The sequence below is a fragment of the Rhinolophus ferrumequinum genome, chromosome 12, assembly GCF_004115265.2.
Source record: "Rhinolophus ferrumequinum isolate MPI-CBG mRhiFer1 chromosome 12, mRhiFer1_v1.p, whole genome shotgun sequence".
NCBI lineage: Eukaryota > Metazoa > Chordata > Mammalia > Chiroptera > Rhinolophidae > Rhinolophus > Rhinolophus ferrumequinum.
This window is the reverse complement of record NC_046295.1, coordinates 5,342,418-5,486,596: the sequence shown is the minus strand read 5'-3', so window position 1 is coordinate 5,486,596 and position 144,179 is coordinate 5,342,418. Positions and strand designations below refer to the sequence as shown.

The window sequence follows — 144,179 nt, the reverse complement described above, 5'->3', positions numbered from 1 at the left end:
TGTTTATAAGCCACCTGATCTGTGGTATTTTGTTGTAGTGGCTCAAACAGACTAAGATAAAATATGAAGTATGATCAAAAACTACGGTGAATGCTGCTGCCGAGTGCCATCCAACAGAAAGGCAGGGATCTTCAATATGGAAAGTGGTGCGTCAAACCTTAGTAACAGCGTGTGACAAGTTTCAACTTGTTTGGTGCAGTCATTTGGATGTGATTGGTGTGAGAGAAGGTGTGTTTTAAAGTGTGCCACCGTGGGCGGCGGTGTCGATATGTCTCACGGAAACAGCCATGGCGGGGGCGGCTGCCAGTGGGCGGCTGATCGGGAGGAGCCACCCAAGCAGCACGGTCTGGCCTAAGGCCTGTACCCGCGCATCCACCTGGAACATCTGCAGTGCCTCAACGAGAGCCGTGAGGGCAACGGCCACAGCGTCTTCAAGCCGTGGGAGGAGCAGACCGACCGCTCCAAGATTTACGGGCAACGTCAAGCTCAAAGGCATCATTATAATGGGGGAGGATGATGACTCACACTCCTCTGAGATGAGACTGTACAAGAACATTGCACAGATGTCCTTTGATGATACAGACAGGGAGCCAGATCAGACCTTTAGTCTGAACCGGGATCTTACAGGAGAATTAGAATATGCTACAAAAATTTCTCATTTTTCCGATGTCTATCAGCTCTCAATTCATATTTCAAAAAACTTTGGAGTAGATACCACAAAGGTGTTCTACATTGGCCAGAGAGGAGAATGGACTGAGCTTTGCCGACATGAAGTGACCATCTGCAATTATGAAGCATCAGCCAACCCAGCAGACCACAGGGTCCATCAGGTTACCCCATAGACACACTTCATTTCCTAAGGGCTGGCCAAGGCTCCCACAGAGGCCCTGTGTCACTGACGATATATGACAACCTGTTGGGAAAGACAAAGAGATGGGGCTCCAGAGGAGTTGGCTGCACAGCCTTTGCCAAGCTTTGTCTTTAGGGCTTGCTGCAGAAACCTGGCCTATGGAAGATACCACACCACCAGGAAGGGTTGTGTGGATGCCAGCAGACAACCGAGGTTCTCTAGGGTCCTGGAGAAATTGGGTCTTGGGCTGATCGGCATCTGGCAGTCATGGAGAATGCCTGCCTTTCCAGTCATTATGGCCATGGGATTTCAAGTGTTTTGTTTTGTGGCAGGATTTTTGTGTGACTTGTTTTTGTTTTTTTTTTTTTTTTAAAAAAAGGAAACTATTCCTGGGCTGCAGTAAACTTTCTGAAGCCTCAGTCTTGTGTTTGCATTAGCCATCAGGAGGGTCTCCAACTAGAAGTTCACATCCCTGCTTGCTCCTTCTCCTTGTCACCATTCAGCATTCTTGTCAATTGCCCAGCTTGGAGTTGTCTGTCATGCATTAGTGTCCCATGGTTATAGCTAGAAGAGCAGGACTCTCCTGCTGATGCTTAATCAATAGCTTGAGGAGAAAGTCTTTTTTCCTCCTATAGGTCAGCAGTCTGGGGAGAGCATAGGTATCGTTACTATGTGGGTATCCTGGTCGAGGTAAGATTGGGACTTAGGTAAGATTCCCCTTGGGACATTCTTCATGTTTATTAGCTTCTAACTAGTGTTGTAAGCCAAGTGCCAGAATTTGGAGCTCTCATTTCTTCTGTTCATGGCTTTTTATTCACTGTGACTAATAAGTTTCCTAATAAATCTTTGCCAGACTTAAAAGAAATTTTTTAAAAAATTAAAAAATAAAAATAAAGTATGCCGTAAATTGTGGGTCATGAACAACACATTAACATGAAATGGACAAATGGTTTCATCCTCCATCATGACAACGCTCTGTGTCACACATCACTTCTGATATGGCAATTTCTGTCAAATAGAAACATTACGGTGTGCCCTCATCCACCTTATTCACTCGATCTGGCAACATGCGACTTCTGGCTCTTTCCCAAAGTCAAAATGACCATGAAAGGTAAATATTTTCAATTGATTCAGGACATGGAGGCAGCCATGACAGGGCAACTAAAGACACTCATGAAAGAGGACTTCCAGAACTGCTTCAGAAAGTGCCAAGAACAATGGGATAAATGTGTTCAAAGCGAGGGAGAGTATTTTGAGGGGGATTAATGGCAATATTTTTTAAAAAAACAAATGGCAACATTTGTTTTTAAAATTTCAACATTCACCGTATTTTTTTTTATCACACCTCAAGCTTACTGATTAAAACATGAAATACTGAGGACGTAAAGAAAATAAATTAATGGATTTGGTTGTATTTAAATTTAAACTCCTATGCAGCAAAACACCATAAAAAAGTTAAGCAAATAATGCACAAAAACTTTTTACAACATAAAGAGAAAAGTGCAATAACCTAGTAGTGGAGAAAGTGTTCAAATGACATGATTAAGCCATGTAGATAGTGAGACATACACATGGTTAATGAAAATGTTTTCCCTTAACAATTATCAGAGAAATGTAATAAAATAGTGAGATATCATTTCAACTAACTAGGTGGGCACAAATATTACAGATTAATAATATCCAGTGTAGGGAAATGCTTGTGTACATATCTGGAATGGGGAGGAAGACCTATTCTCATTCATTTTTGTTAGGAATGTGGCATAGAACTTTAGAGGAAGTATTTGGAAGCACCTATTAAAATTTAAAGTGTACATATATTTTATGATAGAATTACATTTCTAAAAAGCCATCCTAGAGAAATTCTCATGTGTGTATAATGGATGTTTATAGAAATATTGTTGACATATTAAAAAATGGAAATCCCTAAATGTCCATCAGAAGGGGAATTTAAATAAACTGTGGCATCCTAATATTGTAGAAAACTATGTAGTAATTTTTTAAAAATGTAAGAAATTTCAATTCAGTACAGAAGACCAGTTGCAGATGCCACCTCCTCCCTGTCTGAGACCTCTTGCCTGGAGCAATGGCATCTTCTTCCTGGGCTCCCTGCTGACACACCTTAAAGTGGAGGCTGCTGGTCTTTTGGGGGGTCCCCTGAGCTCTTTCCTAGTCAAAGCTCACTGGAAAGACCCCTGGAAGGATGTGACCTCTGTTCAAAACTGCAGCACAAAATTCCATCAGCCACTGAGCCCCTCTGCAACAAATATCCACCGATCACCGTGCAGAAACAAAGAACCAACCGTTTGCCAGAGAAATACTTACATAAACAAATGGTTGGGCAGGGGTAGAAAAAAGTAATCTGGGAAACAATCTGTAAGTTAGAAAGTCTCTAACATACTTGGAGAGATTTAAGATATCACCATAAAACAAAACGCAGCTAAACGGAGAGTTAGTGTTTCATGGGGAAAGTTTCAATTTTGCAAGAGGAGCAGCGTTCTAAAGATTAAGGATGGTGATGATTGCACAGCAGAGTGAATGTACTGAATGCCACTGAACTGCACACTTAAAGATGGTTAAAATAGTAAGTTTTATGTTATGTGTATTCTACTGCAATTAAAAAAATAAAACCAGGATATTATGAGAGATGAATAACCAAAGACAAAGAACGGTTTCTAACTAGAAGCTACTTGACGTTGTGTTCCTGCAGCTGGTGGTAGCAAAGGAGATGTGACAGGAAGTTACTGGGTTTGACATCTGGGAAAGCTCTGGGAAGGGGGTGCATACCTGGGATGTGTCTACTGCAGACCAACAGCTGAGTTGGGACCAGAAGGAAGGCAAGCAGGAAGCAGAGCCCTCAGCCAGGACATGTAGCTGTGGTTCTCCACCAGTCACCACCAGTTCCCAACTCTGCTTTCTCATAAGCTCGTGTGATATGAGCCACTCTTATTTGAGGTTATATGCAGCCGAATGCAATCCCTGTTATATTCATTTTAAATTTTGTGTCCCTGGCAGCACCTGTCAGAGTTCAGTACAAATACTTGGATGATACAAATGGACTCCTATAGTGGATTATATCAAACTGAGCACAGCACACCAAAGGCATCTCTATCTACTCTGAAGATCTAACAAAGGAAACTAGGAACCTCCCCCAGGAGGAAGTGAGGACTAATAACCCTGCCCTCTGCCCCCAAGCACCTTCTACCAGCCCCCACTAAGAGGAAGGTGTGTGGATCACACACACACAACACACACACACACACACACACACACACCCCGCAGATGAGTCAGTAAGACAAAGCCCCCACTGCAGATTTATGTGCTTCCACCCCTTGGGAAGTCAGCTGCCTGAAGCCAATCAACTTGTGGGCATTAGTGCCAGGGAGCAGGTGACAAATCACCCCTGCTCATTACAGATGAAGCCAGAATGCCTCAGCTGTTGGGGAGAGAGGTGTTAACCCCTCACCATCTGTTCCCATGGTGGGGTCCTTCATGAAGAATGGAGGAGAAATGTTTGTCGTTATTCTTCGAAGTTAACAGGGATCACTTATTCCATGGGCACAGGGGACAAGAGAATTCTTAACCATCCTCATTAAAAAGACTGTTAAACCATAACTCGCACAGGTCATGGAGGCACAGAATAAATGTTTGAGCTGCTAGCCCTCATCTTTCGTCTTTGAGGTCAGATACTTGGGCCTGGAAAAGCTAATATTTATCACTAAGTTAGCAGCTAATTTGGGAACTTAAATCCACGCTTGGCAGTGTACAGGAGTGAAAGTAATTTTTTCTTTACCCTCTGATTTCTTGGCTGAGACCATCACTTTCCCCGCCCCCAAATACACACACAATAAGAGATTGGCAAGAGAAAAACAAACAGAAGTTTATCAACACGTACACTTCATATATACATGGGAAAGACCCAGGAAAACTAATTAACTCCCCATATGGCCCAAGCCACCACCTTAAATACCATCTTCAGCTAAAAGCAAAAGAGAGATGTTGGAGGAGGAGGAAGCCACTTTTGGGGGATGAGCAGGAATAGCAGGATAAACAAGAGGAAGGTTGTCAAGCAGATTCTCTCCTGATTTAGTCTTCCTCCTCTTCCCGGTTCAGAGAGGGAGACACCTACAGGTGGAATTTCCTTTATAAATGTAAATGTCCCTTACAAAAAAGAGACTTCGTCTGCTCTTTCTCAAAATCATGCTAGAGCCAAAGAGGCATATTTTGAGGTGGCATGTTCTGGTATCCTTTAGTAAGCTCTAATATACACCTATAAGAAAAATCGATAATCTTGATATTTTTCCCTAATAATTACAAATTCACTATCACTCAGGGGAAAAAAAAATTTAGATGCTTGAGCGTGTTACTGCAGGCAGAAAGAATAGGGCCCCCGGGGAAATAGGGGGCGGCAGGGAAGGAAGAAGTGCAGGAAAACAAAGGAGGGAGATGAGATAATTCTCAAGAAGAGGTGCAGCTACCAGACCAGCCAGAACTAGATTTTAGTGGCCAAGAACAGGCCCAGGACGCCATCTTGCCCCTCAAGGTGAACTTCAGCTAATTGTAATTGATTATAATATTATTAGCATTATAGGCAGGGAAACTCTCCACCCCCTGAGCCTCCATGGCAGTTCCAACTAGAGCCAAATAAGGACAAGAGAATTCCTCCTCCGAACAAGAGTGGTCATTGAGGACTCACCTGGGAACTATAACACCACCCTTAAATTTTGAATATTTCATGCCCTCATTTTGAAGGTAATAAATTCCTATGCCCCTTTGTTCTTTGGGGCAGTTGCTCTTCTGGCCTGCCCACTCCTGCTATTTGGGAGTGTACTATTTTCTTTTGATTTAATAAACCCACTGGTTGCTTAGCTTATTCGGTGCATCCTTGAATTCTTTTCTGTGGTGTATACCAAGAACCCATTTTTTGGCGACATCCGTAACAACCATGAAGGTGATGATTCTTCGTCGACATCTGGAATAAAGGGATTATTCTTCGCCTGCATCTAGACTGAACTTTCCACAGTAAGAACAAAGCCACAAGCCACTTTTGCTCCCTGCTTTCTTTCTGAGGCTGGAGGCTGCTTTTGCTGTCAGCTCTCTTTCAGTTTCTGAGACCACTCCTCTCACCCACTCCCTCCAACTTCCTCTGTTTGTACAATTGCTCCTGGAAGGCTTTAGCCACATTGTGGGCAGGGTCAGACACTTAAATGCCAGAAGGGCTCCTGCAGCTTGAAGTCTCCAGTGAGAGGATGAGTTTGTCATGGATTGTAGTAGATTGTCACCAGGCCTGTCCACCCACCTGAAGACAATATTCATGCAACAAGGTACGCAGTTCCACAATCATACAATCCTCTTTGCGGCAACAGCCTCCTGGGAGCCAGTTCTCTTAGCTTTATTTCCACTCTCACTTCCGTAAGAGCTTGTTGTCCAAATCGTTTTCACTTTCCTGCATCTATCTCACTCTTAGCAGACTAGTAAATCTCAGGAAGTCATGAATGACGGACTGAGAGCTTGCCTTTCCTCTGCAGCTGAAAATCACACGTACTTGGCTACTCTTTTCCTTACCGGTGGGGCTCTGGAGTCTGTCTCTCTTTTCTGGACCTGAACTTCACGCTGTCTCTGCCGGGCTTATATTAAGATAGGATACCAACCTTTCCACCACGGGGCCAGAAACCTGAAAGACATGGAACTTTGCCATGATAGAGGATGAAACTTTTGCCCATTTCATGTTAAGGCATTGTTCGTGATCCATGATTTACAGCACACTTTATTTTATTCATTTTTTTTTTAGTTTTTATTTTTTTAAATTTTATTGGGGGACAGTGTGTTTTTCCAGGACCCATCAGCTCCAAGTTGTTCTTCAATCTAGTTGTGGAGGGCACAACTAGAGGGCCATGTGGGAATCAAACTGGCAACCCTGTTGTTTAGAGCTCACGCTATAACCAACTGAGCCACCCGGCCGCCCCTACAGCACACTTTAAAACACACCTTCTATCAACCAGTTCACACCCACCTGATTGCACTGAACAAGTTGAAACTTGCCACACACTGTTACTAAGGTTTGATGCACCGCTTCCCATATTGAAGACCCTGCCTTTCCGTTGGATGGCATTTGGCGGCAGCATTCACCATATTTTGTGATCACAATGAAAAGCCTCTGTGTCACACAATGCTTCTGGTATAGCAATTTCTGTCAAATAAATCCATTACAGTGTATCTTCATCCACCTTATTCACCGGATCTGGCAACATGCGACTTCTGGCTCTTCCCCAAAGTCAAAATGACCATGAAAGGTAAACGTTTTCAATTGATTCAGGACATCGAGGCAGCCACAACAGCACAACTAAAGACACTTGTGAAAGAGGACTTCCAAAACTGCTTCAGAAAGTGGCAAGAATGATGGGATAAGTGTGTTCAAAGCAAGGGGGGTATTTTGAGGAGGATTAATGGCAATGTGTCTTTTACTGTAATAATCTTTTAAAAATTTAAACATTCACTGTATTTTTTAATCATACCTAGTACTTATTCACAGTCCTACTAAGAAACTTTCAGATACCAATACCATCCACGTTTTAACTTCCCTAGAGGCTATAAAGTCTCAAGAAAAAGGCCCAAATTTCTTCACAGCAGGTAGACTACCTTGGATAGATTTTAACTCCTGCACACTGAGCTCTAACTACTAAGAGAAAGGAGGCCATTTCCCAGCTTCATCCTTCTCAGACAAAAAAACAACTTAGAACATTCCTAGGTATGGCAGGATTCTGTGGGATATGGATCCCGGTTTCAGTGTCATGGCAAGCCTCTATATGAGGGCCTAGCTGGGTCAGATACTGAACCATTAGACTGGACTTAAAACAACAAAATGCCTTTGAAGGTATCAAGCGGTCCTTAATGTCTGCCCCAGCCCTAAGCATACCTGACCTCAACACACCTTTCATCCTCTTCACTGCGGAGAAGCAGGGAACGGCACTGGGAATAGTGATGTAACCACTGGGACAAGATTTCCAGCCAGTCGCTTACTTTTTCAAACAGCTGGATTTTATAGCCAAGGGATGGCTGGGAGGCTTGAGGGCAGTGGCTGCTGCCACAGCCCTCCTAGTGGAAGGAGCCACCGAGTTAATCCTGGGGATGTCAGTAGAGGTTAGGACTCCCCACCAGGTACCAGGAGTCCTAGAGACTAAAGGCCATCATTGGCTCAGGGGAGGACACCTTACCAAATATCAGGAACTCCTACTAGACTTTCCAGAAATCACTTTAAGACATGCCAAATTCTTAACCTGGTTCCCTGATATCTACAGGGCCTCTAGTGGCTGTAATACTACTGTTAATGTTTGAGCCCAATCTTTTCAATCTCCTTGTTAAATAGTGTCCTCTAGAATACACCAATTTCATCTCCAGACAGTTGTTCACTAAGGATTCCAACCTGTCCCTCCTGGGATTGGAGAAATCATGCTAGCAGCCGTTTGACCAAGCAGCCAGTCCAGTCTTTGTACTCTCTCAGGGCTGCCCCTTCCACCAACCTATAAAGCCTCCTTAGCCCCCTCCCCGCTGTAATAGAACAGCAAGAAATGCTGGTGCCCAGAGGGGGTACGATGCCCCTTTAGCAGAAAGCGTTTCAGAAGATGGACCTTTGTCCCAAAATTCCTTGTAAGACCATAAAGACCCAGATTTCTTGAGGAAGGAATGTTACCATAGGCAGAAAGAATAAGGCCACCGGCAGAGTGGGGGCGGAGGGGAAGGAAGATGTGCAGGGAAACAAAGGAGGGAGGAGATCAGATCATTCAGAAAAGGTGCTGCTACCAGAATGGCCAGAACTAGATTTCAGTGGCCGAGAACAGACCCAGGATACCATCTTGCCTCTCAAGGTGAATTTTAGCTAATTGTAACAGATTGTAATACTGTTAGCATGATGGGCAGGGAAAATCTCCACCCCCTGTGCCGCCAGAACAGTTCTGACAAGGGCCAAATAAGGAGAAAAGAATCTCTCCTCCTAACGGAAGGAGTGGTCAGTGAGGACTCACCTGGGAACACCGGTAACACCACCCCTAAATTTCAAGTATTTCGTGCCCTCATTTTGATGGTAATAAATTCCTAAGCTCCTTTGTTCTCCAGGCCATTGCTCTTCGCCTGGCCTGCCCGCTTCCACTATTTTGGGAGTGTATTATCTTCTTTTCTTTTAATAAATCCACTGCTTGCTTGGCTTATTGAGTATGTCCTTGAATTCTTTCCTGTGGCGTATACCAAGAACCTGTTTTGCGGGCAACAATTGTGTTTTGTTTGGTTGAGTTTTTAACTGATCTGGTATTTATAGCTCTGTTTCCCTAGTGAAATGGGTGGTTTTAAAGGCCACTGCCCGCCTTCCCCGCCTCCACTCCCCTTCCCCCCACACACATACACACCACTACTTCCTTTTTTCTTAATTTTCCTTGACAGTTGGGCCTTACCTAGTCTCTAGTCTCCAGGTCAAGAAGAAATTACACTCTAGGAAGATGATCTAAAATGTTACTTTAAAATTTTATACATTTTCTACCCTGGGTTTTATATAGAACTTTTAATAACCATAAGGTAAATTGTGTTGGTTTAGATTAACACTTGGATTCATTTTTTTCTATAAATCTTATTTGATGTCTAGAATATTTTTTCCCTAGAACTCCTTTTTTTTTAAAAGCTGTAGAGATATATTCTTTCCATATAAACTGTAAAAAAAGTAATATCAGTGAAGCAACTTTTAAATGGAGTCAGAGCAGTTATCCCAGAGGAAGTCCTTTGCATTTCTTGTTCCTCAAATGTTTTGGAATGTTAAAACAGGGCAAAATAACCTTTGGACTGGGCCTAAAGCAACATTGTATCCCAAACAACTGTTTGCAAAGATAAAGATAACAAGAAAGCAGACATTGTGACTGTTGCATGAAGATTAAAAACATTCTTTAGATTTGGCATCACTGTGTTAGCTTGTCTGCACCTATAGAAAAGCTTTTTTTCTATTGATGTAATTCCCTTTCTCGTAAATAACCCATGCCTTCCCCTCCTAATCAGAACACTCTTTGCTCCTCTGCTTGAATCAGTGCTTCCCCAATGGCTATTTATTTGGATCTCACCCCAAAGTCACACTGTCTGTAGTTCGGTCACTTGCAGGAACAGAACAAGAAGCATCAACTAGGCTATGTCTCTGTTTCTTTCTCAAACAAGCTAAAAAAATTATTCTGACACTTGTTCAAATGGTAAGGAACACTTTTTTCAAAACTGTTACAATAGGGACAAGAAATCGTGTCCTACTCCAAATGCAGCAAAGGTGGTCGGTGAGAGGAGACATCCATGTGGGGGATTCCGGTTTAACAGACTTACCTGGATTCTTGCTGAACCCAGTGAGGGTGATTCAACCTCAAAGTGAGGGGTGAGGAATTTGATCAGATGTCAAGAGTGGGGGAATCTGGCTAAACCGACTTAGCAGGGTTCTTTGCAAATATTGTCTTCTGCAGGCCAGGAGCCTTTCTAGTATCTACTCAAGGAGAGTCTATATGAACCAGCAGATTTAAATTTGGGCAGCTAGTGTGTGTGTGTGTGTGTGTGTGTGTGTGTGTGTACATACATGTGTGTTTAATTGTGGAAATGGAAGAAGCCGAAACAAGCTTATTTTCAGATGAGGCAGGTCGCTCTTCCAGGCAGCATGGGGATCTGTCCCCACTGTCTATCCAGAGATGTGACCCATCAAAGTTGTGCTCCATTTGCTTTTTTGGAAGTATAACTATAATCTGCCCCCAGGGACAACCAGCCAAGGGAAATTTAAAACAAGTGAGATGGGGGAGTGGCCCACATACACTGTTTTATTCATCTGTTTCCTCCTGCAGGTGCACCTTGAGTCATCCCCACAATGTTGGGATGATCTGCATACTAAGCCCTAAGGGTGAGACCTCTGTGGACCTCAAATGAGCCCTGAGAAAATGCTGAGGATCCAGCCCCTGTCCTGGGGAGCCTGTGGCTTGGGAGAGGAGGTGGGAAAGCAAACACTCCCAGGGCCCTGAGGAAACAGAGGATGGGGAAGCTGGGGCATAGTGTGGGGGAAGGAAAGAAGAAAAGGGGAGGAGTTTAAGTCAGAGTGAAATAGGGAAGGGGCTTGAGGACTATTCCAAAAGAAGGAACTAGGAGGTTGGATTCCAAGCGTGCTATTTATGTGTCACCAGACACGGAACTCAGGCAGACGTTAATCGATCACACAGAACAGACCATCCGAAGCCTATTGAGCAAAGATTCCATTGTAATGGCCATTCTCATAATTAAACCTGTGACAAACTAGCCAGAGGTTGTACTTTACAAAAGTTAAAGATAAACATTTTTCTATTCTTCTTGTACCTTGCAGAAGTTAAACTTACCATTATTCTTCTTTCCTCCTTTTCCCCATACCAGAAATTTTCCATGGAAACAAGAAGCACATATAAACCCTACCCCGGCGGGCAGAAAGGGTCTCTCTTCCACTAGAGATTAGAGACAGCCACTCCGTGTGTGGGACGGCCTTTCCTTACTCACTCTCTGCTAAATAAACTTGCTTTCACTGTAAACTCTCTATCAGCTCATATTTGAATTCCTTCCTATGGGAAGCCAAGGACCTTCTTGGCCCAGGCCGGCATAGAGAGAAGCTTTCCTCCCTCCCAACGCTCCTGATCATAGGAGAATTTGTTTTGCTGTTGTGTTTAATCCCAGTACTTTTCCAGTGCCTGGCTGACTGCTGGCACATAGATGCTTCAAAAGATTCAGCGAATGAAAAAACCTATTCTTCCTCTCAGAATGTGAAAGGAAGGCACTACTTTGTGGCTCCATGAGCTCCTGGCTGGTGTGGCAATGCTACCTCCTGTCTGCTTCTTCTCTTTTATATTCTGAGGCACCAACCAAGTCCCCAAGACATTGATGAGAATGTCCAACCCCTCTAGGAGGGAAGAGTATTAGCTCTGCAGGGAAGAAAACAAACCCTTTCCCTCTTCCTTCCTTTGTTCTCCAGCTGCAAATTAGAGTGACAAGACGTAGATTAGCAGACACTTTATCAATATGTGCAGAGCACAGAGACAGGGGAAACTAAGTGATGAGTGACTCAAAGGGGTGGTTAGAACTTGGGCTTGTGTGGCATCTTAATGTAGGGGTCAGAACGAGTGGCTCCGAGATGCGCGTCTGCGGTAGGCACCGCACTGAGGGCTCAAGGACCCTCCGATCTCAAGAGATACTGCTGCTTTTCCCTTAACTACCTTAGAAGTATCTACATTGGGAGACTTGCCCATAATGAGAGTAATTACCGAAATAACATGAAGGGATCCAAAACTTTGCCACCCTGAAGCTACTTTTTGGGACATTGACTTTAAACTGTTTATTAAGAAACAAACCTCAGAAAGAACTTTGACTCTCCCCCTTCTTTCCTGCCCAAGAGATTGAGACAGAAGCCACTTCAGGAAGGAAATTTTAGAAAGCTGTTTTAGCCTAATTTGAATTAAGTATGGTAAGTAAGAGGACATCAGGCAGGCACCTGTTAATGTTCCTGCCTTTTCCTCAAGTACCTGTAAATCGCCCATTCTCACTTCTGAAATCTAATACCCCTCCCCCCTTTTCTTTCTCCTTTGCCCTAAATATCTTATACGCCCAATTCTGCCTCACTGTCTGGAATGTTCATGCTTCTGTGGATCCCCATGTGCATGTATTAAACATTTGATTTTCTCCTCTTAATCTATCTGTATTAATTTGATTATTTGCCCAGCTAGAAGAATTCGGAAGGTGGGAGGAAAAATATGAAATTTTATTTTAGCCCCCACACATGTTTTATGACCTATCTATACGGCAGGGCAAACTACTGATTATTGAACATCTGCTCTTCTTATCATCCTGCAGTGACCATCCTCCCCTCTGAAGCCGCAGCCCCCCTTACCTCATCCTTAGCTCAGGATGTCTTAAATACCTCATTTACCTTTCTGGCTCTGAACACCTCATGTAGTGGGGTCTCCAATTCTCTCATGTTTGCGGGGTTCCCGTGCACAAGAAGTTAAATTTGATTTTCTCCTCTTAATTAGTCCTTTTAAATTATTTAACCAGCTGAAAGAACCAGAGGAGGAAAGGGAAAATTTTCCCCTCTCCACATTGACAATCAACAATAAATCTGTAGGGCAGCCGGATGGCTCAGTTGGTTAGAGCGGGAGTTCTGAACAACAGGGTTGCTGGTTCGATTCCCACATGGGCTAGTGAACTGTGCCCTCCACAACTAGACTGAAGACAACGACTTGACTTGGAGCCCTGGAAAAACACACTATTCCCCAATATTCCCCAATTTTAAACACACACACACACACAAAACAATAAATATGTCGACTCAGGAAAAGGTGTTCAGGTTTTCGACTCAGGAAAAAGTGTTCAGGTATTAGTGGTGGCAAACTTGGGGAGCTAAATATGTGGGGGATTTCACGGAAGACAAGGGTTATGTAGTAGGTTTGTTATCTAGATTCCTCTCCTACCTTTCCTGGTAGGAGTACAGAGTCACTTCACGTAATTAAATAAGAGTCGATTAAATAAGCGTCCAGATCATACTCTTCCTGGTACACTTTAAAATGGGGATTTATGTCATGCTTTTAGGCAGATAGGGGAGGACAGAGATTTTTGTTTGGCATTTGCTCCTTCCCAATTGTCTTCCTCTCAAAATATCCCTGATGCTAAGATGACATATTTTGGGGTGACATGTTCTGATCCTCTACAGCTCTTAATCATTCCAAATTTTGAATGGTGGCCAAATCTACATTGCCCCGGTTTCAGCACAATCGTGGTGAACCAGAATTTATATCCCAGTAGTCTAGCAGAGTTTAGATTCCTGGCACTATCACTTCCAGCTGGAGAGCTATGGACAAGTTCCTCAGTCTCTCTGGGTCTCGGTTTACTCATTATTCAGTGGAGATATAATTCTAAATGCCTCCTAAGGTTGTTGTAAAAACAAAATGAATTAGCATATGTGGAATACTTAGCATATTACCCAGCACGTAGTAAATACTTTATAAATGTCGCCTATTATAATTATATTATTTTTATTGGGGAATATTGCAGAATAGTGTGTTTCTCCAGGGCCCATCAGCTTCAAGTCATTGTCCTTCCGTCTAGTTGTGGAGGGTGCAGCTCAGCTCCAAGCCCAGATGCCATTTTCAATCTTAGTCGCAGGGGCCGACCATCCCATGCAGGAATTGAACTGGCAACCTTGTTAAATAAGAGCAACCTTGTTATTCAGAGCTGGCACTCTAACCAACTGAACCATCCGGCAGCTGAGCAGCAGCTCCTTGTCTAGTTGTGGAGGGCGCAGCTCACTGGCCTACCTAGGAATGGAACTGGCAACCCTGTTGTTTAGAGCTAGCACTCTAACCAACTGAGCCATCTGGCCGTCCCCCTCGCCTATTATTATTTAGACATGAAAAGAGTTTAGCAATAATTTGTAGTCATAGAAACACTTTGGGGTGAGTAACTTTGTGGTGAGTGTACTTCTTTACAGATTATATGTGGACAAGGAAATTTCAATCTTGCTGAAAGAAGCAACAACCTTTATTTAGTCCCAGACAGAAAACCTTGGCTGAAGAAAATTTCACATTGACATAATTAACAAGGAAGGATGCAGAGAAAAAAAAAACTTTAATAATATCATGGTAGAATTTATTCAATTTAAAACAAAAAAAAAACTACAAAGATAGGAAGTCAGTCACTGATTAGGTTAATAATATCAGGAGATTGCTTTTTAAAATATAATCTTTCATTGCCTGATAACATCTTTTTAAAAATCCATTAATTAATTTTTTAAAATTAGTACTATATAATGCTCTTTAAATTATTTTTATTTAAAAATTTTCTCAATTACACTTGACCTATAATCAGTTTCGGGTGTACAACATAGTGATTAAACATGTATATAATTTATGAAGTGATCACTCCAATAAGTCTGGTACCCATCTATACCATACATAGTTATCACAATATTATTGACTATATTCCCTATGATGTACATTACATCCCCACGACTGTTTTTATAAGGCGATCACTTAATAACATCTCTAAGGGGCACCTCATCAATTGTATCCCTATTACACTGGGGTTCTGAACACCTTGAGAAATAGGACAAAAAAGTAGTAAGTCATAGCGCCCCACCCCCCATAACATTTACCTTCTCTACTTCCTCATACATTTTGGTGTAAGGAGTAATGAAAGGAGTAGTTTCTAAACTAATTTTGTAAAAATAGCTCGTGTTCCAGATAATGGAACATTTCTCAGCACTAAAATGAAACGAACTACGAAGCCATGAAAACACATGGAGGAAACTTAACTGCATATTACTGAGTGAAAGAAGCCAATCTGAAAAGACTACATATTGTATGATTCCAACTCTATGACATTCTGGAGAAGGCAAAACTAACGAGGTAGTAAAAAGATTAGTGGTTGCCAGGGGTTAAGGAGAGGTAGGGATGAATAGGCAGAGCACAGAGGATTGTTAGGGCAGTGAAACTGTTCTGTATGACACTGTAATGGTGGATACATGTCATTATACATTTGTCCAACCCTTAGAATGTACACCAAGAGTGACCCTAATGTAAACTGGACTCTGGATGATGATGACATGTCAGTGTGGATTCATCAATTCTAATAAATGCACCACGGTTGTGGGGTGTTGATAGTGGGGGATATATGTGTGGGGGTGGATGGCATATGGGGAATCACTGTACATTCTCAATCTTGCTGTGAACCTAAAACTACTCTAAAAAATACAGTCTACTTTCTAAAACTGTACTAAAGATGTAGAAGGATAACTTTACAGCTAACAGATTTGCTCAAAGTTCTAATGAAACTTGTTTACAATAAGATATTCAATCAAATAGCATAAAAAATAGCTAGGGCTAGCAATAGTGTCAATAAAATGCTAACTCATTTTCTGACACAAATTTGTCAGAAAAATTTGAAACTTAGTGTAAAAGTGTAAGGGTGGGGCAGCCAGTTTGCTCAGTGGTTAGAGCACAGTGCCCATAACACCAAGGTCGCCGGTTTGATTCCCACATGGGCCAGTGAGCTGCGCACTCCACAACTAGATTGAATACAACGACTTGACATGGAGCTGATGGATCCTGGAAAAACCCAGTGTTCTGCAATATTCCCCAATAAAAATTAAAAAAAAAAAATAAAGAAAGCATTAAGGGTGAAATTCGGTAAATCAATAACGTAATTAGACTTACTAGTTTGCAGTTTACCTCACCGCATAGCTCGCTATCTAGCCACTTGTAGTTAGACTTGGTTTGCAGTTTAATCCACCCTGATATTCAGCTATTTTCTCTTTGTTTTTCCCCTCACTGATTAACTGAAAAACTGTTTTATTCCCTTTCTCAAGGCTACCCATATCTCGTTATCCATTTAACAAAATCTTAACCTGGAAAGGGCAATTTCTTAATCCTCAGGCGCCCGGACACCAGAATACACATAAAACCTCAGGCTTCGGTGGTTCAGTCCAAGTCCGGAGTCCAGAGATAATATTATCTTAAAACAGACCAGACCCCAGGAAGGATGTCAGCTCTCGGACCTGCCTGACCGATTCCCCCTTTCCTTTGTCCATCTTGTGCACTTGTAAGACCTTCTGACCCGTCTAGGAACAGGGAGATGGCCTTTGGGCAAGAGTCCGCCATCCTCCCAGAATGCTGGCATTCTGAATAAACCTGCTTTTCTTTCCACCAACCATGTCTCTTGATTTTTAACTTTTTCAAGCGGCGGGCAGCCAGACCTTAGCATGGTAGCAAAAGTAGACTAAATATGCATTTACAAAAAACACTCTTTATATGCAATTCCTTTGATAAAATAGGAAAACTATATGGAGAAACCATGTTTCCGAGGAAAAATTAAGAAAAGGGAAAGAAAATGATGTTGCTAATCACATGGAGAAGTGCCATGAGCATTGATTGTCTTTTCTTGACACTTTGCATGAGGCCCTTATCCGTGCATCGGAGCCCCCTCTGGGCATCCACCACCCACTAGATCAGTTTCTGTTTAGTTGTCATCTCACCTGATTCGGGCATCAGGCTGGCACAGATCAGGGGCCTGGGGCTTGGCTAAGCAGAGTGACCCTTTGGGCATTTACCTTAATTTAAGTACATGTGACTTCTGGTCTTTGATTATCCAGCCTTGGAGAAATGAGAAGAAAATTGCAAGCATACTGAAAATCTTCAAGGCTCCCACTACGGTGTGTGTTGTTCCAGATTTCCCTGCAGCTCTGAGAAGCAGACCTGGTGCTTATTGAATGGATTAATTAGAGAAGGAAAAAGGCGTCCAAAATGAAAGATGTGGTGCCTCTTTGCTGTGGCAAGAGATTTTTTTATTAAGGATAGTACCTCCTTTTACGGGTGGCACTTAGAGTTTCTTCCTTATCAACGCCTTCCATTAAATAAGAGAAAATGTTTGCTCTTGTAAAAAGGCCAAGTGCCTGCCACTCACATGACTTCTCCCCAAGAACAATGAAAGCTTTTTTCCTTAGAATGCTGCAAAGCAGCCCTTGAGACAGGAAGTCCCTTCAGAACACCGGAAACTGGCAAAAACATCCCCATCTATAACACCAACTATGGCTGTGTTGATGATGCTCTGGGCGCAGCTGAGAGTTTGCAGTCTGGCAGCCAGCGTCCTACCATTCTTTTCCGGAGCTCTCAGAGTCTAAGACCAGCTAATGGGCTGCAGGTTCCTTGTGAGCCCAAATCCTAGTCTGCAGTGAGAGCTCTCACACACAGGCCCTGCTGTGCCAAACTTCAGTCCTTCTAGGCCAGTGATGCCTCGCGCCAACAAGGTGATTCAGTTGTAAAGTTGGAGAATTCTGGTACGTAAGGCCCCTTGTCTTGGTGGAAGGTGGTGTGTGAGCCTATATCACAGCCAATGCAGGAATTACAGGGCAGCTGTTAAGTGTGTGAGTTAGCCAGCAAATGGAGAGGGCTCCCCAGTTGGGTGAGGCAAATGTGAATTGAAAAGAGTTTTCAGTTTCCCCTGTGAAATTAAGAGGAGAGACTTCTTCCTTTCCCTTTTCTTCCAGAATTTCTTTGTCCTTTTCAAATGCATGTTAAGTCTTTAATGACCAAGTACCCCTCTTACCAGTCTTAAAGGAATGTTTCCTGAGGCCCTGGGCTTGGGCCTCTTTGAAATGTCATCATCAAGGCAAAGAAGCCCCCGTCCCCCAGATCCCCAGGAGGAGGTGGGCTGCCTTGTCACCTGACTCCAGATGGCAAAGCCTACCTAAGGTGAGGGATTATGTGCCTACCTAAAGGGAGGGATTACGGAGCACAAAAGAATGAGATTCCTTTCAGTCTTTGCAGTCCTTTTAGTGGATTGCTTATGCTATGCATCATACTCTGGTTTAACGCTTATTTGGTAATAACAATTTCTTTCTCTTCTACCTTTGTGGAATGGTTTTCTGGGGTGGGAGAAGATTTTATTTGCAACTATATTTCCCTCACATTGACAGAGAACAACCCTCAGTGCACCTGCACCAGAGCACATGCAGCTGGGTGCAAACTCTTGGCCCTACCCCAGCAGGAGCTCCCTTCCCAGGGGTGCTTTGGAAAAGACCAAGGCCCAGAGGGAGCCCAGCCAATTACCATCAATAAGAATCTCTGGGGTAGGGCTGGGAAATCAACGTTAAAAAAAAAAAAAAATTTCCCAGTAGATTTCCAGCTTGTGGGCACAGCAAAGATTTGCAGCTCTTGGAGACCAAACAAACCCATTCTCACTGGAACTGGAGCCTCAGCAGAGCTAAAGGAGTCAAAAAGGGCCCAGTTCCCAATGAGGAGATCCCCATGTTTTCCTGGTCCAGGTCTCTCAGGCTTCTCTGTCTCCTTGTCCTTTCCGAGCCTTTGGGAACAATAGGTTGCTGTTAATTTCATTTCACTTAAGTTAGCTGATAAAACTGAACCGGCATCTTAAGATGCTTAACCGTAGAGCTGGGAGGACTATGGGTGGAGTTGGGTCCCTTGTTAACTTTCTAGTCTTTACCTCCTGTTGAAATTTGTGGTAATTTCTGGGGGAGGGATGCAAATAAAGGGGGAAGCCATGTTGGTCTCGGCCCCTCTTTTTTCCACGTGGGTGGCCGGTTGGGACACTGGCTGGCAAGTGTGCATATACACACCTTGGTGGCTTTGTTTTTTTTTTCTTTTCCCAAATAAACCGTTCTTTTGGTGTATTACCTGGAGAATTATTTGTCCAGTAGAAATAGCTCACAATGAAAAAACCTAATATAGGTATCCTAAGTGCAGGGGAGGAAAAAAGTTGTCCTCAACCCTCACAGGGTCCCTGGCTTAGTCTGAAAATTAAACTGATAAAGGCAGAATAACAGGAGAAAAGCATACAAATTTATTTAATATAAGCTTTTATGTGACATGGGAGCCTTCATAAAGAAATGAAAATCCAAAGAAACCTGGGTTTTTATGTTAGGGTTGGTGAAGAGTAGGTGGTTGTGGAGGAATATGACAGGACAAGAGTAAGAAGTCAAGGTAGTGAACTGGGGGAGACAGCAAGTCCTGTTCATTCAGAATCTTCTCAGCATCCCTCCTTCTTGGAGTTAAGTAGGCTCCTTTCCTCCAGGTATAGGGAGGGCACCTTTTACCCAAGAGTCTATGACCTGCTCCAGAGGAAAGGGGAGGTCAGAGAACCCTTCCTGTGCCTGTTATTTCTTGAATTCCCTCACCTTAAAATATTCAATATGCCAAGAGGCAGAGATGTCCTGAACTCCATGAAAAGGAATCATTACTTTAAGTGTATACTGGAAAAATCTATGAGTTAGGTTTTTCTAATGCTTCAAAGCTTAGAAAATTCAATTCGAACTTCTTAAGACCATAGCCCTGTTAAAGAAAAAATTATTCTAACACTTGTTAAGACAGTAAGGAAAACTTTATTCAGGACTATGGCAATAGGTGTCGAGACTATTATAACAGGAGTAAGAGATCAGACCCAACTGTGAATACAGGAAAGACGCCTTGGGGTTTACAGTGGACAAGCAGAGTAGATGTCAAGTCCATGGAGAATCACTAAGAGATATCTAGAGTGGGGGATTCATGCTAAAACTACTTAACAGAATTCTTGCTGAAGGCAGGCTGGGGTGGTCAGACATCAAGGGTACACAGGGCGAGCAGATAGTGAAAGAATTAGGACATGCCACCCCCAAATATGCCACTGTGGTATATTGCTTATTTTAAGCTGAAGACACTTGAAAAACAACAAATGTGGGGACTTTTTCTGAACTTCCCTGATTAACCTAAAGAAAGAGTCTCCAAAAGTAACTCTATTGTCCTAAATCTCCTCCCTGGGAGTTCCATCCACCAGGAGAGGATACTAGAGGTGACCACCACATCTAAACAAAATTTGTCCCAAACCTCCTACCTAATTCTTCTAAGGGCCCAGTCATCTTTCCTAAAAATCATTGACTCTCTCTTAAGAGACCCACATCCCTTATATTTCCCCCTTATTAAGATGGTATATAAACTCTCACTGCTGTTTTGGGGTATTCACTTTTTTCCTGTGATGCCTCCATGCATATAATATTAAAAATGAATAAATTTTTATGCCTTTTCTCCTGCTAATTTGCCTATTGTCAGTATATTTCATAGACCCAGCCATGGAACCTAAGAAGGCAGAGGGAAAGTCTTTCCTCTTCTACAATATCGAAGATGGGGAATTTTCTTTCGACTGACTCAGTAGGATTTTTCTGTTTGTTTCTTTCTTTGTTTAGAAATCTTTTTATCATTAGGGCATTTATTACACTTTTTTCAGAGCAAGTATAATTTACAGAAATTATTATTTTTATTAACTATAATATCTAGCAATATTTTATTTAGCCGAAATTTATTTCAATTGTAAAAACCATCTCTGGTTACAAAAAATAATAAAAAACATTGAATTTAACTTGCTTCTACAAATGCCCCAAGAAGTCTTAAGCTAAACAATATTTTAAGTAGAAAAACACTAATTTTTAAATAGTTTGGTATACTATTTCTGTGGTTTAAATACACATATTATCTGGTTTCTTTTATAGGAAATCTGACTGGAAGTTTATTACATTAAGCACTGTAAAATAAATGCAAGAGTTAATTACCTTTTAACAAAAATACTCTGTATGCAATAATTACAAGTATCAAAGATATTATTTACTGGTTGATAATTGACTGCTACAAAATATGAAACAAAATACATTTACTGGATTGTTTCTCAGAGTACAGGCACCCCAAGTGAGGATTTTCCACAAATAAAAGCTGCAAAGCAATTCACGTAGTGATTAGTTTAGGTCAATTCTTTTTTCCTCCCTGTTATTCTTTTCCTCTTCCTCACTGCCTCTATCCCCTGCAGTGGCACCATATTATTAAAAACATTAAGTATCTGGGATTTATTTATCATTTGAGTTATTTCAAATGATGTACAGCTCCTCATGTAAAAAAGATGTTTTGACTCAGCAGGATTTTGGCTACAATCTTCTAAGACCGAAACAAGATGAAAGAGAAAATCTAAATAGACTGATTATTACAAACAAAATTGAAGCAGCAATCAAAAAACTCTCCACAAACAAAAGTCCTGGACCTGATGGCTTCACAGGTGAATTTTACCAAACATTCATTGAAGAATTGACACCTATCATTCTCAAGCTATTCCAAAAGTTCAAAAGGATGGAAGGCTCCCAACCTCATTTTACAAGGCCATCATATCCTGATTCCAAAGCCAGACAAAGACATTACAAAAGAAGAAAATTATAGGCCAATATCCCTTCTGAATATCAATGCAAAAATCCTCAACAAAATATTAGCCAAGTGAATTCAACAATACATTAAAAAGATCATACAACATGATCAAGTAAAATTTATTCCTGGGATGCAAAACTGTTTCAATATCTGCAAATCATTAATGTAATGCATCACATAAACAAAAAAGGATAAAATCATATTATAACACCAATAGAGACAAAAGAAGCATTTGACAAAATCCAGCATCCACTTATGATAAAAATGCTTGGCAAAGTAGGGATAGAGGGAATACACCTAAACATAATAAAAACCATCTATGGCAAACCCACAGATAACATCATATTGAGGGTGAAAAGCTAAAAGCATTTTCCTTAAGATCAGGAACAAAGCAAGGATGCCCACTTTCACCATTTTTCTTCAATATAGTATTGGAAGTCCTAGCTACAGCAATAAGTCAGAAAAAGAAATAAAAGGCATCTACATTGGAAAAAAAGAAGTAAACCTGTCATTATTTGCAGATATCATGATAATATATAGAGAGAACCCTAAAGATTCCACACACACAAAAACCCAAAAAAACAAAACAAACAACTATTAGAACTGACATATGAATTCAGTAAAATAGCAGGAAACAAAATTAATATTCAGAAAGCAGTTGCATTTTTATACACCAATAACAAAGTACCAGAAAGATAAATTTAGAAAACAATCCCATTGATAATTGCATAAAAAAAAAAAAACCTAGGAATAAATCTGACCAAGGAGGTAAAAGACCTAGACTCAGAAAATTATAAGACACTGAAAACAGAAATTGAAGAAGATACATATAAGTGAAAGCATATACTGTGCTGATGGATAGGAAGAATTAACATTATTAAAATGTCCGTAACACCCAAAGCAATCTATAGATTCAATGCAATTACTATCAAAATACCAATAGCATTTTTCACAGCACCCAAACAAATAACTTTAAAATGGAACCATAAAAGACCCCCCAATAGCCACAGCAACCTTGAAAAAGAGGAGCCAAGTTAGAAGTATTGGGGTGGCCGGTTAGTTCAGTTGGTTAGAGCATAGTGCTAATAACACCAAGGTTTCCAGTTCGATCACCACATGGGCCACTGTGAGCTGCACCCTACTTACAAAAAAAAATAAAAAAAATAGCGGTATCACAATACCTGATATCAAACTATACTACAAGGCTATAGTAATCAAAACAGCATGGTACTGGCATAAAAACAGATGCATAGATCAATGGAACAGAATAGAGAGCCCAGGAATAAACCCACACCTGTATGGCCAATAAACCTATGACAAAGGAGGCAAGAATATACAATGAGGTAAAGAGTCTATTCAATAAGTGGTGTTAGGAAAACTGGACAGATACATGCAAAAAAATGAAACTAGATCACCTTCTTATACCATATATAAGAATAAGCTCAAAATGGATTAAAGACTTAAATGTAACACCTGAAACTATAAACCTCCTAGAAGAAAACACAGGCAGTGAACTCTCTGATATATCTCTTCATAATACTTTTTTCTGATATGTCACCTTGGGCAAGGGAAGCAAAAGAAAAAATAAAGAAATGGGACTACATCAAACTAAAAAGTTTTTCACAATAAAGAAAACCATCAACAATACAGAAAGACAACCTACTGAATGGGAGAAGATAGTCTTCAATGATACATCACATAAGGGATTAATATCCAAAATTTATAAAGAACTCGTGCAATTTAACATCAAAAAAAACTAACAATCCAATTAAAAAATGGATAGCGGACCTGAGTAGATGTAATGACGAGCAGGGAAAAGAAGGAGAAGGGACACACGCTAGAGTGGGGCTAATGAATTTATTTAGCAATATTTAATCAATTTTTTTAGCAATATGCAATAGCAAAAGACAAAGGCAATTCATAGAATGTGCTAATGACAGAAAGTAAAGGTGGTTAAGACTAAACTATATACACTGATAACAATGTCACATCAAAGGAGTACACAAACATACAAGTTTAAGAGATCCTAACATATGTTTACTATTGATTAAAAATCACTTGGCTAAATCCACAGATAACATCAGTAAGGAGTATCCAAAAGCAGTACTTAGCTCATAGGATAGTAACTATTACAGTAGATGTCAAAAGCTCATCAAACTGGGGGAGAACTGTGGCGTGCCAGCCGCCACGAGTCGATCAGTACCTGAATGGGGGAGTGGGAATGAAAAAAGACACTCACACAAATGATGATGCGATCGATCGGTCTCCAGTGATGCTGAAGCACCGGGTTTACTTTCCTTCACCAATTTATACCATCTGTGTACGTGCAGCTTAACAATCACGAGTGTGCATTACCTCATTGAAAGTAAATTTTTAACTTCTACATAGAAACTACAAAATCACTGAAACTTCCCCAAAGTCATTATCTCATGACAAAGCCCACCAATTATCCTGATAATCATCAGTCCTCTGTGTCCGGGAACCGGCCACTCCTATCCCATACCTCAGCAGCTTGTAAGCACCCTCCAGGCGCAGGCAAAGACAATGCCTTAGGAGCAAAAGCAGGTTAATCATAAACCGAGCCAGTCTGCAACAGCCAGAGTTACAAGAAACCTTGGCTCCCGACAGAGAACAGTACTGGAAAAGTCATAAATCAAAACCTTGCCAGATCTGTAGCTGAGAGAAACTCAGGCATCTCCCACACCATTGTTTGTTAGTTCCCAAGAATTCTGCTGCTGTTGGCGTTGTTGCTGTTATTGTTGTTGTTGTTAGAAGTCAAGGTGTCTTCTGATGCTATAAGCTGCAAGCTGCATATTAGTTTTCAAGGTGTTAACAATCTGAAGAAAGTTGTTGTTGTCGTCGCTGTTGTTGTTGTTAGAAGTTAGTATGTCTCCTGATGTTACAAGCTGCAAGCTGCACACAAGTTTTCTAGACGCTAACAAGTTCTCAAGAGGACCACACTGGAGAGGCCGGGAACCAGCCAGCCCTCACCAGGTTCACGGCTGGTAGTCAGGACATGCACTGGTGTTGTAAGCTGCATGTTGCTGGAGGTCTTCAAAATTTTGAATGATGAGAAATCACCAATGACAGATGACCAAATGATGAAATAATAATAATTACACTGCCAGCTGAGGTCTGTCTTATGTATTTTCTCAGATGTACCTTAGAGCCAAGTTTCTTGTTCCTGCCTCCCGCTCTGGGAATGGCCAGTTCTTGAAGGGTCCGGCAGTTACTGATATGAAATGTTGCCCATCCTGCCAAAAGACCAATTCATCCGGACAAGCAATATCTACTGTTCTTGCTTGGGACCATCAGCCCAATGCCTTCCAAAGCCTGGCAACATACCTGTCACGTCGTCCTGATATAACTTAGCTACTTTTTCACTTCATCTGTTGATGTGAGTGAAACAGACAGAAGGAAGAGGGAATTCTCTCAACCCCTGATCAAGAATTTCTTTAACCCTAAGCTAACTAATTTGAAAAGATATATGCATACCTATTTTTGTTACAGCATTATTTAAAATTGCCAAGATACAAAAGCAACTGTGTCCATCAATAGATGATTGGATAAAGAAGTGGTACATATATACAATGCAATATTACTCATCCATAAAAAAGAAAAAATCTTACCATTTATAACAGCATGAATGGACCTGGAAGGTATTATGCTAAGTGAAGTAAGAAAGAAAAATACAATGTGATCTCATTTATATATGGAATCTAAAGAACAAAATAAATGAACAAACAAAACAAACAGACTCATAGATACAGGAAACAAGCTAATGGCTGTTAGTAGATGGGAGGGGGCTTGGGTGCAGGTGAAAAAAGATGAAGGGATTAAGAAATACAAATTGGTAGTTACACAGTAGTTATGGGAATGTAAAGTAAAATATAAGGAATATAGTTAATAATATGATAATAACTATGTATAATTCCAGGTGGGTACTAGACTGACTAGTCAGGAAATCACTTTGTTAATTATATAAATGTCTAACCACTAAGCTGTACACCTGAAACTAATATAAATTAATATTGAATGTTAATTGTAACTGAAAAATTTAAAAAAGGAGGGGGGAGGTGAAAAGGAATAAGAGGTTCAAATTTCCAGGTATAAAACAAATAAGTCATGTGCATGTAATGTACAGCATAGGGCATATAGTCAATAATATTGTGATAGTGTACATTGTCGGATGGTTGGTTACTGAACTTATCATGGTGATCACTTCTTTAGGTACATTAATGTTGAAGAACTATGGTGTACACCTGAAACTAATGTAATATTGTACATTAGCTATATTTTAATAAAAAGTCTTTTGAAAAAATGAAGAAAAATATAAATGTAAGGGTTTGTTTCTGGACTCTCTATTCCATCTAGCTATATATCTACTCTTATGTTAGTATCATGTTGTTTTGCTTCCTGTAGCTTTGTAGTAAGTTTTAAAAATAAAGAAGTATCATTCCTCAAACTTAATTCTTCTTTTTCACTGTTGATTTGGTGATCCTGGATTCCTTAAATTTATATAGTAGTTTTAGGATTAGCATGTCATTTTCTGCAAAAATGTCTTCTGGGATACTAATAGGGGCTGCATTGAATCTGTAGATCAATTTGGGGAGTATTGCCATGTATAAATATTCTTTCAATCTGTGAATATTGGATACTTTCAACTGATTTAGTTCTTTAACTTTTTTCAACATTTTCTGGTAATTTTCAGAGTATAAATTTTGAGCTTCTTTTGTTAAAATTTATTTTTATTTTATACTTTTGAAATCTATCATAAAAGGAATTGTTTTCTTAATTTCACTTTTGGTTTGTTCATTGCTATGTATAGAAATACAATTGATTTTTGTACATTGACCTGTGTCCTACAACCTTGCTGAACTCATTTATTTCTTGTGATATTTTTAGTGGATTCCTTAGGATCAAATGACTTTTAAATATATGAAAAGAGACCAATCTCTATTACAGTGAGAGAAATGCAAATAAAAACTATCATGGGATATGATTTTACTCACCTATTAAATTGACAAAGATCTAAAATTTTGATATTGTTGTGTGGGTGTAGTGTCTATTAACACAAACACTCAAACGCTCTATTCAGGAATCCCACTTCCAGGAATATATCCTACAAGTATATATTCCAGATTGCATATAGGGATGCGTAAACAATATTGAAGGAATATGTAATTTGTAGGCATGTCACTGTTTGATTCCATTTGTAAAAGTTCAAAAACAAACAAATTTGTTGAGAGAAATCAGTATAATTGTATCATCATACTGTTTAATCAAAATCCTTCAAGATGTTTCTTTTAATAATGAGGACTTCCTCCTTCTCAACCTAACCATAATGTTACTATCATCCCCCTGCCACTAAAATAATAACTCTCCACTATCATCAAGTATCCAGTTTGCTTGCTGTTTGAAAGTTATTATCCTTTTCATAAGTATTCCATTCAGTTCAAATCCTGTACCCAAAAGTTATTATAGTAACTTTCTTCATGGTCTGCTATATTTCATGATTCCCATTGCAAATTCTCCTCTAGATAGCACCAGATTGATTGAACAAAGTCAACCACAAACCTGACCGAATATCTTTAGCTGTTTCTTACTGGATGATGAAACTTCTTACACGTGTGTAGGTCGGCATAAACTTCATTTTGATCCTGACATAACGTTGTAAGAGTCGGTAAGGAGAGTTTAAGTCCCCAGTATTCTGGTGTTTGAGGCCCTTCACAAGCTCTGTGTCCTAATGAATCCATAAGATCCAGTATTCCCAGAACAAGTCATGCATTACTTTATAACACATAGTTGTTGAACACTTACTGTCCCCTAAGAAGCATTTTGCTAAGGAAAATAGATCTTGTTTCTGCCCCCTGAACTTAATAATAGGGAGGGTAACAGACAATACCCAGTAAACAAATCAACAATGTATGTAATTACAAAAGAGAATCAGAACTGCAAAGAAAAATACACAAGGATCTAAGTAAAAGAGAATAGAGGACAATCTACTTGTGTGATCAGGTGAGGTTTCTCTGAAGAAGTGACATTTATAAGCGTTTATTTGCCTCCTTTATAGAAAATGACCTGGAGGGAGGAAAGAGTGAGCCAGAGGAGGAAGCTGTGTATGTAGTTGACCAGATGGCTAAATTCTGCTCCTGCTGTTTCTCTCTTGGAGTCATTGATTCAAAAAACATTTCCTTAGCACCATGTGATGTTCCCTCCATGACCTGTAAACATTCTTGTGTATGTACACATAGCATCCTCTCCAGAGGCTAATGCAGCTCCTCCTGCTGATAGGGTCCATTGGATACTTGTTGAGCCAGGGAGTAGAAAAGCTCTTCTGTTATAACTTTACATTCAGCAGTGCTGTGACAGTGACAGTGACAGTTTCAATTGTTTGAGAGAAGCCGGGAAGGGGCATGGCACTCTCATTTGTGATTTTGCTAAGGTTCCAGGAACAAAGTATCAAGCCAAAAATGAGTGTGGAGAGAGTACCTTCTGAGAGACAGGATTCCAGAGAGAAAAGTGGCCCTCTTTGACACTTCTAATCCCACTGCTGCCAGACATCCAAGCAGAGAGAGTTGCAGCAGGCCAGTTCCCTCCCGCTTCAACAGGAAGACACTTTAGTGTGGGGTCTACCTGACCTGCGGCTTCCATGGAATCTAGGTGGCCAGACCCCTTCCATTCTGAATGGGAAAGGAGGGGACTCATACCCTAGATGAGGTGGACCCTAGAGAGGGAATTGGGGGAGTGGGGAAGGGGTCAGAAGACAGAGGGCTGGGCTTAGAACTGGGTGTGGCTTCTCCAGGGCCAGCATTAGCATCTTAGGGTGGGAACCTGATTGTTTTACCTAAACGGTTACTTCCCCTAGAAGAATAACTTTAGCATTTATGTTGTGACGCAAACCTGGGGAAGCCATCTAGAGACCACAAAGATTCTTCTGTAGAGTCATTAATGAACCCCTTCTCTTCCCAGGCTCTATCCTAGGCAGTAGAGATACAGCAGGGAAAGGAATCAAAGGATCTGTCCTCTGCAAGGGTGATAAAAGATAAGATGACAAAGGGTGATGAGAGGCTTGGAAAATCTACTGTCACCAATTCCAGCCTCCTGTAGCCAGGAGTGGAGGGGTTCCAGGCACAGCTGACTCTGCCCTTCCTGAGGTCTCCTTACCCCTTCCCCTCTTTCTGGTCCTACTGCTGGCCATCCAGGAAGGCTCTGGATCTTGTACTTCGTCCTGTAGAGTGTGTACCAACATGGCTGTCAATCAGAGAGATCTGGCCCAGCGCCTGATCAGAGAAGAGCTGCCTCTGTCCTAGTGTGCCCACCATCTTATCGGGAGTCACATGTTCGGACTGCTTCATCAGTGTAGCCACAAACATATAGTCACAGGTGGGAGTGGGAGAGCCAGCATGAGCCCCATCCATGAGGGTCAATGTGTTCCCCGTGTAAAAACCCTGAACACTTCCATTTCAGTGACTTTGCCCCCACTGCCTGTGACCAGGCTGTGGGACCAACTCGGGGTGACCCAGGCAGCACTGGGGAGAGAGCATGCCCACCAAGCTCATCCACCTAGAGGTTAAGCCAATACAAAGAAATATCCCTATGTAAGGGGTATACACTGGATTCTGAATACTTTCTGCTGTGTTGCATTAATTGAATAATTATGTAACTAATTTGAAAAGGATTGGTTTCCAAGTATCACATCATGTCAGTAGGGTAGATATACCAGGGTTCACCGAGGGTCTGAGTTCGCTCCACTCCCACATCACAAATGTGTAAGAAAAATACTAAATGGAGCCACTTTAAAATGGAGTTGAGCTGCCATTCCAGAACTGCCTTGCAGTCTTTGCCTCAACCCTTTGGAATGTTAAAACAGGGCAAAATATCCTTTGGACTGGGCCTAAAGCAACGTTATATCCCAAACAACTGTTTGCAAAAACAACCAGAAAGCAGTTATTATGACTACTGGACTGAAAATTAGAAACATTCTTTAGATTTAGCATCACTAATTTAGCTTATCTGCCCCTATAGAAATGCCTTCCTTCTATTGATGTAATTGATCCCCTTCCCTTTCTTATAAATAGCCCTTTGCCTCTGCCTCCTAACCTGAACACTATTTGGGTTTCTGCCTGAATCAGTACTTCTCCAATGGCTATTCTTTTGGATCTCAAATACATGCTCGTTGCCTCACTTTGGCCATTTATTTTTAGGTTAACAAACATATTCATCTCTGGGGCAGAAATTCTCATATTCCCAAGTAGGAACCCAGGGACACAGCATTAAAAGAAGCATCGACCCTACTATAGCTATAAGCAAATATAAATTCCTTCCTGCAGGAAGAAAATAGACGTAGGCCACGCAGACCTAAAATCCAGAAGTCAAATGTGATTGAGAAATTGTAAAGAAATGAACTATATTGGGGGTGCCAAAAAAATGTATACAAGTGAACACTTTGGTCAACGTTGCTGAAGCAGTAGTTTGCCATAATCAGAAGTGTCTGGACGCTGATGGTAACCACTTTGGGCACCTCTTGTAATTGCAGAAGTCAAACGTGACTTGTATTCATCTTTTGTTATCAGTATACAGTATTAAAATTTTAATAGTTTTCCTTTCTTAAAGTGTGTATACACTTTTTGGCACCCTCTGTATATTTAAGTTTCTGGAAATGTTTGGTCAGCAAGTTGGAAGAGAGCAGGGGCAGCCTGTGAAGCTGAAGCAATGCGGCTTACTGAGCATTCTAGCAATTCATGAAATAACTTGAATTCCACTTTTCCAGCTTATTTTGAAAAAAATTAGCTTTTCAGAAAAGTTGAAAAAAATTGTACAATGAATACACATATACCATTGTCTAGATCCCCAGTTGTTACCATTTTGCTCTATATGCTTATCTCTATAGAAAACACACCTGTTTCTGAGCCATTTGAAAGGAAGTTGTAGCCACCACAGCTTGACTTTAAATAATTCAGCACATATCTGCTAATAACAAGGCATGCTCAGTAATAGCCATCACCACACTGAAACCTTTAATTATGATTTAATAAGACTCTAATATTACTCCAAAGTTCTCCAATTGTCCCTGGAATCTCTTTCATAACTTCTTTCCTTCAACCTGGTGTATGATGAAGGGTCACGTGATGATTTGTTGGTGGTCTCCTACTATGTTTGGAGTGATTCCCTAGCTTTTCTTGATACAGTGAGACCTCGGTTTTTGAATGTAATCCGTTCCAGAAGACCATTAGAGTTCTGAAACGTTCGAAAACAGCCGACAGCTAGGCCTCAGGATCTTGAACTCAGTGGAAGTCGTGTGACATGTTTCACTTCTGAGACGTGTTCGAAAACCGAAGCATTTACTTCTGGGTTTAGGGTGTTCGTAAACTGAAATGTTCGTCAATGGAGACATTCGAAAACCGATGTACTACTGTATTGGCTTTTCGAAGAGTTTGGTGGAGCTGTTTTGCAGAATGTACCTCAATCTGGATGTCTGATTTTTACCCAGTGATGACTAGATTCATTTTAAAGATTTTTGGCAGATACACATGGGTGACGTAAAAACCCATTTTTGACAGTCGGTATGCTAATGAGCAAGGCTGCAGAGGGCAGTTGAGATACTACTAGCAGAACTGGTAGTTGTCCTCTGGAGAGCGTGTCCTTTTCTGACATAGGGCTGGCTGAGCTCCCCCGCCTTGATAGCTTCAGGGACCATCACTAGAGGCAACATTTAAACCAGGGGTTCTCAGAGAGGGGGCAGGGGACAATGACACAACACATTCGGCTTTTTCTGGAGACATTTTTGGTTGTGGTACTGTTGGGGGAGTGGGTGTACTGCTGGCATCTAGAGGGAGGAGGGCAGCGATGCTGTCAAACATTCCCCTTGAAGAAGAATTATCTGGCCCCAAATGTCAATAGTGGTGAGGTGGAAAAACCCAGGGAGCCACTGAAGTGTTCCAACCAGCTCCTTGGCACCATTCCTCCTTGTTCCTGAAATGCTCCACTACCTTCTGGGGCATCAGCATTAAACGTACAAACAAAAGTAACAATTTCCCAATACTTCCTAACTGCTAAGTACGATGATTCACTTTTATACGTCTGTATCTAAACTGGCCCTCTAGTTGGCCTATGAACTTCCCGTGCCTGCCACTGCTTATCTGACATGATCAGTTTGAGCAGGCACGTACCAATCTTATTTGGAAAAGAGTGCTAGTGAAATTCCAGAGTATTGCAAACAGGCGTGCTGCAGGTTAGAGTGTACAAAGTGCTTTCTAATAATAAGTCTTGTCATTTACACTGACAACACTTGGGGAGGCGGTGTATTGTTATGGCTGTGCTTTCGCACTTGAGGAACCACGTGGAGAACACCGGCTAGTGGGAGCTGGAGGGAGGGTTGTTGGGAGGAAGGGGAGAGCCTAGGTTGGAAGTGGGGCAAGTTGGGGAAAGGGGAGAGCACCGGGCAGGGGTTGGGGTTCAGAACCGGGATTCAGCCTCCAGGTCCCCCACTCAATCCCGCAAGAGTCAAAACTGTTCCTTCCTCTCTATCCTGCAAACACCCACCCTAACGCTCAAAGGGCTTTTAGGATGAAGCAAAGTCAAATAAGTTGATGCGCGTACGCCTGGCTCCTGATCTCAGGTGAGCCCGGCCAGTACTCCCGTTTGCGGTAGGGGCCGGCCACTGGGAGGACGTCAGGTCTTGCAGAAGCATCCCAGACCACCCATCCGCCAGGTAGGGCAGTGAGAAGGTGCAGCTTGGGTCCGGGCCACCGCGGAGTCCGCGTGGGAAGCGGGCCCGCGGTGGATAGCACGGCTCAGCCCGAGGACGCCGTTGCCAAGGTGTCTGGCCTCATCCTGCGGGCAGCGTGAGCGCCGCAGAACAACTTGCTGCTTCAATGCAAGGACAAGGAGGGCTGGTTAAAGGCCTCCCAATGAGCGAAAACGAAACTTCCCTGGAGGCCTAACTTCCGGCGCCAGTCTAGTCCACCTAGGCTCCTGGGACTACGCGCCCTGAACACCGCCCTTTCCCGGAAAGCACCTGGAGCCTGGCGGCCATGCTCGCCTACCCCGCCACCAGGTGAAAGCAGCTCCAGGCCCCGCCCCACCAGACTCCGCGCCGTCACCCGCCAGGTCCCGGCCCTCTCAGTCCTTCTCCGCCCGCCCCACCTCCAGGTGAGCCGCGCCAGGCTCCGTTCCATTGCCCACCAGGCCTTGCCCCGTCGCCGGCCAGACCCTGCAGAACTCAGTCCTGCCCCGCCCACCCTGCGGCCAGGTGAGCAGCGCCAGGCCCCGCCCATTGCCTGCAGCGCCTGCGCAGTGCAGCCCTTCGGGCCGGGGTCGAACCGCGCAGCCGGCGCAGTCGGCCCGCGTAGTGCGCGTGCGCCGTGCGGCCGGGGGCGGGCGGCGGCGGCGGTGGCGGCGGCGGAGCGGGGGCGGGGCGGCGCCGTCTGGCTCGGTCGGGGCGGGAGCGCGGCGCGGGACGGCGGGCCCCGCAGGCTGCGGACAGCGGCCTCGGTGGCCGGCAGGTGAGGCACGTGCGTCGTGGGGGAGAGGGCGCCGTGAGGGGGGCGCGTTGGGCTCGATGAGGGGCGGTGGCGCCCGGGGAGCGACGGGCCGCGGCTCATTGTCCGGGCGGCGCCTGCACAGCGCCCCCTGCCGGCCGGGCCGTGGGTGGGGGCCTCGGGCCGCACGCCTTTGTTCGCCGCCCCCGCCAACATGGCCGCCGCCCCCGGCTCGGCCGCACCGCGCGCTTTGTTCCGGACGCCGCGGCTGCGCGATCCCGGGGCGAGGGGGGGGGATCGTTGCGGCGGGTGCCAGCGGGGGCGGGCGGGGTGAGTGTTGTGTAACCCAGGCTGGGCTGGGGAAGGGGAACGGGACCCTATGGGCGTGGGAGGGGCTGGAGAGAGGGGGAGGGTAGGCGTCCCCCGGGGCGCGGGAGGGGGGTTGGAGGGCTTGGAGGGAGGGAGGAGAGGAAGGAAGGAAGGAGAGAAGGAAAGACGTGGGGAGGGAGAGGAGAGGACGGGTCTCCCGGGGCGGGGGCGAGGCAGTGCGGGACACTGTGCTAGGGGAGGGACAGGGTTGTGACCCCAGGGAGAGAAGGGAAGGAGTTCTGTGGATGGGCCCCTACAGCCCAGCGCTGCCCTCCTGTCCTCGCGGTGGGCTTTGCTTTGGCGTTCCCCGTGACGCCCACAGCCCCATTTTTCTTGCGGCACCCTTCACCCTAGGCTCCTTCCGCGAGACGGGCGGGTGGCGGGGTCTGCGCACTCACACACACACTTTTTCTCTCACTATGACCTTGAGCGCATTCCGCAGCGTTTGTGGAGATGAATCGCACGACACGGAAACTGCGCAGTGCCTTTGGTTCTGTTCTGCCCGCCTCTCCACTGGGGGTGCGACCCCCACATTACCAGACTGGGTTTTAGTGACGGCTTCCGCAGTAAATGCCACGAAATAGGCATCCCAAGTCTGTTTGCGCAGTTGTTTCATATTTATTTGCTTTCTTTGACTTGTGGGATGGAATTCCGGGTTTTGGAGATGGTTTTTCCTGCATGTTGAAGTGGCAAAGGAGGATTGTTTAGCTACATATCAAAAAGCAACACAATACATCTCAGTGTTTTAAAGGCTTACACTACGTAACGTGATTTCTGCCAAAGACGACATACCTACCAAAATGCGAATACCTATATAACTTTATTCTGTTGGAATTTTCTGGAAGGAACTCTGCAGTTGGAAAGGATTGATAGAGAGTACAGTAATTACTTTCTACGTAGCTTTTGTTAGGAAGTGAAAATTAAACCTGTACTGGGTGTGTATACTAGAACACATTGAGCTTGTGAACAGTCTTAGAGACTGAACTTTTGTGAAATTTCAGTTGGGGTTCAAGTGAAATGAGGGAGGCTTCTCTCAACTCCCCTCCCCCAGCCCTAGTTAATGGGCAAACACCAAAACATTGTAGCTACTAATTTACAGAACGTTTATTATCAGTCTTGATTATATGTAAGATAGGACAGTATGTTTCAAAATTATTGGTAGTTTCTTGTAAGAAACAAAGTAGAATTTCTAATCTTTTGAGTAGTGAAATGGTTACTGTTAAAATGCTGTGAAATGGGTAAGGAAAAAGGGCCTTTAGTCATCTCTTTGTTTAATTTAGGATTTTTAAGACTTTCGATGATCCCAGGAATTCCGCTAAGACTGTTTCTGGCAGTACCTTTAATTACCGACTCAGAATACGGTAACAATATTTACTTAGTTTTAGAATCCAAAACTGTGTTGCTTAAGGTGGCATTATTTGTGACACAACAGACATCCCACTTACGATTTTTCGACTTTACGATGGTGTGAATACAATATGCATTCAGTAGAAACCGGACTACAGATGTTGAAGTTTGATCTCTTCCCCATCTAGTGATATACAGCACCATACTCGGGTGATGCTGGGCGGTGAGCCACAGCTCCCAGTCAGGCCTGTGATCACAACCAGTACTCCACTGTGGACTGTGTTGCCAGTGATTCTTGGATATTGTGTTTTGGGTTTTTGCATCCCATCATGTTTACGAAACACCTATCTTGTGCGTCCTGTTTCTGGTTAGAAGATGAGGAAGGCAGTTACTCATGAGTAATTGCCTAACCTAACGGCCTAGCTAAAGGCTAATGTAAGTGTTCTGAGCACGTTTAAGGTAGGCCAGGCAAAGCCATGATGTTTGGTACGATTGGTGTATTAAATGCGTTTTCAATTTACAATATTTTCAACCTAACGATGGGTTCTTTGGGATGTAACCCCATTGTAAATTGAGGAGCATCTGTAGCTCTAAGAGATGCTACAGGAAAAGGGGTCACATAAGTTTGGGAAACAAAGCTGTGTCCTTTTCTTCTCCCCCCAAGGTCACAATTCACATTAGCACATTAAGGCCTGAGAGAAACAGTGCAGTAATGTTTTCCATATTTGGCCCCAGATCCCTTTTTGTTTTGTTGTTAGTGTAATGTCTATTAACATCCATCCATGAAGTCTAGGTAATGTTGGTCATGGGTGTCCACAGTGCATCTTAGATAATGAGTGGTACTTCTCCTTTAATTGTGAACTGGGAGATTGTTGTGGTTTGTGTGTGACTGTACACTTATGGGAAGTAGTACCTCAAATTTGACTGTTATTGTATTGAGATATTATGAGAGTTATTAATTTGAAGTCTTAACTAGAAGAAATTTAATTACAGTGTTTTCATGTCCCCATGACTTACCTGATTACACAGTTACAACTTCCCTGGATACATTCCTTAATTGTTAGCATTTTTTTCCTGGGATGTTAGAAATACATGAAAAGGATACTGTTGTTTCCGGAATTACTCATGTGGATTATTTAGAGATTAAAAATAATGCTGTTGGATATTTCTTTTGGTTTGGCTGTTAGCAGGACCTTAATTTGCTTAGAAACAACAGTTAATATATATCCATGGAAATACTTATGTTTATTAAATGCTTAATTAAATATTTCTCTTTTCTTTGAATAAAAAGAAATTGGAAGAGGGGAATCAACTATTTTGTCCAAGTATTTTGTTCAGTTTAGTTTGGAAGACATTATCGTACTGTGAAAAGGAGATGAGTTCTGGAGTTGGTTGGGGAAACAGTATGGTTTTTCAACTCAGAAGAGTTGGGTTGCAATTCAGCCCTACTGGTCCAAAGCCACATAGCTGATTCATCACGTAGCAATTTAAAGTTTTGGATTCCTCAGCTGTAAACTGGGATGAAACCTATCATCTAAAGCTATTATGAGAATTAAATTAAATGGACACTAGAGTTTCCAATACAGTTCCTGAAAAAGAGCAGCTGGTGCCAAACATTGTTGATTTCCTCCCCCTTCCTGCTTTTGAACTTTGCTGTAGTTATTAGCATGACTTTTTCATGTTGAAGTAACCAGGTTGCTTAGTTGTGCCCAGTATTCAATTTAATTTTTAATTAAATCTTTATTGGGTGCTTGTTTTATGCTCCTAAAATTGGCATAAGTCCTTTCTAGAACAAGTCATGTATGGACATAATATATAAAGATGTGCCCTTAGAGACCTCAGTCTGGTAGGAAGATACACATGTATATAATGAGGAAATTCTATTGAGGGTATCTGGAAAGAAGGTTATGCCCCTGCAGAATATAGAGTAGGAGAGCATGGAAGTCTAGATGGAGCGACAGCAGGAGCAGAGGCACGAAGAGAATGTTTGAGACCATCCTGGGTTTGAATCCCAATAATCCTCGTTACGTTTTACTCTTGTGTATGTTGAGTTGTAAAATGCGATGAGGACATCTACTTCATCAGGTGTTACGTTTCAGTGCGGTGGCTCTTGGATACAGTAAGTGCTCTGTGGGGATTGATCATGATGATGATCACCCCTGCTGACACCACCTGTAGTTTGTCATCGCCAGTTTGTCTAGGGATCAATTTGGGGCCAGATTTTAAATAATTCTACATATCACATTAAGGCAATTGGTGTTTATCCTGTAGGTGATGGAAGCCATTGACAGGCATTGAACGTCATGAAAGGTGTATTGGAGGAGTCTGCCAGTGTAGGATCCCTAGTCTTTAGCGTCTAGCCTGCTGGAGAGGTTAGGTGAACTCATTTGAGGCAGGAGGAATCAGTCTGGAGTTACTAGAATGTTGCATGTGTTGACTTTCGGGGGATTGGGTTGGGTGTGGGGAGGAAGGAGTCATTCAACATTCAACATGGGTATTATCCAAATGTTGAGAGAGTAAATGAAAAGACTAGTAAATCATTTTATACCATTGTAGATATTTTTATTTTTTAATTAAAGTTTATTGGGGTGACAATTGTTAGTAAATTTACACAGATTTCAGGTGTACAATTCTGTATTACATCATCTATTTTATCACATTGTGTGTTCACCACCCAGAGTCAGTTCTCTTTCCATCGCCATATATTTAACATTTTAGATGTTTTTAGATTGCAGTAATGTCTTTAAAATACAAAAGCAAAACAACTTTTTAAAAATTTAGATTATTTATAGTAAGTTCATTTTGCTTATAGTTATATCTTTATAACCTAGGTTTAATTTTTGAATCTGCATATGACCTATATATTTATCTATATATGATCTATACGTTGTAGACATGTATATGATCTATGTATCTATCTGTAATATTAACTCATCATCTATCTGAATAGTCTTAGCTTGAGTTTTAGGTTCTGATACAAGTGATAAGAATGTCCTTTTTACTTTGTAAGGATTGGTTTGTTGTGAGCTTCCTTTTTGCTCTCTCTCGAGGATCACTGTGGCCCACGGATTTTTGTGTATTCAGTGTGTTTTAATCAGTTATCATTCTTTTTCCCCAGCTTGCCCTAACTTGAGTGTGGTGGTGTCCTTTGAAGCTAATTCTCTTCCCTTGGACAAAACCTCATTAATCTTTGAACTGTTTCTTGCTCCTGACACAAAACGTCTGAGATGCATTTTGTGTTTTTCTTGCCCAGTACCTGTCAGCTGGTTCTTTCAGCCCCTTTTATCTGGGAGTGGAATTTAGGTACCAAAACCTAGTGCTGTGCACCCTGATTGTTACCGGGATGCCCCAGCTTTCACTGGATATACTTGGGAAATACATAAATTTTGGTTTTATATTGATATTTCCAATTCATACTATTGAAAATTTCCATTCTTAGCATTAGTCACTTTCCTTTGCCCTACAATATAAATATAGTAGTTTGAAAACACTAATAATAAACTGATTATGGGTTTATATCATTATTTTTATTCTTAAAATGTATCCACATAAGGATATACAGATAACATTCTGAATTACAGAATCATTTGAAAAGAATTTCCCTCTGATTATGTACCAATTTGAGTATTAGTTTGGTTTAGTTGCATGAAATCCTTAGCTTTTTTTTTTTTCTCATTGGGAAAGGGGAACAGGACTTTATTGGGAACAGTGTGTACTTCCAGGACTTTTTTCCAAGTCATGTTGTCCTTTCAATCTTAGTTGTGGAGGGCACAGCTCAGCTCCAGGTCCAGTTGCCGTTTCTAGTTGCAGGGGGCGCAGCCCACCATCCCTTGTGGGAGTTGAACCGGCAACCTTGTGGTTCAGAGCCTGTGTTCCAACCAACTGAGCCATCCGGGAGCTCAGCGGCAGCTCATGTCAAGGTGCTGTGTTCAATCTTAGTTGCAGGGGGCACTGCCCACCATTCCTCGCGGGACTCGAGGAATCGAACTGGCAACCTTGTGGTTGAGAGCCCACTGGCCCATGTGGGAATCGAACCGGCAGCCTTCGGCGTTAGGAGCACAGAGCTCCAACAGCCTAAGCCACCGGGCTGGCCCTCCTTAACTTTTAAGGATTGCTTTAATTTAATGTATTTTTTCGGTATGTAAAACACTTAGGTGGTTCAGAAGTTACAGCTGTATTACAATGGTATGTTTACAGCCTCCCTTCCATTCGGCCCCCTCTATTCGTTCCCCTCCTGCCCCATTTTTATTAGTTTCTGGCTTACTCTTCTGTTGCTTCATTTTTGCAAATATAAGCTCAAACACGTATTTTCATTTCCCTTCTTCCTTAAAACATAGAACTCTATGTACGCTTTCTTTTTGCTTAATATATTCTGAAGGTCACTTCATATAAGTTCTTTTCCAGTTTTTTGTGCCTGCATTTTGTCTCTTAATGATGAACACTTATAAATATTGCTGCAATGAAAATCTTGTGGCTATTCTGTTTTGTATTTGTGCAGGAACAGCTTTAAGATAGAGAGATTTTGGGGTAAAATGGATAAATATGTTTGTAATTCTGTTAGTGTCAAAAAATTACATTTTAGGGCCGGCCCGGTGGCTCAGGTGGTTGGAGCTCCGTGCTCCTAACTCCGAAGGCTGCCGGTTCGATTCCCACATGGGCCAGTGGGCTCTCAACCACAAGGTTGCCGGTTTGACTCCTCGAGTCCCGCAAGGGATGGTGGGCTCTGCCCCCTGCAACTAAGATTGAACACAGCACCTTGAGCAGAGTTGCCGCTGAGCTCCTGGAAGGCTCAGTTGGTTGGAGCGCATCCTCTCAACCACAAGGTTGCCAGTTCGACTCCCGCAAGAGATGGTGGGCTGTGCCCCCTGCAACTAGCAGTGGCAACTGGACCTGGAGCTGAGCTGTGCCCTCCACAACTAAGACTGAAAGGACAACAACTTGACTTGGAAAAAGCCCTGGAAGTACACTGTCCCCCAATAAAGTCCTGTTCCCCTTCCCCAATAAAATCTTTAAAAAAAAATTTCATTTTAAAAAGGCAGATCTAATTATGTCACCCTTTTACTTAAAACTCTCAATGGCTTCAAATTGTTTTGAGGACAGAACTACATCACATAGCCTCAAGGGCATACATAATTGTCATCCTTTGGGGCTTTTGCCTCACTACACTAAATCTTCCCTTGGTTTCCTAGTCCCAGCCATGCTGGTCCTTCTACCATTTTCCGTGCCCACCATCTTGTCCGCCAAGGGAGCATAGCACTTGTTCTTTTCCTCTGCCCGGAATAGTTTCTGTCCTTGTTTCAGTAGTTTACATGATTTAAAGGATTTTTATTTTCCCATAAAGGCTCAGCTTCATGAAAGCAGGGACTATCCCTTATTTTGCCCATAATTACTTTTCTAGTACTTTGTTCAGTTCCTGGGTTGTGGGTGCTCAACCCCCTTAGGCAGTAGCTAGAATTGTCCAAGGGGAGGTGGAGGCTGTGTGGTTATGTCTGGTGCTGCATAGGGGTCTGTGAGACTGGTCATTAGGGATCCGAATTAATGTGTAGGAGCTGACGGAACAGCTTGTGTACAATAAGGCTATTGTCTACGTGCCTGATGCTGGAGATTGAAATCCACAGGGCAGGCATTTGGGAAAGGAAGATGGATGTGCCGTGAGGAAGAACACTAACAAGCTGAGGCCACAGCAGGCCATGTTGAAAGCTGTGTCAGTTCTGTTGCCTGCAATGTTGGTCGTGTGGATAACCTGCAAGAGCTGGGCCCTTGCTATGGAACTAACCACACACTCCTGGCCAGGAGTCGGAGCGCGAAGAGCCTGGGTGAGAAGATCCAGTAGTTGCTGCAGTCAGTGCAGGCCCCAGCACACCTTTCATCAGTGAGGTGGGTGGCGAGGTCAGCGGGTGCAGCTTACAGAGATGCCCCTTTGCTTGTGCCCTCCACCTGCTGTACAAGGAGCCCTTGTGGCCCGCCCAAACCAGAAACAAACACAAAAGGAAATTCTGGGGACTGTGGTTCAGTTTAAGTTAAAAGATTACAAAGTGAAATGATGAACTTAGGGTTTTAAATTTCCAACTCAGGTTCCACATAAGGGAGTTTCTGTGTCTGCCCTAAAAGTATAAATTGAATTCCCAGTTTGTAAGAGAGTGTTGTTTGGTAAGGAATGGGATCCTGAAAATTGGATTAAGGGCATATGGTCAGATTCTGATTGAGATGGAGACCTTGAATCCCTAAAATTTGCTGGGCTCTCTTTCCTAAGAGAAGCAGCCTTTCAATGTTATGCCTGAGCAACTTAGTCTACATTTGCTGGAAAAACCTGTAATTGGCCTCTCATGATAATCCTGTAAACCCCAAAGGGTGAGATGAAAAGTGTGACTCAGGAGGAGGTGTGCTGCCCTCCAGAAGATCGTCTGCTTTGGCATTATATAGATAGGAACTTGGGGAATACGTGTGGGAATGGATCTTAAGGGTGTGGTACAGTGGTGGAAGGAACATAAAGTAGGGTTAGGCTGAATTCGTTTATATGGGCCCATAAGCCAAGATTCTGAATTCAGTGTTGTAGCTTGAATGGTTAGAAAGGTCTGTTTGGTTGATTGCCTGAAACAACCCAAAAGGTGGCCTTTTCTAAGCGAAATGGAGATGCTAGAACTTGGTTGGTGTACAATACAGGAAGGGTCCAAAAACTTACTGAGATTGGAGTATTGGAGTGGATTTGTTGTGAAACACCTGCTTGCCCTCCTAAGGGGCATTCAGTACTGGTCTTATCCCACAGCCATAAGGCATTTGCAAGAGGAGCCCGGTGTTCTTGAGAGCGTTGGTCACTGTTCTTTGTAGGTCAGAAAAATCACAGCAGGAATTGTTGCACTGAACTGGTGTCCATAAATGCAGTGTGGATAGTTGGATCTGAGCGTGGCAGGTCTGTTGAATGGTCTTTTTAATTGAGAGTTAATCTCTGAATTACAACTATTGGTCATTTTTTTTTTTTTGGTTTACTCTGGTATTGTTTAATCTTAAAAAGTTTTTCCTTTAAATTACACAGTAAAAGATAAAAGCAATCCCATGTACTTTGCATTCATACTTTTCACTATTTTTGAAATATTAGTCCACAAAATAAGGCTTACCTAACTAAAATACATGGTCTTTCAACATTTCATATCATTGGTGGGACTATTCATTTGGTAGAGCCTTTTTGGAAAGTGACTTCACTATACTTAATTTAAAAGGTGCATAATCTGGCCTACCAATTCAACTGCTAGGAATTTATTGAATAGGTGTATTTGCACAAGTATACAAATCTGTATGTGTAGGAGTATTGGGGTTAATGGTAAATGGTCTTTACATCCATTTTGGTGTGTGTGCGTTTCAAGATGTTTGTGTATCTATATTATGTTTTAAGTATTTGCACAACAGTGTGCTAGTAGATTCTCAAAAGTCTTACCAGTGTTTCCCTCTGGAGGTGGGACTGATGGAAGAAGGGGGAAATGTCTTATGACTGCAATGCAGTTCTGAGAAAGTTTAAGCAAGGCCAGCGAGAGGTGCTCCAGCCAAAATTGGGTCAGAGGCATCCCTTGTCCTGTAGGTGTGGGCCTGCTTTATCATTCTGCTGCTAGAAACAGTCTGTGTATGGGGAACGTGCAGCTGGAAGGAGGGCGATGATGGCTTCAGCAGAGCTGCTGAGTCACTCACTTAAGCTTCCCCATGGTAGGTGAAGCTCCCCAGGGTAGGTGGTCCAGGGGGCCCACCTCATTTCCATATTCACACCTGGCAGCTGGCCTGGGGCTCATGTGAGGTGACTTGATGTGAACATTCAGACACATGTTTCTGGCACAGTTTTCTGTTGGGTAGAGTTAGGAGTAGAATTGCTGGGTCACATGTTATGCCTGTGTTTAATATTTGTAGGCAATGCCAGACTTTTCCAAAGTGGACAGACCAGTTTCTGTTCCTGCTATAGCGATGCATTCTTGTGGCTCCCCATCTTCACCAATATTTGGCATTGTTGGTCTTTTTAATTTTAGTCGTTCCAGTGGATGTGTAGTAGTATCTTATCCTGGTTCCTGCCTCCTAAGTTAGGTGTGGCCATGTGATTTGTCTTATTCAGTGACATGTGAGCAGAAGAGACTTGTCACAAACTTAAGAGCAATGGTGAGATTAAGCAACTAAGATTTCTGGAGTTTCTAACCATAGCATACTTACTAACCTATCTTTTTTAAATAGATTTTATTTTTAAGAGCAGTTTTAGGTTCGCAGCAAAATAGAGCAGAAAGTATGAGTTCTCCTGTACCCCACAGATGCACAGCCTCCCCCATTATCAGTGTCCGGTACCAGATTATACATTTATTACAATCGATGAACCTACACTGACACATCATTATCATCCAAAGGCCATCACAGTTTATATATTAGGGTTCACTTTTGGTGTTGTACTGTATTCAGTGGGTTTAAACAAATTTAAAATATGTAGCCACCATTATAGTATCATACAGAATAGCTTCACTGCTCTGAGAGTCCTTTGTTCTCTGCCTATTTGTTTTTTACTGATTTCTAAATTCCATTGTGGTCAGATGTAATTAAAAGCTTATGAAATTTTTTGAAGCTTTATAGCCCAACAGATCGATTTTTGTAAATGTTCTGTGTGTGCTTGGAAAGAATATGGTTTTTTATTTGTTGGATGCTTTGTTTTATGTTTGTCAGTTCAACTTGGTTAATCATGTTAAATTCTTCTACATCCTTATTCTTTTTTTCCTTTTCTTTTCAGTCTTCTGTTTGTATTGGTTACCAAAAGAAATGTACACGTGTACTTTGCTTTTGCTTTTGTCTGTTTCTCCTCAGTTCCGGTTATTTTTGCTTTATATATTTTGAGGTTATATTATTAGGTGCATACATGTTCCGAATTGTGTATCTTCCTCATGAATTCAGTCTTTTAAAATTGTGTCCCTCCTTAAGGGTAAAGTATAAATTAGAGGTAACGTTTTCTTAGCATAATGTTAATGTAGCTGTACTATCTTTGGTTAGTATATGTAGTGTATATATTTTGTACCCTTTTTTTCCTTTAGGAAATTTTCCACCTTTACTTTTTTTTCAACTTTAAGTGTGTTTTTCCAGGACCCATCGACATTTAACAAAGTAACAGACATTTGAGTTTAAATCTGTTACCTTAGTAATTGCTTTCTGTTTATTGTACCTCTTTTATGTGCCTTTTCCTCTTTTTTTGCGTTCCTCCGAGTGTTTAATTTTTATATTTTTCCCTCTTGAAAGTTACTAAAACATGCATCTTTGCATTATCAGAATCTAATATTTGGTTATTTCTTTTTCTGGGCACTTTGCGTTTATCTCATTTTCACTTGCATACCACTGTTGTAGTGTTAAAATTCTGTGTGTATTTTATCTTAAGACATTATTAATTTGTGCAGTCAATAGCCTTGTAGATTTACCCGCTTTGCTCTTCGTTCCTTGCTGTAATTCCAACCCTTCCATCTTTAAATATTTTCCTTCTGCCTGAAGAATGCATTAGGTTTCCCACCTGTTGTGTGACTGCTGATAGCGAATTCTCTGAGTATGTGTTAGTCTAAATATGTCTCAAATTGATCTTCCTTTTTAAAGGATATTTTTCATGTATGCAGAATCCTAACTTGTCAGTTTTCTTCTAAGGCATTGAAAGAAGTTATTGAATTACATCTTCAGCTTGTATTCTTTCTGGAAGAGAGGTAAACTGTCAGTTTAATATTCGCTCCCATGAATGGAACCTGTCTTTTTTATTTCAGACTTAGGATTTTTTGTTTTTGTTTTTGTTTGTCAACAGTTTTACTATGATGTCTATGTATATATTTTTTTATTTTGTGTTTATAGGTCCAATTGAATCTGTGGTAATGCCTTTTATTGTTTTGAAAAGTTTGCAGGCATTCTTTTTTAACGTGTTTCTGGTGCCCTGTCCCCTACCCTTTGTGAGAGCCCATTGGCATGTTAGCCTTCCCAGTCTTCTACCTCTCCGTGCTTCATTCTGGATGTTTTTTCTGATATCTCTTTGTTCACTATTTTTTTTAAAAAAAAACAAGATTAGCCTGCTGTTAACCTCATCTGTTGACTTTTTTGGGGTTTTTGTGTGTTTTTTTTTTCAACTTTTGGAAAATCTGATTCTTTGATCGTTTTCTACCAAAGTTTTCTATCTTATGTCTTAATCTTTTTGACCATAATACTTACACAACTTCCTAATTTTTTTTCGTTCAATAAATTTCTTTATTTCTGTACTCTCCTTCCCTCAGTTGTAAATTATGATTTTGCCACTGCGATAATTGGTGGCCCTGTGGGTCTGGTTTTTGTGGTTTCTTATTGTTTCTGCAAGTTTTTATTTTGTCTCCTTGTGGATTAGATTGTGCATGTGTGCATTTACAGTAGATTATGTTTTTAAAACTTTTTGAAATAATTGGGGTTTAGGATGATATTCCTAGAGAGGATTTATGCTTGCTTCTGCCAGGTATCTGAGGGAGTGGACAGTCTGAGAACACCTCAGTTCAGTTTTAGGGTAAAGATGAGTTGTAGCTGGACTGCAGTTCTTAGCCTGGTTTCTTACAATTCTTCCAGCCTCCTGCGAGCAATGTAGGATTCCAGCTCCTGTGACATGAGTTCACCAGTCCTCTCCTTCCTTTGGGTGGTCCTGGTGCTCGCCTCTGGCCCCACACCTTTCAAAGCTATCAGCTTTTCAGCTATCCCTTAACACTTGGCAGTTGCTCTTGGGGGTAAAAGTGGTTCCAAATGTGGCGTTTACTTCCCTAGATCGTGCCTTTGTGAGTACTACTATTTTTAAGTTCTTTGAGGCCTCCAAATTTAGTTTTAGTGTATGTGTCAGTGTAAAATTTTTGTCTTGGAAGTTTTCGATCATATGCACAAGTCAAGAAAATAGTGTAAAACAACCCCCTTTGTTTCTTTGACACCACTCCAGTGATGTCTGTCTTTCTGGCTTTGAATGCTTCCTGGCTTCTGCCAGGCATGACAGAGGTGTTCTAGGCTTCTCATTTCCCACCTCTGACTTGGAATTAGCCATTCCAGTAAGGAATTCTGGTTCCTGGTAGTTTCTGTTAGGGGTGTTCTTTTAGATTTCAGTTTGATTTTTTTTTTAGCTTTCAGGAGAGTAGCTAAATTATTAGTCCATCCCTACCAGGAGTTCATTTTTAGCATTGATGCCTGCAGGTGGCGTTTAAAGACCCAACACGGATTCATAGTTGCTTGTTACCAGTGGTTTTAGGTGGGGGTTGTTAGGCCATGGACCTTTTGGCAGTCTGAAACCTATGGGTACTTTCCGAGAATGTTTCTGAATACAATAAATAAAATACAAGGGATCACAAAAGAAATCAATTATTTGTAAATAGCTATAAAATTATAACACAAGTTTAATGTAACATGACTTTAGTAATGTTAAGTGACTATTGTTAACATACAGATAAAAATTTTATATATTGAGATATTAAAATGACAGGTTTTGATGCTTATCAAAAAGTATATTGAGATGGTTTCTGACTTATCCCCTTTCACATACTGACCAACAAATAATTGATGCTAGGCAATACTAGAGAGCGTTGTAGATCTGTGTGTCACTGCAGTGCAGTCCTGACACACTAGCGACTTAGGAGTGAGGTCATATACTTCACAGGCTGAGACACTGACCTCCAACAAAACTGCCCTCACTGCAGACACCAGCCACAAGCTTGGAGTTCCCCAGGCCACACACATTTCTGACCAGCTGGCTACAAATTTGGGGTTCTCATGACCCTCTTACGTTCAACAATTTGCTAGAACTCACAGAACTCAAGAAACTGCCATATTTATGAATTACAGTTTTATTATAGCAGAAAAAGATCCAAATCAGGACCAGCCAAAACAAGAAACACGTATGGTGAGGTCTGGGAGGGCCTCGGAAGCTTCTGGTTCTCTTCCAGGGAGTCAATACCATCACCCTCCGGAATGTAGGTGTGTAACTGTAAGTAGAGTCAGTGTATTGTTGACCAAGGATGCTAACTTCAGCTTCAGTCTAGTTGAGGAGGGCGCAGCTCACTGGCCCATGTGGGAATCTAACCGGGAATCTTGATGTTCAGAGCTCGCGCTCTAACCAACTGAGCCATCCGACCGCCCCGAGTCCTTTATTTTAATATTGAGGAGGTTTTAGGCAAAGGGACAGCCTATACTGGAGACTTCTAGAATGTAATTTTTAGGTGCCATCCATTGAAGCATTTGTGATTGCACTTGCTGGTAAATTCTTCTAGGTACCTAGGAAGGTTTTGAGTTGTATTCCATTGCTTTTTCTTTACAGATTTACCAAATCTAAAACCATTGACTCTGCCTCTGAGTTTTTCTTGTGAAAATTTTCAAGCATATAGAAAAGTTGAAGTAGGCTGTTGAACGTCTGTGTGCTCACCGTCCAGATTCAATAATTACAAATATTTTGTCATGTTAATCTGTTTTGAAAAATTATAACTTAGGAAATAGGTTACAGACTTCTGAGCAACCTAACGTAAGTCTGTTGCCACCAATCCCAAGTGTGGCTACTCTCTGCTGTTTTCCCCCAAACTTAAAATGAAATTTCCTATCCGTAGAAAAGTTGAAATTGTGAATTATGTAAATGTACCTTCTATTGACATTCATTTGCTAATATTGTGCTGTATGAACATTCTTTGTTAAGCTATTTGAAAGGTACAGTAAATTTCAGACATGAGACTTGTTATAATAGGTATTTTTCTTTGTAACGCCAATATCATAATTGAGAAAATTATTTTTTATTTAGTATTTAGGTCCTATTCAGATTTTATCCATATGTCCTTCTTCATTTAGATATTTGTGATAACACATTTCTGCTACCATGTTGACCCCTCTGTGACAACAACTGGAACACAACGTGTTGGCAGCCCAACTTCAGCTTACACTTGCCGTGTTTGAACGTTAGTGCTCCTGTGTACTTTTCCATTAGTGATCCAGGTGTCAGTACCTCTTTGGGACTTAGCATTTTTACTTCAACAGTTTTAGAAAGTTATTTTCTTTTTATAACCATCAGTGTTTGGTGATGGCAGCTGGCAGCAAATATTTTGATATGTAATTTCTATTTTGTTTATTACTGCTTTTATATCTGAAATGTTGAAACACCATTTCTTAACCTTTTTGGATGGAGACAGGATATGGTGGCATTGATTTTTGTGGTGCCTTCTTCCTTTGTGGGAGCTATCTATGTGTTTTTAAAATAGGAAATTTATCTCAGCAATGCTACTTGCAAGTTGTGTGACTGCGCGTGAGTTATTTTAACTTTTGTGAAGCGGTTTTTGAATTTCCAAAATAGAACAGTTATAGTTTGTGCCTTCTGGTGGTTGTGAGAAGCCTGTGAGTTGATCATGTACCACAGTGTGTGACACACAGTGTGTGTTTTGGGACACTTGTTTTTCTGCGAAATAGTTTGAGAGTCTCGTGACCTTCTTTGAGAATTTTGAGTTTCAAAATTAAATTCATGACTGCTGAGAAAATTTTGGGAGGCTGAGAGAACAAAAAAGAGGCTAACAACTCCCGCATTTCTTCAAGAGTTTATTAAGGGAACTTCCATAGGAGGTGTGTCTTGGGACGGAGGCAAGACAAGATGGATATCCTCCTTGCCGCATGGCAGGTCCTGAAGAGTTATATAGGACAGGGCAGCCTGTGTAGGGTACCGTGCGGGACCCGCCCCAGTAAGGCAGAATTCCTTACGTGCCTGCCCAGGGCAGGGCAGGGCAGCAGCCTGTTCCAGGAACCAGCACAGCGTGGGGCATAGGGGAGGCGTTGGTCAGGCAGTCTCTGTTCTGCCTGACCCCCGATCTAGCTTGAGGGTTCAGCAGCAGGCATGTCATGGAACAGTCGCCTCCACAATGACGCATTTTAAAGATGATTTAGCAAAATTGCAAGGCTGGATAGTTAGCTGTATTTAACAAAGATGGACTTAGCAAAGGGAAATCATGATCCCCCCCGCTTTTTATTATGAAAAATTTCAAATGGAAATAAAAGTTAAAAGAATAACAGTATGCTCTTCACCAGATTCAAAATTATTTGCCATTTTCTCTTTATTCTTTGTGTATGTATCATTTTTCTGTGAACCATTTGAAATACACTGCAGACATTCTGAATCTACCTCTAGAAATTTCAACGTGCATTTCCTAAGAATAAGTACACTCTCATGCATAACCACAATGTAATTATCGTGCATTTAAAGGTTAATAATTCTATAATTTCATACACTAGCCCCTGTTTAAAATTCCCCATTTGTCTTAAATATTTCCTGTAGCTTTTATTTCTCCATTCAGGGTATAATTATTGTTTCCCTTTAGTTGCTTTTAATCTAGAGCAGTTATGTCTACCTTTTTTCATATGATAATGACTCTTTGAAGAGTATGGCCCACTGGTCTTGTAGAAACTTCTCACTTGCTCCTGTATCACTTGTATTTCTTATAAACTGTAAACTAGGTCTAGAATCGAGTAGATGTAGATACAGCACTTGGGACAAGAACGCGCTCTAGGCATGCAGTGTACTCCGCGTCATATCACATCTGGAGCACGGGCCTCTGTCGAGTGCGCATGCTCACTGTTAGTGGTGCTGAATGGTTTGGTCCCTTTTTTGTCGTGAGGGAGCGTTTATCAGGTAATCGTGGGTCATCCTGTGGTGCTGTGCAGTATTGTTCTCCTCAGCCTGATGGAGAGTCTCTTGGAATATAGGACTGTCTTTTTTTATGGCTTTGAAGTTAAGCTCCATTTAAGAACAGTTTTTGTAATATTTGAAAAAACTTGTACGTATAATTCCTGCTATCCTAGAAGTGACATTTTGCTATCAGCATGTAAAGTTTAAATTTTTTCCCCTCAGTTTGTCTTATTTACTAAATTAAGCACTTTAGTATAATAACTTAAGGTTAAAAATAGTATGTTTTTTTTAAAAAATGAAAACTTAAATTTTGCCCCTTCCAGTCAAAAGAGAGTGAGATTTGTTTCCGGAAAGCTCCAATTCATCTCAATTTTCAAAGCACCATATGGCAACTATTGAAGCAAAATGAAGCCACGGTTTCATTAGTTAGCACTCTTTAGTGTTTTCCTTTTACTTAGTCTCTATACATTTCTTTCGGGTCTTACAGGAGTTGGGATAAGATTTGGCAGTTGGAATATTTATTGCAAGTCAAAAATGGAGAAGGACTTTCATCTGAAATGTTGCGTTCTTACATTGTTCAAAAAAGCTCCTTGTGTCCTTCCCCCATTGCAACTCTTCAATTTATATCTTATACTTTAAAAACGTATTAACCAGTTCAACCTGAAAATTTTAACGAAGTGGTAAACAATAGACAGTGTTACCAAGATAAGCTTAAGTCTAGAGAGGAGAATGCACACCCCTAAAAATGGTGGTGGGCTAAATTTGTCTTGTTACAGAACCAATGTAATTTATTAAGGTAGGCTCTACATTGATATTTGTGTAGGTTAAAATGTTCCTTAATCTTTGACGTAAATAGAAGTGGAGAAAAGGAGCGGTGTCATGGGACATTTTTTAAAGTTGGGAATTACATCATTTATTGTATGCTGATGGGGATATTCTAGTGGTAAGAGAGAAATTGATACAGAAGACAGATGGAATTGATAAGAGAAGTGAAAGGGTTGAACTTAAACAATCATGTTACTGTATCAGCAGGGGATAGCAATTAATGGTGAATTTGGCGGTGGGAAGGTGAGTAATTCTCTTTTGTTGGCTTCTGTTTTCCTAGCAGATAACAAGCTCATTTGCTGACATTGGGGTGGTATTCTTGACTGATCACTTGAGACATGAGATTATAAGTTTGCGGTTTTTCAGCCATAGTTACCAGCTTAAGTTGTAGGCATAGTAGGCAGGGAGTTGGGTTATGGTTTCGCCACCAAAGTGACAAGAAGAGGACGGAGAAAATGGAGAAAAGCAAGGAAGTCACTGTAGTGGTTGACTGTCCCATGGATCTCAGTCAGTCCCCAGGGAAGACAAGGGGACAAAGACAAAATGGTCATGATGGAGGTAACGGTTGCACCAAAGAATTGTTAAGCTAGGGGTGTTAGTGTTAAAAAGTGGAATGATCAGAGGTGGCTCTGAGTGTGAGATGCTTGCAGCCAAGATTCCAAAGGTATTGCAGTCATACAGGTGGTGAATTGTCGCTTGTGGCAGGAGATAGGTGGCTGGAGGGGGCGGTCGTCTGAAGTAAGGATGTTGAAGAACTGAGGGGACAGGATGTTGAAGGGGTAACATGTTGCCAAGACTTGATGATAGTGGTAGAAAAACAGGTGCAGCAGGTACCAGCGTCCTCGGTGTGGGCAGATAACTAGAGGCCTGATAGGTACCTGACTGCAGCCGAAAGGGGCTGCTGCCCTGCGAGTGCTGGCGCACAGGCTGCCCTGTGGGGGGTTCAGGCAGGAGATGGTGTGTAAGTGTAGACGGTGGGGAGTACACACAACAGCACTGAGACAGCTGCAGGGTGATGGGACACCTGACAGACTTCACTAAAGGCAGACGGCCTTCCAGAAGACGGCGGAGAGTTTGCACAGACAGGGATGGTCCCAGGAGGTCAGGGGAGATCAGTGTGGGAGCCTTGAATGAGGGAAGCTGAGAGGTCTGGTGCTGAGCACGGCAGAGGGATGTGGGCTTGCGTGGCTGTTAGATGGACTGTTAGGAAAAGATGGGTGACCCGCCAGTTGTCCTGACAGCACAGCCCTCAGCTTGGGGCCGTGAGGCAGGCTGGTACAGCTCTTAGGAAGAGCACTTGGGACCTTGAACAGGGAAGAGTTACCTCCAGAAAAGATGCTGCTCTTGGGTTTTCATCAGAATTATCGTCACTTGAGACCTGTTTATGTTCCTTACTTGTTTGTGTACTGTCTCTCTCCTACCTAAGCTCCAAACAGTAGGCATTCAGTGAATATTTATTGATGAATTATACAGTCCATTCACTTTTAAATCTATCATCCTTGAACAATAAAAGTTTTACATGGTTAAGAATTTTTACGAAACTAATTCCTCTCTTCCTCATTAATTAGGCTTTTTAATTTAACTATTTTGTTACATTTTAGTCTCTAGAAAAATTAATTCAGCATTGCCTTTAATTCTTAAACCTGTGAACACATGGCTATAAATTTCAGACATTAAGATTAATACATGAGAACTGAATGTAGTTGTGTTGGGCAGTGGACATTTTTGTGTTTTATGAGAATATGTCTCCATATGTTTTACTATGTGGACTGAAACTGGAACCAAATTGGCTCCAATGATACACTGCTTCTATAAGATATCTTAACTTTTGCATGAGTTGAAGTTTCTTTGGGCTCCTTCAAAGTTACTTGGTCTTTTCCTCTGGTTTCTGGAAGCTTGGGAGCAGAAATTGAACTGTAAAGTCTTGTTGGCTATAATTGTTTCTCTTGCCCAGGGCGCTGGCCTGCTGACCTTCCACTGAGCTGTGGCTCTGTCTTGAACTTGACTCCTGTGCTGTCTCCTCTCCAGCTGTTATTCCACCTTTCCTCCACCCTGACCTCACATGTCACCACCCCCTTGCGATAGGTCTTTGTGTCCCACCAAGGAGGTGGGCCATTCATGCCAGTCTGAATCTCTTCTGGCACCCCAGCCAGCATCCACCCTTTTCTGACCTTGACAGCAGAATGGGGCGAGCTACTGTGGAGGAAGCCAGATGCTATGCTGTGTCCTCTGAGGAACTGTACTTCGGGGCTTGCAAATGCCCCAGACCTACTCATAGAAGGGTCTAGCACCTCCTTTTCTCTCTCACTGTGACCTGTCCCAGGCACCCAGGTCTGAGGAAATAAAAGTTAATTGCTTCTGGGCAGGGTGCATTTTAGCTAATGTTATGTTTGAAATTTGATGTCACATTTGATGGCTTACTCGGATAATTTTGCTCTTGTGATGCTGTAGTAATGAACTATTATTTCACTATTTTACAGAGTGCTTATGATTTCACGTATTTTTGCTGAACTTGTAAAAGAGGCACTTGGATGATGGATTAACAAGAACATTGAAATTCTGTGCAGTTTCAAATTGGAGCATATTGAATTTTCACCCTAGTTCAGCAGCTCTGCTGCTCACTTAAATACAGATGAATGAAGACCCCATTCGGGAAGACACCTGGCCAGCGGTCCAGAGCTGATGCAGGTAGGCAGTGCAGTTCTCTGCATACCTTAGTGCAACAAACTGAAAAGAGGTTTAAAACTGAGGAATACTGTCACATAATTCCTAGTGGTTTGATCTTTTGAAAGTGTTGTGGTTTCCAGTATTTCGTACACATACATGCGAAAAAACAGGTTTAGTGTTTTGAGAGGCGGGGGTCATAATTTTTCCCCATGGTCTCACCTTCTAGCAAGTTATGGATGGCCAATAAATTTAGCAAGTGAATGTAAATACCTAGCTAATAGGATTATAATATATAAAGGATTTGTCATTTCTTTTTGAAAGAAGTGACAGTGAGGCAACTAGATGAGTATTAGATTTATTAAGATTTAGGTTATTTATAGCAATTTTAAGGGAAAAAGATAGATTCGGAGTTTTTGTATATTTGAAATAATTTTACTGGAATGAAATGCATGGAAATGACTATTTAATAGAAATTATTCTTATTTATGTGGCACACAGCTAATATAACTAGAAGTTTAGACTTTGTATGATTTTTATCCACCGCCCAAACAAAGATAAATTTTACAGGCTACACTATAAAATAGGTAAGTGATATTTTCTTTAGGCCTTAGATTCTTTTCCTTTTCAGAAATACATTTGAGTGTTGAAAAAGTATCGTAACATTTTAAGGTTCTTTGATAAATGAGTCTGAGAATTATGCTAGCAAAATTCTTAATCTGACAGAAATGGTTGCAGTGTGATTTAGAACTATTTCTTACATTTATTAACTATAGTATTTGGAATTCCTTTGTAGAAGAGCCACAGGGATTCTGATTTTTAAGTACCCCTTATCTCTTTTTTATTTTAGTTTCTCTTTTAGAATGATAATATTGATATAACTGTTCAATATTTGTCAGTAAGATTAATTTGTGGTAGTGATGACAGACTGCCAGTAAGGCATCTGAGAGTGTGTTATTCCAATCCCATCTCTCCTGGGCTCTATCCTACTCTCATTAGCTGTATAAAAGAACACTGGTGCATTTTGTATCCTCTTGAACCTTGAGTTTTCTCATCTAAACAATGGGACAGTTAGGGTATGTGCCGGTATTTGTTGGGGTTATGAGAAATAAATGAGCTTATGTGTGTCAGGTGCTTAGCTGGGTGCCTGGCCCATTATAGCTGCTGTACAAAAAGCATTGTTCATCGTACTGTTCACAAAAAAATATTTTTTATTTCACTTTAATAGTTGCAAAAATTGCTGTCAAGTTTTTGGTCAGTGAAGTGTCCCATGTTTCTGTTATTTGAAATAGTAATTCATTTTCCAAAGTTCTTGTTATGTACACCATTGCAAATTCTTCACTGATTTTGAAGTCACCTTGTTAGGAGAGCAAGCTGATGAAAGTGATGTGTAGTGTGGTATAAGGAGCCGAAGGAGTTAAACCAAGAGACGTTACTGTTTTCCAGGGAGTGGTTGTTAATCCTAGTCAGTATTTTGATCCTATATTTTCTTTTTGTTATTTCTCAGAGGATATGGCATAGGGCTAAAGACAAAGTGAGTACTCTGTAAATTCTAGTTGGCCTGATAGACATGAGGTCATGCTGTTTCTCACGGTTATGTGATAGATCCTATTTTAGAAAGATTGCTGACTCCTTTACAGTATTGTTTATAAAATTGTCGTAATCATTCTTCCTGTTACATAGACAAAAGCTCATTGCTTTTAAATCCCTATATCAATAACGAATGTGCCCATTTAGAAATAAAAGACAATTCACGAAAGGGGGGTTTCTTTCTCTTACACAGCAGGAAGCCCAGGTAGGCATTCCAGAGTTGGTATGGTGGCTCAGCTCTGCCCTTAGGCTGGTGCCATCTCAAAGGTTAAAGCACGGTGGTTTCAACAGGTCCAGCTTCTAGGCATCTCTTCCGTGGTGGGCCTTGGGGTAGCCGGGCTTCTTACATGAGGCTTCCAGAGGGAGTGTCCCAAGAGAAACGGGCACAGCTGCGTGGTTTCTTCTGTCAGAGCCTCTGCTGTGTTCTGCTCATTGAGGCACTCACGGTGCCTGCCCAGGTTCAAGGGAGGGAGCATGTGCTCTGTGAATGAGAGGAGTGGCGGAGGATTTAAAACACCGCTGTGGTCAATGGATTGGGCAGGCAAGTCCCGTACCTGATGCTGTGTTTGACACAGTGTAAGTCAGCGATCAGTGTGAAAATTGAATTTTTACATTCTTTTTATATATCTCCTTCAACATAGTAGAGATTTCTGTTTTAAAAATAACAGGTTTATTTATATAATTAGATTAGAATTTAATTGGTTACTAAAATAATAGTTTATGTATATCTAATGACTTTGGGCAGCAAGTCATATTATATAACTTTTTTCATTCATTTTTTTCCCCCTGGCATTAGCCTCCATTTTTACTAGTTTACCAAAGGCTGCAATTTTTCTCCTTTAATGGAATACTTTAATCAGACGGATAGGTACAGGGAATAGTAATAATAGATACCCATGTACCTAACACTGAGATTTAACAACTAATTTGTGCTATATTTAATTCAAGTATTTTAAAAATGTTGATTTTATTTTTATCAAATTGATAAAAATTCAGTTAAAAATGTCAAGTAGTGCCAGAGATTTATAGTAAAAAGTAAGAGCTCCATTCGTTGATTTTTTTTTTTTTTTTTTTTAACCTTCAAAATTTATAAATCTGAGTACACAAATTACTCTCTTTTTGGACAATTTTAGATATTATGTATTGACATCTGTTGAGGATTTTGGCTTTTTCACATGACATCTCTTTCTGCCATTAGCCTCTTAATAAAGATCTTCGATAAAATTATATTTATTATTTTTATTATAATTACTATATAATTACTATATAAATACTTTTGAGCCAAGTAATGCAGTATGATTACTTTTTTCTTTGTACAGCATTTTGTTTTTCCTGGAGTTTAGTGATTGCGTTATTTTTTTTATATTTGCTTAAATTTCTTTGGAACTTGGAGTCTCTTAAACCCTCCGACAACTTCATAAAACTCCTCTCAGTATAATTTCCTGCATGTTAAGTGTGATAGATAACTCATCTGTTTGTGATTTTCTTAGAGTTTTTCTACTGCCTTCTGTCCTTTTCTGATCTGTGTGGATTGCGGTCTCCACTGCTGCAACATCATCGCCCTGGAATTCCTTTTTCCTTGCATACATTGGCTTCTTTTTGTTCCTGGATGCCAGGCCTTTCCTTTTTCAGTGTAGCCTCTCGCCTAGGGTAAGCATATACATCTTCAGAAGCTTCAGGAGTATGCAGCGAATGAGTTGGTTGTTAAAGCTGCAAGTGGAATGTTCATGCTCTTTTGTGCATGTTTGAAATTATCTCTTGTCTCTAATAATTTTTCAAAAATACACATAGGAAATGAAGTTTTTATTGAGACCTTGCATCAACCTTGTCTTTATTCTACTCTTATGCTCAGTAAAGGATTCTAGGTTGGAAATGACTTTTCATCCAGAATTTTCCAGGCACTACTCCATTTATTGTCTTTGAGATCCCAGAGTTGCTATTTGAGGAAGTTGGATGCCATTTTCATTTCTGAACCTTTGTATGTGTCCAGTGGTTTTCCCTTCTTTTCTAGAAACTTTAAGAATTGTCTTTTTATGTGTTCTGAAACTTTACATTTATTTACATGTATTGTTTCAGGCTTTTCAGTCCTTGGATTCACCCTTCATGTGGAATTCTGTTATTCTTTTGAACGTCTTTCATTATTTCTCTTCTCTCTGGAATACATTCTACTTGGATGTTATGCTTCTTAGGTCGATTTTTTTTTTTAACCTCCAATTATTCATTTTCATCATCCCAGTCTTTCTGAGGAAGTTTACTAACTTTATTTTCCAACCTTAAAAAAATTTCAATAAACATTTTAAATTTCTAGGAGCTGTTTTTTTTTTGTTGTTGTTGTTGTTGTTATTCTCTTGTTTCATGTATACAAGTAGCTTATACTTCTGAGGCTGTAAGTTGTGGTTTTAAAAAGCATTTCTTGAATTAGCTCAGCCTCTTATGTGTGTCTTTGTGTCTCTTTACCTTTACTCTCTTTCATCTGGAGGTTTTCCCTAAATCTCTTGCGATCTGAGGCAAGGCACAGAAAAGTTGATTGGAAGTTGTGTTTGTGAAGATGGGCATTGTTGTCTGGTGGACTTCACTTGCATTATTGGGGCCTCCACATGCCCATGTTCGTGGGTTTCTCAACAGATGAGATTTCACATTTCTTGCTTGTATGATGAGATTTCCTGAGTTCTCCCTTAAAGTTATAAAGTCATACTCCTTTACCATCTGTTGAAGTGGCACCCCCAGAGACCACTGCCGGTCATTCAAAGCTGGGCTTATTAAATTTGCTGAGCAGCAGGGAGAATGTCACCTTGACAAGCTTCCTAAGGAAACTTCCAAGAGGAAAAGGTGCTCAGCAGGGAGGAATGAGTGAACTGAGGCATGGAGTCAGTGAGTGTGGTGTAGAGGGGCGTCGGTGAGTGTTTCTAATCCACAAGTTGCTGGAACAGACCTTGCTTGGTCTTTATTTTCTCAGTATCTGAGTTCACACAAAGTTAAGTTAAAAGTTGGTCATTTTGGAACATGTATCTGAAGGAGCTTCTGTTAGAACAGTTTGAGTATAATGTAGGTTTTCTTGCCCATTATGGTTTAGTACAATTTAAATAACTTGTGAGTCATAGAACAGTTTGTTTTGTAAATGTGGCTCTATTTCTTTTCTCACTTCAATCAGTAGTTAGATGTAGCTGCCTAGTAAAGGATCTTGTTCTGTTTTCCTCTGGAAAATCTGTGATGCTCAGATGGGTGATATAATCCACTCTTAATGACAAACTGACATCAGCGCCCAGTGGATGGATACATACCTTTTACTTGCATTTTCCACTTAATGGTGTGTGTCGGTGACCACTCCTTGGCAGTATATAGAGATCTTCCTCATGGCTCTCTACACAACTACACAGGATTCCATTGTGTTGGTGTATCATATTAATTTGTTCAGTTGTCAGTTGTTTGGACATTTGGGTTCTTTCTACTCTTCTGCTATTAGAAATAATAACTGCGGTTGTCGGCTGGTCCGTATGTCTTGCCAGTGTCATTGGGATAGATTTCTAGCAGTAGAACTGAGTCCCATTTTACATGCCTGTGTTATTCTGTGAGATACCACCAGATCCCCCTCTGTGGGCTCTGGGCCAGTTTTCATTGCTACTGGCGAGCAGTATGTAAGTGTTTCTCTCTCCCATTGTCTTGACAAAGTACTATGTTGTCAACTGCATGGATTTTCGTCCATTTGATGGGTAAGAAATGGTGTCTCAGTGTAGTTTTAAGTGGGAGGCTGAATATCTTGTCTTACTTGTTTGTAAGGGCCTCTTTAGCCTTCCTTTATCTCACCCATTTTTCTTCTCTACTTTCAGAAGCTCTTTTTAAAAATGTCAGAGTTGCCAACCTTTGTGGTATGAGTAATGTATTCCCCTACTGTGTGGTGTCAGCTACTTGGGGACAACCCTCCTTGAGTCCCTGTTCTCTTGCTCCATCTGTGTGGGTTTCAGCCGACTTCCTGTTGGACTCCTGCACTTCTGGGTTATACCTGTGATCTCTCGGCGCCTGTGGGTTTTATGTTTTTCTCTCTAGTTTTCTGAAGAGTATCCTGCAATAACTTTGAGAAGATTGTGTGGGATGTAATTCTGAATGCATACGTGAATATAAACATCAATTGTAATTTAGCTGGGTACAGGGTTCAAATCATTTTACCTCAACTTTGAAGGCATCACTTACCTCTTGTTGCCTAACCCAGTGTTCATGATGGAAAAATTAGTTCTGTACCTCTTCATTTTTTTAAAGGATTTAAAAAAAAAACACTTCATTTCCTTAGAGCAGTTTTAAGTTGACAGCAGAATTGGGCAGACAATTTCTTATACACCCCCTTCCGCTCCCTACCCTTCCCCACTGGCAGAGTATATATTTGTTAGAATTGATGAACCTACTGTGACACATAATTAATTGTCACTTAGAATCCATAGTGTACCTTAGGGTTCACTCTTGGTGTTTCACATTCTATGGATTTTGACAAATGTATAATGCCTTGTATCCATCATTACAGTGTCATACAGAACAGTTTCACTGCCCTAAAAATCTTCTGTGCTCCACCTATTCATTGCTACGTCCCCTTAACCCTGGCAACCAATGACTTTTTTTTTTTCATTTTTCAGTTACAGTTGACATTCAATATTATATTAGTTTCGAGTGTACAGCATAGTGATTAGACATTTATATAATTTACAAAGTGATCCCCCGATAAATCCACTACCCTCTTGACACCATACATAGTTATTAACATATCATTGACTATATTCCCCATACTATATTTTCTATCCCCGTGACTGTTTTGTAACTGCCAATTTGTACTTCTTAATACCTTTAACCACTGAGTTTTTATTGTCTTCATAGTTTTGTCTTTTCCAGGGTGTCATATAGTGAGAATCATACAGTAAGTAGCTTTATCAGATTGGCTTCTTTCTTGGTAGTATGCATTTAAGATTTCTCAGTGTTTTTTCATGGCTTTTTAGCTGATTTCTTTTTAGTACTGAAAAATATTTTGTCTGGATTTAATGCAGTTTATGCAGTTACCTACTAAAACACTTCTTGGTTGCTTCCAACTTTTGGCAATTATGCATGAAGTTCTATAAACATCCATGTTACAGAACATGTGTTTGTGTGGACATGGTTTCAAGTCCTTTGGGTAAATGCCAAGGAGCGTAATTGCTGGATCATATATTAGGTTGGTGCAAAAGTAATTGTGGGTTTTGCAATTATTTTTAACCTTTAAACCACAATTACTTTTGCACCAACCTAAATATATTTAGTTTTATAAGAAACCGCCGAATTTGCATTCCCACTGGCATTGAGTGAGAGTTCATGTTGTTCTCCATCCTCTAGCATTTGGTGTTGTGAGTCAGTGTTTTGGATTTTCACCATTCTAATAGGTGTGTAGTGGTACCTCATTGTTTTGAGTTTGCATTTCCTTGATGACATACCACGTGAAGCATCTTTTCACATGCTTATTTGCTATCTGCATATCTTCTTTGGTGAGGTGTCAAAGTATTTGGTCCATTTTTTAATCAGATTGTTTTTGTTTTTGTTTTTTTTTTCATTATTGGGGAAGGGGAATAGGACTTTATTGGGGAACAGTGTGTACTTTCAGGATTTTTTCCAAGTCAAGTTGTTGTCCTTTCAGTTGTAGTTGTGGAGGACGCAGTTCAGCCTCAGGTCCGGTTGCCATTGTTAGTTGCAGGGGGCGGAGCCCACCATCCCTTGTGGGAGTCTGAACCGTCAACCTTGTAGTTGAGAGCCCACTGGCCCATATGGGAATCGAACCGGCAGCCTTCGGAGTTAGAAGCATGGAGCTCCAAACGCCTGAGCCACTGGGCTGACCCAATCAGGTGGTTTTCTTATTGCTGAATCTGAAGAGTTCTTTTGTATCTTGGATAGTAGTCGTTCTTCAGATGTTTTTTGCAAATACTTTCTCCTGGTCTGTGGCTTGTCTTATTCTCTTGACAGTGTCTTCCACAAAGCAGAAGTTTTTCATTTTAATGAAGTCCAGCTTATCAATTATTTCTTTCATGGATAGGCATTTGATGTTGTATCTAGAAATTCCTCAATATAACCAAGGTCTTCTAGATTTTGTCCTATGTTGTCTTTTAGGAGTTTTATAGTTTTGCATTTTATACTTAGGCCTATGATCTATTTCGAGTTAATTTTTGTGAAGGATGTACAGTCTTTGTCTACATTTTTTTTTTTTGCATGTGGATGTCCTGTTCCAGCACCATTTGTTGAAAAGACAATCTTTTTCTTTGTTGTATTGTCTTTGCTTCTTGGTCACAGATCAAAGATCAGTTGGCTGTATTTATGGAGTCTATTTATGGGCTCTAGTCTCTTCCATTGATCTATTTGTCTACTCTTTCGCCAATAGGAGTAGACAAATAGATCTTCTGTTGTGATTAGCGTAGCTTTATAGGAAGTCTTGAAGTCTAGTAGTATCGGTCATCCAACTTTTTTCTACTTCAGTGTTCTGTTGGCTATTCTGTGCCTGTTGCCTTTCCTTACAAACTTTAGAATCAGTTTGTTGATACATCAACAAAACCATTTGCTAGGATTTTGATTGGGATTGCGTTGACTCTGTAGATGAAGTTGGGAAGAACTGATTTCTTGACAGTGTTGTCTTTACCATCTATGAACATGGAATATCTGTCCATTTATGTAGTTCTTTGATTTCTTTTATCAGTTTTGTAGTTCACCTCGTATATATCTTGCATATATGGGATGTGTAGTGATGTCCCCTCTTTTATTTCTCATTTTAATGGTTTGTATCTTATCTCTTTATTCTTAGTTATCCTGGTTAGAGATTTATCGGTTCTGAGCTTTTCAAAGAACTGGCTTTTGATTTCATTAATTTTTCTCTGTTGATTTCCTGTTTGAAATTTTATTGATTTCTGTTCTAATTTGTATAATGTCTTTTCCTCTGCTTACTTTGCATTTAATTTGAGCCTTTTTCTAGTTTCCTAAGATGGAATTTAGATTTTTAAAATAATTTTTTAGATCATTCCTATTTTCCAATATATGCATTCAATGCTATAAATTTCCCTTTAAGGACCACTTTGTCTGCATCCCCCAAATTGTGGTAAGTTGGATTTTCATTTAGTTCAAAATGTTTTTCAGTTTGTCTTGAAATTTCTTCTTTGAACCATGTATTTAGAAGTGTGTTGTTTAATCTCCCAAGTAGTTTGGGATTTTCCAGCTATCTTTCTGTTATTCAATCTAGTTTAATTCCGTTGTGGTCGGAGAAAATGTGTGGTATGATTTTCATTCTTTTATGTTTGTTAAGGTGTATTTTATGGTCTAGAATGTGGTCTATCTTGGTGAATGCTTCATGGGAGCTTGGGAAGAAGGTGTATTTTGCTGTTGCTGGATGAAGTATTCAGTAGATGTCAGTTATATCCAGTTGATTGCTGGTACTGTTCAGTTGAACTATGGCCTTACTGATTTTCTGCTTTTTGGATCTGTCCATTTCTTACATAATGGTATTGCTCCAGCTATGATAGTGGGTTCATCTATTTTTACTTGTAGTTCTGTCAGTTTTGCCTCCTGTAGTTTGATGTCCTATTGTTAAGTTATGTACACATTAAAGATAGTTATGTCTTATTGGAGAATTGATATCTCTCTCATAATGGAATGCCTCTCTTTATGCCTGATGACTTTTCTTGTTCTGAAATCTCTCTCTGAAATGAATGCAGCTAGTCCCGCTTTCTTTTGGTCATTGTTAGCATGGTATATCTTTCTCCATTTATTTTTAATGTAAATGTAACTCGTATTGAAAGTGCATTTCTTGTAGATAGCATACAATATGTCTTGTTTTTTGATGGCCTATGACAGTTTCTCTCTTTTTTTTAATGTATTTTTATTGGTGTGTTTAGACCATTGACATTTAAGGTGATTATGGGATTAGTATTTGCCATATTTATTACAGTTTTCTATTCCTTACTCTTATTTTCTTTGAATTTTTGACATCACTCTTTATCTGCCTTTTACAGTTTTATATTGAGCATTTTACATGATTGCATTTTTTTTCTCTTTCTTAGCATATCAATTATAGTTGACCCTTGAACAATGTGGGTTTAAACTCTGCAAGTCCACTTTATGTGGATTTTTTTTTTTCACTAAATGTTGTAAATGTATTTTCTCTCTTCTACGGTTTTCTTGATAACATTTTTTCTCTACATTACTTTATTGTAAGAATACAGACTATAATATATATATATAACATAAAAGTATGTGGTAACGACTGTTTATGTTATTGGTAAGGCTTCTGGTCAACAGTAAGCTATTACTAGTTAAGTTTTGCGGGAGTCAGAAGTTAAAAGTGGATTTTTGACCGTGTGGAAGGTTAGCTCCCTCCGCACAGTGTTTTTCAAGGGTCAACTCTATGCTTTAAAACAAAAATTTTTTTTTCAGCCCTAGAGTTTGCAATACAAATAGTATATAACTATTCCAGGTCCACCTTAAAATAATCCTGTAGTGCTTCCTTCCTTCTGGTAGTGAGAATACCTTATAATACAAAATATTCTAAATTCCTTCTCTCATTCTCCATTTACTAATATTATTGTGAACAAAATATTATCAGTTCAATTATAGCTAAGAAAAATAAAAGTTTAACTTCACTTATTCCATATATTGGCTATTGTAAATAATACCGCAGTGAACAGAGGGGTGGGTACATTTGTCTTTTCAAATTAGTGTCTTGGATATCTTTGGATAAATACCCAAAAAGTGGGATTGCTAGGTCATATGGTAATTCCATTTTTAATTTTTGAGGAACCTCCATAGTGTTTTCCATATTGGTTGCACAAATTTGCAAATCCTACCTATATAGTGCACGAAGGTTCCCTTTTCTCTGTGTCCTTGCCAACACTTGTTTGTTTTATTGACGATAGCTTTTTTGACAGGTGTGAAGGTGGTATCTCATTGTGATTTTAATTTGCATTTCCCTGATGATTAGTGATGTTGAGCATTTTTTCATATGTCTATTGGCCATCTGTATGTCCTTCTTGGAGAAATGTCTATTCAGGTCCTCTGTCCATTTTTAATTGGATTTTTTTTTTCCTGTGTGTGTGAAGCTGTATGAGTTCCTTATATATTTTGGATATTAACCTGTTATTGGATGTATCATTTGCAAATATCTTCCAATTCAGTAGGCTGTCTTTTGTTTGTTTGTTTGTTTTGGCTGGTTTCCTTCACTGTGCAAAAAGTTTTTAGTTTACCTTTTCTTTTGTTTCCCTTGCCTGAGGAAATATGTCCCAAAAGATATTGCTAACAGAAATGTCAAAGAATTTACTGCCTATGTTTTCTTATAGGAGTTTTATAGTTTCAGGTCTTACATTGAAGGCTTTAATCCATTTGAGTTTATCCTTTGTATATTATAAGGACGTGATCTAGTTTCATTTTTCTGCATGTTTCTGTCCAGTTTTCCCAATACCATTTATTGAAGAGACTGTCTTTACCCCATTTTATTTGTAGGCTTGTCTCCTTTGTCATAGATTGACCATATGGGCCGTGGGTTTATTTCTGGGCTTTATTCTGTTCCATTGATCTATGTGTATGTTTTTATACCAGGACAACACTGTTTTGATTACTGTATCCTTGTAGTATAGTTTGATATCAGGTAGCGTGATACCTTCAACTTTGTTCCCCTTTATCAAAATTGCTTTGGCTATGTGGGATATTTTGTAGTTCTGTATAAATTTTAGGATTATTTGGTTTGAATTCTGTGAAAAATGCCACTGGTATTTTGATAGGGATCGCACTGTGTCTATAGATTGCTTTGGGTATTATGGACATTTTAATGTTAATTCTTCCTATCAATGAGCATTGTATATGCTTCCGTTTATTTGTATCTCCTTCAATTTCTCTCTTCAGTAGTTTACAATTTTCTGAGTGTAAGTTGTTTACTTCCTTGGTCAGATTTATTCCTAGGTTTTTTTTTTAATGCAATTGTAAATGGTATTATCTAAATTTATCTTTCTTATACTTTGTTATTGGTGTATAAAATGTAACTGATTTCTGAATATTAATTTTGTATATTGCTACTTTACTGAATTCATATATCAGTTCTAATAGTATTTTGGTGGAATCTTTAGTTTTCTCTCTGTATATCATCATGTCATCTGCAAACAGTTTTACTTCTTCCTTTTCAATTTGGATGCCTTTTATATATTTTTCTTGTCTGATTGCTGTGGCTAGGACTTCCAGTACTATGTTGAATAAAAGTGGTGAAAGTGGACATCCTTGTCTTGTTCCTGATCTTAAGGAAAACGGTTTTAGCTTTTCACCGTTGAGTATTATATTAGCCGGCGGTTTGTCATATATGGCCTTTATTATCTTGAGGTACGTTCCCTCTATTCCCACTTTGCTGAGAGTTTTTATCATAAATGGATGCTGGATTTTGTCAAATGCTGCTTTGACATCTATTGATATGATCATATGGTTTTATCCTTCCTTTTGTTTATGTGGTGTATTATATTAATTAATTTGCAGATATCAAACTAGTCTTGCATCCCTGAAATAAATCCCACTTGATCATGGTGTGTGATCTTTTTAGGATGTTGCTGAATTCACTTGGCTAATATTTTGTTGAGGATTTTTGCATTTATATTCATCAGGGATATTGGCCTGTAATTTTTTTTTTCTTTGTAATTGTCAGGCTTTGGAATCAGGGTAATGATGGCCTCGTAAAATGAGGTTGGGAACCTTCTATCCTCTTGAAGTTTTTTGGAATAACTTGAGAAGGATAGGTGTTAATTTTTCATTAAATGTTTGGTAAAATTCACCTATGAAGCCATCTTATCCAGGACTTTTATTTGTGGGGAGTTTTTGATTACTGATTCAATTTTGTTAGTGGTAATTGGTCTGTTCAGATTTTCTGTTTTGTCATGATTAAGTCTGGAAGATTGTATGTTTCAAGGACTTCATACATTTTTTCCAGATTATCCAATTTGTTGTTGGCATATAATTCTCCTTAGTACTTTTTTTAAAATAATCTTTTGTATTTCTGTGGTGTCGATTGTCACATCTCCTCTTTCATTTCTGATTTTATTTATTTGGGTGCTCTCTTTTTTTCTTTATGAATCAGGTTAAAGGTTTATCAATTTTGTCTGTTTTTTCAAAGAAACAGTTCTTGGCTTTATTGATTTTTTTTTTTTTTTTGTATTTTTTTAATACCTTATTTATTTCCACTCTAATCTTTATTTCCTTCCAGCTGCTCACTTTGGGCTTTGTTTGATGTTCCTTTTCTACTTCCTTTAGGTGTAGGATTAGATTGTTTATTTGAGATTTTTCTTGTTTCTTGAGTTAGGCCTGTATGGCTATGAATTTCCCTCTGAGGATTGTTTTTATTATGTTCCATAGATTGTGGGTCATAGTGTTTTCCTTTTCATTTGTCTCAGGTACCTTTTGTTTTCTTCCTTGATCTCATTAACCCATTCATCGTTTAATAGCATGTTTTTTATCCTCCTTGTGTTTTGTGTATTTTCCAGTTTTTTTCTTGTAATTGATTGCTAGTTTCATACAGTTGTTGTCCGACAACATGCTTGATGTGATTTCGGTCTTCTTAAACTTATTAAGACTCGTTTGATGGCCTAATATGTGGTCTGTCTTGAAAAAATACTCCATTTGCATATTCTGAAAAGAATATATACTGCTTTGAGGTGGAATACTCTAAAAATACCAATTCAATTCATCTGGTCTAAGGTGTCATTTAAGGTTGCTGTTTCCTTTTTGATTTTTTTTGTCTGAAAGATCTATGTTGTAACGATGAGCAGGGAAAAGAAAGAGGAGCACACGCTAGAGTGGGACTAATTGATTTATTTAGCAATATCTAATCAATTTATTTAGCAACATGCAATAGCAAAAGACAAAGGCAATTAATAGAATGTGCTGATGACAGAAAGTAAAGGTGGTTAAGACTAAACTATACACATTGATACCAATGTCACGTCAAAGGAGTACACATATAAGTTTAAGAGATCCCAACATATGTTTACTATTGATCAAAAATCACTTGGCTGAATACACAAATAACATCAATAAGGAGTATTTAAATGCAGTAATAAACTCCATAGGATAGCAACTATTACAGTAGATGCCAAAAGCTCACCAAACTGTGGGGAAACAACAGTGGAAAGATCAGGAATCAAAACCTTGTCAGGTCCGTGGCTGAAAAACTAAAGCAGCTTCTGATGCTGCAAGCTGCATACAAGTTTCCAAAATGCTAACAAGTTCCCAGGAATGCTGCTGCTGTTGCCGTTGTTGTTGGAAGTTAGGGCATCTCCTGATGCTGCAAGCTGCATTCAAGGTTTCAAAATGTCAAGTTCTCAAGAATGTTGTTGCTGTTGCTGTTGTTGCTGCCATTGCTGTTATTGTTGCTGGAAGTTAGGGCGTCTCCTGATGTTACAAGCTGCAAGCTGTATACAAGTTTTCAAAATGCTAACAAGTTCTTAAGAAGGCTAACAGTGGGGAACAACACTGAAGAGGTGGGGAACCAGCCAGACCTCCCCAGATCCGTGCCTGGAAGTTGGGGCATCTCCTGATGTTGTAAGCTGCATGTTGCATACATGTTTCCAAAACGTTAGAATGAAGAATCACCAATGACAAATGACGAAACTACAGTGCCGACTGAGGTCTGTCATATATATTTTTTCAGATGTACCTTAGAGCCAACCTCCTTGTTCCTACCTCCCTCTCAGGGAATGGCCAGTTCCGGGAGGGTTCGGTAGTTACTGTGATAAGAATATTGTTTATCCAGCTGAAGGGCCAGTTCATTCATTCGGACAAACAATACTTATTGTTCTTGCCTGGGACCATCAGCCCAAGGCCTTCGAAAGCCTGGCAATGTGCCTGGCACGTCATTCTGATATAACTTAGTTACTTCTTCACCTCATCTGATGCAGGCAAAACACAAAAAGACTCTTCATCACCTCATATCTCCCCTGCCTGGAATGAGATGAGGGAGAATTTTCTTAACCCTAAGCTAACCGGCACCTCACATGCAGTCTCTAATGTGAGGGAACAAAAAGCTAACAGACAAAAGCTACATATGTCAATGGGGTGTTAAAGTCCCCTGACTATTATTGTCTTACTGTTTGTCTCTTTCTTGTGTCCCATCAGTATTTGCTTCAGCATATATATATATACACACATATATATATATATACATATATACATATATATATATATATATATATATATATATACACACATATATATATACCCTCCGATATTGGGTGCATAGATGTTTACAAGAGTTAAATTCTTGTGAATTTGATCCCTTTATTATTACAAAATGTCCCTCTTTGTCTTTTATTATAGTCTTTGTTCATAAAGTATTTTGTCTGATACAAGTTTTGCTGTCTCCGCTTTTTATTTTTTTGCTTCTATTTGCATGAAATATCTTTTTCCACCCACTTACTTTTAGTCTGTGTGTCTCTTGATATTGGGTCTCTTGTAGGCAGCATATATACAGGTGGTGTTTTTTTAATCCATTCAGCCACCTTATGTCTTTTGATTGGAACATTTAGTCCATTTACATTTAAAGTAATTATTGATAGGTACATAGTTATTGTCATTATATTATTTCTTGATTGTTTTTGTAGTTCTTCTCTGTTCCTTTCTTATTCTCTTTTTCTCTTTTGTATGTACATGACTTTTTGTAGTGTTGTGTTTGGATTCTTTTACTGTATATTCTTATAAATTTTTGGTTTGTGGTTACCATGTGCTTCCTGTATACAGGCTATGTTTATAGCAGTCTACTTAAAGTTGACGGTAACACAAGTGTGAATATATTAAACTTAACTACAATTTTTATTCACCCCCTGAACATTTATGGTTTCGTCATGATTTTTTATTTATTTTGTGTACGTGTGTATCCTTTAATTTATTGTTGGAATTACCCCTGATCTTCCTATTTTTGTGTTTCATCCTTTGTACTAGTTTTATAGCTGGTTGATCCACATCTTTTACTAAGTGTATAAGTCCCTTTAACGTTTCTTGTAATGCTGGTTTAGTTGTCACGAACAACTTTCTTGTCTAGGAAACTCTTTATCTCTTATTTGATTTTAAATGATAGCCTTGCTGGGTAATCTTGGGTGTATGTGTTCACCTTTCATCGCTTTGAATATTTTGTGCCATTTCTTTATGGCTTGCAAAGTTTCTGTTGAAAAATCATCTTGTAGTCTTACTGGAGCTCTCTTGTATGTAACTAGTTTTCTCTTGCTACTTTTAAGATTCTCTCCTTGTCTTTAACTTTCGGCATTTTAGTTATGTGTCTTGGAGCAGACTTCTTTGGTTTCATCTTGTTTGGGACTCTCTGTGCTGCCTGAACTTGTATGTCTATTTCCTTCACCAGATTAGGGAAGTTTTCAGTCGTTATTTCTTTAAATAGGTTTTCCATCCCTTTCTCTTTTCCTTCTGGGACCCCCGTGATGCAATGTTGTTGCGTTTGACATTGTCTTAGAGGTCCCTGAAATTGTCCTCATTTTATAAAATTCTTTTTTCTTTTTGTTGTTTTGATTGGGTCTTTCCTGCCACTTTGTCATCCAGATTGCTGGTTCGATTCCCTTCTTTAATCTACTGTTGATTCCCTCTAGTGTATTATTCATTTAGTTATTGTATTCTTCATTTCTGACTTTTTCTTATGTTTTCTATTTCCAATTTTATGTTTCCTATCTTGTTGTTGAAGTTCTCACTGAGGACATCTATTCTTCCCATAAGTTCATTGAGTGCCCTCATAACCACTGTTGTGATGTCTGTAGATTGCTTGTCTACATTTTGTGTAGTTTTTTCCCCTAGAATTTTGCCCTATTTCATTTGGGGCATGTTTCTTTGTCGCATCATTTTGACTGACTCCTTTATTTGTTATTATGTAGTAGGTAGATCTGCCATGTCTCCGTCTTGGCAGAGTGACCTTTAATAGTAGGTGTCCTATGAGGCCTAGTGGTACAGTCCCCCTGGTGACCTGAACCCTGTGTTCCAGATTGTCCCCTTTGTGGGTTGTGTGTGCCCTCCTGTAATAGTTGGGCCTCAATTGCTGTTGGCATGTCAGTGGGTGGGACTGACCCTCAGGCTGACTGGCTGTGCGGGCTGGCTGTGACTATAGCTGTTGTAAGGGGCCTGACTTCTTATGGAGGAGGATTTGCTGTAGTGGGGCTCTGATGCTAGCTGAGTCTGCCCTTTGGATGTGTCTTTTGGAGCTGGTTTGATGGAGCTCTGGTGTGGTCTGAAGCTGGCTACCAGGTGTTTTGGGACTGGAGCCTCTTGGGAGGGACTCCAGTGAAGGCCAAGGTCAGCTGCAGCTTGTGCCATGCTTGTGGCCCCTTGGTAGGAGTTACAAAGTGATCTGTGGTTGGTTATTGTCTGTTCTTGGCTTTGAGGCGCTTGGGAGAGGCTATGCTATGAACTGAGGCCGGCTGCCACTAGGGCTGGGTTTGGGACCCTTTGGTGGGTACCATGATGCGAGCTGCCACTTGTGCTGGGCTTGTGGCCACTTAGTTAAAGCTACGTTTCAGGTCAAGACTGGCCACCACTTATGCCAGGCTTGGGGTCACCTGTTCGGAGTTACAGTGCATGTTGTGACCGGTTGCCACTTGTGCTGGACATGCATCAGCTTAGCAAGAGCTACAGGGCACGCTGAGGTGGCCACTGCTTATTTGAGGCTTGTGGAATTTTGAAAGATTTTGGGAAAGTACACAGGCAGGCTGCCTCTGGAAGAGGCTTGGGCCAGAGAAATGAGTTGGGTGGGGTGGAGTCTCCGGGAATCACTGGGGTTAGTGGACGGGGGTGGCAAGCAGTGTTAACCAAGTTAATGGAGAGCACAGATTTGGCTCCTGCCAGCACTTTGGTCCCTGGAAGAGAGTTGCCCTGAATCCTGCTGCTCCAGCCTTCACCCTGAAGTTAGTTAGTTCAGTTCATCGCTTCATGTTTCCCTGGTGGTGATTGAGCCACTGCTGCCCCTGCGCTGGAGCTTAGAGCAGTGAATGAATTTGTAAGGACATGAGTGTGCACTGGCCCTTTAAGAGCAACATGTTTTGATCTCCTACAGCCCTTTGTCTTCCCAATCTCCTGCTGATTTTCACAGCTAGATGTTATGGGTACTCCCAGCACTGGTGTCTTGGGCTCCCAGTGTGGGGCCGTGACCCCTCGCTGCTTGGGGTGGGGACCTCCCCAGCCCCAGATGTCCCTTGCAATTTTTAGTCGCCACATCCCCACACCATGGGTGTGGGACCTGCTTTTTTGGCCTCTCTGGCCTTCCCAGCAGTCTTGATGTGGCTTTTTTATGTGCTTAGTGATATAAAGGGTTGATCATGGTTTGTCTGTTCATACTTAAAAATTAAGGGGGAATTACGAATGGCTTACCTTTTCTTGAGTGGTCAGTAGAAGATTGTTTCTGCCATGGTACACTCTAAATGGGGATGTGTCAGGCCTGATAAGCTTTGTCTAGGATGCAGGGATGGGGGCATGGCTGTTACGCTGAGGGCACAGCAAATGCTAGTCTTCTGCCCTTTCCTTGTGTGTTCAGTGTGGGAAGGGTGGGAAGGGGTCCTCATGCCTCGTGCGCTGACAGGAGAACTTGGCTGAATCCTGTAGTTAAGCTTTTGCGTTCGTTACCTCCTCATCCGCTTGAAGCTAAACACGTTCAGGGATGCTTCGGGTAGATTTGCTTGCCCTCTGTCTGTACCTTATCTTCATCTACGAGCTGCCCACTTGTTTGAGTCCATGGCTGGGGGAAAGGGGATGAGCACGGCTCTGTCAGCAGCAGGGCCGTGTTGTGCTGTCTTTATCTCGGCACTAGAACGGACAGTCTCACGTAGACAAGGCACCGCATAGCTCCTTTCTCAGTTAACTTCTTAAGATTTTAAATGTAACAATAGTACAGAAATTTTGTGTTTAAGAAGTGGACACTTTAATAAAAGGCCAAGGAGAGAGAATTTTGCAGATAACCCAGAAGCCTTCCTTCTCAGCCCAGGGGATCCTCTGTTCTGAATTTATGGTAAAAAGTCCTTTCTTTGTTTTCTTTATATTCCTGTTATTTAGTGAATTTTGATTAATAGGGTAAGTACTGCTTTTGCTGTATTCCACAGATTTTGATAGATTGTGTTTTCATTTTTAGTTCAAAATAGTTGAATTTTAATTGCGATTCTGTGTTTGAACTGAGTTTTTAGAAGGTGGTTGTTTAATTTTCAATACTGGGGTCTTTCCAAATGCTTATTATTTCTTTCTAGTTTAATTCTGATGTGGTCAGAGAACATACTCCATATGATTGCATGTTGTTTTAAGTGTACTGAGGGTTTGCATCTGAGTGTCATGGTGCATCTGGGTGGATGTCCCGTGGAAACTTGGGGAAAATGTTTGTTTTTGGCAGTATTAGGTTAGCACTCTATACATACCAACTAATTCAAATTGGCTGCTTGTGATTTTCAGGTTTTCTATATCTTTCCTGATTTTCTACCCACTCGTTCTATTAACTACTGAGAGAAGAGTTCGAATCTCAAAATGAAGGATATGTCGCTTTTTCTTGTTCATTCTGTCAGTTTTTGCTCCATGTATTTCAGTATTCTGTAATTAGGTTCACATACATTTAAGATTGTTATGGCTTCTTGATTCATTGACCCTTTTTATCATTTTTTAAATTTCCTTTCTGATGCTCGATAACTATTCTGAAGTTAATTTGTTTGGTATTGTATCTTCCTGTTTTATATTGTTATATGGTCTATTAATTGCTGCGTTGAGACTATTTACATTTAATATGTTGTCATTGTTCGGATTGGAAGGTATTTTTGCTGAGTAAGGTATGCTCAGTTCCCAAGTAGGTTGCTTTGTTATTTTTGCAGCACCTTAAAGATTTAGTGCACTGTCTCTGGCTTACATTGTTTCTGACAACAAATTTGGAACCAGTATTTTCTGTTTCCCTATATTTCATGCGTCTTTTATTCTTTGGCTGTTTTAAAAATACTTTCTTTGTCAGTTGTTTCCAGAAATTTGGATGTGCCTTGGCATGATTTTCCTTGTTTTTATCCTACTTTGGCTGTATTTATCTTTGGGGCTACATGGTTGTATACTTACCACATCTGGAAAACTTTCCGCTGTTGGTTTTTCAGATTTTTTCCCCCATACCCTTCTGTCCTCTCTTTTGTGGAGTAATCCAATTTCATTTATGTTATATGGTCTTCAGGGCACTGAGGACGTTACTTTCCCAGTTTTTTCCTTTTTGTTCCATTTTTAATACTTTGTATTACAACATCTCAGGTTCACTGATCTTTTTATCTGTGGGGGTCTAATCTGCTATTAATCACATTCAGAGCTTTTTTTTTTAATTTCAGATCATGTATTTTTCACCAGTTTCATTGTTTTTCTATCCCTTTTTAAAATTTTAAGTGTCTTTTAAATATTTGAAATATTTGAGTATATTATAGTTCTTTTCACCTTTTTGCCTGCTAATTACATTGTCTTGCTCATAACCCCCTTGGTTATAGAGTTACAGTCTACTGCTGTTCTGCATGTCTAGTAATTTTTGTTGGGGAGTTGGATATTTTAAATGTGTTGTAGAGCGTTGAGCTTTTGTTGATGTCTTTTACGGAATGTTGGAGTTTGTTTTGGAAGCAGATGCCAGGATGGGTCTGTGGCTCTTTTTCTTAGGGCTACTTCAGTCTTCCTGCTAAGGGGCACCTTTTGGTTTTTACTGTCTGCCCCCTTGGCTTCAAAGAGTGGCTAGGTGGACTTTGAACGACCTTCATGCCTTTGCATGTTGTTATCTAGCTAAAGACTTTAACCCTCCATCCCCCCACACCCCCCACTGTGTTTGGATCCTCGTCTGAGATCCGCTCATTGCCAGCACTGCCCGCAACTCCCAGGTACCTCCAGCCTGACTCAACTGAGCACAGCTACAACGTTCTTGGTTTCACACAGCTTCCTCCACAGTTGTTTGGAACACAGTTTGGGTTGATGCAGGATACTCGCACGGCTTTCTGTTCCCTGGTCCCGTAGTCCTGTGCTGCTCATCCTCTCAATGTCTGGACCTCAATGTTGCATATCTTTGTCCCGATTTTTAGTTGTTTCTGGCAGGAAGACAGGTTCTGTAACTTTTAGTACTTTATGGTTAGGATTGTCACTTTTTTTATTGCAGTTTTTGTCCACATGATTTGGGTTTGGTGTTTTATGGCCAATTTGGAAAACTGAACTGTTTTCCCGTCATTTTATGTTCCCAGAATCCCTTAGGTCTCCTTTTTGAAAGTTCAGTAAACAAATGGCTTTCCCACATGTTGGCCGTTTACATTTTATTCTCATCTCATGCTTTCTATGGCAGTTTTTGTAAGTTAATATTTTTCTTGAGTTTGAACTGCTTTTTTATCCAGTTTTCATTGACTTATACTCACTTCTCTTTTAGGCCATGCTGGTGTATCTGCAAGCATGATGAAGAAGAGAACGTCCCACAAGTAAGCTATTCTGAAACTGGCTTTTAAGATAGCAGATCGTGGCCTGTGGTGACGTGGGGTATGAAGTGGCCCCTGTGAGGCCCTCTCCCCTGGAGTGAGGAGGTCCTGCTCACACAGCCTCACTGCACCCTGAGTATTGGTGTGGACCACGGCCCTGTACATTCCCTGTCTGTGCCTGGCCTCAGTGAGCCTAGTTCTGTCCTTCAGCCTTTAGAAGCCCCTGGGCCATGGTTTCCCCTCTGGCTTGATGGGAGCTGGATGGCTGGATGAAGTGTCAGCTGTGGCAGGCTCCTGGTGAACCTCCGCCCCTCTCCTTGGAAGGGCTCCACACTCTTGGCCCTCACATCCCTCTCTGGCTCTTGGATCCGCTGCTGGACTAGGAGCTCCTTGTGGACAGAGACCATAGCTCGTGTTCGAGGGCCTGGCCAGTGCACTGCCTGCACACACACTGCTTTATAACGTTTTCAGATGAATGAAGAGCTTGTAATTTAGAGGAAGCATATGCGTGTTGAAAGATAATAAAATAGCCATGTATTTTAAGTGACAAATAAGTTAGAAGTCCTAAATTCTATAGGTACCAGGCTACAGAAGTCACTTTTTTCCTCTCTAGAATTGTTTTGCATGTAACGCAATTGTCCAAGGAGAAAATTGAGATACTGTCTTAAATAATAATATCCATCTGTACTGTATTGTATTTAATGGATTCCACAACTACCAACCAGTACTGGTGACTGCTACTGCACTATGGAATCCCTTGTAACAAATCAATTCTGATAGCACGAATCTTAATTGTGGCTTGTTAAATATGGAAGAGACCCTTCTGTACCTAGTACCTCCTGAGCCTCTCGTTACAGCAGTTATTTTCCTTGCACCATAGAGGTTGAAGAGTGTGAGAGAGGGCTCTGGGCTCTTACGGAAGGTCTGCATGAAAGATAGTGCCTTTTAGTAATGGTTGGTGATGAAAGCAAACCTGTGTCCATTTAAATGAATACATGAATACATAATATAAATGTTTGTGATAACTCAGGTCACAAAATGACCTGGAAAGTAAAAATGTGAAGGTAAGTGTGCTCTTGTGTCCCTGAGGTTGGTAAAGTGCTTCTCAAATTTCATTTCATTTCCCATCACCCTCATGGCTCTGCCATACCCGGTGATCTGATAACTGATGTAACATGTCTCCACTCATCATCATACCATTACCATAAGTGGTAAATTACCATTACCATTTCTTGGCACAAATAAAAGGTGGCGATGAAAAGCCAAATACAGTGGGGAATAAAAGCAAATGACATGTTAAATTTGCAAGAACAGAACAGTTAATGCAAAATAGATTTTGCCACTTTGGTTAAAATAAGTGGCTTTGAGGGTGTAATGTACATTTTTTATCTGTTTTTACAAATTTCTAGATAGGATTTCAGGCACTCATGGATCTGAGTTCTTGGGCCTGTTACTGTATTTCATGTGCCTCATCCTAAGCTATATTGTTCATTAACTCATGGCTTTTTTGTATTAGTTATATTTTTTTCCCCTAAAGCACTAGGAATAAACACATGCCTATTAAGTTTTGCAGTTCATGTGTGTGCCAGCTAAAAGGGTCTCCCATCTGGATGTTCTGTGATGTGGGGACTCCATCTAGTGCTTTAATAGTGCTCGTCTCACAGACTAAGAAGCTGTGAACATGTTACTGTGTACCAAAGGGGAGAAGTTGAAAAGAAAAGTATCCATCATTTTCCTGTTTTTTTCTCATCTCAATGCGAATAAATACAGTGGTACCTTGGTTTTTCACCGTCTCGGTTGATAAACATTACGGTTTACGAACGCCATAAAATTTAGGGATCTATGGCGTCATTAGATAGTAAAATTCATGCTAAATTTGCAGTTTTAGGGGTTGATTTTAAAGGTCTGGAATGGATTAATCCATTTTGCATTACTTTCTATGGGGAAACTGTGCCTCAGTTTTCGAATGTTTCAGAACTCAAACGGTCTTCGGAACGGATTACGTTCGAAAACCGAGGTACCACTGTACAAAGGTAGGTGGAGTGGAAAAAAAGACCCGAAACAAGTCTCCCCATTTTACCAATGGTGGCCTTTGGAGGGGTAGGTAGGTTGGGCGGTGCTGGTGGAGAGGCCTCCACCCAGGAGCTGACTTTGACATGGGAATCATAGGGACGCAGTAGTGGGTTCCTTCGCCGGCCTGGTGCTCGGCTTCCTCGTGGCTAAAATCACAGTTTTGGACTAGAACCCCAGGACTTTCAGCTTTCAACATGTAATGCTTTCTGCAAATGAAATGTTCATAGAGAAGCAGAGCTGGAGCCTCCCCTTGCCTGCCTCACTGCTCTTGTTGGCACAGGGGAGCTGAGCAGTAACCTCACATGCAGACACCTCTGCTTGCTTGAGAGAGAGTTACAGGAATGCCCAGCAGACGAGTGCAGCAGAGCCCTTGTCCGGAGGGTGGAACTCCTGCCCTGTGCGTGGAAGGAGAATCGGGTTTGCGGTGGGAATCGGGTTTTCAGGGAATCGGGTTTGCGGTGCTGGAGTAGTGCCTCTGCACCCAGAATCCTTATGTAGCTGGGTCGTGTTTTTGTTTTTAAAGTAAGTAGAAAAAAAGTTATGTACCTCCCCGCAGGCCTACCCCTTGCTGTGTTTGGGGGACAAGCTGGTGGACAAGTGTTTCCCATCTTCCCGGGAGGTTGGGAAATGAGTCTGCATGGAAAGTTCCATCGGAAGGGAAAGTACAGTTGAGGGGGAGTCTAAGGTGAATTTAGCTGTAGAGGTTTGTTGTTTTGGTTTTCAAATGTAAATCTTTATTTTTTTCTCCCTGATTTGAATAGTGGATAGGTTTCCATTTCAGGGTACTGTTGGAGGGCGAGATTGGTCTTTGGTCTATTTCTTACTAACAGATATTTAGAAAATGGACAGGAGCTATTACTGTTATACACTACTGTTATACACGTAGAGGTATTTCCAGGGAATGTTTTTCTTCCCTTTTGTAAGTCATAAATGCTAGTCACTGACAAAGATTGTCGTTCTCCCCCTCCTTCTCATATACCTGCTGTGCTTTCATGTAGTTTTCATGGCATCCCTCAAGTAGGAACCATGAGCCCTCCTTCTATGCACAGGGAGGTTAAGTAACTTCTCTGAGTTCATACAACTAAGAAACATTCTGTTTCTGGAACCCATATTCAGTACCACACCATATTTCTTGAACTGCATGCTTTGTTGTCTCATATGTGAAAAATGTGACCTTTGAGTCATAAGCACACAAACCAGATAACTGTTAGAGTGGGCGTCTAAATCAAACATGGTATTAACGGTCTTCAATTGTTCAAAACATGTAATACTTTTTAATCAACTTGCAGTAGCTCTTCCTCATCCCAGTGAAAGTGGATAGCACTGTGGGAGACCCTCAGGGCATTTGGACGTCTCAGGTATTCTCAGGGTAAACTGTAGACTAAATAATGAAAGAAACCTTAGTGATTGGGATGGAAAACTTGATTTCTTTCTCTATCCTGTTTTTGTATTGTCACTTGAAGCTGGGAAATGACGGTATCAGTTACAGAACTTTTATCAAGCAACAAGTATCAGAAAAGCAGTTTTTCTCCCCCTCTTTATTTGCTGGTGTGCATCTTGCAAAAAAACAATTATTTTGATTTAATCAAATTTTTTCTTCTGAAATCTGCTGGAACACAGTAAGGAACTGCTTTTATATCACAATGCTAAATAAAATAAGGAAAGAGTGTCAGTAATTAATTCATATAAAAAACTACATAGTGTGTGACAGGTATGGCTCATAGTAGAATTGTGATAGTTGATAATGTAACAAGTATGGCCACCAAAATAAGATATTTAACTACCGATGGGAATAGTGGTCAATTTAAGTCATTAAGGGAGTCTAGGATAAAAGACGAAAGGTCTTCCATCACAGGATTTCTTTTCTTGATGACAAAATAATTAGAATGGTATTTTCAGAACTTATTTGAAGTATTGAGGAAAGTAGGTAAATGTCTGCCACACTCTCAGTTTTTCCTTTTGGGAATATGGATGCATAGAAATTAGGATTGGTTCTGAATCAGTGCTGCCCGGCTGTGGTGCCTGAGTCAGCAGGAGCAGAGCACTTGGAGCTTGTTCGAGAGCCTTTGGTCCCTCTCCACACCTGGCGGTGGAATCAGACCCTTCTTTCAGCATCTCTTCGGGTGATGGATGCATGCCAGAGTGTGTGAGAAGTGCTGGCCCAAGCCATCATCAGGGCTGGTATCTTAGGCACGTCAGAGAACTAAGTCGAGTTGTGTGGAAGTTAGTATACACAGTTACAGCAACGAAAGGTGGTCAGATGCTGTGTTCTTGGTCACCACTTATTCCCGTCACAACTCTTAAGAAAAGGTGTTCTTAGCCATGAGGACAAATACCAGTTCAAGCCTAATGAAGCCACATACTTTGCAATCACTTTATTATTTTTTTTCCTTGAACATTTGTTTTAAGAAATAGCTTCTGGAGAAAGAAACAAGGAGGGAAAGTGTTGACCGGTGTTTAATTCTGGTTTTTCTACTTTTATCTTTGAATCGTTTGGGTTATGATAGAATACAGCCTGTTGTTTCCACTTGGCTGTAATTCCAGAGGACCTCGGTTGAATGCAGTGTCTTGGGGTTTGTGTTCGATATTGCTGTTTGTTGGTTGACTACCTGGTAGGTGATAGTTAATATTTTAGACGCTTTCCCAAGAAAGTCAAGAGATTGAGGGCTGTTAAAAATACATATATCAGGGAGAACATAAATCAAAATCACCATGTTCAAGGAGCCCTCGTTTTAAATTAAAAAGTTACTTTAAATTGTTAATCTCACATTTCTGTTTGTGCTGCTCTTAGATTGCACGGTCTAGAGATGACCAAAGTGTGTTTGTACCCTTTTCATACCTTCTTCCAGTAATCTGACATGTGCTATTGTTTACTTCTGTATACACTATTTCATCTAAGTAAGCTTTAATTTTTATTAAAGTTTTTCTTGTTCTTTTTAAATTAGCAATTAGATGTTAAAATGTCAGAACTTGTTTAATATATAACTTTTAGAGTAGTATGCAACATATCCTGAATCCCTATCATCCAGCTTCAGTAGTTATCACTATTTGCCTAGTATTAGATATTCTTACTGTATTACTTTTATTTAGGGACACACTAAACCTTGTCTTCAAGTAGATGCTAGTTGGTAGAACTTAATTAACAACTTACGTATTTCTACATTTAAAATTAAATAATATTTACTATTTTAATATATATTTTAAAATAATCTTTGTAAACTTTGGCTGCAAGGGCATTCAAGGCCCAGTAATTAAAAAGCTTGACTAGGGCCGGCCCAGTGGCTCAGGCGGTTAGAGCTCCATGCTCTTAACTCCAAAGGCTGCCGGTTCGATTCCCACCTGGGCCAGTGGGCTCTCAACCACAACGTTGCCAGTTCCGTTTCCTCGAGTCCCGCAAGGGATGGTGGGCTCTGCCCCCTGCAACTAAGATTGAACACGGCACCTTGAGCTGAGCTGCCTCCGGGATGGCTCAGTTGGTTGGAGCACATCCTCTCAACCACAAGGTTGCCAGTTCAATTCCTGGACTCCCGCAAGGGATGGTGGGCTGCAATTAGCAGCCTGCAACTAGCAATGGCAGCTGGACCTGGAGCTGAGCTGCACCCTCCATCCGCAACTAAGATTGAAGGACAACAACTTGACTTGGAAAAATGTCCTGGAAGTACACAATGTTCCCCAATAAAGTCCTGTTCCCCTTACCCAATAAAATCTTAAAAAAAAAAAAAAAAAGCTTAACTAATGATTTTGAAAAGTAATATATTATTCTAATTACTCGTTTTACCTTCAGTGTTCTTTGGGAAGAAAAGTATCTTTGTTGTCTCTACCTTTTCAGTGAAAATAAGTTGTTTAATAAAGAAATTGGACAGAAATAATGTGTGTATTAGATCTTCTTTTAGAACTAGTTTTAAAAGTAGATGTTCTAAAAGTAGAAATTACCCTTGACTGAGAAAAGGCAATAGAAATAGAATTTGGAATTGATAACATTAAAATGTGTAATTACGTCTGTCTTTATATATCTGTCTTTGCATAGAAATCCTTGTAAGACTGGGACATTTATTGCATTAATTTAGCAGTAATTAAATTTAAAAATGCATTTTATCTGCTTGTAAATGTGAAATGCTTAAGTCATTGTAGAAAATTTTGAAAACATAGGTAAACACAGAAGACAACCTAATTGTTTCTAATGCCATCATCCAGGGGTTACAGCTGTTAATAACTTAATGTATATTTTAGAAGTCTCTTTTCTACATATCTACATGGATAATTGTGTGTATAAAACTTTCCATGTCATATTTTCTTCATTTGTGGTTTTTTAAAATGTCTTTAAATTCTTTTCCGTGATTTTAGTAGATTTGCAGTTATCATGTCAATACACTGTTATCTATTGAATCAGTGGGACCTATTGTTGAACATTTTTTATTTCCAGTTTCCCGTTATGATCACTGCTCAGAATATCACTGTTACCATCATTGTGCTCATCCATTATTTTCTTTCAATAAATTCCTAGACACGGAATTACTGGGACAGTGGAGTGCTACCATGTTTCCCCAAAAATAAGACCTCACTGGAAAATAAGCCCTAGCATGATGTTTCAGGATGACATCCCCTGAACATAAGCCCTAATGCGTTTTTTGGACCAAAAATGAATATAAGATAGTCTTATTTTTGGGAAAACATGGTAGTTTGTTTACTCAGAGGGCTGTACTTGCTCTGTAAGCAGATAGAAAGTAATGCCTCACTATACTTTACATTAAATAACGCCTCAAATTTTTCAGTCTTGTTATTGATACAGAAAGATCATTTCACCAGCAGAGTAGAACACTGAGAAATTTCTGGAAGATGTGAAGCAGATGAGGACAGATTTATAGAAAAACTAAGCTGAGCTGAGGAACTCTTAGCCATTCTGAGCTGAAAAGGAAGACCTCCAAAACTGAATGTTCACACCAGACCCCTACCGTCCAGTCCAGGTCAGAGACAGCAAAGGCAGCCACAGTTGCCAAAGTCATGGGCGAGAAACCAGCGTGTCAGTGGAGCAGCAGGTGCTTGCCTTTCCTCTCCTGACTTAAGCCTCTCATCACTCCCAGCTGCTCTGCAACTGCCTGGTCATGGCTGCTTATCAGAACCTGCACTTACTGCTCAGACTCCAGTACCCCGACTTGGCCTGAAAAAATACACCACAGCCACAGATTCCACTCTGTCTTGTCTTGCATTTTAAATATGAGCATCAAGAATCATCAGTTACCAAGGAGCATTGGCAGCACAAAAGAAACTCAGACGTAGAACAGGAGAGCAAACCAGGAATTAGCAAGCACGAAGAACACCACCACTCAGACAGCTCCCGGCCTAACACAGACAAGGCCCACACCAAAGAGTTCATAGAGGGATCGGGAAAGGAAGTGGTTATCCTCAGGTATCAGAAGCATTAAATAGAACAACTATTCGAGATAAGGAAACTGTTTGATGAACAGTAGGAGTGGGAGTTGAGTGGCAGAGGCTAGATCTGAATGAAGGTGCTAACTAACGTGCGTCTAACAGTTTCAAAGGGGCAGGAGGAGGAAGATGATTTTGCACAAATCTCTAGACTGACCAAGTGCTAGTGAGGGTTCATTAAAAACGTGTCACACGTTCTGGTGACATTTCAGAATCCAGGAACAAGGAAAATTCTAAAAGTAGCTCAAAGAGAAAAACAGATTACCCTCAAAGAAGCAAGGATTAGGTTGGCATCTGTTATCTGTAACTGGGAGAGAGAAGAAAATGAATGTAGTTTTTTCCAATAAAAGCGCTGAGCAGAAAGGGATTCAGAACCTGACTTGTACACCTAGGGTATTCATGGATGAAGGCAAAATAATATTTGGATGCTTGCAAGAATTTAGAGTTTGCATGTATGAATCCTGTCTGATTGACCAGAGGCTACATCTCGAAAGACAAAATAGACATAAGAAAATGCATGAAAACGTTAAGGAAAAAGCAATAAGATAGTAGCAAAATGAAAAATAACAATTGGGAACAAAAACCTAAATTTCAGCAGTGTGGTAAAAGTGGGTAATTGGGGTTACTATGTGCTTTTACAATTTTTACTATTTTTTAAAAGAATTTTTTGTTTGTTTTTAGTCTTGCTTGGTCTGGGGAAGTGAAAGGTATGTTTAAGTTTAAATTTGGTATTTCAGAAGTTAGAAGTAATTGCTGTAAGACTAGAAGTAATTGCTGTAAGAAAGAGCTGTAGCTTTCTTTAGAAACTTTATTTGGTACAGAGAAACCTCCCTTATTCTAATGTACAGATAAAGGAAGAAAGGGGTAAGGAAATGGAAGCATTATAAGCACAAAACTGAGTGTTAGACTAGATGCAAGCATATATGCCACAGCAAAAGGTGGTTAAAATTCCCTTAAAGAAGTTGAGGAAATAAAACCCATGCAAAAGAAAGGGTCATGTGTCTTAAAGGATACCGGAGCCACTTGAAAGAGAGTGCCTACTGGCCCTGTTTGAGTCCCTTGTAAAGCTCAGGAGAGGGAGGAGGGAGCCTTGTGACCATCACTGGAGGTGACTGGGATGAAAGCAGCTTGTTCTGAAATGCGATTAAAGGAGCGTCAAGCATCTCCCTCTTCAGGAGCCAACTGCACAGCACAGAAGAATGCAACGAATGAGTGTGGAGAGGCTGAGTGACTGCGCTGGAAAATCACTGCTCTGAGGCTGCCAGTTGCCCTTTTCTGCTCTCACTGCTAAGTTTATATGGGTTTTGTTGAGAATCAAGGTAGTAGAAATGTCATGTCTCTGAGTCTAGGATAGAATCTTTTTCTGGTTGTTGACAATTTTCTCCAGAGAAACAGAACCAATAGTGTGTGCATGCATGTGGCAAGTGTGTAGGTGTAAATATATAGAGAGAGATTAGAGACCCAAGGAAGAGTCGATGTTGCAGCTGGAGTCCCAAGGCAGAATAGCCTCTTCACTGGGGGAGAACACTTTTTCTTAAGTCTTCAACTGATTGGACGAGGCCCATCTACACTATGGAGGGCAGTCTACTGACATAACATGTTTTTCTACAAAAATTACCTTCACAGAAAAAAATCTAGAATAATGACCAAATACCTGAGTACTGTGGCTCAGCCAAATTGACACATTAAGTAAAATTAACCATCATACTGGTGAATGTTGCATCATTGGAATTAACCCCTGATTGTTTGCAAAAGGTGAAGAAATGCACAGACTCGGCCAGAAATGAGGAGAACAAGGAAGTAACTTTATTCAAGAAGAAAGATGCCAGCATAGAAGTTGCTGGGGCAGACAACTGCGCCTAACGTTAGGTTAGCTCTTACATAGGAAAGGGTAGGTGAATTTGCTTATAGCTAAGGAGATGTGACTGAGGTCATTTGATTAACATATGTTGGTTATATAACTAGTTTCTGCGCGCGCATGCTCTTAGTGACCCAGAATGCATACAGAAAAACTTAAGTGGGGGCCAAGCCTTAATGTGCATTTTATTTTAATTGTATTATAATGAGGGTAGAGTTCAAGTAAGACAGGTTTCAACATTTTGTGCAGGCATCAAAACCAGATTACTCCAATTAGGGTCTTAGCGCCTCTTTTTAGGAGTGTTTAGACATCTTGATTTATTTCTAGGGGATGAGCCTGGGCTGTTCTTGGGGAAGGGATGCAGGCCTGGGCAGTCCCCCTTCAGGCTCACTTTTATTAACACTTTTTTGCCTCATCAGTGAAGATGCTGTATTTGAAACTTGGGTAGTAATAGTATAATGTCTATGTGAATTACAAAATGGTGCATATGACTAAATAACTTCCTCAGTGAGGTTAGGGAAAGAAGCCTGATCCTGGATACAGCATGAATCACTAGGACTTTCTGCCTAAAGATCAAAAGAAGAGATTATTGTCTCTGAAGAAAAATATAATACTAAAAATGATTCTCGTACTTTAAAGGAGAAATGTAATCACTGTCACCAGCCATTTTCCACAGAAGGCCAGTGGATGTAGTGGCGCAATCCCACGGAATATGAAAAGGTCTTGAATTTCCCTTTGTCTTATGTTTGAGTATTACTAGTAGCTAGAAGTTATAGACTTGATAATGCTTCGTTAAGCTTTTTTTTCTACACTAAGTTTTACATTGCAGAGTCTTTTTTTTTTCTGGTGATATAGATTGGTTCCTTCCTGTGAACAATATTGAATTTAGCTCTTGGCTCTATCCTTCCTCTCTGCATTGAATGTAAAGTAGTTTGTTCCTTGTAATACCCTTTTGTTCAGCAAGTTGTTTGTACTTTACATATTCTTTCCTCCCGTTTTCATACTTTACATATTCTTTCCTCCCGTTTTCAGAGTGATATGTTAAAATGATTGTCAGGGCAGATAACAGATAGTATTCTATTTCTCTTATCCCCATGCCTGTTTTGCTGTTACATGTATCTGCATGGTTTCCTATTAGGCCTCTGCTGAAACTCTTCCAGGTGTTCTTTGATTATCTGCAACTCCTGTCCTGTCTGTAACTTTTGCGGGAAGCATCTGTGAGAACAGTGTTCCCCAGATTCTTACACATTCATAGTTTTGTCTGTGGCCTTTTACTTTGAGGTCAGTATAGAATTTGGTGCTGATTATAAAACCTTTGGCTCACATTTTCTTTCCTGAGAGAGAACCTTAATTTTGTCATTCCATTGTCTTGTGACACAGTGTTGCTGTCATATTCTGATTTTCTCTTCCTTACACATAATGTAGTTCTTTTGCCTGGATGCCTGGAGATGTTATTTTCTTTAAAGTTCATTTATTTTACTAGAATGTTTTAGTGTCAGTAGTTCTGGGTCAGTTTTTCCAGGGGTGCATTTGTACATTTAAGTTTTTATTCCAGGACTTTTTTCTTGAATTACTGAGTATTCTTTTCCATTTATTTGATTTTACATATCCTCTTACATAGAAGTTGGAATTTCATATCTGTCATCATCTCTTAATTCTGTATCTTTTGCCCCATCTGTCTCTCTTTCATCATCTATTTCCTTTACATGCCCTGTGTTTCTGTTCTCCTCGTCCTCTAATTTAGTCTTCATTTCTGAAAAGTTTTCAAATTGCTGCTTTGTTTCCTGAAGTGTGCCTGATTTGCCTCATGTCTTGTGTAGCTGTCTTGTTTCTGAAGTCAGGTCCTCTTTCATAGCCTTTGTTGTGTGTCTGAGTTAGGTGATAGTTTCCTGTACCGTGAGGATGTATGTTTTGGGTCTGCCTCCATTGCCAGTTGGTTCTCATTCTGATTGTTATAGTGTCATCCTGAGTTGGTCCCAGCACAGTTGTCTCCTGGTCTCCTGTACATGAAAAGGGTGAGACTACTCCAGGTCAGCTGTCCTCTATGCAGAGCTCTCAGCTCTCTGTTTTCCTTGGCAGACTTAAAATCAAGCCTCTGTGTGGTCTCCTGAATCAGACCTTTTGCGGTTCGCCTCCTTTGGGCTTTGCCCTTCAGCCTCTCAACCTCCTCTTTTCTTTGTCTTGCGAGCCTACCCTGCTCTTTTAGGGTGTCGTCCCCAGCAGTGTGTCCTCAGCGCAGGCGCTGTCTTCCTGGAAGGCAGTTTTGCTGGTATTTATTTGCAGTCTTGAGGGCTGGAGCGTGCCCAGCATTTTCTGTTCTTCTCACAGTCCTGCACAGAACCTTGCGAACCTTTTTCCAGTCTGACTGGAATTTTCCTTTAGGGTTTGTTCTCCAAATGGTGTTCTCCATCTTGCTTAGATAAAGGCCTGTCTGAACTAATTCCAGGCCTGAGCGAGGCAGCCCAGATGGGTTGCTGTAACCTGTTTCTTTTTCACCAAATTTACTAAATTCACCAAACGGGTCTATTTAAAATATATACAATTGTAGTTTTAAATACCACAGCTTATGAAACAAAAAGCATCTAAATTGGAAAGGAAGAAATAAAACTCATTATTTGCAGATGACATATTATGTGTAGAGAACCCTAAAGATTCCACCAAATAACTATTAACTGATAAACTTAGTTAAGTAGCAGGATACAAAATTAATATTCAGAAATTGATTGCATTTTTATACACCTGCAATGAATCAGAGAAATGAAAACAATCCCATTTGTAATTGTATCCAAAAAATGCCTAGAAATAAATTTAACCAAGGGGGTAAAAGACCTGTACTCAGAAAACTTTAAGACACTGAAGAAAAACTTGGAGATACAAATAAATGGAAGCATATACCGTGCTCATGTATAGGAAGAATGAACTTGTTAAAATGGCCATACTACTTACTCAAAGCAATCTAAAGATTCAGTGCAATCCCTATCAAAATACCAATGGCATTTTTCATAGAACTAGAACAGATAATCTTAAAATTTTATGGAACCACAAAAGACCCCAAAAAGCCAAAGCAATCTTGAGAAAGAAGAACAAAATTAGAGGTATCATGCTACCTGATATCAAACTATATACTGCAAGGCCAGAGTAATCAGAACAGCATGGCATTGGCATAAAAACAGACACGTAGATCAGTGGAACAGAATAGAGAGCCCAGAAATAAACCCACGCCTAGATGGTCATCCAAACTGTGACAAAGGAGGCAAGAACAGTGGGGTAAAGACAGTCTATTCAATAAATGGTGGTGTGAAAACGACAGATACATGCAAAAAAAATGAAACTGGATCACTTTCTTACACCATTTACAAGAATCAACTCAAAATGCATTAAAGATTTCAGTGCAAGGCCTGAAACTAAAACTCCTAGAAGAAAACATAGGCAGTAAACTGACATTGCTTTTGGTGGTATTTTTTTCTGATCTATTTCCTCGTGCAAGGGAAGCAAATGGGACTACAAAAAGTAAACAAATGGGACTATATCTGACTAAAAAGTTTTTGCACAACAAAGGAAACCATCAGCAAAAGGAAGACAGCCTACTGAATGAGAGGATATTCTCCAATGATACATCTGATAAAGCGTTAATATCCAAAATTTACAAAGAACTCATACAACTGAACACCAAAAAAAATAAAATAAAATCCAATTAAAAAATGGGCAGAGGACCTGAATATACATTTCCCGAAAGAGGACATACAGATGGCCAATAGATACATGAAAAGATGCTCAACATCACTAATCATCAGAGAAATGCAAATTAAAACCACAGTGAGTTACCACCTCACTCTGGTCAGGATGACTATCATCAGTAAAGCAACAAACAAGTGCTGGCGAGGATGTGGAGAAAAGGGAACCTTCGTGCACTGTTGGTGCAGCCACTATGGAAAACTAGAGGTTCCTGAAAAAATTAAAAATAAAACTACTTTATGAACTAGAAATTGTAGTTCTGGGTATTTATCTGAAGAAATCCAAAACACTAATTCAAAAAGGTAATAGGCACCCCTATGTTCACTGCATTGCTATTCACTGTAGTCAAGATATGGAAACAACCAAAATACCCATCAATAGACAGTTGGATAAAGAAGATGTGGTACATTTATACAGTGGAATATTACTCAGCCATAAAAAGAATGAACTCTTACTGTAACCACAACGTGGATGGACCTAGAGAGTATTATGCTAAGTGAAATAAGTAAGAGACAAATACCATATGATCTCACTTAGCTATGGAATCTAAAGAACAAAAAGAACAAATGAAACAGAAACAGACTCTTAGATACTGAGAAAAAAACTGATGGTTGCCAGAGGGGAGGGGAGATTGGGGAGCTGGGAGGGAAAGGTGAAAGGCTTAAATACAAATCGGTAGTTACAAAATAGTCACGAGGATATAAAGTACAGCATAGGGAATATAGCCAGTAATGTTGCAACAACTATGTATAATGCCAGGTGGGTGCTAAACTAATTGGGGGATCACTGCATAAATTATATAAATGTCTAACCACTGTGCTGTACACCTGAAACTAATATAAAATAATATTGAGTACAGCCTATAATAAATTTTTTTTTAAAGTTTGCGTTTATGCCGGTTGTTAATCACTTATTCTTGGTTTACCAAATGAGCTTTATGCCCATGTACATGTAGGAGGGGAATTCTTTTCTGTTCTAAATTTTCTTTTCTTGGCATATAACAGCATCCAGGTGCCAGCATGGCTTTGGCTTTTGGTCTGTATTCAGTCCAAGTCTTGTCCCCTTTGGGTATCTTTGGATATTTAGGTGAAACAAAGATATTTTTCCTGATATCAGGAGCCAGGCATGTTATTTGTAAACATTATATGTAGATTTTTCAAGTGTTAATGATCGAGAAAGATCCAGTAGTTTGGTGTTGGCTTCAATCGTTTTTACTCTTGTATTAAGTATTTGTCACAACTTTAAGTGTTTAAGATTATGTTTTCTAGAGAAGTAATGATGGTATAAACCATGGATATAAACCAGTCTGGACTCCAGTTTAAGAAAAAAAATGTCTATTTTAATCTTACTATTTAAGTCAGTGGGAGCAAAATTATATAAGCATTTAGAATGGGTGAAATTGAATAGTTAAAATTTCTTTCTGACTACAAATGGGTTTATATTCTATAAAGCCATATGCATGTATCTCTTTAATTTGTATAATTGTAAGTTGATTGAAGTAGGAAACTCAGCAGAAAAAAACTGATGCTTAATATTGGGACTTAAATTGCTATTGACGAGTCAAGTTTTTCTGCCTGTCCACAGTTGGGATCACAAGAAGCTCCTACTGCCAACACAGCGTGTACACACACGGTAGAGAAGGAGCCACACTGCATGGAGATGGGACTGGGCAGTGGCCACATCAGCTGGCACAGTCGGGGGCATTTAGTGAGAGCATGCTAGCGAGCAGCAGTGGTGTTGGAGCTAGGAGTGCCTCCCTTAACTGTGTGTATGTGTGAATACAGAAAACACCGGAGCAGCGTGGGGCCGAGCAAGCCTGTGTCCCAGCCCCGGCGGAACATCGTTGGCTGCAGGATTCAGCATGGGTGGAAGGAAGGGAGTGGCCCTGTCACCCAGTGGAAAGGAACCGTACTGGACCAGGTGCCTGTGAACCCTTCTTTGTATCTTATAAAATACGATGGATTTGACTGTGTTTATGGACTAGAACTTAATAAAGACGAAAGAGTTTCTGCACTTGAAGTCCTCCCTGATAGAGTTGGTAAGTTCTCTTTACTACTTGTGCTTTATATGCTTTAAAAATGATTATTGAAATGGGGGCTTTCTGATTCTTCTTTTGCATTATTGGTATTTTTACTTTTATTGGAGCACAAGCACTCCATATTTAAATCAGTCACCTAATACCACAAAAATTGATCAGTGAATGTTTTAAAACTACAGTTCAAGGAATTGTGGAGGATATAAATATGTGTAAAATTGTTCCCCAAGAAGTTTACAATTTAATCATTTTTAATGTGTCTCCCTTTTTGCTCACTGTCTGCCCTCTGATGGGTTAGAATATTTCTCATTAGCTCAAATATATTATGCATTTATTTCATTGGATTATAATAACTAAGAAAAATGTTATGCATGTATTTTAGAATCTTTATGTGAAGTTTATCTTTCATTATGTAACTATATAAATGATAATTGTATATTCAGCTAAATTTAAGCAACCAAAACGTGAACTTGATTATACAGCCTTTAGGGTTTGTTTGCACAATGAAAATGAAGAGCTCTTTTTAAAAAATATATACAGTGTCAGTTTTGTCTTGCATAATTAAATTGCTTTAAGGCATGTGCTGTCGGTTAAATAATGACTGATTTTATTTTTTAAGAGTAAAATAAAATACTTTAAGATCAGTGGGATGGATACACCCAAGTTAATGTTACTTCAGAGCAGTTGCTTTGAAAGGTCTTCTTACTGTTACAGATGATACTATTACAGGTGATGCTGCTATTATGCTTTTGGAACTGTCTTTAAAAGCCTATGCTATTAACAAACGTAAGTCTTTGCCAGAGCAGCAAGTTTTTGTTAATCTTCTCTTTAGATGGCAAATGTTAAGTCTTTACTCGTCCGGTATCAGCACAGTCCAGTTTTCACGGAAATCTTTCTTTAAATTATTATTCCCAAAGGTAACTGTGTAATAGTAACTCTTTGTCATTTTTAATATTTTTATCCTAAGTGCAACTGAGTACCTTATTTTTCCTTATGAGGTACATTTTCTTTCTTCTTGATCATGACATCAGTGCATTTCCCACATGAGAAACTAACATTGATGACTCTGACCTTCAGGGCTTAAAAAATATTATCCATACCTTTATATCAATTATTTGTACTAAATAGTTATCATGCTTCGTTTTTCTAAACCCAGAATTTTAGTCTCCATGCCTTTTAGGACAAGACTACTAGCTCATTTGCAGTTTACTATGTTTTGCTGCATGACCTGTGTTAGTTCATTCTTTTGTCATCATAGGACAGAAAAAAATATTTTCATCTTAATAAAAAAAAAAAAAAGATTTGATCAAACCAAAATACCCCAAAATATGTAAGTATCTCTGGTGATGGGTTACTCAGTGTTTTTTATTTTCTAGTTCTGGGTCATCCCAGTTCAAAACAGTAGGCATGGATTGCTTTTGTAAATAGCAGAGCAATTTAGCAAAGGAAATAACAAGGGACTCTATGCAAACCAGCAGTATATCATGTGCCTAATTTAATTAATAACTAATTATAGTCGTTCCTATGATACTTTAGTCTGAAAAATTATTTTCCATGTAGGAAGAAAATAGTCTTTGCTAATTTGTTTCAGGCAGTGCATTAGACTATATTTAGAATTTTGTTTTCCTTAAGCTAAAGGCGGAGAAAGAAGTAAATCATTGAGCCTAAAAGCATGTGATGGTACAGTGTAATGGTTCCCAAAGCGTGGCCTGGGAACCCTTGAGATTCTCTAAAGCCCATTCAGGAGGTTGATGAGGTCAAATTTATTTTCATAATAATATTAAGGTAAAACTTGCCTTTTCACTCTCACTCTTTCAGTTATACACTGGAGTTTCCCACTATTTGGAAGATCTGCATAACTCAGCAAACAGTACTTTCTATATGAATAATGCATGACGTTACCAAATCATGTATTTGCAAAAGATCCATTTGAAGACCAAAAGATTTTTTTGTTTTGTTTTGTTGTGGTAAAAAACACACAACGTAAAATTTACTCCCTTAACCGTTTTTTAAATGTACAGCTCAGTAGTGTTACGTATATTCACATTGTTGTGGAATAGATGTTTATAGAACTTTTTCATCTTGCAAATTTGTAATTCTGTCCCCATTAAACAATTTCCCATTTCCCCCCCTCTCAGCCCTTGACACTATTCTACTTTCTATGTCTAAGAATTTGATTATTTTAGATACCTCATAAGTAAAATTATACAGTGTTTCTCTTTCTGATTAGCTTCTTTTAGTATAATGTCCTCAAGGTTTATTCATATTTGTAGAACGTGTCAGAATGTCCTTTCTTTTTAAGGCTGAATAATACTCCATTGCATGTATAGACCATATTTATCAATTCATCTGTAGATGGACACTTTGGTTACCTCCATCTTTTGGCTATTATGAACAATGCTGCTATGAACATGGGTGAACAAATATCTCTTCGGAACTCTGCTTTCAATTGTTTGGGGTGTACCCCCAGGTCAAATTGCTGAATCACATGGCAATTCCTTGTTTAATTTTCTGAAAACATACATACTGTTTTCCATAGTGTGTATGTAACATTTCTCTATATCCTCACCAATGCTTATTATTTTCGATTGGTTTTGATTTGCATTTCTCTGATGATCAGTAATATTGGGCATATTTTCATATGCTTTTTGGCCATTGATATGTAGTTTTAGCAGAAATGTCTGTTCAAGTTCTTCACCCATTTTTTTGATCGAGTTATTTTGTTGGATTACTGTTCTTTATATATTCTGGAGATAAATGTGGTTTAATTTATCAGTGTGACATACTTACTTGTAATGGTTTTAGATTCTACATTGCAATTAACCTTTAAGGAGCTACTACCTGTTTTCATGTAGTATGATAAAATAATATCTAGAATTATCTGAAAAGACTAATAGAATACTCCATTTTCAGCAGCATCTCTTTCAAAAGAATATATATAACAGATTGAATGCTAAAGCAGATATGAGAATCTAGCTGTTATTTTTAAAGCTAGACATGAAATGATTTGCAAAAATTTTAAATTATGCCAGTATTACTAAATTTTTTTTAGAAAATAGAGTGTTTATCATTAAAATTTATGTAGGTATTTTTAAATAAATATTTTCAGTTTTGTCATTTATAATTTCTAAAATAGATATTGATAGTTGTCATCCATATAAACAGATACTCTTTTATTTGCTCAAATACTCAAAAATTTTTAAGAATGTAAAGGAGTCCTGAGATCAAAAAGTTGATAACTTCTGGTATGAAGAAACTAGTGGGATTTTGTTTTAATGTTATGCACAGTGGGGAATTCTGTGTACTTTTTATTAATTATTGCATAATTAAGCAAAGAAAACCACCATACGTGTTTAGAATGGCCTGATAAAGTGGATAGCAGTATGTCTACCAAGAAATTGTAGTCTTTGTTCCTTTGAATTTCATTTAACAGAAACAGAAGCACTCGTGAGTGAAAAGAGAAATGCTAATTTCTTTTAAAGACATTTGTCTAAAACTTAAGGACTGGAGAAACCTTATATTTAGTAGGAATCTCCGTAATTTCCCAGTATTAAAAAATAGAATTGAAGCTTGTAATTTTTACCTACTTCTTTAAAGAATGCGGAGCAGGGCTGCAGAGGGCTGTTGATAAACCTGTGGGGAGGCCAGCTCCCCTAAATAATTCATTCGTACAGCAAATACAGAACGACTGTGGGTTTGGTATTGGAAACAGGTCTGGAAAGGCCTCTGCTTGCATCATGGTGTCTGGCTAAAAGCAGGTAAACAAACATATGAAACAAGATAACTGCAGATAATGGTAAATGCCATTAAGAAACAAAACTGGGTGAGGTGACTCACTGGTGGGGCTGCTTTCACCAGAATGGTCCTGGAGAGTCTGCAGGAGGAGACCTGCTTGGGATCCAGCCCCTGAAGGTGCGGGAGCAGCGCGTGGCCTGGATGGGGAGAAGTAGAGGGTGTCACTGAGGTGGACGCAGTCAGGAGGAAGGTGACAGAACGGAAGGAAGAGGGCCAACACGGGAAGGTGGCCCGTGAGAAGCACATGTTCAAATTATGAAAGGAAAACACTGGAGCACTTTAGGCAAATGAACAGCAGTCTGGTATAACTGCCGCAAAGATCTCTGGTTGTTGTAGTCATGGATTGTAGGAGAAAGAATGAAAAGCTGTGCCTTGAATGGGTTAATTTCTTAGTTTTAATAAATGGTCTGTGGTTATTGATATAAGATGGGAAGGTGGGTGAAGGGTATATGGGAATGCTCCTTTTGCAACTGTTCTATGTCTATCGTCTCAAAATTTAATATAACAAACAATAACAAAACATTTTATACCTTCAATGAACAATTAAAAGTACTAATTTAGATAACAGTATCAAGGGTAGATGAGTTCAGAACAAAAAGAAAAAAACAGATTCTCAAAATACCTGACATGGAACAACAAAATAGTTCCTATGGAATCAAATCTGGGTGACCCAGCAGTGTTAGTTTGATGGCTGTCCTTAATCCCGCCAGGTGACTGGTGTGGCAGTGTATTGTGTGAACAGCATTTCAGGTAGCCTCCTGGGATGTGTTCGGTTTTCACAGCGCATATTCAGTAAAACCCTTTGTAAACCAATGTTTGCTTTTTTGTCGGCAGCAACATCTCGAATCAGCGATGCGCACCTCGCCGACACAATGATTGGCAAAGCGGTAGAGCACATGTTTGAGACGGAGGATGGCTCGAAAGACGAGTGGAGGGGGATGGTCTTAGCACGCGCCCCTATAATGAACACGTGGTTTTATATCACCTATGAGAAAGACCCCGTCTTGTACATGTATCAGCTCTTAGATGATTATAAAGAAGGCGACCTTCGCATTATGCCTGATTCTAGTAAGTATGGATTGACAACTTTTATTTATTTATTTGTTTTAAAGATTTAATTGGGGAAGGGGAACAGGACTTTATTGGGGAACAGTGTGTACTTCCAGGACTTTTTTTTCCAAGTCAAGTTGTTGTCCTTTCAATCTTAGTTGTGGAGGGCGCAGCTCAGCTCAAGGTGCCATGTTCAATCTTAGTTGCAGGAGGCGCTGCCCACCATCCCTTGCGGGACTCGAGGAATCGAACTGGCAACCTTGTCGTTGAGAGCCCACTGGCCCATGTGGGAATAGAACCGGCAGCCTTCGGAGTTAGGAGCACGGAGCTCTAACCGCCTGAGCCACTGGGCCGGCCGACAACTTTTATTTTTGATAATTCAAAAGCAATTTTAATTTTCGAACAAGATATATGATTACTTGCAGATACATGTTTTATTTTAATTATTAGAGATAAGTGATGATTCTTTCAGGCACACACCAAGCAGGTGAAATTTTTTATGCCTTTGCTAAGAGTAATTTACTTTCTGTATAGATTTCCCTGTTTTGGACTTTGGACTTTCATGTGAATGGAGTATATAATACGGAGTCTTTTATGACTGGCTTCTTTAGCTCAGTATAGTGTTTTCAAGGCTCATCCGTGTTGTATGTGTCACTTTTTTTTTTTTTTTTATGGCCAAATATAACTCCATTGTATGAATAGACTATTTTGTTTATTTGTTCATCTGCTGATGGACATCTGGATTGTTCTCTACCCTTTGGTTATTACGAAGACTGTTGATACAAACATTTGTGTGCAAGTTTCTGAGTGGGCACGTGTTTTCAGTTCTCTTGGGTATATACCCAGCAGTGAGATTGATAGATGGATCCTAGTGGTTATTCTGTTTGCAAAGTTGTTGCAGCATCATGCATTCTCATCAACAGTATATGCGGTTCTGATTTCTCCACATCTTTCCAACACTAATTGTTATCTGGCTTGTTTATTCTAGTGGTTGTGAAGTGATAATCTCATTGTGGTTTTGGTTTGCATTTCCCTTATGACTAAAGATGTTGAATATGTTTTCATTGTTATTGGCCATTTGTATGTCTTTGGAGAAATGCCCTTTTTTCAGTTGGGTTCTCTTGCTATTGAGTTATAATAGGGTGTTCTAGGTAGAAGTCTTGTCAGATAACATGGTTTGCAGATACTTTCCTTCCATGGGTTCTCTTTTCACTGTCTTGATGGTGTTCTGAAGTCCATTTTATCTATTTTTTTCTGTTGTTCGTGCTTTTGGTGTTGTATTTTGTAATCCCTTGCCAAATCCAAGGCTATGAATGAAGATTTACCTGTTTTCTTCTAAGTCTTATAATTTTAGCTCTTACATATAGGTCTTTAACTCTTCTATTTAGATCTTTGATACAAGTGTGTCTTAAAGGCCCGACTTCTTTCTTTTGCATGTGATAATCCAGTTGTCTGAAGACCATTTTTTGAAAAACATATTCTTTCCCCCATTGAATGGTTTTGGCACCCTTTTGAAAATCAGTTGATTATAGATGTATGAGTGTATTTCTGGGCTTTCACTTCTGTCCCATTTGTCCATATGTTTGGTTATGCCAGTGCCACACTTGCTTACATTGCTTTGTAGTAGTAAGTTTTAAAGTCCAGAAGTGTGAATTCTCCTACTTGTTTTTTTTTTCAGAATTGTTTTGGCTGTTCTGGGTCTCTCGCAAAAATTCATATGAATTTTGGAATCAGCTTGTCAGTTTTTGCAAAGAAGCCAGCTGGGATTCTGATGGGGATTGTGTTGAATCTCTAGTTCAGTTCAGGGAGTATTGCCATCTCGACAGTGTTAAGCCATCTGACCCATGAGCCTGGGATGTTTTTCCATTTATTGAGATTTTTTTTCTAAGATTTGTATCAGCAGTGTCTTGTAGTTTTCAGAGTATAAATTTTATACTTGTTAAATATTATTACTAAGTATTTTATTCTTTTTGATGCTATTGTGAATGGAGTTATTTTCTAAATTTCATTGTTGGGTAAGCCTGTTCCTTTTTAAACTACTCCATAGCCTTTGCTTAAACACACAGAGCCCTAGACAGACACTTGCTATGTTGGCAATGTGACAACATCTCTATTCCTTTTTTTTTCTTTTAAAGTTCTTCCTGTGAACAAGCCAGTCAGTGAACCTACTCATGTGTTCATTAAGCTCGGACTTTCTACCTTCTGAGATTTTTTGAAGTTTGTATGTACATTTGTTATAAATGTGTAATGGGAAATATTTGTATAGGTAGGGAATGATCATGAGACCGTCCTTAAAAGCATTTCTCCAACCTGTATGAATAGTTGAGTTTTATTTTTTGTAGAGATATTTGCAGTCGAAGTATGTACCGTGGACTTGATAGTAGGAAGTGTGAGGTCATTTGCACATTCCCCCTCTCTCCTCCCACACGTCTTTTTCCTCCTTTTGTTCTCCAAACTGCTAAATATTTTTGTGAGTGGTGTGGAAGCGTATTTGCCATTAGAAGTAGTAGTGATGCTCTGAATCCAAGCACTCTGCAGTGTCCTCTGTTGGAGTCTCTGGCTGCTTTGCTCGGGTTATTGTAAAATATATGGGATCATGCTTTTGGAATTCTTTTGTAAACATGAAGGGCCATGAACACATGGCAGAATGCTGGTGCTTCCTGAGGGAAAGGCATTTTTGAAGAGAAGATTTCAGCTTAGGTCTCCTCTTCACAACCCTGTTTAAAAGCATTACTGGTAACGTGTATGCTCAAGCGTTTTGGTTGTATTGTGTGTGACTCTTAGTACCAGAGATAAGAATAGGGTTTGTATTGTATCATTCAGTGAGAGAATTTATTGTAATCAGAGGCAAACTACCATTAACATAAATACACGATGATGATCCAAACCAGGATACCTGTGAGAATAAAACAGTGCACTGCTAACCATTGCGCCAGGACAGCTGTCATAAGCCTGGGCGGTCCGGGGTGAAACCAGATGTCTGCTCGCCCTACCTGGAGGCCCTCTGCTACTACATGGAAAAGAGCTTGAGCTTTTCAGCACCTACCAGTATAAGGATTTCTTAAAATAGAATTGTTGACTGCCTAGCTCCATCCCTTTTTTCTCTTTTACTTTGTTTCTTTGTTGTTGGTGGCCATGACTTGCTCTCATTTCATGTATATTCCTAGATCGGAGTTCCTGCTAGGTCATAAAGGGCCTTGTGTTCCAACACTCAGGTTTTCCTAGGGACCTTTTAAAGAGTACAGGTGCCTCGAGCATCCTCAGAGATTAGGTTGTAGTTGGTCCTGGGATGGAGTTCACTTAGCACCTATTTTTCAAGCATGGGAAATCTCTTGTGTTTTGAAACTGGTTTAGGAAGATGGTGTGTAAGGCAGTGAAGTTGAGAAAGAAGTTTTACTCACAGGGTAAGACCAGAAGTACTCTGACATTTTAAATGTGTAGCATATTCTCAGTAATCCCAGTAGGTATTGTTTGCTTTGAAATCCTGTTTCAGAGTAACTCAGACTTATTTTTAAGAAGATAGGTAATTATTTAGATTTTTTTCTTGGCCCTTTCTTTCTTTTAGTCCTTACCTCCTCTGGTAATTACAGCCATAATTAAACATGAGGCAAAGGAATTTCTGGTTATGATTTTTTTTTAATTGTTTACATATCTAGATGGTAGGGGTTGGCACACTGTTTTTGTAATGGACGTTTTCCTGGTGCACAGCCACACCTTTCATTCATGTGTCGTCTGTGGCTGCTGTCACACAGCGAAGACTGGCCTCAAGCCCAGTTATTTATTGTCTGGTCTTGAAGAAAAAGTTTGCTGACACTTGATCTAGATAAGATGAATTAGGATATTAAATTTTTTTAAGTTATCATTAAAACACACACGAAAGTTGGTGTGTGTCTACAGTTGACTTTAAATTCTTTTTCCCCCTTTAAATATAGATGATTCACCTCCAGCAGAACGGGAACCAGGAGAAGTTGTGGACAGCCTGGTAGGCAAACAAGTGGAATATGCCAAAGAAGATGGCTCTAAAAGGACTGGCATGGTCATCCATCAAGTAGAAGCTAAACCGTCTGTCTATTTCATCAAGTTTGATGATGATTTCCATATTTATGTCTACGATTTGGTGAAAACATCCTAGATGTCATCATGAACTTTGCCAAATTTGTGGAACTATTAAATGTATAATTTGTAGACATAAAGACTTGATTGCTTTCCAGTTTAATGAAAGCTTAAATGTCCCTGCGAACCCACAATCTCTGCCAGCAGAACTGGTTTTGTTCTGAATAGTACAGATTTATGTGAACACAAAGCATTTTTGTGTAAGGAACTCCTTCCTCTTAAAAGAAGTCTGTCTGGAGGGGAGTTACAGGCAAGTTTGGTAAAAGTTAAGCAAGTATCATAGTCTATTAAAACTGTAATAGATCTTGTCCATTTTCCCCTTCACTCTTAACACTCTTATTCTGCTGCCACAATGCAAGCATAGTTTGGTATTTTTGTTACTGCCTTTTTGAGATATATATGTATTGATATCTACCTATCTATATCTGTGTGTATACATATATAATATATATATACACACGCGCGCGCGCACACACACACACACACACACACACACACTTCATTGGCAGTCCTTTCTTTGTGGATTGGGATGGGGGTTAAATAATTTTCTCCAGTTTAACAGGAGTGCTTGTCCCAAATCAGTCATATTTAATATATTACTATGTTTATTTGAAATTAAATTGGGGTGCAGGAAGCACATAGGGATGTTCAGCTTGTTTAGAAAGTCGAAAGCTCAGAGCACCTTTTGCCTGGAGGCTTTTAACTGTAAGTCCAAATATGAATCACTTCTCAGCAGTTAATGACCCTTAATAGACTTTTTTAAAACAGAAATCTGTAAAAGGCTGCCTTTAAGTCTAAGCTTTGTAAAATTTTTTGTTTACATTTTTTATCATAAGTACTGGTTTTCCGTTGTTGTTTTGTTTTGTTTTTTTCTGCAAAGCCCAGGTACTTGGTCCACACAGTGTAATGCTGGTGTATTTTGGACGGCACATTTGGTCTGTTATTTGTACAAATCAGTAATCTGGGTTTTAGTACTTGGATTTAAAAGGCAACTGTATATCAGTCATTTGTGTGTATGTGGTAAGTTCCTGGAAGAACATAGTGCTTTTATATTAGAAATGTTAGGCTTAAGAATGGCGGTATTGCCCTCTAACAAGTTCTCTGGGACACTTTTATTTTTATTACTGTTGTTACTGATAACATGATTATGGTCCAAAGGCTTCTCCCCCCGGCTTTTCCCCCACAAAGAATGTCTAGACAAATACCAGCTGAGGTCTCCTAACACCTTTGGAGGTGCTATGGTTCTTGCTCCCAGTGTGCTGCTGATGTGGCTTCGTTTCATGTGGTTGGAGCCCGCCACCCCAGGGCAGTCGCCTGCGCTAGCTTGCAGATGGGACTGATAGCCGCCCTTAGCCACAGAATCCTCTTGTGGCTTGTTCCTACAAGGTGGTCTTAACCAAAAAAGTGGTTGGTTTAGCAACAAAACGCCCATCTGTCACTTTGTTTTGGATAAGCCCTGGCGGTTTGAAAGCTGGAAGAAAGGCTGTATGTGAAACCAGTCTATTGTGGACACTGGATATCTAACCTGAGGTTTAGGCTAAACGCTCGTGCTGTCAGTCAAACACCAGAGGTCCCCGCGACCTCCGCCGTGGCCGTCCTTGAGCACACAGATTCTGTAGTTTCAAGGTCTCGCTACGCGTGGTCTGCATGACGCCCATTTTCACTTCCAGGAAGGTGTGCCTTGTGCCCTTGGATGGTAACCCCACCTACCGTGTACATACATGCCCTGTTCTCTGCAGTGTGCCCAGTGGGCAGCCCAGGGCGAGCTTCTCCATGCAGTGAGTGCCCAGGTCTTAGACGCTCCTCCTGTGCTTGAACAAGTGTCATGCTGTACATCTGTCATCTGTGTTCCTGGTGGCTCGTGTAAGAGTCCCTGCATGTGAATCTCATGGCCAAGTCCAGCTCCCCAAGCCCAAGTGGACACGTGGCCCACAGAGTGAGTGTGTTTAGCGTGCGCACTGGGCAAACCCAGCACAGGGACTTTGGGCTGAAAAACAAAGTCCTTTGGAAGCATCCTGAGGGTTGGGTCAGTTGGAACATTTCTGGCATTACTTACTGACTTGCATTGTGGTTTTTCTGCAAGTACCTTTAGCAACTTCAATATCACATGATCTGCCACTCTAGATGAATGTGACAAGTGATTATTATCATTAATTATTGTTCCATTTGTTGCCTTTAAGGCTGAAGGAAGGGGAAGGGGTTTTTTTGTTTTTCCATTTTTTTTTTTCCATTCATTTTTCTTTTGGTGGCTTAAACCACACTTACTGATGCTGTGACTATTCTGCTCCCTAGCCAAGTATTTCAGGCTTCGTTTTAGGCTCATGTTTCAGATCTGCATGCATTGCTTGCGTTTTCCTCGTATCTGAATGTTGGTTCCTTGTTTTAGGAATCCAACATTAATTTCCAAAATTATCATGGGACTTGTGACAACACAAGACATGAATCTCTGTATAAAATGTATTGGCCTTCCTCATTGACCTGCTATAGTATTATTGTGTCGTGTGTGCGTGTGTGTGATGTCTGGCTGCCACGTAAAGCTTCAAAGGAAAACCTTAAAAGCAGACCATCCTTTTTTGCATGCTCTATTCTAAGTAGAATGTTCAATGTAACTAACGAAAAGTGCATGTTAAAGATATTTAGGTTTTTGTTTTCTATCTTTGTTTTTATTTGTTTTCAGTTTTCTGTATATTTGCTTACTGTGCTGTTTAGTGGATGTAGGATAAAATGCACTGGTGAAGCAAGTGTAGCACCAACAGAAGGTGATTTTCCAGTTGTGTGTGTCATGCAGCATTTGAAGGGACTGTGCATCTTAAAACAATCACAGTTGCTTCTAAACCGGATTTCATTTCTATTATTATTTTACGTGCCAAACCCCAAAGTGCATTGGGCTTGAATCTCTGAACGCTGTGGACCCATTAGAAGACTGTTGTTCTGATTGTCACAAATTGTAGTGCCTGAAAACATTCTTAAGCTGATGTCTTAAAAAAAAAAAAAACAAACAAAAAAAAACTCCAAAGACAAAACAGGAACAATTATTATAACAAAATAATTATGGTTGAAATGTCTGTGGTTCCTTGGAAATGCTGCGCTTTTTGTCTTTTCCATCATTCTAGTGCAGTCTGAACGAATGTGTATAGTTCAGAGGTCTTCGTGTTCGCATCTTCAAATTAGGTAAATGACCTCACCTTTCAAGCTTGAATTCATTTTTAATTTTAATTTTATACAATGTGTAGACAGTTCCCCTGTTTTCTGCATTTAGAAGTATAAACAATATAAATCTGTTAATTCTGTAAGTAATTTTTATAATTATGATGTAACTCTATCCTATCCTTAAAACATTTAAAATAAACCCTTTATGTGCAACTTTTGACTGTAAATTTTGTGCTCCTGAGCAAAATGTGATGTGTTAAACCTGCTTCTGAAAAAAAGTTTTTAAAGTTTTACTTTAAGATTTTAAGTAACTTTTTTTTATCCCTTTTCACCACGTAAATGTTAGCTATACATAGAAACAAGCATAGAATTTTTATTTGAATGATGATATTTAATATCTGAAAGGAGAAGGGACAGTAATCCATATCCCAGATACATAGTTCAAAATATTAAAATTTATGATTTGCCATTAAGGAGAAGTTTTAATTTATCATAAAATTTTTAACTTACCGAATTGTTTTAAATATAATTAAATGTGTACTTTATACTTTCACATCTATTCTTGCTTTATATACTGCCTCTAATGCTTTATTAATACTTAAATACCAATCCGTGAGATTCTGTAGTAAAAAGTGTTCATTTCTCAGTGGTAAGGACAAAGAAATATAGGTGATACTGTGACCTGTATATACTATGTTATATTTCTGGGTAATTTTAATCAGTGAGGTAAAAAGTAGAGTTGATAATGTGCCTTTAATTAGATTTGGTTTTTTGGTGTTTATTTATTTATTTATTTATTTATTTATTTATTTATTTATTTATTTATTTATTTATGTTTCCTTGTTGAGTTTGGCTGAAAGATTCTGTGGTTCAGGCCAGGCCAGCTCTCCTTTCCCTCTTGCCAGAGTGGCTGAGGGAGGCTTGTCTTGCACAGCAGCTGTGATGGCCAAGGGGATGGCCAGGTGGGTGCAGGGCAGCCTCTCAGGCTCTGGTGGGGAGGAGCTGCAGACAGGTGTGCAAGGACATGAGCGCTGAAGTACAGGCCCTCACCCGGGCTAGATCTTACAGTCATTTTCTTGGAGTATGGAAGGTACAGCTTGGGAAGTATTTTCCCCCCAAAATACGCATATCAAAGCAAGTTAAGCCTGATGGTTGGTGGTTGCTGATTGCTGTTTATAAACTGATAAATCCAGTCTGTTTAAAGCATCCGCCATCACTACTAGAGAACTGCAGGGATGGGCCCACCTTTCAGTTTTTTCCAGCTCTCTGATGATAAAAGCAGTCTCAAATACTTCGAAAGGACATTGCCAAGCACTTTGCACCCATTATTTCATTTACTTCTTAATCCTGTGAGGAAGGCACAGCTTTCCTCTGTGTTGTGCAGATGAGGAGGGGGTAGGGGTTGGGTCTCCTGCCCAGGATTCAGAGGTCCTCAGCACTTGGGCCCTCCACCCTGTGCCCACGCTCCACGCTTCCACGCTGCTAATGCCTCAGAATGAACTCACCTCGGTGGAATGATTTGAATAATCTATAGCCTAATTTATATGATAATTTTTTGTAACCTGAATTATCATAGGTTCATAGCAAAAAGTGTTTCTTTATTTCCATCTTGCCTAATAAATGGTTTTACATTGGTCACTAGAATGTAGGAATCTATGTCTGTATGGTAAGAATTAGAACCCAAAGTTGTTATTATTTTTTAAAAAATGAGTATCTTTTATTTTGGAGCGAAATTATGCTGAAGAAATTTAAATAACTTACAAAAATGTAGATACTATTTTCTATTTTTAAAGACACTTTAAAACATGTCATTAAATTAATATTGTTACAAAACCTGGACCTCTGATGTCCGTAGTACACAATCTTATACCTAATTTTTATAGTAATTAGTTTGTTTTATATCATGTATTTGTAAGTTTCTAGGCTGCTGAGTTTCAGAGAATTCAGTGAGTCTTCAAATGATTTTCCTCAGGCATTCTTAGATAGTCTCTGTCTGCCCTTATATTGTCCTTAAAACTAAGTTTTGGTAACTCGGGCAGATGGTTTGGGGGTATTGCCTTGGCATACCATTTTGATAAATACGACATTGCATTCTTTTTGCTTAATTTTTATGTGAGGGCACTGGACCAGGTGGCAACAGTGACACTGAAGTACAGGTGGGCCCTTTCCCTGCATGTCTTTTTTACGTTGGTTGTTAAAAGCAGGCAACTAGGCCGCCAACTGCGTTGTAGGCATGTTCCTGCCTCCACTTTTATCTCCATTTTCCTCTGTTACTTTCATTTATGCTTGAAAATTCATGCTTTAGGGGAACGTAAAAGCTTGGAGTACCATGTGAACTACCTAAAATCCTTTATAGGATTGGCACATTACAGATAACTTTAAAATTCTGTGTCTTCATGTTGGAACCGCTGAAGCAGATTATGATGTGGAAAGGAAGGCCTTAAAACCTCAATGTTAACATACAGAGTTATCAACAACTTGAGTTGAAATTCAGCATTCTGAATTCTCTTCAAATACAGATTGCAAAAATAGCTTTCAAGTTTTTGCCTTGAATTTGTCTCCTAAACAATTTGCAAGAAATCTGGGAGGTACTACCCACGCTCTGGGCCACGTACATGTGATGGGCTGTGGGCTTTCCCGTTAGAAAAACAAGAGTGGTCCTCTGGTCCTTTTCCTGAAAGTGGTTCTTTATTGTGGACTGTGTTTACTGTGTGTGTGTGTGCTGTTTACTAGGGACATTCTTTTACCAAAAGGGTGCGTTGAGTTGTCCTGTATACTATGGTCACGTAGTTCTAAACACTGAGTTTGTTTCTTAATTTACCCAAATTGTCACACTAGGAAGGACAAGATTGTGGTCTTTATCACAACAGTCCTGTGTGGTAAAGAAAGCAGTATGCCAAAGACTGAAAAACAAATCTGGGCAGATGGAGTCCACAGTCTACATCATCCCACAACTGGAATAACTACTTCCGAGCAGTTTGAAGGGAGAGAGATCATATCAGTGCACAGGGAACGAACACCTGGTACCAGATGTCCATTTAAACACATTCTGGAAAAGTACAGAAATACCTCAGCCATCATCACTGGCCCTTTTTTTGTTTGGTAATTGTGTTTTTAAAAAGGGTCATGCTCTGATTAATCAAATGCATGTGGTAGACCACTGTAGGAGTGCTTTGTGATAAAATCATGCATACCATGTGTATCAGCTCAGGATGCTGTAACAAACACCAAAGACAATACGACTTATACAGCAGACATTCTCTCAGTTCTGGAGACTGAAGATCTAAGACCAAGGTGTCAGCAGGTTGGTTTCTCCTGAGGCTTCTCTCCTGGGCTTGTAGATGGCCGTCCTCCTGTGTCCTGATGTGTCCCTCCCTCTGTGTGTCTTTGTCCTGGTCTCCTCTTAAAAGGACACCCGTCATACTGCATGCATTAGGGCCCACACTTATGATCTCATTTTCATTTAATCACCTCTTTGAAGGCCCTATCTCCAAATACAGTCACACTGAGGTATCAGAGGTTAGGGCTCCCAATATAGGGATTTGGGGGGAATACAATTCAGCCCATAGCACAATATTAAAACTTAATTGGGCTTTCTTATTGTTAACCTTACAATGGAAAATATGTGGGCAGGGCTTTATTTTTGACACTGTTTTAAAAATAGTGCTAATGTTCTATTTTGATACAAAAGGGATGGATAAATTTAGTGTAATAAAAAGAACATTGAAAGAGGAGCCAAACTGCTGAGTTCTAGATCGAGTTGTCCAAGTGTTATAAGTGTGATCTCAGGCAAATGATTAAGCCTTTCTAACTTGTTTTCCTTGTCCATAAATGGGGAGAGTCCTGCCCCTGACTGAGATGCTGAACACGTGCATGATGCAAAACAGGGCCTGACGTAAAGGGGACTTGGGGACATGTCACCTTCATGCTGAAAGTTTATCGGGAGGCCGTGGCTTATACAGATGGCAGCATTGTTACTAAAGACTTTGCCATGTTTTGCTTTGATTTTTTTTTTGATGTTTGAGCTCACACTTTTAGTTCCACGTGGTTTCATGTATCATGTGACGTCAGGAAGATGTCCATTTTTACGTTTTTTCAGAACACCAATCTCCTGCATACATAAACATTGTAGCAATAAGCACTCTTGAAAATGTCAGTGGGATGTTTCACATTTTATATGTTATTGTGACTAAGAACTAGACTACCCTTTATGAATAAAGGTACGTGCACCTCTGTGGTTCACGTTTTCACATTGTCACAGTGGTCAGGAGCGCTAACCTGACTCCTGCTTTTGGGAAACAAGGTGCAAGACTTCACAGTGTCTGCTCCTGTCTGATTGGTAGTTACTTAAACATCAGGTCCTTTTTCAGGATGTGTTGCTGTCAAAGACAGAAGCTGTCTTTAAAAAAGGCCGGTTATGCCCATGATGAAGTGGAGCTGTGTGCAGTGCGGGAGTAGTGATCACTGCCCGCATTCCACCCTTAGTTGGGCCTTGGCATGCTCGGTTTCATTACTGCCTTCTCTTCTCCATTCTAAGATAATCTGAAATTGTTCCCTCTTTGGAGAAGTCTTAAAAGCTGATTATGTTCCTGGGGGGGAAAGTCTACAGGTGTTAAAATTCACCTTCGTTTTTGGACATCCCATCATTAAATTTCTGGTATGGATAGTTAACATTGGTCCCCACACTCTTAAGTAAAAGCCAGCTGCTTTATTTAAATTGCAGCAGAATCTCATCCTATGTTAAATGTGTGCTCAAAAGAACCATGAAAATTGCCAGAGGATGGTGACGGGAAGCTGACATAACAGGACCGCTGCCTGTGTTCCTCCACTGGCGCCTGGGCAAGTGGAGGATGTGGGCACCAAGAGTATGTTTTTGTCTTGCTAGCAGCTGCCTTACTCTAAAGGGGTACAGCTTAGGGGACACTCTAGTTCTCCAGTTTAGAAATGTTAATGGGAGGTGAGGGTTGAAACTTCTGAAGAGTAGAATTTCAAATGTGGATATCTTCCAAGTCTTTACTGTAATTTATAAAAAACCTACTTCAGCTTTAATGCTATTCAGATAGCAAAAATGCACATTTTCCTCAAGTATATTTTGTAAATGTGGATATATACAAATAATTTGATAGACTACCTAAAATCTTTTACAGAACAAAGGGCATGAATAGTAATTATTTTTTGAAAGTTCTCCATCCTCTAATTGTGAAATTTTCAGCTGTCCTGTGGAAGATTGCTCTTTTTTCCCCTGAGGTAAATGTAAATCCATACTGTGTCCCCCCTCCTCAGAGGGCTTTAACCTCAGAGGCAGTTAACTGAATTGGTTCCTAAAACTTGTCACTGTTACATGATTAAAATTCGCCAGCACATGAAGTCATAGTGGTTATGAGTTGGGGATTTTGGGCGGCACTGTTCTGTGTGGCAGCTAGACTCGGCAGGATGAGTTCAGCAGGCCTGATACACTTAGGGACTTTGGGGTCTGGTCTCTGTTCTCTATTTAAAAACGTCTCTGTGCCTCAGTTTCTTTCCTTACATGATATTTTTAAACATCTCTGAACTTCTAATTTGTTTATCCAGGATAGTATTATTTCCTATTCAAATCACTTAGGAAAGATAAACTGGTTTTTACAAAATGCCTCAGAATACGTGACAGTCCATATTGCATATAAAACTGTCAAGGTAATTTAGAGCTAGCAAGCTTATGTGTTTTCTAAGTATTACTGCATCCCAGGCTCAGTGAGCCGTCTGGTACCAGCAGTTACACCTGGGCTTCGGCTGATGAGCTTTTATGAATAACCAGCGTTCTCTCCCAAGCCATGCTCCACGGAGGGCTCACATCTGGTAGCGGCCACTCAGGCATTTGAATTCTCTGAAAACAGAATGGGGTGCTGTGGCTTTTAGGAAGAACACAGCGAAATAGAAGTTGCAGCAATTTCTCCATTTACAACCCTGGTTCTCGCAGCTGACTGCTAGCAGCGGGATGTTAGTGCTTGGGAATCCACCAGAGCTATTTCTGCCCTGTCTTCCCCAAGGAGGCAGCGCTCGCGAGCTTTCCTTGGTGGCGCTGGACAGGACTACTTCCGTTTGGCTGTGGTCGGGGCCTTGCTGGTCGGGCATCATATCTGCTGCTGCTCAGGTTGTATGTGCACACTGCCCTGTATTGACCAAGAATTGCAAGGTTAAGTTTCAAGTTGTTTCACATTACTATCAGAAAAATCCAAAACCTTTTTCCTAGTTTCTATGTCTTCATAATTTAAAATATCCTAAAAATGTCACATTTTCCTGTTTAAAAACAGTTCTAGTTCCAGTGTCAAGCTGGAATGGTGTGAAGCACTAGGTGTGGTTTGGGGTAGATACCCACCCATGCTAACGGTAATTGGGTGAATTACCCAATTAGACATGGCTCTGTATTCTTACCGCTTCCTCCTTTGAGGAGAAGATCATCTTTGCCTCTCTGATGGGGATATTGTAGGATTTAGTGGATTTCAGAAAAGTTTAAATATTTTGAGGAAAGAAAACTATTAAAATAAGATTTATAAATCAAGGTATTTTAATGTTTCCCTTATATTGTGGAAAGAATCCTAGGGTTGACTTAATAGTTTATGTGCTGATTAAGCACTGAACTGAAGGTAAATTAGAAATTTTTCAAAATTGATTTGCGAGGCCTTTATAATCAACTGATTTATTCTGTTGCTAATTGTTAATTTTTCCAAGAAAAGGAAGTCCCTTTTAGAACTAACCATATTACCAAAATTCGTTTGTACTTTGTGAAACCATGTCTATAAGTTAAGCTGAAATTGTCATTCTTTTATTAATGATCCTTTTTAAGGATGATGTTAATAGAATTTTGTGCTTGATTTTCCTTTTAGGATCTTTAAAGGCAAGATTTTAAGAATCTTATGAATTTTCTTAGATGGATAAGTCCTAGTTTACTGGGAAGTGCTATCTAGAGTATCCTTTTGAAAAAGTCCTGGATTTGAGTGACTTTGGGAAGACTGTCCCCGAAAAAGGAAATTTATGAAAGTATATCATTGATAAAAGGAGTGAGTTAGTGCATATAGTGCTGAGGGTGCCTTTTTAAGCATTAGAAAAAACGCTCTGACCAGATTCATCTCAAGTTCATCTAAGAGTCCATCTTGAAAAAGCTGTCCATGTCAGGTGCCTGCTAGCTTCTGAGTGCCTGTGAGTGTGAAGCTGAGCACTTGGGTGGAGGCCCAGGTAGAGTCAGGATGCACCTCTGCTGTCCTGTCCTCTCTTACCTTCTCCACAGCCTTTCTGAAAGGTCCTGGTTGGTATCATAGGCCACCTGAGTGTTGGTGCTGTCACTTATCACCACCTCTGTGAAGTCCAGGGAGCGGCCCAGGCCTGATGGCCAGTGGCGAATGTAGTCCCTGGTAAAGATGATTGTATCCTGTCAGCTGGATGCTGAGATGACACACCTCAGAAGTCATGATGTCCCCAAGGACCCTGCTTCCCAGCTTCCTCTTGGACTACTGCCTGGAAGGAGGAGCAGGGAGCGAGCTGCCTTGTTTGCACAGTGATCTGTCTTGTAACTACTATCTCACTTACGCTTCTGTTGTGGATGGTCAGGAGGCCCAAGAAGAAACGGGCTTCACAGACTGCAGAGCCATATCGCAATGGCAGGTCACCATGCTGGATTTGCAGCCTTGGGAGGTGGTCTTGCCTGACTGAAGAGCGTGTGTGTGATTGTGGGGTTTGCCGTGGTAGTGAGGAGCACTTTCCTCGTTCAGCATGGGAACTCCTTCTCTGAGTGGTGCCTGAGCGGGCCAGTGAGGGTTTAATAGCCCCCTTCTACTTATGCCGAGCATTGGTGACCCAAGATTGCTGAGAAAAGAGCAGCTGACAGTCCAGGTGGCCTGTTGGCAGCAGTGGCTAAGCAGGCACCACGTAACCTATGAAATGTTACCTTTTTGTTTTGATGTGACCTTTTTGTTTTACACAAATTAGTCCTCACCTTTTGATACCTTTATTTCCCTTGCCCTGTCTACAGTTCCCATGCTTTTAATGGTTTATTATGAGCCCAGGTAAGCCCTTCCAGAAAATCCAGTTGCTGCTACCTTTTATCTTTAAAAGGTGGTTTTTTGTGTGCTTTTTCCTCAGGGTCTGGCATTGTACTTGTAATACACCATTATTTACTCTTCTGGGGGCAGGAAGGGGTTAAAGAGCCAAGACACGAGTTTATTGCACACCAATTTTCTTAATCATCAGAAATGGATGGCTTTAAGAATGATCTGTAAGAATGAGAAATTCTTAGGCTCAGTGTGAGAATCTGCTGCATAGTTTCCTCGGTGAAGATCAGTAAAATGCAGATTCCGGGCCTTCACATAGACTGAGATTGCAACCCAGGAAACTGTAGTCTAAGAAGCACTACTCCCCTACCCCTGAGAAATTTCTCGTACACTCAAGTTCAGGACTTCCCGTATTAGGTCTTACAGGGAGTTCAAAGTCGGGGACTTTTTCATATTTGCAAGGCTGCATTTCAGGGATGATGAGGATATACTTTTATATTTCTAATAACCTTGACCTGAATCTTCCTCTGTTTTAAACCTCCAGATTAAATTTTATATCAATATGAGAATCTTATTCTTAAAGGACTTTGGAACTGTGGAAATGATTCAAGTTGTTTTGCTTGGAGTTCATTGAATGAATTTCCCAGGTTGCTCAGATGATCAGCAAGCACGTGACGTCCCTGTGTTTTGCCTATTCACAGACAGGCTATGTTAGTTCTAGGTGACCCTTGTCTGGTGTTGGCCATTAGGAATGACTTCCTGATGCAAAACAACCCTCAGGCTTCAGCATTCAACTGAGGTTGGTAGTTCCATCTGAAATGAAACTCAAGTCACAATTAGATGACCTTCATTCCGTTCCTGAAAAGATACCCAGTAATAGTTTTTAAACAATACGTAAGAAATCTGCAGACAGAAATACATTGTACCAAACGATTTTCACTTGCAGGACGCTCTCTCATTTTCTCATACATTAATTTAACTTTGGAAAGTAGTTTTATATCATAACTTTGGAAGATATTATTAATTACAAGAAACAACTGCTTTATTATAGGAACAAAATAATAGTATTTTATCACAGTTCATTTGTCAAGTACACTTGGAGTTTCTCTAAATAACCAACTACCTTAGCTGTGTATTTGACAGAGTTCATATTTGTTATGAGGCTGGAACTTGGGCTACAAACCATATGAGTTAGGACATGGGATGTGTGTGCAGTGGCTTGATACCAAATGTACCCACGTGTACTTTCTAGGTAACTCACATTACTGGACTACATGCATAGGTAGAGAAAGAGACATCTTAATATGCTTAATGTTACGTTTCAAAATCTGAAATACAGAGCTTGACTTGGTTAACTAGAAACCTATGTTTTATATTAAATTCTTTGTTACCTTCCTCAAAGGGAGTCTGACTTAAGCAAAATCTGTAATAAGTGAGCATTAAAGAGATGTTGGTAAAATAAATTGAACATCACTTTCTAATAAGTGCTAAGCACAACACTGGGTCAGAATTAATGAACATAGCTAAACAGTGCTTAGAGGGAAATTTATAGCTCCATGTATATTAAAATGATCCCAAATCAATTGTCTAAGCTTCCACCTTAAAAAAACTAGAAAAAGAAGAGCAAAATAAATCCAAAGCAAATGGAAGAAATAATAAAGATTAGTATGGAAGAAATAGAAAATAAAAACAATAGAGAAATCAATGAGACCAATAGTTGGGTCCTTGAAAAGATCAAGTTTGGCAAAACTTCAGTTACACTGACCAAGAAAGCAAGACACAAATCACTGTCACCAGGAATGAAAGAGGGAGCATTACAGAAATTAAAAGGATTGTAAGGAAATACTATGAACAACTCGATGCCAACACATTGGACAATTCAAGTAAAATGGGTAAGTCTTAGACTAATTACCAAAACTCAAGTCAAGAAGAAATAGAAAGTTTCAATAGATCTATAACAAGTAAAGGAATTAACTAGAAAGTAGAGTCTTGTCAAAAAATAAAGCCTGAGGCCAGATAGCTTTACTGGTGAATGCTACCAGACATTTAAAGAAGAAATAATACCAATCTTTCACAGACTCAGAAAATAGAAGAGGGACTACTTACTAGCTGTACGCTATGAGGACTCTCTTACCCTGATATCAAAGCCAGACAAAAACACTACATACAGACCAACATTCCTCATGAATAGAGATAAAAGAATCTTCAACAAATCTAGTGACACAGAAAGATTTTAGGTATATATGAGTTATCAAGCGAGATTTAATTAGAAAACCAATGAATGTATTCCAGAAGGCACACAAGTCATCTCAAAGTGTGGAGAAAATAAATAGAGGGAATTTTCTTAACCTGATTAAGGGCTTCCATAAATTTCAACAGCTAACATCATACTTAATGGTAAAAGAATAACTTTTCCTCCTATGATCAGGAATGTGAAAGGTGTCCAGTCTCACCCCTCTATTCAACATTGCACTGTAAGTTCTAGTAGCCCTGCAGTCAAGCAAGAAAAAAGAAATAAAATTATTTGCAGATGACATGTTTCTATGTTAAAAATCTTAAGGGATACACACAAAACAGCTAATGAATTCAGCAAGTTTGCAAGATAGAAGACCTAGAAAACAAATCAATTGCATTTCTATATAAAGAATAGCATTGAAAGTTAAAATAGGAATAAATTTAATAAAAGTGTGAGATTGTGCACTGAATTCTACAAAATACTGATAAGAAATTAAAGGAAATCTAAAGAAAGGGAGGGATTGCATGTTCACGGATCAGAAGACAATGTGGCAAACCCTGTCAATCCTAGCAGGCTTTGAACAAACATGCTGATCCTAAATGTTTTATGGAGATACAAGGACTCAGAATAGCCAAAAGAATGTTGAAAAATAAATATGAACTTATACTTCCTCATTTCAAAACTTAACTATAAATCTACAAAATCAAGATAGCATGGTTCTGGTATAAGGATATATCTAGACCTATCTATCTATCATCTCAGTGAAACAATTGAGAGTCCTGAAATTAATCCTTAATTCTTACATTCATGGTCAATTTGCTTCCCTCAGAGGTACTAAGGTAATTAAATGGAAAAAAAAGATTACCCTTTCAACAAATGAGACTGGAAGAATAGGATATCCACATGCAAAAAGATGAATTTAGACCTTTCATCATAATGGACCACAGAACTACATGTTAGAGCTAAAATTGTAAAACTTAAAAGAAATCATAGGTGAGAATATTCATGACCTTGGATTTGACAAAGATTTCTTATGTATGACACTGAAACCATAATCCATAAAGTTAATAAATTAGATTTCATTGAAATTTAAAAACCCTTTGTGAAGCCCCTGTTAAGAAGAAGAGAACAATCCACAGCCTAGGATACAATACTTGCAAATCATTAATAAAGGATTAGCATCCAGAATAGGCGAAGAATTTAACAAGAAGACAGATAGTCCAAGTAAAAGTGCAAAGGATTTGAATAGACATTTATCTAAAGAAGATACACGAATGGTCAATAAACACAAAAGGATGCTCAACATTCTTAGTCCTTAAGGAAGTGCAAATTACAACTGAGCTGCTACTTCCCACGCACCTGCGTGACGAATCCAAAACACAGGCAATGACAAATGGTGGTGAAGATGTGGAGAATGTTGTGCAGCCCCTTTGGACAACAGTAGCAGTTTCTTAAAAAGTAAATTGTAAATTTACCCTAAGACCCCCGATTCCTAGGAAGATACACGTGATAATTGAAAATATGTCTATGTCTGCAGAATACGTGTAAATCAATGCTCAGATCATGAGGAAACGTCCCGCAGACGGGAAAGCCAGCGATGGAAAGTGATGACTGGTAGCCTGGTGCTGGGAATAGAGACCACCTGCCAGCGACACGAGGAGTCTTTCTGGGGTGAGGGAAATGTTTAAAATTAGATTGTGGTAATGTTTGTGCAACTCTGAATTTACTAAAATGAATTGTGCACTTAAAATGGGTGATTTTATGATAACGTAAATTATACCTCAATAACTATTTTAGGAGACTCCTGAGATGAGACCCGAATTCCAAAAAGAAGAAAAGGAGAGAGGGAGAGTTTGTGATTCTGAGTGTGGCCTGGCGCCTGAGAATATGTGTTTCTAACAAGCTTCCGATGGTACTTTTGTTTCAGAAGATGGGGGCTAGACCAAGAGTGGTATTTTAGTATGTTGTTCATTTGAACGAGGCAGATATTGTGATCTCCACAAAGTGTCTTTGTGCTCTGGGTCAAATGCTGGGGAATAGTGTCAGGGCTAAAGTTGTGAAAAACTAAAGGTTTCATTTTTTAGGAAAATAAATGGTGAGAACCAGAAGGTCATCACGAGTGGACACTGTTGAAAAGCTGAGAGGAAAGGCAGGAAAACGAGGAAAGAAGCTCTGTGTACTCGCAGAGCTGGGCGGCAGACTTCTTGCACATGGCGTGCGGGCAGCCTGGGGGACAGCAGTGGTTGGTGATCTAGTGCTTGCGGTGATGCCTGGAGGTGAGCAGCAACTAAAGGAAGCACCTTGGCCCAGGTGGTCCCTTGTGATACTGACAGCCTGTGATTCTGCCTGGAGAACACGGGAAGGGGCTCAATCTGGAAGAGGGCATAGACTCATGAGAAAGGCAGGACCAGAAGGGGCAGCCAAAGAGTCTTGGCACAGAATGGAAGTGAAAGGCCATTTTTGTCCATATTATTTTGTCCAACTTTATTTACCAAAACACTGATACACACACACACAGTCAAGAGTGGCCACAAGAAGAGGGTCCCCTGGTGAGGAGGGCCATCTGCCCTTCAGCCTCCACTGTGCCCAGATTTTCCTGGAGGCAGGGGAGGGCTGCCTGGCTTCACCGGCGTGCCTGGATGGGCTGCTTTCCCAGAAATAGGCACCCAACCCTTAGCACACAGCATTTATACAAATAGATGTCTCTCCAATGGGTGGATGGTACTAAAAGGAATGTTCTGTACTTGGCTCACTGTTGTACTAAAAGAAAAAAGGCCAAACAGGTCTTGTTGATGTTTAGAGTTTGGCGACATTCCATTCACCTTATTTCTGACATTTAACAAAAGTCAGGGGCTTCCACATACAAGATTTATACTGCTCACAGTTCCTCTCGATTTTTTTCTCCTATTCGCCTATAAATCCCTACTCTTCTAAAAGGACAGTAAATAGACGCTTTGGCAGCGTGCTTCATAGGGCATTATTAGTCCTCCGACAGAATTTCCCCTTAGCCCCGGCTCTGCCAAGTGCACTTACACAACCGATCCCCGTAGGTTGGGCTAGTACCGTGTTTCCCTGAAAATAAGAACTAGCCGGATAGTCAGCTCTATTATATTATACCCGGTCTTGTAATAAAATAAGACAGGGTCTTATATTAATGTTTGCTCCAAAAGACTCATTAGAGCTGATTGTCCGGCTAGGTCTTATTTTCCGGGAAACACGGTAGTGCACAGTGTCCCCGTGGGTCTGACTCCTCTCAGGGGAAGCGGGAGGGGACAGCGGGACTCCGCCTTCTCCACGGCTCGTTCAAACCGTGCCGCTCCCTATGGCTCCGCCCTTCCCCTGTCCTTTTTTCTGCCCCTTCCTCTCCAGAGCACACACATTGAATTTTCCTCATTCACCGAGTTTTTGTGTTTAGTCCCCACTGGAATATAAACTCCTGATGGCGGCGTGTGGGCTGGTACTCAGGGTGAGGTGCGCGCCGTTGACGTCGGAGATCAGGGTGGGATCCTGTCCTATTTACCCGTTTGATGTTTCGGTCATCCTGAAGATGTTGACATTAATTTTGAATTTTTTAAATATTGCACTAGAATTCTTTTATTGCTGAGTTTTCTGGCCCTCACAAATTCTACGCCCACGCGAGTGCCTCTCCCGCCGGGGACGAGAGCTGAGTCTATTGACTCAAGGCCGATACCACGGCCTCCTACAGTGCTAGGCACATTCTCTCGTGTTTCACACTCTCCTCCGTGAAACACGTCCTTTGAAAATCTCCCCGTTACTTGCAAGATTTCTGGGAACCTCCCAGCCTGGGCGCAGGAAGTCTGGGAAATCCCGGGAAAGAACTGGGCGCGTCTCCCCATCGCCCCGCCCTTGTTCCTCCAGGCCAAACAACCCTGCTCCTCCCCCGTCTGCGGGACACACGTGGGGCGGGACAGAGCACAGAGTAGGGAGGAGGAGAAGGGGAGCGGGCGTGGACTGGGGGCCAGGGCGCGGTGGGCGACGCAGGGGAGGATGCGAGGGGACAAGAGCGCGTGGGGTCGGGGGCCGGGAGGCAGCTTGCGGGGCGGAGTGGGACGGGACAGATAGCTGAGCCGGTAAAGGGGATGGGAGGTGAAGAGGATTGTGGGGCGGAACGCACTGGGGAGTGGGAGGCGGGGCGGGGCGGGGGTGCAGAGAGGAGCGCTCTAGAGCGGCAGGAAGCCTGGGCGACTCGGCTCTCTAGAAGCGGGTGCACCGATGTAGCAGCCGGGGCTGCATCTGGGGTCGGTGGTGTCTGGGGGTGTCCCCCCGCCCCCATCCAGTGCGGACGCCCCTTCCCCAGTCGGAGGCCGAGGCTGGTGTCGAGGTCCGGAAGAGTCTTGCGCGGCCCGAGAGCCAGGCGGTGCGAAGAGGGGCGGGACACCGCCGCCCTCCTTCAGGTGACCATCCACCTGCGCTCACCGCCGCCCCTCGCCCACACAGGTGTGTCTGTACCCGGCTGGTGACCATCCACCTTCGCTCACTGCCGCCCTCTCCCTTTTCTCTCTCCAGGTGTCCTTTCCCGTCAGGTGTTCTCCGTCGCAGGTGTCCCAGCGCGGGCTATGGTGGATGTGCTGGGCGGGCGACGCCTGGTGACCCCCGGCGGCGCGTGGGTGGAGGCCGAGGCGGTGCTGCAGAACAAGGTGGTGGCGTTGTACTTCGCGGCAGCCGGGTGCGCGCCCAGCCGCGACTTTACGCCGCTGCTCTGTGACTTCTACGCGGAACTAGTGGAGCAGGCGCTGCCGCCCGCGCCCTTGGCTGTGGTGTTGGTGTCAGCCGACCGCAGCGTCCAGGAGATGGAAGACTTCATGCGCCAGCTCCCGGGCGCCTGGCTAGCGTTGCCCTTCCACGACCCCTATCGGCAGTGAGTGGGGCCCCGAGTGGGGCCGCCAGGGCGTCCCGAGTCCCGTGCCCAGTGCCTTTCCCTGCAGTCTGGAGCCCCGACCCCCGACGATCCTACCCCACACACGTCGGGGTTGGCCGGCTCTGGAGTACATTGTAGTCTCTTCTCAACTTACCAGGGAGGCTCTAGCAGTTGGCAGACTGGAGCGTCCGCAACCCCGGGGGGCTTGCTGATCTCGAACCCTATCGCACCCCATTCTCTGGCGCGGAGGGTCTGTATTTCTCATGAGCTCCGGTGATACTGCGGTGAGCGGAGCCCACCTTGGGAGCCGCAGCCCGGAACGCTCCGCCCCAATGCACAGGGAAGATCCCGAGGCTGGAGAGCAGGAGAGAGGACTCGGGAGGCCACTTCAGCCAGAACCGGAGACTGGGGGGTAGCTGACCAGGCCAGCAGTGCGTGGTGGCTGGGGGCGAGGTGCCGGGGGACGAGGTGCGAGGTGGCGGCGGGGTAGGGGAGGTGCCGGGGGAAGGCCAGGAGCTCCGGGGCTGGAGGAACCCAGTGCTGGCTACGCTGCAGTTTTATTTTTACTGCCAGTGACTGGAATTTCCTAACAGTAGAGGTGATTCTTGCTCCGACAACTGTAGAGGGAACCTGGTTCCTGGATTCCCGCCGAGACAAATGTCAGAGGCGACTAAAATCTTGCCCCAACGATCTCATTCTGCCCTTGCTTTAGAAAAGACATGACAGGGATTTGTTGGATTTCACAATTTGTGAATTGACCACAGGCCTCCTTTGGCTGGTCACCGGCTCCACGATGGGGAGGAGGGAGGACTTGGGGGAGTTGGCCGAGGGGGAGTATGATAGGGGCCCAGTGTCCTGCATGCTGGGTCCCCTGTGGTGTAAGCGTCCAGATTTGGGTTTAAATCGTGCTTCACAAAGTACATTACCCCACCATCCCCTTAGATGCAGAGGAGAATTTCTGGGCTTTGTTTTACAGGGAGGGGTACGTGCCACATTTCTCTGGGGATTATTATTTAGCTGTGGCATTAACCACCAAATTAATTGTCCTCAGATGACATTCTTTCTGGCCAATTAAAAATGGGAGCTAACTTTGGAAGTTCCGTGGAAGTGTAACTTCCCCCCCCAACACCTGCTTTCGGTCATGTGGAGGAAGAGATGAGAGGGGCAAGCCTGCTTCCTCAGGCCTCTGTCACAGCACGACTAGGAAAGAACCAGATAAATCCAAATGACTGAGATTCACTTGGCAAAAGGGTGCATTATAGCATTGCGTCTTGTTCTGGTTGTAAAATGTGTTTTGATTTGCTTAGTACTCGACTTACACACAGCTTTTGAAAGAACACATTTAGTTTTGAAAGTGATAGTAATCAAGCCAAGAGCTCAGGCCCCCGGAGCCCAGCTCCTGGATTCACCCATGGGTGAGCTGGAGGCTGAGTATAACTACACATCACACACACCTGAGGACAGCTGGTTGTGTGCCAGCACTTGGTGTGTACTGCCCATTTCACAGATGTGCCTTGAGGCGCAGAGACCAGCACTTCTGGCCCTGGAACCGTCTTTCTGCTCCAGCTACTGCTTCTCTGAGGGTCCCGAGCTGGGAGGAGGGTCATCAGATCTCTCTTCCACTTCCCTGGTTATCTGGTTGAAGCTGCTGAGGTTCCCTGCAGGCAGCTGAGCAGCTCAGGGCTCAGGTGGCCTCATTTGGCCATGTCAGGCCAGGCGCCTGATCTCCCTGGGGGACCCAGCCTCATCCCTCAGTTTTCCTCTTGGGGAAGTTAGCTCCTTGTCCTGCCCCTTTCCAGACTGCACTTCCTTAACCCTGTCACTGCTGTGTGTACGTTAGGAAATGGGGTATTCTGTGGGGATTCTTGGTGCTGTTTTCTCAATTTTGCTTATTCTAGCCTGAATTTATGGGCTCAGATCAGGAGCAAAATGGAAATAGCCACCACCAAGGAGAACGAAAGGCTGTCAGGAGCATCCAGGCAGCAGTGGGGAAGTTCCTAATGTGTGCAGAACACAGCACTCTGCTGGCTGCTGTGGGCAAGTGGGGCCAAGGCAGTAATCTCCTCGGCCCCTTAGTCACAGTGAGGGACCCATGCTGTCTTCCCTCAGCGGCTGTCCATTGGATTACTGCTGACCGCCGAGTCTTAGGAGGAAGAGAGGACATCACCACACAGCCCCCACAGGGGTGGCAGAGTGGGCAAGAGGAGGGACTGACCTTCGAGGCCTGAACATGGGGATGGCACCGAGGACAGGCCATCCTACCTGGCTTCCTTCTCTTTGTTATGGGCCCAAGAAAGAAGGAACAACTAAATTTGCCAGCAGGAATTCCTGTCACATGCTCCCGTGCAGGCGAGACCTGCTCAGTAGTGATGTCACATGGATTTTTTGATGGTTTCTTAACAACACTCGTGCCCACTCAGGCTCTGGAACCTCAGCAGACCCCAAAGCGGCCTGGAGCAGACCCCGCTCCTCCTGCTCTGGCGCTGAGCACTGCCCCCCACCATAGGCCAGGTGCATGGAGCACCTTGCCTTCCACGTCTACAGGTTTGGATGAGATGGAAAAGACAGCTGGCTGTAGCTTCGTTTGCTGGGTACAGCATGGTTCCATTAGAGACCTCGACGCAGTGGGGTGGAGTCGTTGCGTGTGCCAAATTGCTTGGCCCTGCCCTCTCCAGCCCGGGTTTCTAGCCCTTCTGGGCCTCCTGACTTACACGTCCCAGTCAGGCCCCAAATCCACTGAATCTGCAGCTCTCCAGCCCTTTCCTGTCTTTCTACTCAGTGCTGCTTTCTTCATGTAGATTCTGGACCATCAGAACATTCTCACTGGTTCCCTGCCAGCTGGCCTTGGTGTTCTCATTTAGAGGACTCTTGTTCTCACACCTGCCTGTCTCACCAAAGACAGGTCTGGGCCTGCCACGCCGTACCCCAGTTCTCCAGGGATTCCCTGAACTCCTGTTGCCCACAGAGCTCAGTCTACCTTTTGCCCCCCCCCCCCCAGCATTTGACCACACTTGCCTCCCATCCCAGCCCTTTCCACCTGTGCTCTATTCAGACTGGACAACTGAAGTTCCAGAACGCTCCACACACTTTCCCATCCCCAAAGGTCGCACATGCCACAGCCCCCAACCCTGGAGTCCCCTGGCAGCCCTTCCTGCGTGCCCCTGGAGACACCGGGAGCATATCTGGCCTGGGAGGCCTGTGTCCTTCATAGCTCGAGTGCAGTGCCATGCGGTGTAGCAGTGTTGTGTTTTTTTTTGGGGGGGTCCTCTGTAGCCCTAAGGTTGGACCAGACCTTGTCCAGTGCTTGGCACCTGCAGGGTGCTTGTTGGATGGGTGATTGGAGCAAATAGATTTGCTCTGTAACAGTCTGCTGGTGGTTGAGATGGAAAGAGACTGGAGCCAGAAGTTGCCATGGCAACCTAGAAGTGGTTGTGCCAGGGACAAGGACACACTACGTTAGGTGAAGCGAGGGGGCCAACCTAGCAACAGCACCCAGCACCAGGGGCAAAGAGGAACCGGGTGCTCGATTTCCCCCAAATGGTTAAATGCCCAGTTATAATGACTTCTGTCTGCCCAATTACAAGGTTCTCTCCTTTCCAAGGCACAGTCTCATCTCTCTCTAGACACAGCTCAGTGCCCAGAGGGGACTGAGATGACTCCAGGGGAGGAGGGTGGTTAAGTGCCTCTCTTTCTTGGTTCCAAGGTTACAGTTGTCCCCAGGCAGACGCTGCTTGGATGGGGATTTGAGCGCCCACACTGGTGACTTTTTTGAAGATTACCTGGAGCAACAAAATGTCTATTCCAAACCTCCGTGCTCCTCAAAACCCAGCTTGCGTTGCAGTCCCCTGACTGCCTCAGACTTTGATTTAATGTTGCAAGTGATTAAAACAACAGCAAAGCCTAAACAAGAAAGGTTATTGATCAGCTTACCTGGAACACTCAGCACCCAGGAGCTGGTCCGAGGGAGGTGGAAGGCCACTGAGGATTTGTGGCTCTGCCTTCTGCCATGTCCTTCATACTGCTGCAGCCAGTGGCCACCTGGCAAATGCAGTCTCTCACAGTGACAGAGTGGCTGCTGTGGTGGGCTGCACACTCACACCTTCTTTCCAAGCACACAAGTAAGTGCTCCACAGAGCTCCCTGGTTCTGAGTGTGCTACCTACTCAGTCGTGTACTGTCAGGATAGCCGGGGCCGAGGCCTTGCTGACCACACAAGGCCGAGCTGGACTTTGTTCTGGGTCCTCCCACCCAAAGAGAACAGCCAGCGTTTGTTGAGTACTTACTATACACCAAGCCCTTAGCTAAGCTGTACATGTATTACTTATTTCATCTTCGCAACAACTCCAGGCAGTGGGCTCTGTTATTCAGCGGTCAGACAAGGAATTGGGAATGTAGGGAGACTGACTGTAATAGCTTGTCAAGTCACACAGCTGGTTAATGCCAGAAAGTGGGAGGCATGCTTTCTACAGGAGGGTCATGGAGGCTGCGCAGCAAGCCCTAGGCCTCTGCTCCCTGAGCTGTGGAGGGCCCCGTCCTCAGCTTCCGCTCCTGCCTGCTCTTTCCCCTCTCCTTCTGGTCCCTGGAGGGGATGCACGAGGCCCTGGGAGGTTTGGCAAACTTGGGTAAGTGGGCTCCACGCCCACCATCAGGGGCAGGAGATTCTGCATTTCTGACAAGTTCCTGGGTGATGCTGCTGCTGCTGGTCCAGGGACCCCACACTCAGAGGTGCTGCTGCTCCAGACATGCTGCCCAAAGGCTGGACCCTGGACCAGCAGCAGCAGCGATGGGACCTGACAGGGATGCAGAGGCTGCGTCAGGTTCCAGGTGGGCTCCGCCTGCAGGATCCCCTCACCTCACCACCCTCCAAAAGCCCATCAGGCTTGACGTTCCTGCTTGACGGTAAGCCCCAAGGCCTTGGGTGGCAAAGCCCCAGCAGGGCCACTGCTTCCCTGCTAGGCAGGGTGGGCACTGCATGCCCTGCCCCACTGTCCAGAGTCAGGTGCTGACATAACCCACCTGCCCACACGGCCAGACAAAGCTGGCCATGTCCCCACAGCTTTTGTACAACGAGTTACTTGGGTTGTTTCATAGTTTTGTTTTATGCCTGTGGAGAAAAAAATCAGGGGTTGTGCAGGATTCTTAAAACATTGGAGAAGGTCATCTCTGCCATATTTTTCATTGACCCTGCCTGAGTGCCCAGACCTGTGTGGCTCTTTGTGACAGATCCATTTGTCCCTCAGTCTGCAGTCTGATGTGGATTTGCATCTACTCTGTTTGTGGTTTGGGCTTGTCAGTCCTGCCATGCTGTTACATCAGGGCCATCTGTATTGTGTCTTTCTCATTATTCATGTTCATTTTTATGTAATAGTTCCCATATTTCTTTTCCTCCCATTCCCTTTTTCCTCCTCATGTAAGTAGAGGACACGTGTGGACTGGTTTCCAGACGCTGCTGGACTGGCAGCTGTGTGCAGGGCTTCCTTCAGGAACAGGCCTTCCAGTAGTTGCCATGTGTTCCTGGAGTGACAAGAGCCGTCTGCCTGTGTCCCTGGCTTCCCTCTCCCTGGCCAAGTCTTGGTAGAGCTTTGCTCCATTTTTCAGTCTTTCTTAAGAAGCAGGTGTAGTTTTATTGCTCACCCTTATTTGATTCATTTCCTATTTCAGTGATTTCTGTCCTCGGTCTCCTTTTTCCTCTTTCCGCTTTTGTTGCGTTTACTCCATCATTGTTTTTCTAGCTTCTTGAATTAAAGGCAGAACTCGTTCTAGCTGCCTTCTAGTTTTGGATAGGGGTGTTTAAGATCACAGCTTCCTAACTGGGTCAAATTGTATCTCCAGCTTGGAATCTAGTATATTCCGTATTGCTCTGTGTTATTTTGTAGTCTGCATTGCTATTTCACATATAACATATGGTTATTTAGTTCTTAAGCTCATTCCAAAAAAATTATTTTTATTGGTTTCCAATTCCATTACGTTATGGTCTAAGTCGTCTCTGTGCTACTGAATATTTGAAATTTAATACGACCCCCTGTGTGACTGAGAGCACGGCCAGTTTGTCATTGTCTCCTAGATGTTTGAAAACAAGATATATTCTCCCTTTCTCAGGTGTAGGTACTGGGTTTGTTTTCCTGTTCCAGTTGAGCCTTGTCTTTGACCTGGGTGTGGGAAGACCTTAATGGAGATGTCAGGGAAGATTTGATAACAAGAGGGTCTTAAGTGCGTTTTCCCTTCTACTCAGATTCACAGTCCTGAGGGTGACATATGAGGGAAATCAGATTACTGTTGACGTGAAGCTTTTGCAAGCTGGTCATAGACACAGGAAGGGGTTTTCATCAGTTGTCCTGTCCTGAGGGCAGTAATCCTTGTGAGGGTTGTAGGGAGATTTGGGAAACTAAGAAGGACGATGCTCCTTTCTCTAGATAAATACAAATCATTTTGTAGAAAGGCCACCCATGGGGTTACACTTGATGGGAAAGTAGTCTAGAAATGGTTCATCCTACTGTTGATCAGCGCGTCCTTAAACTTGTAGGGCAGAGAGTTGAATAAGGCTTTGCATTTATTTAGAACTCATGTGATTTTAACTTTCACCATTCTATGTACCTGATCGTTTTCAACCTCTTGAGATGCAGAGAGGGATATCAATGTATTGGGTTGATTTGTGGATTTAGAGTTGCACTTTGTAATACAGTAGCCACTAGCTGCTAGCCACATGTGGCTTCTTAAATTGAAATTGACATGAAAGATTCAGTCCCTTAGGCACAGCAGCCACATATAGAGGCCTCGGTTGTCCCCTGTGGCAGACCCACCACTGTAGACACTTTTCTGGGATAGGACTGATCTGGACTGGAAAAGAGCAAGAAGGAGAGAGGGTCAAGGGCCGACCCCTCCCCCCCCCCCCCACCGCCCCAGCGCAGGAGGAGGGCACAGCGGGCTGGGTTCTGAGGCTTTGCCGGCTTGTGGGCACAGGGAGGCCCTGGCCCCTTTTGAAGGGACCTCTGGCCCCATGCCGACCCCTGGCCTGCTCTCTTGTCTCCCACAGTGAGCTGAGGACCAGATACCACATCACAGCCACGCCCAAGCTTGTGATCCTGAAACCCAGCGGGGAGGTCATCACCGACAAAGGGCGCAAGCAGATCCGCGAGCGGGGGCGGGCCTGTTTCCGGACCTGGGTGGAGGCGGCCGACGTCTTTCAGAATTTCTCCGTCTGAAGTGGGGGAAGCCTGGGGACCTGGACAGGTGTGCGACACACCGGCTGCTGCATGCAGGGAGAACACAGGGAGAAGAGTTTGTGGACCGGCTCAGTTTATGTCAGATGTGGCAGAAAGAAAACACTCCTTAGGAAGTACGTCCTCCCGTTTTGTGTTGGGTTGTAGCTATTTTCACTATTCTCAGCACAGCTTTCTCCACATCAGCTTAACTGTGTTCACACTGAGTGATTGGAAATCTACGCAAAACATGTGAAGGCTTAAAGCAATACATTTATTGACACATTTTCTGGAGATCTATTTATTATAAGGATGTGGTTTCACAGCTCCATTTATTACTAAAGTTTGCAGAATCTCAGTGCTTTAATAAACAAACTTATTTCCACTGGAGACCTCTGAGTTTCTTTTTTCTCCCGGCAAAGCAAGTGCCCTTACAAAGTGAGTGAAGCCCTCGGGAAATACTGTCCTCAAACACTTTTTCTGTTTTTCAAAGGGGATAGTCTCCAATTATGAGTCTTCCTGGGATTCTTTTCTTCTCTTTGTTTTCTTTTCTCACATTTATTTTTAATAGCGTCATCATATCCTAGAAAGAGGTGAAAATTTCAAGGCTGTATAGTCACATCTTCAAGATCAAACCTTGACATCTCCTAAGAGATGCTTATGGATCCCAGTGAACAAAAGCCCATGCACAGTGTTTGCTAACAGCAAGAGGGGAGCTGTCCGGGTACCAGTTTCCAGCCCTGGGCTCCTCCTCTTGCTGGCGGCCTGCCCCACCTGGCCAGTCCCTCCACTATCTTTTCTAACCGCATTGTCATCGTGATGACTGGAATCCTGAAATACTGACATCCACCTCTAGCCCAGTCCCCATCTGCCACCCTGCTGGGCTGATGGGTTCCTCAGCTGGGAACTGGAGCAAAGCTGTCCCTTGTGGGACCCAGGAAGCCCCGAGTTCCCCTAAGAACCCCTGTGTGCAGCAGTGTGGGGCAGAGCGACGGAGGCGCTGTGTTGCTCTGGTACCAGAAGGTGAGAGCTGAGTCCTCGAGGGTGAGACCATGTTGTTGGTTTAATCAGAGCAGAGCTGGGGACTCCATGGCCCAATCACTTCGACCTCCCTCTCCTGTCCTCCACCATTTAAGTTCTCTCCACTGGACACTGAGGCGCAGCGTCACTGGGGTCCATGCGTTGACTTAACAATGTAGTTGGTGGAATTATTTGCCCCAGAAATAAAGCATGTAGGAATGAGTTATCTTCCTAAAACAATACATGGGATACTCATTTAATTGTGGTTTTTTTCCCCAGCTTTATTGAGATATAATTAGCACACAACGTTGTGTAAGTTTAAGGTGTTCAGTATGCTGATTTGCTACATTTATATATGGCACAATGATGACCATGGCTAAGCTAACGCCTACCGCCCGTCACATGGGTGCCATGTCTTTTTTTCAGTGAGAACATTTATAATCTAATTGTGGTATTTTCAACCACACATTCTTGGGGATGGGTGGGCATCTCTTGCAGGTGGAATGTCAACAAACCGTGTGTGTGTGTGTGTGTGTGTGTGTGTGTGTGTAACTACAACCATGGACTTCTTTTTTTCCTTTTTTTTTTTTTAACCATGGACTTCGTAAAAGCCGAAGTGGAGATAGAGCCCTCCTGGTAAACATGCTCATAGCTGCCACCAGGGAGCCCAAGACCCACGCTAACTCCGTGGGCTGGAACAGCATGGCTGCGGCTGGGGAGTTCCTGGAGCTGCGTGCACTTGGCATTCTGGCACCTCAAGGGAGGGAAGGTCCTGGGCAGAGGCCACTGCAGAGCCATTCCTACCCTGCAGGCATGTGCCTACTCCCCCAGGGCGTGGCCCAGGCTGGGAGTGTGACCGCCCTTTATTATTGTTACCAGAGACCTGTCCCTTAGTAAATCACTAACAATTCATTTTTCTTCATTCCAGGCAGAGTATATCGAGCTTTCTACCAGGGAACTATGTAACTGATTGCTGTTTGTACAAGTGCCCTTTTGCCACTTGTATTACAATAGCAAAACTCGCTCATTGTGGAAAATGAGGGGGACGTCCTGTCTTCCAGAGGTAAAGGCGCTGTTGGTGTTTTAGTACATATGTTGTCCCACTAAAGTCACCTGTCATTGTTTTCCCTGTGAGGACTCACTGATTTCCATCTTTACCCTGTAGCCGCGAGACCCTCATGTAGGCCTGGGCCACCGCAGTGTCCTTGCTGACAACCATAAGTGCGAGTGAGGAGCTTCTGACATGTGCAGCCTCATAGCTGTCCTCGTCAGCTTGGGCCACCATCACAGAACACTACAGTCATTTATTTCTCACAGCTCTGGAGGCTAAAGTCTGTCATGAAGGTCGTTCCTGATGACGGCTCTTTCTTGTTTGCAGGCGGCAGCCTTCTCGATGTGTCTTCATCTGGAGAAAACCCTGGTGCCTCTTCTTACAAGGGCACTAATCCCACCACTGGCCCCACTCACCCTCGTGACCTCGTGTAAACCTGATCACCTCCCAAAGGCTTCATCTCCGAATAGCAGCACATTGGGGGTAAGGCCTCAGCATGTGAATTTTAGGGGCACGCAAACATTCAGGCCATAATAGTCGCCACACGCCTAACCCGAATGGTCCAGTGGGAATGGACTCTAGCGTCTAAGGACATCATGAACAGATCCTGTGGGTCCTAATATGGGCTGTGTCTCTACTTCAAGGGCGTCAGGAGCCACTGGGGCTCAGTCCTTGGAGGAGTCCCTGGTGTAAACCAGTTGGTTCCCATCCTCAGCGTTGGCAGGGGTCAGTGTGTATGGGTTGTAGAGTCATCTGCCACCCCGTTTTCTTACAGAGCTTCCAAACATTTCTTCTTGTTTCTTCTTTTGTTTTTAAATTATTAAAAAAACCCTTTTCTTGCTGTTTTACTGTCTCTGTCAGGGCTGTCAGGGAGTGAAATTACGTGCATGTGTTCAACCTGCCTATTTGCCTGAGCCTTGAGAAGAGTTCATTTTAAGTTTGAACACCACAAGGAAGCTTCCTTTAAAATGTTTAATTTAAGTTAGTGAATTGACAAAATGCTGTGTATGTCTAGTTTTCTGCTTTATTTTTTATTTTGTTTTGCCCCTGCCCCCCCCCCCCCCCCCCCCCAGTTTTTAAACTATTATTTGTTTCTCAGTCTAGTTGTAGGACACAGCCCCCTGGCCCATGCTGGTATTATGAGCCTTGCACTCCCCGCCGCTGACACAGTTGGTCGCCGTTGGTTGGCCTCTCACAGCAGCTCACGGCAGCTCTCCTCAGCTGCCTGCCAGCATGGTCACCGGCCACTCATGGTGGAACAAAGCAGCCCAGCTCCAGGGAGAGCCGTTGTTCACAATCTTAGCTGTAGAGGGTGCAGCTCACTGGCCCATGTAGGAATCAAACCAGCGGCCTTCGGCGTTAGGAGCACAGCGTGGCGCTCCAACCGCCTAAGCCACTGGATCGCCCTAGTTTTCTGCTTTAAACATGAACTTCTAATCTTTATAATGTCTCCACAATTGTAATTGCGTATTCAATGTTATATCTGCAGTATCTCTCTGACTTTGTCTTTGGAGAATGAGAATGGTGGAACGCAACCTCTCCACACCACAGGTGGCGACGCTGGTAAAGCTGCCCTGGATTAAGTTCTAAAAGGATGATTTAATCCTGGTACAGCTGGGTGTGAATCTCAGACTTCAAACCCTGGCTCATACCCCTCTACTCCACATAAAACCCACTGCCACGTGGGTGCAGTCTCTCTCAAAGAACAACATCCTGGTTGGCAACAGTAATTAAAGAGGAATTCCACTGGTTACTTGCATTGTTTGAAAAATAATTGAGAAGATCCAGTCCACAACAAAAGATTACACATCTAAAAGTCCCCTTGTCTGCTCCCCAGATCTCCCTCCTAAATCTCTCCTAGTGATCAGCCCACATGGCTCTGTTCCCCATGCCGCTTCTTCTGTCTTGAGTCCTTGTCACACAGCATGTTCTGGTGTCTATGGTTCAATTTACATGGTGTCCTTGTCTTCCTGCGTGTCCTCCCATGGGAGCTGGACTGACCCAGAGGGTTCTTCTTAATGACTGGGGGAGGTGGCGCATTTTACAGGGTAAGGAGGACATTCTCTTTATCTGGCTGCAGAGTGACAGGGAGAAGGCTAGTTAGGGACACGGCAGACCATGTTTCCTTTCTACATCGTATAAAGATGTCTTATTATTCCAGGTAAATAGACTCTCTGGGACTAAGGCCTCATGATTTTGGGGTCAGCATTCTCAGTGATTGGGCATAAATCATTTTTTCCTATGTTCTTTCACTTCCCTATTTTTCTGAAACAGAAAAGTCATTTTATTTATTCTCCTTTCCTTATATACGTGTCATGATGACTTTATCTGTTATGAGTAATCATCTTAGGTTTGGGGCAGAAATGCATTATATCAATACAAAGTCTTGAATATTAATTAATTTATTCATTTGACAAGCACCTGGTGCTTGTCAAGCTCCTGGGCTGGCAGACATTAAATGGTCTATGATGAGGGTGGTGATGGAGCGTGGGGACCTCAGGCAGGGCTCAGGCTCAGGGGTGAGAGAGGAGGGTGGAGGTGGCGGAAGCTGCAAGGACAGCTGCCCACAACACCAGGCCCTTTAATCAAGATCTCAGTACCCCCTCCCCCTGCGAGCAGCTCTGAGGCCATTCCCAGGTGTGTGATTATTTCTTCATGGTGATAATGACCATCTGCTGTGAGCTGGACCAGAGAATAATCTGCCTGCGATGGAGGGAGTCATTTCGGAATGTTTCTGAATTGCAGAGCCCGAGATATGATAACAATATCGCATACTCGCTGAAGGATGGGGAATTCGCCCAGGACAGTGCTCTCTGTGCTTGTCTCCCCCCACCACCCACCCTGGCAGTCTGTGCTCCATGACCTTTCAAAACAGACTCACCGAGCGTCCTGTGAGGCCAGCCCTGGGCCTCACATGCTGCTCACTGAAGGGGCTTTCCTGGAAAAACCAACATAACCAATGGGCTGAAATAAAGCCCCAGGTGAACAGATCAAAGAGGATGGCGTGGGGATTTTCCTGGTCCATGGAGCAGATTTTGTGGGAAAAAGGTTTGTGAGGCTTCTGGATTACAGGAGAAGAGAGGCTGAATGAACAGTTTTAACTTTGGCAAATATATTTGCAGGTGCTCTCTTGTTTACAATCCTCACCTGATGAGGCATGCTTTCCTCCTTCCTCTCCCAGCTTTGAAAGGGATGATGGGAGAAACCAAAGACGTGGGTGGCTCCCCTCTGAGGGGCACCACAGCCACCTTCTGAGTTTCTGTGGCAAAGGTTCCCTGCAAGGCCCACTGCCTCAGGATTTCTGGCGTGCTTACGCTGTGAGGATGTTGATGAAACAGACACACAAACCCATAAACCAACTGTCTTGCTGTCAAAATTCATCCCCGTTCTAAACTTGATGGACTTCAAATGTTCTTTCTTATTTCCCGGTGTTCAGGAGGATGGCCCCCACCAATATCCCAGAACAGGTGCCGGAGTAACTTAGCTCTGGGAGCTCGCCTGTCCACAAACAGACCCCAACTGGCCACGGCAGTTACAGATGTGCTTCCAACCCTCACCCTACCCAGAGGTGCTACAGTGAAAACCAGAAAATAAACAACTCAACACTATCCCCCTCTATTCAAGAACCTTGGAGTCAGGAGAAGAATATAATTTAAGGGAGGGGTCAGTCCATCCTTCTGTGTAACAAGCAGAGGTCTCTTCTTCACATTTCAGGAAATCCTGTCAGCCTTTGTCCACTCCTGCTGCATTCAGCAGACGTCATTTGAGAACTTGTTCGCTAGGAAGATGGTTGTGCCTCTCTTTCTCTTCCAGGGCTTCCCAGGACATAGGTCCAAAGGGGAGGAGACAGGCCCCTCTAGTCCCAGGTGAAAGGTCGCTCAGTGCTCACAGGGCCCCTGTCCCTACCTACAACCTCTTGGCACCTTTATCAGTCAGCGTGAGCTGCGGAATGAAGTACCGCAGACTAGGCCGCTCAAACAACACAGATCTACAGAGGTGCCAAAACAACGTACGCACATTTTAAGAAAGGAAACAACTATTAAAATTGTAATACAATGAATGACGCTAGTGTTCATTTGATTAACTCCATCTTTTGAACGAACATCATACTACACATTGTTACCATAACTCAATTCAACTTCGAAAAGTAATACATAGATAACATCTCTTAAAATATGTACATGTTTTTGGCACCCCTGGTATTCTCACAGTCCTAGAGTCTGACAGTCTAAGATGAAGGTGTGGGCAGGGCTGGTTTCTCCTGAGGCCTCTCTCCTTGGTGTGTAGATGGCCGCTTTCTCCCTGTGTCCTCACATGGTCTTTCCTCTGTGCACGTCTGTGTCCTCATCTCTTCTTACAAGGACACCAGCCAGATTGGATTAGGGCCCTTCCTCATGACCTCATTTTACTTTGATTACCTTTTAAAGGTCCCATCTTCTGACACAGTCACATTCTGAGCTCCTGGGGTTAGAGCATCAGCACATGAATTCTAGGGGAGGAATGGATACAATGCAGCCCACAACAGCGCCCAACTCTGAACCTTCCAAAGTGCTGCACGCTGGACAGACACATCTGCTTGTGTCACAGCAAACACAGACAACCCAGAAACAGAGGGAGGAAAAGGTCCAGCTAGCCTTTCAGCTGCTGCTTTCCTTTCAGGATCATCTGCTCTCCTGTCCTGTTCACCCAAGGTGGCGCTCAGTTATGGGGACAGGGAGCTCAAGGCCTCTGCTCGGGGCCAGGCAGGTGAGCCTGCTCCCAGCCCGTGGATATTGTGGCCTGCAGGTGACACGGCCAGTGCTTCAACACCACCAGGAATAACAGCAGTTCCCTGGAGACTGGAGGCTAATTGAAGGCAAACCTAAGAGACCCCAGAGAGAGGCCACGTAGGAGATCCTCCTTGGAGACACACACACAGAGCTTCACCACCTGGCATGCTCCGTCCTCCATTACCAGCCGGCCTCCACTTCCTGCCCCTCCAACAACAACGGCAATAGCAGTAACTGCAAAGGTCCTGCTGCTTCCCATGCTCTGGGCCTCAGCTCTGTTCACTGAATCCCTGCTCTGCCTCCCAATGGCTCACTGCCTCCCTGACCCACTCTCCTGGTCACCTTCACACCCCATGCCGTGCAAGGCCAGCGCGTTGTAGGTTCGGTCAAGTCTTGGGAACGGAGGGGGTTAGGCTTGAATGGGACATAAGGAATGCAGTATTTGAGTCTGGCAGGTCTCTAACACCTTTTCAAGTTAACTCAGCCAAGCTGGGTGGGCCCTCCATGCGTGGTGCAGCCCCTTCACCTTTCCTCAGGCCTTTAGATGGAAGTGGGGGCACCTGCATAAGAACTATCATCCCCAGAAGAAGGCCAGAGCTGGCAGAAAATGTGTGAAAGGGAGGCAGCAGCTTTCTCCAGGAATAACTGCAGGGTCTCCCAGTCTCTCATCATCAGGAAATCTTAATGCAAATCTCCACACGGTAGTTTAAACCATTTCCAAAAATTTCTGGCCTCAGCAACGATATTAAAAAAAGGCCTGGTCACCTACTGCACGACAGCTCCTCCTGGAGCAGCTGGACACATTACCTGCCAGTTCTGGACTTGCTGCTTCTGTGCTCGTCTTCCCTGCAGAAATGAAACTCCCAGCACTCGTCCACATTCCACTTGCCATGGGCTGCTGCTCTCTTGAGGGGCGGACAACCGAGTTGTTTGCTGAAAAGTCCCAGAGACCCTTGGTGGTGGGGTCCTGGATCAGGGAAGAACCCTCGGGTGAAGGAGAGGGCTGGGGGCGTGGGGGGGTACACAGGGGATTTCCTTCCCATGTTAGAAAATCTCAGGTTAGCATAAGACTTACATGAAGATAACTCCAAAAGCACATGTGGTAAATAGAGATTTTATGACTCTGGTTTACACAAAAAATGCATATTTCTGAGACAGAACTAATGCACAAGTGATAAAGAGGAAAGACATTTACAATGGAAAAAGCAAGATGCTCTTCCCCATTTGTCCACAGAGCTGCCATAAGTGACAAGAAAGGACAGTGGGGAATGTGCAAAAGGTACCTACAAGCAAGTGGCAGAAGAGGCGACCCAAGAAGCTCACAGGCCCGCAAGGAGATGCTAACCGCCGTTAGTCACTGGAGACACGAATTGGCTAGAGCGTGTCTGGACTTGCAGGGCCCTGTTGTCCACTGCTGGGACAGTGTGGAGGTAAACCATGATGGTGACATCAAAGCGGGATAGGCAGCATTTGAGGCCACAGACTAGATGTTCATATAGTGGAACAGAGTGTCCTTGTATATATGCCTTCCTGCACTTTTGTTGAAGAATAATGAATTTGTAAATGAATTGGCAAAGAGTAAGAGTGACACATCTCAATTTTTCCAAATGGTGTACTGTTGTCCCACCATGATTTAGGGAATAATATGTCTTTCTCCTGCTGTATTAGGAAGGCCGTTGGGCTTTGATTAAATAACATGAGCTTTTCCCATCTGTGACAATCCAGGGGGGAGCCATCTAGAGGCCAGGCCCACCTGCTCTCTCCATTCAGATGCTCTCGCTCCCTAATGCATGGCGAGGACCAGCGTGAGGCCAGTGAGATGTCCACGCTCAGAGTTCAAGGTGGCCCTCACTCCCATGACCCTGAGCACCATGCCTCCCTACATTGCCTCAACTGATCAACAGCTCTAGGTGTCGTCCTTTCCTGTGTGACCCTAGATGGTCACGGCATGTGTGGGCCAGGCCTCCCCTTCTAGGGGAACCTGGAGAAATGACTTGTTTGTAAGTTGGAGATGACCAGGTTCATGGAAATGCACACCAAACACATGTGAGTATTTGAGCACTTGAAATGTAGCTAGTGTGACTGAGCAACTTAGTTTTCAGTGATGCTTAATTTTAATGCGGCTACCACATGAGACAGCACACAAGGATTCACACTCAGTATTCTGTTTCCATCTCCCTGACACAGATGTGGTCACATGGCCGCACCTGAGTATGAGGGCGTCTGCAATGCCTTCCCTACTGGCCAGCCAGGTGCCTAGCTCTGAAATGGGGGCCAGGCAGGAGATAGGCCTGGGGCTACTGCCAAAAGGGCCTGGGACACTGGGCCCGGGGGTGATCAGCAGTGGGGCCACAAATCAAGACTTGAAGAATTGCCTTCACCTGTGTTTCTTTCCATATTTATATGTATTCGGGTCTCTCCCTGGTCTCTCCATATTGTGTACTTGTCCGTTTGTCATATGAAACTGTTTTAATTCCTATGTCATTTTCTGATAGAGCCAATCTTCCCTTGTTTTCTCTTATTTTTCAGAATTTTCTTGGGTATTCTCACATACTTATTTTTTCCACCATCAGTATCTCGTTTAAAAGAGAATCCTCTTGTCTTGACGTGAATCCACATTTAATTTACAGTATGTTTGACAAGAACTGACACCTCTCCCTTATTGAGCGTTATCCAACGATGAGAGATGCCATCCACTGGCCTTTTATTCAGGTTTATTCTCTAGCTCACGCTGCAGTCTTCATTTTCCCCTAACAGCCATGCATGCCTTGTTTTCACCTTTCACATCTTTTCACATGTATCTGTTGCCTTTGTAAAGACAACTGTTTGTTCCTTTTTTCCCCCTCTTCCAAACTGGTTTTTATTTATGTATAGAAAAGAGGCTCCTTTAGCACATACCCTGTCACCAGCCACCTTATCACTTCTGTGGTCCTTCAGTTGTGTCTGGATTTCCCAAGCATGTGTTAGTATCAACTTCCAGTAACGATGGCTGTGCCTTCTTCACAAATTTGATCTCTTCTGTTCTGCTCTTACCTTAAATTGACATGTAACAACAGCAGAGACAATGAGAATCTTTCTGGTGTTTCACTAGCAAGTTTGATACTTATTATTTGTTTGAGCTGTGCTTTTTTTTTTTCCTCTCTTTTTTTTATTAATTTCAGGTGCACAAGACAAAGTAATACTTAGACGTTTATCATTTATATCCCTCACACTGTGGATTCCCCTCCCCCCATCCACTATCCCTCTGACATCGCACAGAGCCATTACATTTCCACTGTCTCTATTCCTAATTCTGTACTCTGCTTCTTGTATGTACATATATATATATATATATATATATATATATATATATATATATATATAAAATTATAGTTGGCATTCATTATTTTTCAGCTTCAGCTTCAGGTGTACAGTGCAGTGATCAGGCATCTACATCATCCCTGAGGTGGTCTCCCAAATGGGACAAGTGTCCATCGGATACCCCACAAAATCCATACAACATTATTGATTACATTCCCCAAATTAATTTTCAAGACCCTGTGGCCATCTTGTGGTTCCTGACTGTTTTCTAATCCCCTCACCTTCCGCCTTACCCCCACCCCCCCGCCCATCTAGCAACCCTCAGTTTTTCCTCTTTGTCTCCAAAACCGTTTCTGATTAGTTCATTCACTTATTCTTTTCTTTAGATTCCACATATAAGTGAGATCATATGGTATTTGTCTATCTCTGTCTGACTTATTTCACTTAACATAATGTTCTCTAGGTCCATCCATGTTGTTGCAAATGGTAAGACTTCTTTCTTCTTTCTGGCTGCGTAATATTCCATTGTATAAATGTACCACAGTTTCTTAATCCAGTCATCTACCGATGGGCATTTCGGTTGTTTCCATGTCTTGGCTATTTTGTATAATGCTGCAATAAACATAGGAGTGCATAAAGATTTTTGAATTAGAGTTTGGATTTCTCCGGATGGATACCTAGGAGTGGAATTGCTGGATCATAAGGTAGTTCCATTTTCAGATTTTTGAGATACCTCCATACTGATTTCCATAGTGGCTGCACCAATCTGCAATCCCACCAACAGTGTACGAGGGTTCCCTTTTCTCCACATCCGCGCCAGCACTTGTTGTTTGTTGATTTGTTGATGATAGCCATTTTGACTGGGGTGAGGTGGTATCTCATTGTGGTTTTTATTTGCATTTCTCTGATGGTTAGTGAGGTTGAGCATTTCTTCACATGTCTGTTTGCCATCTGTATGTCCTTTCTAGAAAAATGTCTCTTCATGTCCTCTGCCCATTTTGTAATTGGGTTGTTTGTTTTTTTGGAGTTGAGTTGAGTGAGTTTTTTATAAATTTGTGACATTAACCTCTTATCAGATATATCATTGGCAAATATCTTTTCCCATTCAGCAGGATCCCTTTCTGTTTTATTGATGCTTTCCTTTGCTGTGAAAAAACTTTTTAGTTTGATGTAATCCCACATGTTTATTTTTTCTCTTACTTCCCTCACGCGAGGGAATATATCAGTAAAAATCTTACTCCAGGTAATGTCTGTGAAGTTTCTTCCTATATTTTCTTCTAGGAATTTTATGGTTTCAGATCGTACATTTAAGTCTTTAAGCCATTTTGAATTTATTTTTTACATGGTGTAAGGAGGTGGTCCAGCTTCATTTTTTTTTGCACGTGTCTGTCCAGTTTTCCCAGCACCATTTATTGACTAGACTGTCTTTACCCAACTGTATTTTCTTGCTTCCATGGTCGTAGATTAAATGGCCATATAGGCATGGACTTATTTCTGGACTCTCTATTCTGTTCCATTGATCTATGTGTCTGTTTTTATGTCAGTGCCATGCTGTTTTGATTACTGTAGGCTTGTAGTATAATTTGATGTCAGGTATTGTTATACCTCCCACTTTGTTCTTATTTCTCAAGATTGCTGAGACTATTCGGGGTCTTTTATGGTCCCGTATAAATTTTAGGATTATATGTTCTATTTCTGTGAAAAACGTCGTTGGTAGTTTGATAGGAATTGCGTCGAATATGTATATTGCCTTAGGCAGTATGGACATTTTAGCTATATTAATTCTTCCTATCCATGAACATGGTATGTGTTTCCATCTATTTGTATCTTCTTTCATTTCTGTCTTCAGTGTCTTATAATTTTCTCAGTACAGATCTTTTACTTCTTTGGTTAAATTTATTCCCAGATATTTTATAGTCTTTGGAGCAATTGTAAATGGGATTTTTTTTTTACTTTCTCCTTCTGATGTTTTATTATTGGTATATACAAATGCAACTGATTTCTGAATATTAATTTTGTATCCTGCTACTTTACTAAATTCATCTATCAGCTCTAATAGTTTTTTGGTGGAGTCTTTAGGGTTCTCGCTATATAGTATCATGTCATCTGCATATAATGACAATTTTACTTCCTCCTTACCAATTTGGATGCCCTTTATGTCTTTTTCTTGTCTGATTGCTGTGGCTAGAACTTCCAGCACCATGTTGAATAGAAGTGGAGAAAGTGGGCAACCTTGCCTTGTTCCTGATCTTAAGGGGAATGGTTTTAGCTTTTCCCCATTGAGTATGACGTTAGCTGTGGGTTTATCATATATGGCCTTTATTATGTTGAGGTATGATCCCTCTATTCCCACTTTCTTAAGGGTTTTTATCATAAATGGCTGCTGGATTTTATCAAATGCTTTTTCTGCACCTATTGATATGATCAGATGATTTTTGTTTTTCATTTTGTTATTGTGGTGTATCACATTAATTGATTTGCGGATGTTGAACCACCCTTGCATACCAGGCATAAATCCCACTTGATCATGGTGTATGATCCTTTTAATGTATTGCTGAATTCTGTTCGCTAATATTTTGTTGAGGATTTTTGCATCTATGTTCATTAGAGATATCGACCTGTAGTTTTCTTTTTTGTGCTGTCTTTGTCTGATTTTGGGATCAGGGTGATAGTGGCTTCATAAAAAGTGTTTGGGAGTCTTCCCTCCTTCTGGATTTTTTAGAAGAGCTTGAGGAGAATAGGTGATAATTCTTTTTTGAACGTTTTGTAAAATTCACCTGTAAAGCCATCTGGTCCAGGGCTTTTGTTTGTTGGGGGATTGTTGATTACTGATTCAATTTCCCTGGTGGTAATCAGTCTATTCAGGTTTTCTGTTTCTTCTTGAGTTAGCCTTGGAAGGTTGTACTCCTCTAGAAAAATTGTCCATTTCTTCCAGATTGTCAAATTTGTTGGCATATGGTTGCTCATAGTAATTTCTTAAATTTTTTTGTATTTCTGCGGTGTCTGTTGTCACTTCTCTTTCATTTCTGATTTTATTAATTTGGGTCCTCTCTCTCTTTTTTTTAATGAGTCTGGCTAAAGGTTTGTCGATTTTGTTTATCTTCTCTAAGAACCAACTCTTGGATTCATTGATCTTTTGTATTGTTTTTCTGGTTTCTATTTCATTTATTTCCGCTCTGATCTTTATTATCTCCTTCCTTGTGCTCCCTTTGGGCTTATTTTGCTGTTCTTTTTCCAGGTCCCTTAAGTGTGAAGATAAACTGTTGATTAGTGATGTTTCTTGATTCTTTAGGTAGGCCTGCAATGCTATGAATTTCCCTCTTAGGACTGCTTTCGCGGCTCCCATAGATTTTGGGTCGTCGTGTTTTCATTTTCGTTTGTCTCGAGATATCTTTTGATTTCTTCCTTGATCTCATGGGTGACCCATTCATTAGTTAGTAACATGTTATTCAGCCTCCATGAATTGGTGTGTCTTCCAGTTTTTTTCCTGTAGTTCATTTCTAATTTTGTAGCACTGTGGTCAGAGAAGACAATTGGTATGATTTCAATTTTCTTAAATTTATCAAGACTTGTTTTGTGGCCTAACATATGGTCTATCTTGGAAAATGTTCCCTGTGCGCTTAAGAAGAACATGTATTCTGCAGCTTTGGGGTGAAATGCTCTGAAAATATCAATTAAATCCAAGTGGTGCAATGTGTCATTTAAGGCTGTTGTTTCCATATTGATTTTCTGTCTGGAAGATCTGTCTTTTGTATCAGAGTTGTGTTGAAGTACCCTACTATGATAGTGCTATGTTGATCTCTGTCTTTATGTCAGTCAATATCGTTTTATATATTTAGGTGCTCCTATGTTGGGTGCATAGATGTTTACTAGGGTTATGTCCTCTTGTCGGATCGATCCCTTTATTATTATATAGTGCCCATCTTTGTCTTTTAATATGTTCTTCATTTTAAAGTCTATTTTGTCAGATATCAACATTGCAACTCCAGCTTTTTTCTCATTTCCATTTGCATGAAATATCTTACTCCAACCCTTCACTTTCAGCCTGTGTGTGTCTTTTGATCTGAGGTGAGTCTCTCGTAAACAGCATATACAAGGGTCTTGCTTTCTTCTCCACTCAGCCACCCTATATCTCTTGATTGGAGCGTTTAATCCCTTTACATTTAAAGTGATTATTGATAGGTACGTAGTTATTGCCATTTGTAGATTTGTAGTGAGATTGTTTTCATCTTTCTTCTATTTACAGAAGTCCTTTTAGTATTTCTTGCAATGCTGGCTTGGTGACAATAAATTCCTTTAGCTTATTCTTTTCTGGGAAGCTCTTTATCTCTCCATCAACTTTAAATGATAGCCTTCCTGGATAAAGCAATCTAGGTTGTAGGCCTTTGTTTTCCATCACTTTGAGTATCTCCTGCCACTCCCTCCTGGCCTTCAATGTTTCTGTAGAAACGTCATTTGATAGTCTTATGGGAGTTCCCTTGTATGTAACCCTCTGTCTTTCTCTTGCTGCTTTGAGGATTCTCTCTTTGTCTTTAACCTTTGCTGTTTTAACTATAATGTGTCTTGGTGTGGACCTGTTTTGGTTTATCATGGTTGGAACTCTCTGCACTTCTTGGGCTTGTATGGTGGTTTCCTTCATCAGGTTAGGGAAGTTTTCAGACATTATTACTTCAAATATGTTCTCAATCCCTTGCTTCCTCTCTTCACCTTCTGATATTCCTATGATGCACAGGTTGTTGTGCTTGATGTTATCCCAGAGGTCTCTTAAACCACCTTCATTGGTTTTTCTTCTTTTTTCTTTCTGTTGCTCTGTTTGGGTGATCACTGCTAACTTGTCTTTTAAGTCGATGATTCGATCCTCTGCTTCATCTAACCTGCTGTTAATTCTTTCAAGTGAGTTCTTTATTTCGGTAATTGTGTTCTTAATTTTAACTGGTTGTTCATTATGATTTCTACATCCTTCTTTATGTCATCGCTAAGCTCCTTAAACATTCTTATCATCAGTGTTCTGAACTCTGTCTCTGATATATTGGTTACCTCTGTTTCACTTGGCTCCATTTCTGGAGGTTTCTTCTGTTCTTTTATTTGGGACATGTTTCTTTGTTTCCCCATTCTGGCTGACTGTCTGTGTTTGCTTCGATGTGTTAGGTAGATCCCCCAGGTTTCTTAGTTCTTGCTGGGTTATCTTCTGTAGTATGTGTCCTTGATATTTGACTTGCACTACTTCATTCTTCTCCTCTGCGTGTGCTCCAAAGGTGACTCTTGTGTTGTGTATATTGTCCTGCTAATGAAGATCTTTAATTGCTTTTCGCTTGTGAGTAGGTGGGGTTAACTCCTAGGCTGACTCGTTGTGAGACTTGGCTCTGCCCACCGCAGGGTGTTCTGCTGCGTGAGGGTTGACCACGTAAATGTGGTTTGGCCTCTATGGGCTCTTTTGCCTGTAGAGAATTCCCTCTGGGTGTGTCACTTGTAGGTCAAACCCGGTAGTACTCTGGTTTGGTCTGGAGTTGGCCTCTGGGTATGTTGAATCTTGTGCTTCTTAAGCTGGGCCCTGGTAGGGCAATTTCAGAACAAAGCAAATCACCAAGCACAACAACAACAACAAAGGAAAAATCAAATACCTTCACATGTAAAAACAACCGACAATCCCCACTCGACACAGGCAAAGATATCAAAGATATAAAGACAAAACGAAACAAAACAAAACAAAAAGTAGCGCCAGTCTTGGCTGAAGCCCACCAAGTAATCTCCAGGTTTTCCTCTGCTGTACCAAAGAGTCCCCTGCGTATTGTGCAGGCATAGCCAATCACCTGGTGCCCAGAGTGACATTGGGACTGCAGATTTAGATGCGTGGAGCTGAGGGGTCTGGATGGTAGTTTCTACAAAGTCAGTGCAGTTTCTGCCCTTGCCTGCACATATGCGCACTGAGAGTAGCACCACCAGCCCTGTGTCCAGTTCTCCTGAGTCTTAGGGCACTTCTTCCGTGAGTGTGTGTGTGTGTGTGTGTGTGTTTGTTGTGTATGTGTGGTGGGCGGGAGATTTCTGAGCTGCTGAAAGCCCAGAGCTGCGTCTGCCGCTTGCTGCTGACCCCTGGGTGTGCCTCCGCAGTTGTAGTTGTGCTGCCCTAGGCAGGCCAGAAAGGGTGGGGGCTGGGGTTGGAGGGGTCTTCTCTCTCCCAGCCCAGCCATGTCACACTCTTCCTGCAGACCAGAATAGGTGGTGGCTGGGGGTGGAGGAGTCTCTTCTCTCCTAGCCCAGCCAAAATCACACTCTTCCCAGCATCTTTCCTGGGTCAGAGCTGCTCGCCAGTCTTCCCAGAGCCTGAGCACTAAGGCTCCTCTGTAATCTGACACTACTCCTCAGTTCATGGGCCAGTTTAAGTCTCTGGAAGGTTGGGGATACGATTGGAAGAACGGGGGGAGGGGGCGTGGGGGAGGGGCCCCAGTATGGTGTTTCTGTCCTTTGTATGGCCTAGATCACAACTGGAGGTCTCATCTGAGGTTATTGCCTCAAATGCTGGGTATGCTGCCCCCTCGGTGGGAGAGATCAGCTGTGGGACGCAGGGAAAGAGCCCACCTCCTGGCTTTTGTGTTCTCTGTTCCGTCCTGGGATCCCCTGTGTCTCTGCAGCTGCGGATGCTGGCTGGGTCTCCACAGCTGCAGATGCGGGTCACATTTCCACCGTCACAGATGCGGGCCGCGTCTCCACTCCGCTCCCTTCCCTCTTCCCCTGCTCGCCCAGTTTGCCCACCTTCAAGTAATCCTTGCACGAGTCTCTTAGCTGTTCTGTGTGATGAGCACAGAGTCCTTTGATGGATTATAGATGTCCCGTTTGTGACAAGGTCCGGAGGAGAACTCAGAAAGTGAGCCCTGCTACAGCCATTCCTATGACGTCCTATTTTTATTTTTTTAACAGCTTTATTGAGATATAATTCACATGTTAAAATGTACAAATCATTGGTTTTTAGTATATTATAGATCCCCAAAACTAATTTTAGAATATTTTTGTCACTCCAAAAGAAACTTGCATCCATTAGCAATCACTCCCCATTTTCCCACATTCCTTTCCCTGCCCTGTTCTAATAAACCACTTTATTTCTGTTCTCCAGATGTCCAGTTCTGAGCATTTTCATATAGAATTATGCAATCATATAATGTATGGTCATTTGTGACCAGCTGCTTTCACTGAGCACAATGTTTTCGAAGTTCATCCACGTTGTAGTGTGTGTCCGTATCTCAATCCTTTTCATTATCGAGTAATATTCAATGTACGTACAGACCACATTTTGTTCATCTGTTCATCAGTTGATGGGCATTTGGGTTGTTTCCACTGCCTGGTTCTCTTATGAATAGTGCTGCTATGAATATTTGTGCACAAGTTTTTCCATGGACATATGTTTTCAGTTCTCCTGGGTGTATACATACCAATGGAATTGCTGGACTACATTTTAATTCTATGTTCACTTTTAAAGAAAAGATCAAAGTGTTTTACAAAGAGACTGCACCATCTTACATGCCAGTTTCAGAAAGTGACGGTGACTCCAGTTTTCCCCACACTTGTTAACTGTCATCTGTATTACACTGTGGTTTTGATTTGCATTTCTCTGATGACTTACGATGCTGAGCACATTTTCATGTGCTTATTGCCCATTTATATATCTTCTTTGGAGAAATACCAATACAGATCTTCTGTTTTGATTGTGGTACAATGCTCCGCACATGAGATTCGCCATCCTAACCACTGTGAAGTGTTCAGTTCAGTGGTGTTGAGTATAGTCCCTTTGTTGTGCAAGTCATCTCCAGAACTTTTTCATACGCATTAAACAATTCCCCTCTCTCTTTCCCCAGCCCTGGCCGCCATTACTTCTGTGAGTTTGACAATCGGCTGGTGACTAGGTCGAGTGATTCTCTGCACCGCCACCACCACCACCCCCTCCACTCCTTACCCCCCACTCCCCACCCGCCGCCACCACCAGGGGTTGGGGGAGTAATGTGATCCTGTACACACATTTCCTGTTTCAGTATGGAATCTTCTGGGCATTGAGCGCTCTATTGGAGCATTTCTCCGACATTACCAAATACTTCTTGGGTATTTCAGATTTCAAGATTACGTCCTTCAGTCATGTGGCAATTTCAGTTAATGTCTAATAGCAAGCTCGTCATTGCCCCTCACATGGACATTCTCTCGTCGGAAGTCCCAGGAGATGTCACTGGGTGGTACTCACAGGCTTCTACACCCATCTACGCCCTACACAATTCTCTTTAGAGAATGTGTTCACACAGCACTCCAGCTTCTATTCTGCGCTATTTGAAATTAACAACCTGTGAGGGCTCGGGCAGTCTTATCAGTTCCCATCCACATGTCCAATTAATGTTGCCTGAAGGACAGATTTTCCTGCGTTCTGTTCTACAATACTGGGGAGAGGAAATATCCATCTCCATCACACATTTAGATAAAAGAGATGCATCCACTTCACAAAAACCCTGCTCAGGCATGTCAGATTTTGTCCAGACTTTCACCTTAATTCATTGATCCCTGCTTTTTTAACTGTAGCCCCATTAGGATGTCACTCACGGGTCAGCTTTTACAATACCATGTAGGGGATGTGTTTCCCTGTCTGATGCAATATCCTTCCCAGAAAGCATTCTGGTGAAGGAAAGACAACTTCATTACATAAAGCCTGTTTAAACATTCCAACTTTCATCCAAACTTTCACCTTATCGACCCTTGCCTTTCTGCATTTTCTGTGTAATTGTAGCCTCCCTTAAGACTTCACCAGTGGGCTTTGGCCCCATGTCATGGAGTCCTGGAAACTTCCGCACCGTTGACCATTTTATACTTATGGGCTGCCTTGAGGACTGAGCCAAGGGACCCTGGCCCTTTTGTTGATCTTTCGCTTGATTGAATTATGGGACCATCACCCCAGGTGATTGCAGGTCAGGTTCTTGTTGCCATTTTTGCCTTGAATTTTTCCAAATTCCTCCCAACTAGATGAAAAAAAGCAGATTTGCTTAGGGCCTTCAATGTTAGGGAACCAGCAGGGGCTCCCTTTGGTCCACTCAACCTCTGAGAGTGCTGCATTAAGACCTCTGTTTTGACCTTCAGTGGCTGCTTTATTCACCCCCCTTCTTAACAACTACTGAAGGATTCCACTGGGCTGGCACCAGTCCCATGACACTCCCCTCTATCTATCCCCATTACTTCAGCAATCAGTCTAGCTGTCTTTGTGATTTGTTGTCTCAGCACTTTTTTTCCTATGGAAATGGCTCTGAGACTAGAGGCTGTAATTTGAGCTGACCCTGCATCCAGATCCCCAAACATCCTTCAGTGGGGATCCTGAAAGAGAGGCTGTTGTTCCCACTGGCCACAAGTTAAGCTTGGCCCATCTCTTACTCTCATTTGAACTATTATATATAACAATAACCGAGGGATTGTATTTTTTGCCCTTTTCTTAATAGTTTGCATTTTCTTATTTGATTATTTTTTTCTTATTTATTTATTCTTATTTTTTATTCTCATTTATTTGTTCTTATTAGATCCAGTGGACCAGCGCCCTAGAATTTGGATCCATCACCTCTAAATTCCATTGGTAATTTTTATCTCCACTGATAGACTTCAGCACAGCAGCTGCTCCAAACCGTGGGTACAGACCCAGTAGCCACCCTGGCATCAAAACTTCCTCATCCCCGTCCTTTCATCCTTTCTCACTCCAAACCACATTTGTCAATGATCCAGGGATATTCTAACTAATTGCACTTTTTCCTGACACCAACACTTCTGTTCCCACCGCACCTGGTGCGTTGTAATTTGATTCTGGTGCTAAACACCTGGAGTTAGCACAGACCCCACACATTAGCAGGCACTGTCCCCAGCAAGACTGCCCTTACTTCAGGTGTCAGCACACTTTGGGAGTCCCAGACCACCCATAATTCCGTCCCTCTGGCGACCGCCAAGGGTTTTCCATGATTCCTGGGTCTGATAATCTACTAGAACAGCTCGTAGAACTCAGGAAAATGCTATGTTTATGATTAAGTTTTATTATAAAGAACACAGATCATGAACAGCCAAATGAAGAGATGCACAGGGAGAGGCCTGGGAAGAACCCAAACACAGAGCTTCTGCATCCTCTCTCTGGGAAATCTGGCCACATCCTGTCCTGGCACATCCACATGTTCACCACCAGGAAGCACCACAGAGCTTCGGTGTCCAGAGTTACCTTTGAGGTTTCATGACGTAGGCATGACCTCAGTCTCCATCTGTCCACACCTCTGGAGGCTTTGAGTCCATGACATCAACTCAAACAATCATGTGGATGGTCTTTCTGGCACTGCCATCCTCCATCCTTATGGGTCCCTATTATGGGTCCCTCCGTCCCTATTATGCTAATGAGCCACCTCATTAGCATAAACTCATGGGGTCCATGAACTCATTAATAACAAGACACTCATATCACTCAGGAAATTCCAACGGTTTAAAAGTTCCATGCCAGGAATTCGGGATAAGCACAAATTATTTACTTTTTT

At 41.7% G+C, this 144,179-nt stretch overlaps 2 protein-coding genes and 1 pseudogene across 4 annotated transcripts; all 3 read left to right on the top strand.

The window, feature by feature from the left end:
• Positions 1-268: 268 nt before the first annotated feature.
• Positions 269-860, top strand: LOC117032385 (PITH domain-containing protein 1-like; annotated as a pseudogene).
• A 32,130-nt stretch (positions 861-32,990) lies between these two features.
• Positions 32,991-101,041, top strand: SPIN1 (spindlin 1). Of its 3 annotated transcripts, none has more exons than XM_033122717.1 (6): positions 32,991-33,095; positions 52,725-52,932; positions 73,898-73,946; positions 88,821-89,074; positions 93,701-93,934; positions 97,849-98,687. In XM_033122717.1, exons 2-6 carry the CDS (start codon positions 52,881-52,883, stop codon positions 98,046-98,048), a joined length of 789 nt encoding a protein of 262 aa, XP_032978608.1. In that variant the 5' UTR covers positions 32,991-33,095; positions 52,725-52,880; the 3' UTR covers positions 98,049-98,687. The 3 variants fall into 3 exon arrangements, with proteins under 3 accessions (XP_032978608.1, XP_032978609.1, XP_032978610.1); XM_033122718.1 differs by lacking the exon at positions 32,991-33,095 and adding an exon at positions 33,272-33,401; XM_033122719.1 differs by lacking the exon at positions 32,991-33,095 and having other exon boundaries at positions 97,849-101,041.
• Positions 101,042-115,613: 14,572 nt separating this feature from the next.
• NXNL2 (nucleoredoxin like 2) lies at positions 115,614-123,871 on the top strand. The gene is made up of 3 exons (XM_033122100.1): positions 115,614-115,854; positions 115,967-116,318; positions 123,351-123,871. Exons 2-3 carry the CDS (start codon positions 116,017-116,019, stop codon positions 123,517-123,519), a joined length of 471 nt encoding a protein of 156 aa, XP_032977991.1. The 5' UTR covers positions 115,614-115,854; positions 115,967-116,016; the 3' UTR covers positions 123,520-123,871.
• The last annotated feature ends 20,308 nt before the right edge of the window (positions 123,872-144,179 follow it).

What these genes read in the sequence shown, in the direction of transcription:
- SPIN1 (XM_033122719.1), top strand. Translation starts at nt 52,881, where the DNA reads ATGAAGACCCCATTCGGGAAGACACCTGGCCAGCGGTCCAGAGCTGAT. An exon ending in GCGGTCCAGAGCTGATGCAG is followed by an intron (nt 52,933 to 73,897) that starts GTAGGCAGTGCA and finishes CTTCTCTTTTAG; the next exon opens with GCCATGCTGGTGTATCTGCA. An exon ending in AAGAAGAGAACGTCCCACAA is followed by an intron (nt 73,947 to 88,820) that starts GTAAGCTATTCT and finishes GTGTGAATACAG; the next exon opens with AAAACACCGGAGCAGCGTGG.
- NXNL2 (XM_033122100.1), top strand. Translation starts at nt 116,017, where the DNA reads ATGGTGGATGTGCTGGGCGGGCGACGCCTGGTGACCCCCGGCGGCGCG. An exon ending in TTCCACGACCCCTATCGGCA is followed by an intron (nt 116,319 to 123,350) that starts GTGAGTGGGGCC and finishes TGTCTCCCACAG; the next exon opens with TGAGCTGAGGACCAGATACC.